The sequence below is a fragment of the Sapajus apella genome, unplaced genomic scaffold (genome assembly GCF_009761245.1).
Source record: "Sapajus apella isolate SASKATOON/1434 unplaced genomic scaffold, GSC_monkey_1.0 scaffold33, whole genome shotgun sequence".
Classification (NCBI taxonomy): Eukaryota; Metazoa; Chordata; class Mammalia; order Primates; family Cebidae; genus Sapajus; species Sapajus apella.
This window is the reverse complement of record NW_022436973.1, coordinates 18,145,930-18,290,108: the sequence shown is the minus strand read 5'-3', so window position 1 is coordinate 18,290,108 and position 144,179 is coordinate 18,145,930. Positions and strand designations below refer to the sequence as shown.

The window sequence follows — 144,179 nt, the reverse complement described above, 5'->3', positions numbered from 1 at the left end:
AATGGGTAATAAACAATGAAGTATGTTTTCTACAACCCATTGAAGAGCGCATTTGCTTAAAATGAAAATATAAAGTTAAAATTATAGCAATCTTATTATCAGGATGGTTAAACACCTATCCTGATATTGCTCATCCATTCATTCATTCATGCAACAAGCATTTACTAAGTAGCTATCATATGTCAGGAATTAACATAGTCCCCACCGTCAAGTTGACTGTAACATTGGGTTGGATATAAGACAATAAAAATCTAAGATATAGTGTTGTTCTGCATTTTAGAAGTGTGAGCAAAATGTCAAGCGAGTTTACAAGAAGGTGGGAAATACCCTGTCTAGGACTTGGTTGAAGCCTTCACCATCAATGTGAAAATAAAGCCCTGAACCAATTTGATTCTTACTTAAATTGTGGCAACTCTTACTGAAGAGATGATCACTTCCCAAATTCCGCTTTCATAACAAATAAAGGCATCAAATTTACAGTTGCAAATAATAGTACATGAAATTCCATACGATTTGACAATTTAAAATAACTTGATAATTAACTGCAAGGTTTTAGATTCTATATGGAAGGCCATGATATTTATCATACATATTATTTTATGTATTGACCTAAATAATTTTAACTAACCTAATAGGTATCTCCTTGTATACGTCACTTTTGAAAATGTAGAGATATGGAAGAAATTAAGCTTCTCTTTTTATGGTAAAACTTAATTTCTGAAACATTGTTTTGACTACACTGGTTCAATTTCACCCTTGAGAAAGTGCCACTCTTACTGTAATATTTTGTAGATGCAAGCAGAGAAAGGTGCTACTATATTTGGGAAAGAATAGGGAAGTTAATAATGTTTTTAAAAGAAAAATAATTAAGACCCAAAGTCACTAGTCTCTGCTTGGTCCAGGAGGTTAAAAACAAAAAAAGAGGTGTGTTCTGCCACAGACATGTACACATGCGCAAATAAAGAGGAAAACAGCACCCATGCAGTGGGCCAGCAGTCTCAGTAGAGGTCCAAGAAGGAATTCAAGGGAGGTCACGTTATTAGAGGCAAATGGCAACTGTGCCCATTTTTGTTGTTTCTAATTAAACAAACAATCTAACTTTGTGACTATGTTTCCCCTGAAATTATTCAAGAGCACTAGAGTATGTGTCAAATGCTCATATTCAGACATCAAGGAAGGCAGAACATCGTCACGTCTGCAATACTCGAGTGGGTTTGTTACAGAGCCAAACTCTTACAGTGGTTTCCAGTATTATACACTTCTGAATTGACTAGTTTTGTATTAATGAGCTGTAGCTGTGTAAGAAATTATTCCAGAATTCAATGACATATAACAATATGTATTTATTTCCTGCTTTCATCCTCCATAAAAAAAAGAGGCTCTCAAAGGCGAGTTTTTCTCATGGTGAAAGGCAGTAAAAGAATCCAAGTCACTAGTCTTGGATTATGCCCAACTACACAAGTAAATTTCAAATATGTATTCCTATCTTCTTGTCTGCTGACATTCCATTGGCCAAAGGAAGTTCCATGGGACAGAAAATTATACTGCACTCACCAGGAAGCTGAAATGTGATAAGACTAATGGAACAACAATATGGTGGGGAAATATCACAGGTAGAGAGCAGGAGTGGAGGGGAGTAAATAACTTTCTGAACACTAAGCTCTACCCCAGTTCTTAACATATGCTTATGTTAAGAAATGATAGTGCCTGAAGTCAAGAATGATAGTTGCTTGAAGTCAAGAAGCAAAAACTTTCAATTATAATAGAGAGATAACATAAATTATGCTAATTATATAATTTTCTCAACATGACCAGCACTAACTCAGGACATTTAATTCTTCTGAATGAAATTCCTGCAGACCAAATGAGAATAGTTTTAGCTATTGAAAAATTTATGATTTAAAAGAGAAAATATGTATCTTATAACTTGGAAATAAACACACTTTTTAGAAAAATATACCAGCTGATTTCTATTGCAAAAAGATAATATTCCAAAAATCAGATCACAAAAGTGATTGCATTTATGATGATATAAATATATAACTACATTTCAAAATATATTCTAATGAACATCTATCCTCCAGCAAAACATGATATAGCAAGCCATTTTTAATTAGCTTGCCATCCAGTCATACTTTTTCATTTTATAATTTTATAACCACTTTTAAATTTTGTAATACTATAATTTTACTTTTATAAGTAAATAGCATCTGTTCTCAGTTTAAATGATATAACATTTATGCAGTTTGGATTTGAAGACTATTAAAGATTCAACTTAAAGAAGCTAATAAAACTTTATTAGTAATACAAGCTACTACTTAAAATACATTATTGCATACCATATAAGTATTACATAATGATTTTGAATACTAATTTTAAAAGTCAGAGTCATTATTTACTCACTTATTCATTTCATAAATAAAAATATTTTATGACATTGTTCTAGATAACAGGGATACAGGATACTGAAAACAGGAAAAAAAATTTCTGTCTTGGAGCTTATATGATAGTTCAAGAGGATAGCAAGTGAATACAGGGAACACAGGAAGTGCTACAAGGGAAAGGAGTTGTAGCCATAAATGATATGGTCAGAAAAGCTCTCACTGACCAAGTGACATTGGCGTGTGTGTGTGTGTGTGTGTGTGTGTGTGTGTGTGTGTGTGTCTATATATAATATAATATTAATAATGTATAAATACAATAGAGAGAGAGAGAGCTTTTAAGAAATTGGCTCACATAGTTATAGAGGTTGGTAAGTCTGAAATCCATAGGACTGGTGGGCAGGCGGAAAATTCAGGTAAAAGTTGATATGGCAGTCTCACTTGGAGGCTAGAAACACAGGTGGTATTTTTATGTTAAAGTCTAGATAAATCCTTCTTTCTTGGGAAACCTCCATCTTTGTTCTTAAGATCTTCAACGGATAGGATGAGAACCAGCTACGTTATGGAAGGTAGTTTGCCTTACATGAAGTCTGTTCATTGTAAATGTTAATCACATCTGCAAAATACCTTTGCAATAACACATAGACTAGTGTTTGGCCAAACAACTGATTACCATAGCCTAGCCAAGTTAACACACACAATTAACAATTACAGACAGTGAAAAGAAAGATACGGGGTTGTAGCTGGAGGATGCTGGATTGTTTAATTAATATTTCATATGGGAAAGTTAAGCCTATTCAAAGAACAATGGGAATGATCCAGGCTAAATATTTAAGGGAGAAAGGGATAAATAATCCAAGTGAATAAAGAATGACTGGAAGGGATAAGATGCAAAAGCATCTTCTCAAGGGATAGGACTTAACTGGAAGTTATGTCATCTGATAAGGGATAAGGGAGAAGAGGGGTTAGACATTGAGAAGAGTGGAGCTTACTTGAAATGACCCTCATGGACAGTAAAAAGAATGAGATGACCGTAAATCATAACAACATGGCTAGGAAAATGGAGCTATTGAGACTGGTGACCAGGAATGTGTAATTCATAAAACAGCATAGCATGTCTGCCATATGGATTTGTTCAAATGTAAACACAAAGATGGCAAATAAATGGGGTCAAAATTAAGATATTACAATGTAAGTAATGAACAAAAGAGCCAGTGCCAGCTGGGTTGCTGGCACGAATATTATTACAATAATAATGTTGGGAACATAAGATTTAAATGGAGAGAATAAAGAAAAAAATGAGTGAATTGAAAGAAAGACTGGATGGGGCCTATTGAGATAGAGAGAAACGATAGTCATTGTTGAAGTTGGATAGGGAATTGGGAAGGAGACAGCATTGTGCTCAGTGTATGACTGGGAGCTCATGAAAGTTGAGCAGTTCAAAGTCCTGACAAAGTTCGAGGAGTGACCGTGGGAAAGGGAAGCTAAGGCAGCTTGGAAGGGATGAGTATAAGAAAACATATGTGGATGCTAAAGAATTGGGATGAAGAAGAAATCTATAGGCCAGTTGCCAAAGGCTTTGATAAATGAAGGGAGTAATCTGGGCAGATGAGAAAATCAGAGGCTGGAGAAGGTGCTATTCCAGGATAGCATGAGTTCAAAGTGACAATGAGAAGCAAGGTGTACACCAGTGCACTTCCAAACTCAGAGGCACATAGAGCCAGAGAAAAGAAATGTCACTGCTTTAAGATGATTACAAGGAAAGAAGTGCTCTCTGAGGAATTACAGGTTACATTCAAGGCAAGGAGGTGGAAGAAACTCCGTGGTGAAAAAGCCTTTTCCAAACTTAAATGATGTTCTTCTCAAAGTTCCTGAGAGTTCATCTTTTCCTGCAACCCTGTTCATACCTACCTCATTTAGTCCTTAGTCACCCTTTCTCACTCTCACATACCTGACAATCACATATTAATCTCTGTGAGCATCTTCATCATTGTTTTGTCCAATTTTATTTGCTATTAATATTTTCCCATCACGTGCCCACCTGAAGATGTTGCCTTTTGTCTTGACCTAAGTACAGAAATCAGATCATGCCCTTAATACAGTGATTCCACTAGAATTGCTGCTGATGATCCAGCTGCCTTCTACTGATTTGATTTAGAAAAAGAAAATAAATGCAGAGTCCAAAGGGCAAAAAGAAAACCAGGACCCGCTCTGACTTTCACAGCTATTAGCATGTCTCTCAGAAAGGTCTGTTTGAACCAAATACCAAAACCCTGAGTTCTTTTGCACAGCTTGTAAGCAAATGTTAGCGTGTGGATTCGATTTACTTCGTCCTCGCAAAGAAAGAAAATAGGTTGTAAGGCAGAGGAGACAGAAGAACAAAGATTTATTTTGTAGAAATGGAATCACCACTGCCTGGTTAGAGATGGACTTGACTGATGAGTTTTCCGTGATAGCCTCCCAGCACTTAATCTTAGCCAAATATTAATGTACTGAATTTATTACAGTTGAGTTCTGAAATTAAAAATGACCATCTGTGGCACATGTGTGTGGTACATAGAACAGTAATATATTGTAGGCCAGCCCAACATAAGCAAAGGATATCGTGATTGTGACAAGGTGGGCAAACTCACTCAGACACCAAGACAGCTTAGTGAATCTAGTGGACACTGGTGTTGGTCCTCTCTGCAGGTATCTGCTTTCTGAAACAATGCACACACATATATGAGATATTTATTAATAATTCCTTCAACAGACCTCTATAACAGATGGTGTGCTCCAAATCTGGAAATGCAGTTTGCTTCCCTGAAACAGAGCAATCTCAATTGAACAACACCAAATTCTAGAGGAAAAGGTCACAATGCCAGACAAAAGAAAAAAGTGGTTTTTGTTGTTGTTGTTTTATCTTGTGGATATCAACACTGTAATGAAGCTCAACATTGCAAAGTCGGCCCTCTAGAATTTTCATGTGAATGTCAAATTAAGAAAGTGCGTATATACATTTTTTGAATCCCAAAATATGTATGTGTATACATATGTCTGTACACACACACACACACACACACACACACGCATATAGAGCATTTTCACCAGGAAATAGAATGCACCTGAAATTAGCTCTTCCTACAAATCCAAAGAGAACAAGATTTATATTTTAAGGCTAAAGATGAAAAAGCTTAATAGAAAACTTACTTTGTGACTTTTTATAGAGGGAACCCTTATAGAAATAAAAGGATGCAGTTGACCAGAAGTGGGAACCACAAAGCATAGATAAATATATTTTTGAATGAGTTTATTCACACTTTGAATTATTTGGGTCCACAGCATAGAAAACAATTAGGTTACAATTAATTTGTTATGCCATGTCCTATGTATCATAACAGAATTTAGGCTATTTTATAAGTGGTCTTGGTTTGTGCGTACATGCCTGAGTTTAGTTCGTTTGGTGAATTGACAGCTAGACAAGATGGATAGTATCAGAGTTCTAAAGTATTGGGCACTTGAAAATACCTTCACAGTCAGAATACTGTCCTTTTAGTTACCTGGGTCTCCTCGTGGGATTCTTAAAAATACTCTGCAGAAGGAAAATTAGTGGACTAGAAGTCAAGTATTTCCTTATTACTAGCTGCTCAATGCCTTTAATATTGTCAAGTTAGTGATTTTGACACTCAGAATGTTCTGGAAAAGGTAAAAAAGAACAGATATCCAGAGAGAAGTGACATGCAATGTCCGCAGAGCAGAACAAAGCTGAATAGATTCAGTATTTTACATTATTCAGTATCCTTTCAATTACAAGTGATTTAAACCCAACTCAAATTGAGCAAATAATATGAATAGGCCACAAGAAATATAAATGACCAATGAAGCAACGAAAATGCTTTATACTTTGAAAGAAATTAAAATTAAAACAATGAGCAATGAGTTAATTTTATTTCTAAAATGGGCAAGCTATTGATATAGGTTATGAGGAATGATCATTTTTATACAATATAGTATGAAATCTTTTCGGAGATCATTTTATCTAGAAAATGATAAAACTTAGAAATGTGTCTTGATGTTTATTAATTCATTAAGCAAATAATTTATTGAGTGATTATTATGGTGCCAAGCACTTTGTAAGATATCTACCACTCACAGTGGTTATGATCTATAAGACAAGATACACATTACAAAATAGAAATAGGCATATTAATAAAGTAAACAATGTAAAACTGCAATTTTGGCAAGCACTGAGAAAGAGTTATGTGGACTTAAAAGTGCCTATAATATAGATAAATTGGGCAGTACCCGAATTTTGGCAAAATTTCCTAGGGTGCAGTGAGCCTTAAATAATTGAGTAAGTAAATATTTACTAGCAAAGGAAGGGAAGTGGCAGGCAAATGTAATAATATATACAAATAACATAAGGAAGGAAAAGGAGTGAAGCATATAAAGGCCAGTGTATCAGTCAGGGTAAGCCATGTTATAACGCAATAACAAGCCTAACGTTTCAGTTATTATTTAGTTTTAAAAATATTTAATATTCATATAGTTTATTTAAATATTTAATATTTAATAAGATCTAATAAAAATAAAAATTAGATCTAGTATGGGATAATACAACAAGGTGAATATAGTCAAAAATAATTTAATTGTGCATTTTAAAATAACTAAAAGCGTTTAACTGAATTGTTTGTAATATAAAAGATAAAAACCTGAGAGGATGGGTTTCCATTTCCCATGAAGTGATTATTATGCATTGTATGCCTGTATCAAACTATCTCATGTACTCCATAAATAAATAAATACATCTACTATGTATCTAAAAATAATAATTTTTAAAAAATCATAATACTAGTCATGGGACCTCAACAAAAGAGCCCAGGAAATGCACCGGTACTAGGTGCCCAGCTTGAAGAAAGCTAAATTCTCCATGAATAGACTAATCACATGTCCAGTGTGGCTGGAGCTGAGTAGAGGAAATATGAGCTCCCGTGAGAAAACTTGTCTTTCTATACCCAATGGGAAGTCATTGAAGGCTTGACACTTTCAAGAAATTTTCCTGAGGAGAAAAATTACATAGTTGGTAACATTTAATTTACAAGCTGGTTTATCATAATAGTGTTTATTCATTTTTTCATATGGCCAATAAACCTGCATATTCAATAGCAAGTTCTTACTCAAAAGTCAGTTGCTGTATCTTTATAATAAAGTAGCATATAACCAGAAGTAATGTGCTTAGAAAAATGTGACATGAATAATATATATTACCTGTAAAAGTATGCAGTAAGATACACTACAAAATGAGATCTACTTAATTTATCTACTCAATAGTTTTAAAGTTCTGTATATTTAATATATGTGCATAAAAACTCTTAGAGGTACTATATAAATTAGATATATTTTATCAGTAATTATTTAAGATAGAATCATGGTGTGCTTGGGTATTACTTTTGTTGTTGATGTTTTATTTGTTATTACCTGTGCTTTATTTATGTCAAATTTTCTACAAAGAATGTTATTCCTTATTAGTAGAAATTTTTTAACTGGCCAGGATTTTATTTGTCATCATTAAAAAATAAATCCTTTTTTTTCTTTTCTTTTTCCATTAGTAAATGTGACTACACTTCCTGTAGTCTCTTGTAAATTCCATGAAAGTTATCAACATGTTGTTTTTCTTGCTGTTTTAAGTCATCCGAACACGCCGAAAATTGTGTATACATTACCACTAGTTCAGACGCAGTCTCTAGAAAGAGGAAGTTTAACATTTGTACTCATCTTTTCAGTTGCCTCTTGACATGAGTGGCCGCATGACTCAGGTTCTGGATCCCTAATTGCTACTCTGAGACAATGAAATGGCAAGTTGTTACCCATCCAAAGTAACCCAATATTTTTCAGATCACAATTCTAGAGAGTGGTCAAACATCCCAAACTTATCAAGGAGTAATGACCTCAGGAGAATCTTCCCTGCATCCTCTTTTTGACATTCTTTTGGTTATTGTGATAGTATAGTCAGAACCCCCAGTAATGGTTCAAGAATAATACAGGATATTTGTCACTGATGCTTTAATAAGAGCACATATATTGCTGAAAAACAGGCTGCCATGTTGTACGTTCTTACTCCATCACTGGGCATTTTACAGCCGTAAATTCTGTGCTTTTTCAAGAAAATAGTTGGAGCAAAAATGCAAACCATATTTAAGCTCTTTTTCAGCTTCCAAAAAAGTAAATAATCTGTCTAATCAGACTTTACAAACAATGGCCAAATGTTGGCCTAAACTCTGAGTATATACCAGGATGGGTCAATAAATTAGATACAATTGAGTTACCGGAAACCAGCCTGTACATGAAAGGTCTAAAGAAGTTTAAAATCAGCCTAGGGTGGAAGTATTCCACCAGAAAGAGTATTGGTGCAGAAGAATATTCACACTCCTTGCAGGCATTGTTTTATAGTTTTGTTGCAAATGTATATGTTTTTGTTCTTTAAAGGGGAAAAAGTTAAAAAATGAGATAAAAGTCTCATTACAATCCTTGAAAACCAGCATGTTGTTTATCCAAATTACCAATTTGTGTGTTCCCGTCCATAGGGCCATTAATAAGTACCATTTGAGCTCTCATGACTCTTCATGGCACTTTGGATATCAAGGGGAAGCTCTAATTAAGGTAATAATTTATAATAATAAAACTTTTTATTATTTGTTTATTCTGTCAAGCTGTAGCTGGTGCTTTTTCTCACCAAGAGGTCTCCTATTTTGGTCTAGTAAATGAAAGTAGAAGTTGAAATAAAATTAAGGTCAAAATATGAAGAGCATTTGCTGTGCAAGTGGCAGATTATACTTTAAAAACAAAATCATCTTTGAGAGTACTGGCCAATTCCTCCTTGAGAGGTACAAGTAGATCTTTACTTATTCCTACAGCAGTAAAGCAGCAGCCAGGAATTCTGGGAAATATTCTGCAACTATTTCCCAAAAAGCACTAATGAATGTAAAAGATAATTAAAATTGGAAAAATAAATGGTAGAAAAGGCAAGTCATCAATTACTATTTCTATTTTCCTCATCATAAGAGAAGACATGGATGAACCTGGAAACCATCATTCTCAGCAAACTGACAGAAGAGCAGAAGATCAAACACCGCATGTTCTCGCTCATAGGCGGGTGTTGAACAATGAGAACACATGGACACAGGGAGGGGAGCACTACACACTGGGGTCAGTTGGGGGGAAATAGGGGAGGGACGGTGGGGGGTGGGAAGCTGGGGAGAGATAGCATGGGGAGAAATGCCAGATGTAGGTGATGGGGAGGAAGGCAGCAAATCACACTGCCACGTGTGTTCCTATGCAACAATTTTGCATGTTCTTCACATGTACCCCAAAACCTAAAAAGCAATAAAATAAATAAATGGGAAAAAAAAAAGAGCAGAGAAAAAACATCAAGAAAGGATTCAAGTCTGATTAACTCCACCAAATATTTTGTTGTTTAGAGGCTACTCTATAAAAACATAGATGTTTTTCCTCAAGTAAGAAAAAAAAACTATGAGAAACAAAGTCCTTTTACTAGAATCTCTAAAGGATAATTAGTAATAGGCTGATCTCAGCAATGTGGTAGGGAGATTGTCAGCATCTCCTAGGGACATCAGGATAAATCTAGGTTCGGCTGATGTCAGATGCATAAAGAAGAACAAAAAGGACTAAAACCTAGTTACAGTAGCAGAAGTAGTGTTAGGGCATGGCCAGGGTCAGATAGCAGGAGAACTCAAAGGGCACATCCAACTCTAGTGGGCAAATGAGAGCAACAGTTAGGTATGAATCAAGGCCCTTAGAAGTTATCAACATGACAAATAATAGAAACCAGCACATATATATGGTCTTCAGTGGTTGTTGGAATTGAGATTCTGCTAAGAGTTAGGTCTCCGTCTGGATGAGCATAACTTCATATTTCTGTAAGGCACAACACTCCAAGTTTATCTGTCATCAAACACAGTGGTTACATTTAAATTTTTATTTCCAATAGATATTTCTACCCAAGACAAGCATAGAAGCACCCTTGTCTGAGCTTGTCAATTGCATGCCTGGTCTTTTCATGGCCTTGCCACTGGCCTAAACTAGCTGAACTCTCCTGATTTATGTATTTGTGTTCATAATTTTTAATAAATTACTTTAGCTTTGCATTTCTCATAACATCCTGTACATGTGTTTGTAAAATTAAACTAAAAATCCCTCATGTGATAGTACCAGTGAATAATGTCAAGAAAGCTCAGATATTTACCCCAAACTTTTAGAAGATAACATCTAAATTCTCTATTTCTCTTAAAAACCTTACCATTAGTAATTAACATAAAATCAGAGATTCCAAGCTAGAAGTTAAGAGGTTATCTGTGGCAGGTTTTTTTTAATGTCCACAAATTTTGGACACCCCTCTCAAAAGTGGGATCACTAAATGGTCTAATGGTCTAAAGATGTATGCAAATGGTATAAAGATACAGAACAATTTCTGAAGCTATATTATAGTGGGTAATGCAGCTTCTGTCTTGAGTGCTGGGACACATGATTTTATTTATATCCATAAGCAGACATATAAGAACCCCAAATATCCCGAAGCAACTATAATGTGAAGAAGTTGGTAACACATAAAAAAATCACATATACATACTCCAGTGGCAGCCCTAGCTGAGCTTTCAGCCAAGTGTGAGAAAAACCTGAGTGAGGTACCTTGGACATCCAGCCCAGTAAGCCTTCTTTATATGGTTGCAACTATAGTCAATATATAACTGCAACTGCATGAGACACCCCAAGTGAGAACTATCCAGGTAAACCCTTCTGAGTTCCTGACCCACAAAGAGCTAAGGCAAAATAAATTTCTTAAGCCTATAAATTTAGGGGTAATTTTTTATGTAGTGATAGATAACTAACTGATATACCATCTAATCCAAGTCCCTACTCTGGGATGAATCTTTTGGATTAAATGGCTCTAGTACAAGGTATCTTCCTTCACATTAGCCATGAACCAGTAGGTTTGGACAACACAATTTTGTTCCTCATGTTAGATCAAAATCTTCATTTCTCTAACTTTAAACCAATATTCTAGATTAACATTCTCTGGCTTCTTAAACATGAAAGCTTACCATGTAGACAAAAACACTCTGCAAATACCTCCTTGCTCTTTTCTCCTGCAGGAAAACAATACTCTTTTACTTTAAGCCTTGCCTCAAAAGATAGAGTTTTCAAAGTTCTGTGTGTCTTTTTCTGAACACATTCCAATTGGAGAAGCCTTAAAAATGTAGTGCAAGGAGTTTGACACTTCATCCCATAAATCATCTCACAGAATTTGGTGAAATTTTCTTTTCTATTGCCTCTATTATGCTAGACACAATATTTCATTAATGCAACCCAAGATTGTGCTAGTCTATTTTTTGAACAGCCACATCATTCCATTGGCTTATTTTACGGTTGTCATCAAATGGAAATCCCAGACCTCTGCCATCTGTACTGTGGCCAAACAAGCTCACTCATGCAGCTGACTTTCTGAACCTAAACAGAACTTGAAACTTGTTTCTGCTTAATCTCATTTCAATGGTTTTGGCTCAGTGTGTTTCTGTCAGTTGATCACTTTTATTCTTGAGTCTGTTACTTAGAGTTTTAGCTATCTCTGCATCCTTACTTCTAAAACTCTATCAAAATTATCCATAGAAATACTGAGTCAACTCAGGGCTAAGAGTGTAGCCAGTCAAAATCTATTAGAAAACTACAGGGCCATTTGCCAACACATAGCAGGCATATGTTTAAGACACTACATATCAACACTTCTATCATTCCATCTACTATTTATGTGTGATGTTCTTGCAAAAAATACTGTCATCTGCATTGGTATAATTGAAACAATTGATAAGCATTTTATGCGTGGCATTTTCTGTTCCCTAGAGATTCTAACAAAATGAGAAATCATGTGAATTTGGCATGACTTGTCTTGAACAAATGTATGCTAGCTCCTAGAGATTAGCTATATTATTTTCCAAAGGTTCATAAATCACGTGCATGATAATCTATGCTAGAATATTGTATGAAGCTGAAAAAGAAAAGACAATAATACCCATGATAAGTCATCATCACCATTTTTGAAAGACAATACATAATTTTTACAGTTCAGACTTCTATCAGAAATCTTCTCTGATACTTAAAAATTAGTATGTAGTTATATAGTAGATAATAAATATTTATTGTGAATGAACTAATTAATACATGAATGAAAAGATACATGAATCATTCTGTTATGCTGTTTTATTTTCTTCATTTCAACATATCACCCTATGGAGGTAATCTATTGTTCAATTTATTTGTAGTTCCCTATCCCTGCTCATAAGTATAGAGCTTGATCTATCTTAATAATATATTCACACTGTCTACAGTATAGCCCAATGCATAATATATTCACTGCATGGAGATATGTTAAATTAAAGAAAAGTATTTAATCCCAATAGGCTTAGGTCTCAAACCCTGTCATTACTCAATAGTTTCTTGCAGTATTCATTCTACTTCTTCCAGTTAGAAAAGCCTTTTCCTTAACGAAGAAGACTAATTCACAATAGGAGTTCCATTTTTTCTGTCATTTATTAATATATTTCCAAGAAACACTTAATTTGCCCTTATTCTTATGCCAAATATTCTTTCAAAACTAGATGCTTTAAGTTTCCATGCAAGCAATTTATTTTGGAGGTGACCCCAGGCAGGAAACACTGGGAAGGAAGTTCGGGAAACAAGACAGGCAAAGGAAGAACGAAGAGTTTAACTCTTTCATCCAGAACATTTAAGAATGCCTCCTTGAATCTTCAAAATTGATATAGTCATTCAGATAGACCTCAAGAGGTTGGTGGAATGACAATTGTTTCAGTGGCTTCACATTCAAGCATTTTCCCCACTTTTCCAAACCAAAGTTACGTTCTCCCCTTTGGCGCCCTAGAGAAGACCGACTTCTCCCCAGCAGACTGACATAAAGTTAGGTGAAATGTCTGTGTACACCTGACTCTTATTCCAAATAGAAAGATTCTCATTGTAATCTTTTACATCTATTTATTTTCCACATTTTGCCATTGACTCATTATTTGTCAAAGAAATGCTTCTAGAATTAGTATATTAAAATTAGAATATTAATATGTGATAAATGTATATCAAATGTTCTAAAAACTTGATAATTATAATTATCTTTGTTACTATCGTGAAAAGTAAGTATCAGACATTTAATGGCCTGAAATATAATTACTGTTCTTTTATTTTAAATGAAAAATAATTTCAAGATAGTATATGCTCATTTTAAAAAAATGTGTGTGTGCCTATGAGTGCATATGTGTGTAAATGTAATCGGTATAGATGGTAGAATTTTGATTGTTTTTTCTACTTTTTTGTGATACTATAAAAATTATTTATTCACTATACACAGAACATGTCCCCTATAAAATATACATGTAAATCACTAAAAAGTATAATTTGATAAACATTTTCTCAATTACAATACCTACTAAATCAGTTGGGTTAACAGCTCTTTGTCTGCCTCAAAATAATGTAATTATAGCACCCAGTCTCCTTTAAATCTAATGCAAAGTTAAATATTTATTTTGGGGATTATTTCCCAGTATATGTTTGGTGAGGCAGAGTAAACAATTTAATATAACTCTGGCATATGACAGTTGCTGCATAGTAAACCAGTTTATTACAGATTAAAATGAATCATTTTTTCATTATTTATAATAATGGTATCAAAGAAATACTCGATACTTTTAGATGGCAGATAACCACACAATTACTTATCTTTGATAGTATATTGGGTTCTATAATTGCATTAAGATATGAATGATATAAAATATTGCTACAAATAATATACCTCAAACAAAACAACGAGGCCAAATGGTAATGATTCACTATATTGTGTTCAGTGACATTTACTGAATAAGGGAATTATCTGTTTTTCTCAATTATTCAGTATAATGTTTTGCCCACAGTGAGGGCTCAATAAAAATTTGTTGAACATATTGACTAAGAAAGAGGTGAGAAGAGATGGGCCCTGTTAGCTGGATGTCAAAAATAATTGGAATTTACCTGGGAAGTAGAGTAGTTAAGGAAGATGTAAACTGCATGTGATATACAAGTAAATAAACGCAGATACCAACACAGCAAATGATTAAGCAGAAAACTCTGGTAGCAAAATAAACAAAGGCAGGATTTGCCGATAATGGCAACAATGGAACTGTTATATTGGACCATACTTTTTCCCACCGAATTCAGTTTGAGACAGACCAACAGAGACACTGTGAAAGACTCTGACTGTCTTCCTTGATGTTCAGACATCCTAGTTTCCAGTGATTTATTATGGACCCATTACCTATGAATCAATATAAACATATTCATATTTAGGAATTAATTTGCAAAAGTACAAAGTTGAATTTCCTTTTGTTTGTTCTAAAATCATACTTTAAAACTTGAAGGGATTTCAATTATTCCATGTAGTTTTTGATAACATTCTTTTATCTTTACTGGCCAGAGTCAAAATATTCATACAGTATTCATACTGCAGCACCTTCCACCTTCCCATCGGTCACTTGAGCTGCCCTTTTTTGGCTCTTTTTCTGCTTTCTTAAAATGTAGTAAGCAGAACTGTACTGGGTATTCCAGCTGCCATTCAGTCTATCATTGTTGGAATGGCTTCTGCTATGCCGAGGTCTTCCAGCTGGTCTCTTTCTAGGACTACACAATCTTCTATACATATAATCAAAAGACGGACTTCTTGATCTCCTTCTTTCATAACTTTGGCTTCTAAAACGTCTGTATCTGTGATAATAATCATGGCAAGAAGAACCGTACACATTCCTCCCTTCCTTGGCTTTCATTTGATTTGGTGTCTTCTGATGCCCCTGCACAAACTATATTTCGATCTGCCATCCACAAGTCCACTTTCTGTCAAAAAACGTAAAGGGTCTTCAGCATCACGAACATCCTCAAATTGAACATAAGCAAATCCTCTTGGACGGCGAGTGTAAGAAATCAAGTGGAACATACACATCAACTATAGGACCATAAGGACCAAATTCACGCCGTAAATCTTCAGATGGTTTGCTGAGCCTGTTGGTGTGCCCGGCCAAGACACGCTGCCACCATGTCCTGCTACCTGTGTCCCCCCCAACACGTCTCTGGCACAGACAGCCAGAGGGCTCCACAATCATCTGTTCTCGTGAGACTTCACTCCCTGCTCCTACCTCCGTGCAAAGCCCGTTTTTTTTTTTCTACATTTAATAATCTATATATCTGATTTTCTTTTTCTAAAATAAAATCAAATTATTTCTTGATAATCAAAAAATAATGGCAATTGATATAAGCAAATGTCTAAAACAAGATCAAGTAAAAGATATTATTTATAAACGCCTATTGGCAGCAAATATCCCTTACTTTATCAAAGAACATGCCACTCACTACTAATTACATTAACAATACATTCTTACCATTTTTCCTATTAAAATAACATTAGAGGATCATAAACTAGCACTAGTTCATCGTCCATTTTAAGTAAAATTCAGGTTGCAATATTTAGTTTACCCACTTTTTCATATACGTTCTACATCTTTTGAATAAGATAGAGAACGAAAAAGGTGCCAGGAATTTCTATTACCTTACTTCTTTACCCTAGTTTTGAGTGTTTATGCTGATTAAATACAAAAACTATAGAAATACTAGAAATTATAAAAACTTAATGAATTCACTTGATTCAAAATAATTGATATTAATAGTTATCACTGTTTTCATTATCACACCATCATAAATAAGCAACAACAATAAAATATTAGAAATTATAAGCAGATTATGTTGGTAGTAGATTATGTAGAATTCTTCTGAAGCATATCTTATGGTATCTAGTCACTTTTTATAAGATGAGCAAAAGAAATAAGATGGGAAGCTGGCAGAAAAAAAAAAAAAACATTTTAAAAAGCAGTTCATCAAGTACCTACAACACAGATAATTGTGCTTTGACAATATCTTAAAGTTCCTCTCAAATTCCAGTATAAACGTATTTCTTGTTATAGAGTCTGAATTCAGTTACATCGTGGATATTCACAATACTATGTGATCCATTTCTTTTTTGTTTGTCATCCTTCACTTCAAAAGACACGTATTTGGGGGTAAAATAGGAAGCATTTTAATTCACTATTCCACAGATAAACTGTTCCCCTTACTGAGTTTTCCACTTCTCAGTTCATAACTTTACAAACTAGAGCTGAACATTTTTGTCATCTCTATATTCTTCCCTAAAAATGTATAGAATTGTTCCATCAATATGGTAGCCATGATTTCAAATTAAATAAAATTAAAATTTCAGTTTAGCAGTTGCACTAGCCAGATTTCCAGTGCTCAATAGCAAACTATAGCTAGTGGCTACCATAATTGGGGGAACATTTTTTAAATTCAGCGAGTTCTATTGAATGATGCTGAACCATATATCAAATGTTGTCCAGTTACTTGTTAAAACATAATTTAAAACTAACATTTTAATAACAGTTTAGTTTTGCCATAACCTTTAATATTTGGCTTACAAGGTAGCTGATGTAATTTAAGGTAGAATTAAATGCAACTTGTTGCTAAAATATTCCACCCTGTTGCCACACTCAAGAAGTTATCTACAAATATGCTCCCAAAGAGGCTGCTTTACTGGTAACCAGGGTTTAAATTAGCCCTGCAGCATTTATTGCTGTGTAAGGAATCATTTCAAAATTTAATAGTATGGAAAGGCAATAGTCATTAATTATCTCTTATGGTCTCTATAGGCCAAGAATTCACGAGCAGTTAAATTGAGCAGTTCTGACTCAGAATCTTTCATGAGGTTGCAGTCAGAGACCAGCTGGGGCTTAGTCATCAGAAGACTCAGTGGTGCTGGATGATCCATTTCTAAGGTAGCTCACACAAATGGCAAATTGGTTCCTTTCCATGGGACTTCTTGAGTGTTTTCACAACATGGCTGGCTTCTGGAAGAGCTAGCCATCCAAACTATTAAAGCAAAAGCTGTAATATCTTCTATGACCTAGCTGTAAATGTCTCATACCATCGCTTCTACCATATTCTGTTGGTCAAACAGGTAAGCTCCAAGTGATTCAGTGTGGCGAGAAACACACAAGGACATGAGCATCAGAGCACAATTGTCAATGAAGGCTATCTTGGAGGCTGGCTACTACCCTACACTCAGCCCACAGTGTTTCTTGCTAGAGTGTAGGGGTTAAGCAGAAAGAGCGAAAAACATTACCAATGAATTTAGTCACACTCTCTTGTGCCTGAACATAGAGCTGCCCAGTGATTCCCCAAAAGGAAGCTCCATGTTTCATTCATCCTTTGAGCTTTCCTCAAATGATAAGATACTGGAACACTTCCTACTCGCCAGCCTTCCCCGCACGAAATACATTTACTACGTAAGGACAGGATGCTTTACAAAATCAGACTTTTAATTGTTTTGACCATAGTTTCAAAATGGAATGTCTTGGAGGTCTTTTAAAAAAATGACTGATACCTAGGTCTCAACAGAAATTGTAAAATAATTTGTCTGCATGCAGCCCAAGAATTAGAAAGCTAAAAAACCTCCACAGGTGATTCCAATGTGCAGTGACGATTGAGAACCACCAGTTAGAGGAAGACCCTTTTGAATGTTCTCTTCTGTGACTCCTCTACTTTAAGTGCTTCATCATACTTCACAACCCTTAGTTTCCAATTTCTGGCTCTTGTTTTTCAACTCAATCCCTGAGAAAAGTCTTCACTTCCCAAAAAAGTTGGAGACTATCTTGGTCCCTTTCAGCATCTGGTTACCTCCATTAACCCAAGATGCAGCTCATCCTTACAGAACACTAAGGGGCAAAAACTGGTTCTAGTTTTAAGACCAGGAAAGAAAGTAAAATGTTTGATTACACTTCAGGATCTTTACTGTAGGATGCTGCAAATAATTTTCTCATTATTTACCTAAGAAATAAGCATGCCTTGTCAAAGGGAAAATTAATATTTACCTGAAACAACACGGTCTTATCTAACATAAGAAAACAAGTTCCTCCTGTTAAGAAGAACTTATCCCTGCTCCTTGTGAAAAAATAAATAAATCACCTCAGCATGATGATATGAAGGCACATCTGATCCTTTCAAGACCTGGCTTATTTTGCAAGAGAAACAACAGTAGTAGAAAAAGACTCCTATTTTAGCCATCTGTACTAGCGCTAGCAGTTCTACCTATGTGATTTCAGACCCTCATAATCTTGGCTCTTATAAACAGGAGAGAGGTTTCTCACTTTATTACACCACATCATCAAACAGAGACACTCCATATGTCTACCTTCATAGGCATTTACAGAAAAAAAAGGTCTAGATATCAGCAAGTCTCAAAATTTAACTTGCCTGTGAATTACCTGGGATCTTGTTAAAATGTAAATTCTGAGTCATGAGTGGGAACTGAAATTCTGCATTTTTAACAAGCTGCAGGGAGACATCCACATTGCCAGTTCACAGGACACACTCTGAGTATCAAGGATCTAGATATTATAGATAAATAAGAATAATGACTACAAAGCACTTTTCATCTCTTCCCTTTGGTCTCATGCTTGTCCACAGAATTAAAATGGTTTTATCTCACCCCTCCTCCCACTTTTTTATTCACAAAGTCTATAATATTTAAAGAATTCTATTATACTTTCCATTTCATCTCCTTTTACTATGGCAAAATGTCTTCTGAACTTCTTTGTGTTATAAGAGTACAGATGAGTTTGTGAAAGACTGATAGAAAACATATCCTAAATCCCACAAAAAGGAATTAAGCCTTCTTTACCAACCAGAATAAATATTTCACAAATTTGTGTTCTTCTAGAAGTGTTATCATAAAACCTATGGAATGCAATACTTACAAAATGACTCATGCCTGGGAGTATTGTGGTTACATGTTCGTCTGTAGTTTACTGAGCTGTATTATTTGTTTTATTCTAGTAGCCAATCTGTTATTGAGGTCTTTAGGACACAGAAAAAAAAATACGCTGATTAGAAATATAGTACCTTCTACCTTTGGAATGAGGAGTCTATATGTAGTCTAATTCACTATAGAGACATAGAAATTATGTTCATTGTTTTACTATTTCTTTGAAGAATGCTTTGTCATGATCCTTGGCCATGCCAGTGTGTTATCTTCAATGATAAACCCAACAAAAATGTCTTCTTGAACCTTCTTTGTACATTAATACCCATTCAAGAAATCACTGAAATATTTTGAATAGTAAATTCTTGAGTTAATCACAAGACAGTGAATAAAATTACACCATTCTTTTGTCTTTTAGACAAAAGTCTTTCAGTAGAAAAAGTCTGCTGAAAGAAAGAGCAGAACAAAATATTGAAAACAACTGAAAAGACACAAAATGTGTCCTTGTAATCTTGGCTACTTACTACAATCAGGTTAAGCTTTTTAAAAATCCACTTTTATCCCTAAATTAGTTTAACTGTAAAAAGGCACCGAACAATTATGACTCAGTATTTAACAAATTATATCATTCTAAGAACTGCTGGGGTAAAATTACTCCAAAATGTTTCCAATTAAAGTTTCTATAATTGATTCACATTTGAGCAGAGAAAAATTTACCCCGAAATTACTATAAAAGTACACAACGCATCACCCTGGAAGGGGGAAAAAATGACTGCTTCTTTTGCCTCCATCAGGCAGTCTAATCCTACAATGCTTCCAAAACCTTGCCCAGCCCAGAATAAATAAAAATGTATGAGATGGCATTGCAAGTTGGACGCCCAATGTTCACAAAAGCTGACTCCTTCATAAGAGTCACCCTTACCACAATCTTTACCTTGGAAATTACATCTGAAATGGCTGTATCAATCCCTTCAAGCAGCATATGTTGAAATTTTAGTCTAACTCCATGGTAACTATAGCAATGTTTATTTAATTGCTAACTATAATAATGAACATAAAGAACTTTGGGGTTGGGCACGGTGGCTCACGCCTGTAATCCCAGTACTTTGGGAGGCCAAAATGGGTAGATCACAAGGTCAGGAGTTCAAGACCAGCCGGACCAACATGGTAAAACCCCGTCTGTACTAAAAATACAAAAATTAGCCAGGAGTGATGGCGGGTACCTGTTTCCCAGCTACTTGGGAGAAAGAGGCAGAGAATTGTTTGCACCAGGGAGGCAGAGGTTGCAGAGAGCCGAGATTGCACCACTGCACTCTAGCCTGGGTGACAGAGCAAGACTCCAGGAAAAAAAAAAAAAATTTGGACATAAATATATTTGGTATCAATAGTGAAATTGCCTAAATCTGGTGACTGTTGTTCTGTTGGCCCCTGGAAGGCCATGAAGAAATATAAAGAACATGTGACGATCTTCAGTTAAACTCCAGAATTAAACTATGGCTTAATAGGATTCCTTCCATTTGCCTAGAAATTAGAAGATGTGGACTCTTGTCCCACTTTGTCACTGAGCAGTCTTTTGAATTTGAGCAAGACAATCAACATAACTGAGCCTTAGTTAAATGTATCTATGAAATAAAAAATGGTTAGTTCCGATATATCTGAAGTCCTTTACATCAATACAAACTGTCTACTTGTATTTTTAAAGCAAAATTATATTGTGCGTCGTACCCATTCCCCTTTCTCCAGTGGTCTCATTCTTGAACTGAAGTTTTTTGGAGAATTTCAGCCACTAACTCTGAATTACTAATTATACTCCTGGCCTTTTCCAGACAAGGGAATATACAATAGCCTATAAATGTGGTAAACAAATTATCAGTCCACAAATATTTACTGAGAAACTACTAGGGACAAAGTAATATATAAAACTGATTAGTATTAGAGCTCCACTGGAACTAGCTATGGGGCATAACTGGTAATATTACTAAACAGTGAAGCTCACAGGTAATGGATCAGAGTACAGACGTACAGTGTCACCTTAAAGAGGCAGGAGACCCCCCATCTAAGCCTAAATAGTACCCATATGGACAGCGTTAGCATACTTGAGAAACAAACGCATTTGACAGAAACAGCATTGGTCAGCCTTGGAAACCCAGAGATATAACTTTGAGAACCTGTCTCTAGCACAGTTTAGATCCACTAGCACCCCTTGCGAAGGGTCCTCAAGTATAAAAGACATAAAACTATCAGGCTAAATTATAACTGGAATATAGTTCTTCCAACTAATTTCACTTTCATGGTATCCATGCCCATGAAACTACCTTCTGATTCCAATCTGACGTCCCACATGTCTGTCACTGTTAAGCATGGAAAATATGATCCCCCTAGAATAAAAATAAGAGAATTTTTTTCTGACTGGGATTAACAGCTCTTGGTGGACTGATAAATCTGTATTCTGAGCTTCCTGAAATGTTGGCAGGACAAAGGGGCTGCCTATAATGAACTCCTTATAATAATGCCAGACTTTCCCAAGGAAACCACATATCACAACTGGGTTTCTTTCCCCTCAAACTTCAGCACATTTATTTATTCTTTCTCTCTGTTCTCTCTTATTCCTTCTTGTTCTTATCGTCTCCCCTCTCCTTCCTTTTGCTCCAACAAAGGTAATAAAATGACATGGGCTTGGGTTTTAAAAATAGTTGGGATTAGACAGATGTTAGAAGAAGGCATTTCAAAGACAGGTACAATTAAATTAGGTTGGGGGATTAAGTAGACCAGCCCAGCCAGTTTAAGGAGTGATGCCAAGTGAGGTGAGACTAGAAGCTTAAGTTGTGTCCAGATCATGAAAATTTCCAATTAACAAATCTGGCCTCAGACAGTTAACCATGAGAGTTTTTAGGATTTCTTGAAAAATAATGACATAGAAAAAAGTTAAATTTTAGGGAGATTATGAATATTAAATAGAACTATACATGAAGGAGTATGTATGCAGTTTTAACTATAAACTACACTTAACACAAAAGTACATGGGTCAGTACAATGAACTTCAAAGAGGTTACACATTTCTCTTTAGTGAATGGAGGTAAGGAACTTGTAGAAAAATGACTAATGTTTACTCACAAGGAAACAACTGGAAGGAGGTGGAGGGATGTGGGTATGTCCATGAGTAATGCAAGGAGGAAATAAAAGAAAGAATAGAGATCTCTCTAATTCATCCAGTACCTTTCCTCAGGGATAGAGCCTGGCTTTCAAATGACCAGCAAGTCAACATTGGCAGCAACTCAGCCACCAGAGCAATATCCAGGAAGCTACTGGAATCACAGAGGATTTTGAAACACTGTGTCTGGATTTCAGTGTTATTCCTGAGTAAGTCTGTATTCTTCCCTCAACACCTCCTTCTATGAGAAATGGAAACTCGGGAGACACAAGGCAGGGAGGGACAACTGGACACACCAGCTGAGTCATAACTTCTAGTGAAGACTTCTTTGCTATCAGAGAATCTGAGAGATGGCTAATATTCAGACCAGCTCCCAAAAGTAACTTTTCCTACAGGAGGGTGAAACAGCCTCAGGATTTCAGCTCAAGGGGAAATATGTCTGTATGAGTAGGAGACAAATGGAGTTGTGTGTAAGCATACGTGTATGGTTTTCAAAGCAGACGACAAACACAAAATCACATGGCCTCCTGGTCTGCTGGATTTCCCTGACTTGGATGTTTCAGTGATGCAGTTTGACCCTCGAGCCTTCATCTGAGCTGAGGTTCCCTCCCTCTCTTCTTGCTTCATCTCAGTGTTTTGCTTGAATCTGAGTCATAAGCTCCTTAAGCTGGCAGGAAGCGGATAGTCGGGCTGGCAGCTCGCTCTCCCCCAAGCAGAGGGAGTGTCTTGGCTGACACCTAAGCAACCTTTTCCATCCCCAGACTCTGTAACAGAACCAATGAGCATTAGAAGAATGGAAGGCTGGGCTATACTCACAGAGTAGAAGAGAGAAACCATCCTATAGAAATCCATTAGCTCAAGCCATGGTTAAAAATAAAAATAGTTTATGGAATTTCCTCATTCACTCATGAGGTCCTTAGCATATTTTGTGTACATCCCACAAAGCTTCTCTATATACACTCTCAATCTAGCTCCTATCCCAGCCCCACACGTCTTTATTCTCCATCAGGTTTCTGAATGATTTTCCCCCATAGCACACTCCATCCTTTCCTCTACTTATCCTAAACCACAGCCACTCTAACAGCTAAGCTCATACTCACAAAGGTTGCCATGTAGGGACTTAGAACAGAACACCACCAAGTATGACACCTTGGCATGCTGAGTACTTTGAAATGGAGGACATTAGAAAAGCCTCTGCAGGAAGATCTGTTTTCCCTCCTCCCTCTCTCTCGCCTAAGACATGTCATAGAAACCAGAATTCCCCTCCCAAAGGTGGGTCATAGATATTAGAATGCCTCTACCCCAAAGCAAACCATAAAACCTAGAAGGGCCACTCTCTGACCTACCTTTCCTGAAGATAGGCTGACATACCCTCATTCCAGAAGGTCCTGCCCCATGCCCAGGAAGAAATAATGCTACACAGAGATATCAGGAAGAAGCTGAACAAACAGGTCCTGCTAGGGTCTCTTCTTTCCCCCGGTTTATTGCCGTTAGATCATACTTTTTTGGTCCAATTGTTTTTCTCCACAGCTATCCACTTCTTTCCTTAGACTTAGCATAAAAACACACAGCTTTCCCTGCGTCTTCAGGTATTCATTTCTGAAGACCCCCATGTCATGTAAAACCTTCTTACATAAATGTGTGATATGTTTCTCTTGCTAACCTATCTTTTATTATAGGAATGTTAGTCATGCCTCTTGTGATAGATTAGGAAAAAGCATTATTTTTTTTATCCTTTCAGCCCCCACTCATGGGTAAAGTAATAAGCTGCAATCTGAAGGAACTAAGGAGAGACCTCTCTGCTGCCCAGTTCCAGAATTCGCACTTTACTGCATGAAGAAGAGTACAGATACGATCAGAGAGGAAGGAAACACGGAGACATTATCAATCATTGATATTCCAGTTCCCATAAGTTGTCAAATTAACTTCAACAAAGATCAAGGGCACAAGCAAAGAAGGAACCAGATTTGGGGGAAACAGAAAAACTAGGAGAGAAAAGTCTGGCATATGAAGCTTGTCATACCTAATGATTACTACAATGTGGGTGACCTTGGAAGCTGTAGTTCAGGAAAAGGGAGGGTGGGGGTCTGAACACCTGGATGGAGAGAATCTGCCAAAAGAGCTAAGGGGTGTTGAAAAGTCATGGCAGAATGTTGGCAGCAAACCTTACCTCCTTCATAGTTTTTCCTTCCACCAACCCGGTTCCTTAAGTTTAGGACTGAGACTTGGCAGACTTTCTACATGCAGACCCCAGTAGAAAAAGTCTGTCTCACCCAAGACAGATTCAACACTCTGTATGCCCCTTTCCCAACTCTTTCTGACTCCCTTGCGACCTCCCACCATCATGTGCCTTCCCCTGGCCCTCATCCCAGCCTACTCAGACTTCTGACATGGGACAAGACTTCAAGCCCAGGGCCCCTGGCCTGTTTTCCACCTGATGCTTCTCTGCTTCTTACTCTCTGCACCATTGCCTGATACCTTCTGATTGCTCAGACCAGAGCTCTACTGTCAATCAAGTGCTTGACCTCCAGAAGGCAGTCTTTGGCTATCCAATTTAAGGAAAGTAAAAACAAAACAGAACAGAAAAAAAAAAATCCCTAAAATATCTGAAACAGGTTCTGTTTGGAAAGTTAAAGCTGGTGAATGCTGAATGTATAAAATAACGTCTCCCACTGTCCTAGAGAGAACTTTGCAAAGCAGCTATAGTTCCTATATTAGAAATATATGCAGTTTTGTTATGAATTGAGCTCTTTCTTTTTACAGACACTGGCTCTTTGTTTATTTCAGATATGAGCAGCTACACAGCTGCTCCCCCGTTCAATATTTGCAGCATATTAGTTATGAGAGATAACATTGAATTATTAATATAAATAATGTGTTATTACTGACCCACCTGTATGTAGAGGGGCCTTGGAAAATAGTTCCTATGCTTATTTTTAAATGATACTCAGAATGAAATTTTCACAGGGGAGAAGAGGACACATATTCATAAGCACCAGGCTCAAGAAAATCCATTTCTTTTTTTCAAATCTGTTCGGATGAGATGTGCTCTTCAGTCTTTCCCCACATGCCCATTCTGAACACTTCAATGCCAATCTCCTTGAAGACAGATTGATCTTAGAGAAACTCAACCAAACTAAAATCTTGTGGCTTGGTGTTTGAGCACTGCAGATTTTATCTGACAGTTTGGGTTTAGAAATATAAGGAATGGAAGCAATCCATCAGAAAGCAAGGAACTTAATAAAGAAGTCTGGTAGGAAACAGAAGTGACTTCAGGAAAACTTCATTCATTCAAAGAGTTGAAGAAAGACTAAAGTGATGGATCGTGACTTACAGAGGAAAGAGTTAGGTGAGAATCTAAATTCTCACAATAATTCTGTCTCTAATGAGATATGTCACCTGAAGCTGAACTAAATGTTTTCTAAAGTCTCATAATATGTTATAATATCCCATGAATGATGTACTATTCTATGTTCCTTTCTGAGTTCAGCCTCAAAGAAGTGATGCAAAGGGAAATAGTTCATACAAAAATAGTTCTCCTCGAAATAATTTCTTTATTTGCATTTTTTGAAATTCTTGAAGAGAACAGAGAATCTCCAGTAATACTTTAAAAAAAAAATTCGTCTTTACTTTTATCCACAGAAAGACAAGAGGCTTCCAAGACACTTTCTTCAAAATAGCCAAAGAATACTGCCCTCTAACCCTCCTGCCTTCCATTGACTCCTACTTTTGGCCCTTCCCCACTTCACCACTTTATTATGACAACTGCTTGGCCGCTTTTTGCTAATCCTTTCCCCTCTCCTCTCACTTATCAGGCCCCATCCTTCTATGGTTCATGCCCTGGTTCTCCATCACAAATGCCAGAGGGACAGCACAGACCCTCCTCAGACGACAGAACTAAAGGGGGCCAGATTCTTATTTGTCCTGCAGTGGATGTGAGAGACTGAACATGCAGAGCAGAATGCTTTGCATTGCCCTGCCAGACCTCTATTGATTCCAGCAGGGATGGCACCATGTACAAGAGGCTGAAGAAAAGACTGAGTCAGAAAATGAGACATAGAATTTATTAGGGAAACTTACATTAAGGGACAGTCCAGTGGCAGTGGACTGGACGAGAGAATTGCTACTATTTGTGAAAAGCATGCAGGTTATATAGCATTTTCACTTAGCAGCTTCTACCTAGCAATCTCCATTTAACCCAAACAAAGGCCCTCTCTCCCCTGTATGGCCTGCATTCCAAGGGATGGACTGGAGATTCAGATGTCCTTCATAGATAAGGAGTGGATCTCCAGGTTGACCATTCCTGGATTCCTTAGCTCGGGACTCTGAACATACATTCTTCTTAGACCGTCGAGTCATTCTCCTAAGAAGGACTCCTCAGAATATGCTTAAGTTACTGCTCTCAGGTGCATCTGTCATTCACATATCCATTTTGATAATGGCTCATGCATAGTCTTAAGTAGAAACGATATTTTAAAATACACAGTATATTCCAAAGGGTTTTCCAGATAGAAACCCTAAACCTTGATGAATTGTGAAGTATTCTATCTTGGAGTAGACTATATGGCATTCAATGGAAATTAATGCATTAGAGCAACATGCATTGGTGTGGACGATTCTCATGCATATCTTCCTCTCCTCCAGTACTCTGTTCTTTGAATACCTTGGTCTCCCCAGACTTTCAGCTATCTCTCCTCTACCCGGGTTGTCCACCAAGCCCTGCCTGGGTTCTCCCCTCGTGAACCACAGCCCAGAAACTTAAGACAGTAAGCTGTGGCAATCACAGGACTTATGATACTTATTTGCCATTTCTCAAGAATCATTGTCCTATGGCACCTGGAGACCGATGTCTTAAAGACATTTTTCCCATATATTTTGTCTGATTTTTTAAAATTTTTATTTAATTAATTTATTTATTTGAGAAGGAGTCTCACTGTGTCTCCCAGGCTGGAATGCAGTGGCACAATCTCGGCTCGCTACAACCTCCGCCTCCTGGGTTCAAGCAATTCTTTTGCCTCAGCCTCCTGAATACCTGGGATTGCAGAAGTGCACCACCTCTGGCTTTTTTTTTTTTTTTTTTTTTTGTATTTTTAGTAGAGATGGGGTCTCACCAGGTTGACCAACCTGGCTTCAAACTCCTGACTTCAAGTGATATGCCTGCCTCAGCCTCCCAAAGTGCTGGGATTACAGGCGTGAGCCACCCCGTCCGGCAATGTGATTGTTATTATTTAAGTTAAGCAGGTCGATACAGTTCTTAACTGATCTTAACCAGAAGGAAATTCCCACCAGCTATGGGTTTAACAGAAACTCAGACTATTTGGTAAACTAAATTGCTAAGGATCCACAGCTTCAGATACATAACAGCCCTTCTGCCACCAAAACCAGATCTCAAAGAAAATCCCACAACCTTCACTGTGTTTTGTGCTTTCATCACAGTGTACAGCCTCACTCAGGGTGAGCAACTTCTTCTTGGGTGTATTAGTTTCCAAGGACTGCTATCACAAATTTCCAGAAACAGCAGAAATTCATTCTTTCGCAGTTCTGAAGGCTAGAAGTCCAAAAGCATGGTGTCAATTTATAATTATCTGGAGGCAATTAGAATGTCTTCATTTTATTCTAACACACAGCATCCAGCATTGTACTTTCTTCCTCAGAGAAAATCTAAAGTGTCTACATTGATTAATTTAATTGTAATGGCTAAAAGGCTTTTCCGTGAAGGTGATTTCAGCCTCCAGTTTTCAATTTAGAAATTCCTAAAAACAGCACCAGGTGTACAATTCTCACTTGCTTGTAAGGATCACCTGACTAGGGAACAAACTATTTTTCCCACCTGTGTGGAAGTTACTGGAATGCTAAACTGGAGAAATTTCATTATCTTATAAGCCACAGAGAAAGAAAAAGTGGTTGGTATAAAACGTTTAGCTAAAGCTAAGACAGAGTCAATCATAAAATGCATTCCTGACTTCAGAGATAATTAAAAAGTGAAAGATAGTGGATTCAGAATTAAAAAAAAAAAACACATACAGTGTAGATATAACCTTTGTGAGCAAATGGAGATTGCTATCTTGCAAGTGACCTTTCACCCTGTCCAGAAAGTTGCCCCAACTTTCTACACTATGAGCTTTGCCCATCGTCTAATCCCTTCACCCATAGACATCCAGTCGCATACTGCATCTCACAGGTCCAACCTAGCTGGGCCCATCATATTTAAAATTTAAAACAGAAACACCAGAGACTGGGATTCTTTGTAGCCAAGTCATACAAATGACAATTGTCTGACACATGATGCTGGGGTGTCTCACAACTTTCCTTCAGACTACTCTTTCCAAAGGCCAAGGGGTTTAATCCTCCCTCAATTCCACAAAACACCCCAACATCATTCCAGTAGATTCTTTTTTGTGGCTTAAGTCAGCCAAAGTTTATTTTTTGTTTCCTGAAACTCAGAGAACCTTAACTAACACAATGCCCTAAGAACATTTTCAGAAACCTATGCAAGAAATTAACCTTAATTATCTCTGAGAAATGAACTAGGTGTCCTATTGGTGTAGAAGGCAACTTCTGCTATTACTTTATAATAATCTGTGTTATTGGATGTTGTGTTGTTATGGTTTGGAGCAAGTCATTGGAGCAAAGGTTTTCCAGTTCAGAGTTTAGTCTGTTTTGGGGTGTTCATTTTTACACCAGGAGCATGTATTACTTGCATACATTTTTCAGCTAGGGGTGTGTGTGTGTGTGTGTGTGTGTGTGTGTGTGTGTTTGCTGTCATATTTGAAAAGGAATAATATGATGGTAGCTTTCTGATTTTTCATGGCCTATGTTTCTCCTTATTCTGTTCTAGCCCCCTTATTTAGCTGACATACAAACTGACCCTAGAATAGTTAAGACAGAGCCGACCATTTTACAGCTACCGTGAGGTCATTGCTTTAGACTACTCTTATTTAGAGTAGTCTAAATACTTTAGAATTACTCTTATTGATAATGATCTTGTCTTATAAATAATGATCTTATTTTTAAGTGCAGTAGATACTAAGTGATCAAACATCTTCCTATGAAGTTGCCTTACATGTTCTCCTTCTATGTAATATGCCAAATTTACTCAACTTGAAACTTTTGCTGGTTAATAATCTCCTACTTTGAAAAGAAGGTTAGATGGAATTGTTATTGATCACACTTGAATGTGAATTGTCTTAACTGAGTTATAGGTAGGGAGAGACTTGGATAAAATCACTCTCACTGAATAAGCTGGGTGTTCTGATGGAACTGTGATAAATTTAGACTATTGGATGTCACATGGGAATACTCCTGTAGCTCCCTCCTTCATCTCCCCCACCGCTACCACCTAAAAAGAAAAAAAAATTAATATGGTCAGAAAAATTTTATCCCCTAAAAGGAAATTAGCACAAGTCAAGACAAATAGACTGAATTGGCCATTTGTGGAAATATTTCATTCTGGGAGTTGACCTGCAAATATCTTGTCGTTGGAGCGAAGGGCTTTGAGTTCAAAGAGGGCTGGGGAAAACCGGCCGGCATGTTATAATTATAAAGCAGTAAACTCTGCAGTTGTATTTTACCTTGCTTAAGATGATGTCATGGTGCTTTAGCAACTGATTTTAAAGTAAGAATCAGAGTGTAAGAATGTATTATTGTTCGTCCAGGACTGTCTTGAGAATCAGAGAACCACCCAGGATCACTCTGATTCTACACGAGGGATCACAGTAATTTAAACAAGCAACAGGTGCTTCCTAGTCCACTAAACTTAGTGGAAATAGGGTCACAAAGACAGAGAAAGGAAGGAGGGAGAAATGAGTGGAGGGATGGAAAAGGAAGTGACAAATGAAGGGAGGGGAGGGGGGAAAGAGTAAAGGCAAAGAAATTAGGCAGAGAGGAAGAAAAAGCCCCCTCTCCAAAAACAAACATAATTCGGCCCCTCAAAGTGTTAGAATGTTGGGGCAGGGTAATGATCCTTTCTTCTTGTATATTGTAATAATGTTTTTAACCAATTTTCCTGATACTTACATCATTTTGAGTATAAATCTAAATATGGAAGTTATCAGCTCACTCCTGCTTGAAATTCACAACTAGTCCTCCGTCTCCTTTACAGCAATGTGGTTTATCAGTTAAGTTTGCCTTTCTTAGCTCAGAACCACACCTCCCAGCAATGTCCCTTCGTAGTGTCCTGGATTTTTGTTGATATGTGCAGTATGCCTTGCTTTTTCATACCTCTGAGCCTTTTGGTATTCTAGTCTCTCTAGATAGAAAGGTCTGCCTTTTAACCCCCCCAGCCATCACCTCATTTGTCTTGCTGTCTCAACCAGTGAGACTCTGCTCAAACAATATTTCTTCTGTAGAGCCACACTTGCCTCTTCATAAGAGAATGATTCATTAAGATTTTATTGGCATATATCAAATAAACTGTGCTTATCTGAGTGAATCCCTCTCCTTCTTTGTTAATATTCAGCTCCTAAGGAACAAATACCTTCTCTTATTTACCAGCATATATATATGCCAGTCTCCCATGTATACTCATAAGTTGATCTTCAAAAGTACTTGAATTAATGAAGAAGGCAATAGAAACAATTTTCTGGAAAATGTACTCAAGACTTGAAAATGACATTAAAAAAATTCTTGGCTATTTTAAAATTAGGGATGGCTATTAATTTGTAGAAAATGAATAGCAATGTGGATGATTCCTGTCGATAGCAATGCAAATGAATTATATAAATCCCTGCAAGTCAAATTTTCATTTGAACCAGTCAAGATCTTACTGTTCTCCTTATTTATTAATGAGTCAAATAAGATCTTTGACATGCATTCATTTTATATTTGCATGAGTCATGATTTTACTATTTTTTGAAAATTGTGCTTTATTACTGTAATAGATTATTTTTATTAATTTTGTCTGTCCATAAACGGCCAAATAGCATAGGTTGAGTGTGTGTTAATAGAATATAGAGAATGTTTTCTATTAAACTTAACATAATAGCTGTAAGGCAGCATGGAAGAAAAATTAATGTATCTGTTAAAATCATAATACTAAATTAGAACACCAACAGAATAACATAATAGGGCCCTTTAAAGCAAATGGTTGCCAAGTTTACATACACACACTCACACATGCACACACACTACATATATACCTACAAAGAAATATATGCAAGTATATGTGTTAAAATGTAACTGATACATTGTAGTCAATATGTTTTCCATAAAGTAATTACAAGTTTATAGGTTTCTGCATCACAGTATGTATCACAGTCTATTAAACATGTGGTCATGAGAGCACAATGTTAACTCTATTGCTTAACTCTTTTAATCACTATTACTCACCCTTGCCTGTTATTTGCTTTTCCATCATTTTCCTCAACTAAAGCCTATGTATCATCCCCCTGCCAGACATCCCCCTTCCACTTATTTAAGTGGAAATAGGAACCTTTCCCAATAAAGGGCAGATGAACAGACCACATTAAGCAAAAACGTTTCAAATCTAATGGCCCGTTAGTCATACTCAACTGATGACCCACTGAAATGACTGGCCAGGTAACTAGGTCAGCTAGCTCAAGGGAAGCATTTATTATACTGCTCTCACTTTTCCAAACCCAAGGACCACAGCTTCAGTCTCCTTTCACAAAGACAGGATATGGACCCAGGAGCCGTGTGGTTCTTTACCTGCGCAGTGGGAGTTTCTTGTGGACACATGTATGCTTCAGAGGATTGGGAATACACCCTTTCTCTAAGACTGAAGTTTAGATTCTCTGTAACTCTAAGAGAAGGGCATTGCAAGGTCGCCAGTCCAGCACCTTTTTTTAAAGCAGTACATCATTTCTTAAGATACATATTACATATGATTAGAACTTTATCCTATTTTCCTCCCTCTCTTAGCTGGCATACCTTTGGAGTGGAAAAAAAAAAGAAAAATCAAAGGCATTCCCGCACAAAGGTCCACATTGAAGTATGTTTAAGTGTCAGAGTAAAACTAACAAAAGACAGGAAATAAGGAGTTAGACTTTAACTCAGTCCTGTACTCACCCTATTGTGCCTAGGTACCAAGGGGTCAGGAAAGAACTTCTAGGTTCAGAATTAGCTGCTTCTGTTTCCTTTCACTGCTGAAATATTATACTTCAAAAAAAAATATGAAATTGACAAGAAGCCCCCAAGTGCCTATAACCCCCATAGGGTGGTAATCTGTGCATAGCTCTAGCTTTAAAAGGCATGATTCAACCTTACACCTCTTCAAAAGTACAAAAACATCTGTTACCTTTGGTAAATCCCCTTTCATATGTATCTGTTTTTTGTACTGAGTTATTTCCTTTTCAAAAAAAAAAATAATAATAAGTAAATAAGAAAAAGAAAAGATGCCAGAAGTAGGGAAAAACAAGGATTTCTTAGCAGACAGCAACCGGCAACTTACTTATTTCTGCTTTTCTCTTCTAAAGAAAGCGCTAATTTCATATCCAAACTTAATTTTCTAATCTAGGATGACTTCCAGTACCAGGTATAATTCTGACTCTTCCTGATCGCTTTTCAAATTTGTCCTGTGGTTATAATTGCACCTGCCTCCAGCTTATTCGTAAATGGAGAGTGCACCTCCTCTGCAAAGGGAGACTGCCTTTGGGACCTAGAGCATGTTTGCCTAGAGTTCTCTCACAGCAGTGCTGGCATAGACACTACTTAGGCATGTAAATCTGCTGATTAGAACTGGGAATGCATTTTATATTTTGCATAATGATAAACCATAGTTAGCCCCCTGTGATCCACAGTATTGCCGAGGAAATTAGCGAGGGTTATTAAGACTGCAGTTACCACGAGTGCAAAAGACATCCTTGGGGAGAGATACTCAGGGTTCTAACAGCTCAGGGTCTATGACGCTTGTTCTTGGATGCTCTTCTCTCATGCTCCATGACTTCAGACAGATAGATGTTCTAGCAGATTCATCTCCCCAGATATGAAAAACTACAGATGACTGAAAGTTCCTGCTAGTAAAAATCTCCCAGATGAATTTGCAAGCCTGCACCTGCCACCCAAGAGGACGAGAGAACTGGTCCTCTTTTCTCATCACATCCATCAGTTTATATTCTTCTTCAACCCCCAAAAGACGTGAGCAAATCATCATTCTTCCTTTGACCAGGAAGAACAAAATCTTTCTTTATCCTTAATAGTAGGAGCAACATTATGGAATAAAAATGAAAAACATCAAAGCAGTCCCAATGTTTAAATAAGAATTGTTGGTGCACTGTCTCCCTCAGTTGAGTAAAAGTTTAAAATTGTTTCCCACTTGCTGATTCACGCCTCTCATTCTCTTCTCCCCTCATGCAAACCCACATCATTCATTTTCACTTAAGTCTTATAAGACGGAAACTCAGGCATTGAGAAGACTGTTCGGTATAAGTGTTTCTAGTAAATAACTCAGTAATTTCAGAGAATAATAAAGGCTATAAAAAAGGAAATAGTTAAAAGCGTCATGTAATTTATCATCCCAACTTGTTAAGTTTTGAGAGTGACAAGGGTCAGAAAAAATGCTATACTGGACCGGGCACCAAGACAAAAGCCTCCATCTGGGACTCTCCCAAACATGAAGGTCGGAGGGCTCTCTCAAGATAAAATGATAAAAATTTCTGGAGTGACTTTCAGACATTTGTACTTAGAGAGGCAGTGGGAGGCAGAGGATTGAGCCCTATAGTGCCTGGCTGAAGTGAGCTTTGGAAAGAATGCAAGCTGGATTTGAGGGGACAGAGAAAATAGGTAGGTACTTAGCTTATTACACTAGATCTTTGAGAGGTAATAGAGGCTTACACTGGCTGATACCAACAGGATGAATGTGAGGGATTATTGATGTGAAATGAATAGATCTCAAAACCTCATGTCTATAAACAGGGTGAATCAGAGGTGATTTTTCTGAGTAACTGAGTGATGTCTTTAGCAGTATTTTGGGAAAAACTGAGGCCAAAAATGTGAGTAATACACACAATTACGCCAACTAATAATGTGACCTCCAGATCTACTTTTTAGTAAAAAGATGACTCTATTTTAGTGTGATAAGGGCCATAAAGGGGACATAAACAAGAAACTCTGACATCCTGGGAATTAATTCTACTTTTTCCAGGTGTGGTAAGACCCTGAACTACAATCTAAAGATGGACCCTGCTCACTCAATCTTTAGTGGTATTACCTGTGATGAATAATTGCCCTTTTATGGGCCTCAGTTATAGATTTGAAGCTCTCATATAGGAATGTTCCTTCATTGCACTGTACCTTGGAATATGCAGCTGTCTCTGGCAGAATGCCCTTCTCCATCTTGCCTACCAGAGAAGCCGTTTGTCATGCCCAAAGTTACCACCTCTGTGAGACTTTCTCTGAAAAATCATCCTCTGGACACATAGCCTACCAATCACCATCTGTTGATTTCTTGTGGCAGATAACAACTTCCTTTTTCCTAAACACCTTCCAGCCAAGGATAGCCATGCGGCATGCTTAACCCAATGATACAAAATCAGAAATCTTTTGAAATGGGGATTCAAGAAGACCTTTTGTTTCTCTGGTTAAAAGGAGCAGCCATCACACTCTTTTGCCCTTTCCCCTTCTTTCTTCAAACCGCCTTGAACACCGTTATAATTTTGGAGATGAATCAGCCATCTGGCAACCATGTTGCTACCAATGACAGAATGAAATCCAGCAAACTAAGTTGTAGAAGATGTGATTAGTGGATTCATTTATGTCATTTCAAGCACTGAACCAGCCCTGTATCTAATTTTATTCTTCCTATTATAAAGATAAATAAGGCCCTGCTTTCCAACCCCTGTGAGCAAGTTTTTTTTCTTAAAACTAAAGGCATGTATAACTGACACACTACCAGTTAGCTATTGCTGAGTAACAGCCCCCAAATCTGCTGGTCACCTGCATAGTCCTACTGACCTTGTCCATGTTTCTGTTGAGCTTTTTAAATATCTGGAGGCTACACTGCCAGGCTGGCTAGACTAGGAAGGCCTCATCTGGGACATCTGAGCTCCACTCCATGTTCTCTGCTGTCTCCTACCTGGCTAGCCTAGGCTTTCACACGTGGGAGCAGAAGAGTTTAAAGATAATGTGGAGCAAGCAAGTCTCCACCATCACTTCTTTCATGTTGTTGGCCAAAACGAGTAACTAGGCCAGCCAGATGCAAGGGGAGCAGTGGAGAATTGGAGGCATGACTGCATGCACTTATCTGTCAAACAATTGTAAAGTATGGGAGTTTGACAACAAGGATTGTGACATATTTGCAACTTCTATAGAGTAAGCCTTCCTTAACCTTATTTTTAGCTAAATATTTGCTCTGCTTAATTCACAGGGCTATTGAAAGAACCCTTTATTTCTGAATCCACAGTAGATCAAGTGGGAGGACTTTGGAGATGCAAGGAAACAGATACTTTACCACATACTAAATTACTGCTGATATAATTAGATTTTTGAATGCATACTTGCATAGCAAGGTTTTCATCCATCTCCAGGGGCTTTGGAAGAAGACAAAAAAGGAAACCAATACATAGACAAGCTTTAGCTCCTGGCTGAATTTGAAAGTTGAGTTAACACAGAGTGATTCTTATTCTTGCCATCCAGTTATCATTGCTTGTTACTAGTGAATAGCATGTTGTACTTCAGTCACCTACTTGAGATAATACTTATTTTTTTCCTGGGAGCAAACCCTCCCACGTGGTCTACATAGGCTCTTTTGAGACGATTTTCAGCAAATCATCCTCATTGTTCCCCAGAATCACGAGTAAAGAATCTTAGAAAACTTGTGAGATCATGTCTTCTAAAGGAAAATTTTTGACTTTGAACAAGTTAGAAGTAGAGAACCATGTGTCCACCATCTGGGAAATAATCAATAAACGTCCTACTCCTAATTTATGATACATCAGAGACTGGCTAAATGCTCACCAGTTTCTTAGGCACACAGCTAAAATACATTTCCCTGACACTCTGTATCTGGATGGGGACATATGGTTGTTTTTTTGCCAATGGAATGTGAATGGAAGACACACCTTTTGGTGTAATGCAGGGATCTGCAATCTATAGCCTACAAGGCAAAGGTGGCCAGTCACCTGTCTTTGTAAATAAAGTTTGATCGGAACATAGTCACCCCTACTCATTTATGTATTGTCTAAAGCTCCTTTCACACTGTAACGCCAGAGTTGTGTTGTTTTTAACAGAGATTAGGTGACCCTCAGACCCTAAAATATGTACTATCTGTTTCTTCATAAAAAAAGATTAGTTGACTCTTGGTTTAAGGCATATTAAAGTGAGTGCCTGTTCCACTTGCTCCTTATCTGCTATCTGAAAGATGTCAGGCCAGTTTTTGAAGCCATGACTGGGTCTTGCAGAGGCTCATTATGAAAATAATTGTTATCTCTGAATGGATGTACAAAGCAGAGGCTCTTGTCCAAACAATAGACCCATCCTAATTCTCTTAGGATTCACATTGGACCATGATACAAGCAAAGAATAAAACTTTATTGTTTTGAGGTACTGAGACCTGAGGATTATTTGTCATAGCAGCAAACACTACTTACCTTGACTAATGTAAATGAGCAAAGCACAGTGCTCTACACAAATATGATATTTAAAAATTGAGTAATTGCAGCACAGAAAAACAAAGGCATTGGCCTAAGACCTATAGCGAAGCTTGGATGAGACAAGAGTGGTTATCGTTTCCCCCAGCATTGTGATGAATTGGCAGACAATCACTGGAGACCAAGTGTAGCACCAACCCCAAGGTCCTCCCACGTGTGACGTGACTCAAGGAAAACGGAAGATTCAAGCCCAAAAGAATATCCCCTTGCTGGCTTGTCACTGATGCCTAATTTGCTTTTTGTTAATAAAGGCTGCCTTGTTGTTGAAATGGGAAAACCCCAGAAGATCATTAGCTATTCAGTATTAGAAATGATCTCATTATACCCTTTTTAAAGGAGAACCAGTTAAATAAGCCAGAAATATATTTTTATTCTTTCAATACGGTTAAAAGCCTAGACCTGGAAGAAAGGGCTATAAAAAGAAAGGTCGGTACTTCTTGCAGAAATAGATGGTTGTCTAACTTTGCCCCCTTCACTGGTATAAGGCATGACTCAGGAACCTGGCAATCATCTTGAACTCACAGGCCGAGACGTTTTCCTAACTACTGTCCCTATATTCCTTACCTGCTTTGTCACTTCCTCTTCAACATGAGTCACTTCCTCTGAGAATTCTTCAGATCCATTTCAGATCTATTCTTTTTTTTGTCTTTCACAACCCCTGCCATTAATAAACGCCTCGGGAAAGCACTTGTTATACTACATGGCAAGTGTAATTTTACACATCTGTCTCTCCTACCAGACTTCAGTCCAGGGCCATTTCCTGACATAATTTCTGAAATACAGAATATAGCCAATAAATATTTGTTGAATTAAAGGAAAACTCTTCTCTTGACCAATGGGCCTCCAGATCTGGTTAAGACTTAAAATTTCTTGAGGAATACATAAATATGGATTTCCAGACCTCCTGAGTCAGAATCTAGAATTTAGACCATCAAACTGTATTTTTCACAAAGTGATGGTGGAGCATTGAGTTTTATTCTCCAAGGATCTAGTCAAGCATTAGTCTGTCTCTTTGGTGGTTGGTACTTGCACTCACAGGTACCATGAAAACAAGGTGGAGAATGCATTCATTTATTTATTTAGACACAGTTACTGAGTATCCCTTTTGTGTCAAGCACTGCTCTTGGCTTTGGAAATGAATAAAATAGCCAAGAATTCCTGCCCTCGTGAAGTTTATATTCCAGGAAGTTAAGCAAGACAAGTTAAGTGCAAATTGTGTTTGTAGTAAGTGCTGAAGGAAAAAAAATTAAGCTAGGAAAGGGTCAGAAAGTGTTAGAGAGGATCCCATTTTAAGTAGAGCATCCAGGGAAGGCCACAGTGAGAAGGTGACGTTGAGTCAAGATGTGAAGGAAATGAGAGTGAGAATCATATTTGGGGGAGGAGCATTTAAGGATAAAGAACAAGTGAATAGATCCTAAGAGAGAAGCTCTCCTGGAACATCTGAGGAGGAGTCAGGAGAACAGCAGTGAGTAAGAGAGAGTCAGTGACAGGAAATATTATCCCAAAGTATAGAAGAGGTCACATCACACAGGACTGCGTAGGCCACTCTTAAGGTCTTTGCACTTCCTCAATGGGAGATGAAAAGCCTGTAACGGTTCTGGGCCAAGACTTGACAAGGTCCAATTTACCTATTAACAGCATTTCTATGGCTGCTGTGCTGAAATTAAAGTGGGGACAGGGGCTGATGCAGGGAATTCTATTAGAAAACATTTGTCCTAATTCATGTAAGTGATGATAGTGGATCAGACCAGGATGTACCAACAGAGGTAGTAAGAAGTTTTTGAATTCTGAATACACTGTATTTTAAAGGCAATTCCAAGAAGTTTTGCTTGTGGCTCAGGTATAGAATAAGAAACAGGAGAATCAAAGATGACTCCAAAGCTTGGGGACTGAGCAAATAAAAGGATGGCATTTTTAAGTATCCAGATGGAGAAGATAGGAAATTGAGTGGATAGGGTATGGATGCAGAAGCCCAATTGTGTTAAGTCGAAACACCCAAATGGAGACCTAAATGAGAATAGATGTCATCAGTAACCTATGAGTTTCTTCCCCACTGACCTTTTCTGGCTTTGACCTCCAATGCCCTAATTCAAATATCTACTTTCTAAGCAAAGGGATAATTGCATATGTTGGTAAAAATTACTTTTCGAAACCATAGAAGGCAGCACTATCAAATGAACATTATTATTATTTATACATGGAAATCCCAGGATGATGCCATAAACCCCAAGAAGGGCCTTTCATTTAGTCTTTTGAAAACCAGGCTCTAGGAAACATGAGTCCACAGCACCCTCAGGGTTTTTGGGCCAGAGGAATACAGACTGGATTTTTTGCAAGCAAATATAGTGCCCTTTATGGAAACCTTCACAGTTTGCTAAACTTCTGGAAAATTAAACGCCCATCATTAAATTGTAACCTAAGGGGACATGAAGAAACAACTATCCATGCACACCCACCTCTTCTCTCCCGGGAAGTAAAAGCATTATGTGCAACTAAAAGAATGACAAGCTCAATTGAGAATATGTAAAAACCCATGGATTTCCTTTTTAAAGAAACCAGAGTCCATAGTTGCAATCTATCTCCCACTTCCATCCCATCTCGCAACCACCAGCTCTGCCCTCGTTCCCACCCGTCAAATCTTGGTAGAAACAGCTGTCACCACAAAAGTCATACTGGGCCAGGCGGACAGCTGGCTCTGTGATTCACAAACAAATTAACCTCAGTATTTTATTTTGAGCAAAGGGGCTTCCTATCCTATGTTCTTCAGGGCCATCCATTTTTTGTCCTTGTGTAAACACACATGGACTCAAATGTCACACAAGACTGAGGGACGTTTGGAGTTTTCAGGGTCACTACCCACTATTGCTTTTTAAAAATATTTCTTCTTAATCAAAGGTCTTTATCTCTTGACAAATTTTCCAGTAAAGAAGTGTACCTAGTCTAAGTAGCCAGACTCATGGCTGGAGCTTCACTTCTCAAAGAGGGAGGGGTGTGAACATCGTTGTTCCATTAACAATTTAAGGATCAGTTCTCAAAGTGTAGTCATAGGTGTAGAATTAACAGATGACATAATAGGATATTTAAAAATTTTAAGAAACCAGCAAATGTATGTCTTACAGCACAGCACCATCTACTGACCAGATAGAGAAAGAATATGGGGGTTGGGGAAGAACGGAGGGAGAAAGAAAGGGTGAGAAGGGTTGAGAAGGCTGGGGGGAAGGGGAAAGGGAAAAGAAGCGAAGAGGAAAAGAAGAAAAAAACAGGACTTTAGATTTCTGTTAATGCAATTCCACATTCCACAGATAAAGAAACAGAGCTTGGAAAGTTTAGCTGAATTCGCCAAGGATGCAAAAGGCTCTCCAGTCTCCTTTTATAAGAAAAATTATTTTTACATTTTTGAGGTTCAAAAAAGAATTATCCTGCTGTAGAATTTGAGAAATGAATCAACATATACCAATGGAACTGATTAGGGAATGCAGATATAGACCCATACGTTGAGTCCATTATTTTTCTGCCTTTGTACAAAGGCAATTCAATAGCCAAATGATAACATTTTCAACAAATTTTGTTGAAGTGATTATTCAAAACACATGTCACCTCAACTCATAGTTCTCATCCTGTGTGAAATTTTTATACACTTTGTATAAAAGTTAAATATATATCATAAACCTACATAAAAACCACAGGAACTTAGCCGGGCATGGTGACGCGTCCCTGTAATCCCAGCTACTTGGGAGACTGAGGCAGAAAAATCACTTGAACTTGGAGGTAGAAGTTGCAGTGAGCCGATATTGCTCCATTGCACTCCAGCCTGGGCAACAAGAGTGAAACTTCGTCTCAAAATAAATAAATAAATAAATAAACCATAGAACCATAAAACTTCCAGGAGAAAACATAAGAGGAAAACTTCATGATCTTGAGTTAGGCAAAGAAATCTTGGATAGAACATCAAAAGTGTAATCATTAAAGAAAAAAGTAATAAATAGAAACTGTCAAAAATTAAGAATTTCTGCTGTTTAACAGACCCTGTAAAGAGAGTGAAAAGACAATCTATGAACTGGGAAAAATATTTGTAAATCGCGTATCTGATAAAGAACTTGTATCCCCAACATATATTCAACTTTTAAAACAATAATAAGAAAGCCAACAACTGAATTTAAAAATGGTCAAAAGAATTGAATAGACAAAGTGTTCTATAGTGGTACTAAAGAGAAAAGTGGAACTTAAAACCACAATGAGATGCCACTGCATACCCATAAGAATTTTTAAATTTTTAATATCCTTACAATATTAAAGTATTCAAAATGATTGGAAATCTTTTATATTGCTGGTAGAAATAAAAACATGGCACAACCACTTTAGAAAACAGTCTGACGATTTCTTTATATAGCTAAATATACACTCAATATGACACAGGAATCCTACTTCTAGGTATTTACACAAGAGCAATGAAAATTTATGTTAAAAAAAAAAAAAAAACTACGGGCCAAGTGTGGTGGCTCACACCTGTAACTCCAGCACTTTAAGAGGCTGAGACAGAGGATTGCTTGAGCCCAAGAGTTCGAGACGAGCCTGGGAAACGTAGCAAGATGCCATCTGTACAAAAATTAAGAGATAGACAGTGACGGTGTGCAACTGTAGTCCCAGCTCCTTGGGTCACTGAGATGGGAGGATTGCTTGACCCCAGGAGGCCAAGGCTGCAGTAAGCTGTGAACATAGCACTGCACTTCAGCCTGAGCAACAGAGAGAAAGCCTGTCTCGAAAAACAAAACAGAACAAAATAAAATTATGCATGACCATTTATAATTCCTTTAGGTGTGATCACCGAAACTTTGTCTTTCAACAGGTAAGAGATACATAAACTATGGCAGAGGAAATACTACTCAACAATAAAAACAAAGGAACTAGTGATTCACCTAACAATGCAGATGAATCTCAAAGGCATTATGATGTTACATGAAGGAAGCCAGTCTCAAAGGGCTACATACTGTATTATTCCATTTAGTGGCATTCTTGAAACGGGATATCTTTTAGGGTTACAAAACAGATCAGTGGTGGGTAGGGCTGGGGTGGGAGAAGAGGTTGGCCACAAAAGGACATATGGGAATTTAGGGGACTAGGAGGTGAGAAAATTTTCATATCTTGATTGAGATGATGATTACACAGCCATAAGCATTAGTAAAAACTCTCACAACTGTACAACAGAGTAAATTTTGCTGTATGTAGATTATAACAACAAAAAAATGTTTACATGGTCTGTAGTCTGGAATATATTTTTCAAAAACATAGAATTAAAATATTCTGCCCTCATACATGATTTGTTTATATAAATGAATTTGTTCAAAAAAAAAGTAAATAAAGAAAATAAAATGCATAGTGACTCCTGACTCAAATATCTTATATTTTTAAATGATGGAAACTTAATGGCTAAGCTTTTAGTGCAATATGAATAGTTGGTTATATTATGAATATTTTAAGTATCAAAATTTATTACAGAGAGTAAGGCTAGGCACAGTGGCTCATGCCTGTAATAACACTACTTTAGGAAGTTGAGACAGGAGATTTGCTTGAGGCCAGGAGTTTGAGACCAGCCTGAGCAAAAAAGCGAGATCACCATCTCTACAAAAAATAGAAATTTTCCAGTCATGGTGGCTGATGCCTGTAGTCTCAGCTGCTGCTTGAGATGCTGAAGCAGAGGATTGCCAGAGCCCAGAAGTTCAAGGGAGCTGTGACCATTCCACTGTACTGTAGATTATCTGACACAGCAAGACCCTGTCTCAAAAAACTGTGGACAGCGGATTGGGCTTACACTTGATGCAGTCTTTGAATATGGTTTTAACATGAATTTTTATCCTCATGAAATGCCTCTAAAATTTTTTTCCGGTATCTTACGTAATACATACAAATAAGTGAATTCACAGTTCTGAGCACTGTCTCTTTCTTTTCAAGCTTAAAAATTATATTCCCATCAACCTTCATGCAGCCATACATTTATTCTCACAACCTAGGTGACATCTCTCCTCCAAAGAGTTCAAATATTGCCCCATATAGGCAGAACACCTATTGACTTGAATTTATGATGCCACGGTAAACTGAGAAGGGGGAGAAAAGCTGTTAAAAACCTTCACAACAGTGAAAGCCAGTTTTCCACATTAATATTTATCTTATCAGTGGTTTCCTTACTGCTTTTCTGTAGGCTTCTAGTCCACTAATAAAATTTACTTATTTAACAATTATTTTCTGTATGTCTATTATGTAAGGTACTGTGCTAATAATAAACTCAGAATATTATGGAAAACCGAAAGACAAAGGAAGTATCCAAAAACAGCTCACCATCCTGGGGAGGATATATAGATACATAAAGTCAGAAATTATGGCACAATAGTATCGGATTGTGATGGGAAGCTTCAGGGGCACAAAAAAAGGGGGTCACCAAAGGCAGGGGCATGGAGCATAGTCAGTAAGAAAAACAATTATGAGAGCATAAGCATTAACCAGGTTGATGCCCACTGACCATCCTTTCACCAGGTTTGATTGAGGAAAATGGGCAGTAAGAGAAGAAAATATGAGCAAAGCCCTAAAGGCTTAGAAGTCTTTAGCTTTCTGTAATCTCGTAATTAAAGCTTTGCCACATGATAAAGATTATGCTTGGAAAATATAAAAACTCAGCAAAACTTTTAAAAAATTCAAAGCTTGGTTTAATTATCTGCAGCTATCCATTTGAAGTAATCCAGTTGGTGTTAAGAGGAAACAGAGAGGCCAAATTTTATCTAGAGAAAATGCTATCCCTAAATGATATAATTACTTAGTCTTTAATTGTGGAAAATACTTTGATATTAGAGTGACAGCCTAGACAACTAAATTTTCGCAGAATGTTGTCAGTTGAGTAAAAAGCAAAGTGTGTTAGTCTTTATAACCGTTGTAGTTCTGACACTGTACATTTGAAGGCAGAATCTGACCAGATCAATTTCTGACAGATGTTGTTTTAGAAATAGTTGCTCTCTTTTTATGTAGTTCCTGCAACAGGAATATCTTGAACATTTAGTCATGCCATTTCTTTGCATCTAAATTCATTGTTGGTAGAAAAAATATCCATTCATTCAACAAGTCTTCATTTTCTGCCTACAATGTGCCGTAATTCAAAATCTTCATTTGTATTAAGTTCTTGGGTAATTATTCTCATCAGTCATATAAAGTCTTAAAATGCACATAAAATTTCTTAACTAGTAGCTTAATTGCTTAGGTAAGCTCTCCCTCAGACTTCAAAAGCTACAATAAAATAAGAACTAAAATGTCACAAACCTAGCCATATTTTCTATCTGTAGCATTTTTAAGATGACATTGCAATAATTATTATTCTTTAACCATGCCATCAATTCACTGCTCTGTGACTTTAATAGCTTAGTCATAATTTTATCGTTCTCAATTTTAGTGAATTCGTATGTCTTCAACCATCAGTATTTGCCCTTCCAAATTCATATATTAAGTAATTCAGAAAGAGCATCTTCACACCTACAACGAGCTGGTCTTCAACAAAGTCGACAAAAATAAACAATGGGAAAAGGCACATCAACAAGAAAAAAAAATCTCATTATAAAGTGGGTTAATGCCATGAATAGATACTTCTCAAAAGAAGACATGCAAGTGGCCAAGAAATGAAAAAAAAAAAATGTTCAGCATCACTAATCATCAGAAGGATGAAAATCAAAACCGTAATGGGATTCCACCTTAAACAAATCAGAATGGCTATTATAAGAAAGTCAAAAATAACAGATGTTGACAAGGTTGCAGAGAAAGGGGAATGCTTATATACTTTGGTGTAAATGCAAATTAGTTTATCCACTGTGGAAAGCAGCTTGGAGATTTCTGAAAGAATGAAAAATAGAATTACTACTTGACCCAGAAATCCCGTTACTGGGTATACACTTAACAGAAAATAAATTGTTCTACCAAAAAGACACCTGCACTTGCATGTTAATCAGATTCTATTCACAATAGCAAAGGCATGGAATCAACCCAGATGCCCGTCAGCGGTGGATTGAACAAATTAAATGTGTACTACATATACACCATGGAATACTACACAGCCATAAAAAAGAACAAAACCATGACCTTTGCACCAACATGGATGCAGCTGGAGGCCATTATTCTAAGGGAATTAACACAGAAACAGAAAACCAAATACTTCAAGTTCTCACTTATAAGTGGGAGCTAAATATTCGGTACACAGAGAAAGAAAGATGAGAACAATAAACACAAGAGATTCCAAAAGGGAGGAAGGAAAGTGGGGGTAAGAATTGAAAAACTACCTACTGGGTACTATGTTTACTGTTTGGGCAATTTTTCTACAGCTATTTAGCAAGAAACCATTTTTTCAGGTTCTGGTCTCTCCTCTGCAGTGACACAGCATGGGCTGTGTGAGATACCCTTTCATGTGGAGAATGTATTGCATTGGGCAGAAGAAAGTACTCCTACAGTAAATCATCTAAGTGAGCTGCTCCATAAGGAACTTGAAAAATTGGGCAAAACAATGCAAGAAGCAAGCATGAAACCTGAAGCTGTTATCATTGCCAACATACAAAGTTAAATACATGCAACAATTACCAAGTATGTCTGCCCATGCCAGTCAGTGGATCAACTTACCACTCACCATCTTCTATTTTTATAAGCCAAGAGAGAAACACAAGAAAAATATCTCACCTTTATATTTATAAGGCAAGAACAGAGGACATGAAAAAGGTAAATTTGGAAGAATATTCACTATTTACTTTGGGTAGTTATTATTAGCTCTTAGAAGTTAAATCAAAAGAAATGTGGGATTCTACCAATCCTGGGCAGTGCCAGAGAATGTTCACCCTCAATTTTCATTACATATATGCCATGTACCTTCAGAATGGAACCTTGCAGTAGCCTGAGAAGCAGCATGTCGAGAGAGACTTAGTGATGGGTAATTGCTTCATTACCTCCTACCCACTTGACAATTACAGAGATTTTGTTCAAGTTCACTCTGTAAATTTCACACTTACAGGTTGGTAGCCAACTTAATTCAGGTGCTAATGCTCCCTTTACAAATCTGCTGGGAAATCTTGACTAGTCCTGAACCTACATAGCATAGTCTTTAAGTCTCACTAGGATTAAGAACTTGACATACAGAATGAAATGCATTCCTCATCTGCAACTCCTGCCCTCAAGCGCACACCTGCAGTAGTCTCTATCAACCCCATGTTGTTTCTTAGAAAACTGGGTAGAGGTAGTGTCTGCTACAGGAAAGATGGCTGAGCTCCATGCAGAGGCTCTTGTTGTGTCTATATGCCCATCCACAAGCTTTAATAGACGTGTTTCACATGGCTTGCACCTGTAACTCCATTCAGAAGACTGATAATTAGGCAACTGGAGCCACTTTGCTGCCCAGAGAGTCAGAGGTACCTGGGGATTTATACCCTTCAAGGATGACCAATAATTGCAGTTTGCTTAAGACTAAAAGATTTCTCAAGATGATTTAGTGCTGAAAGCAGGACAGTGCCAGGCAAACCAGGACAGCTGGTCACCCAGTGCACCCCCAAACTCCAAAATGGACAGCGCTTAGCCTCAAATGGGATGAATTTTGGGGTGAAACTATACCCCAGAGCTCCTTGCAGGACCCAGCTCAGGCTGGCGTTTCCTTTGCTTGTCATCTTCCATTCTGTGTTTGGTTTCCTCCCTCTCACCTCTCTGTGTTTGCTGGAAGTACCTTCTTCATAAGTCTTAGGCAACCTTTATCACAGGGGAACATTTCTGGGGATCCCCACTGAGGGCACCTGCCTCTCCGTAAATGTTAGAAAATTCCAGGATGTGTCTTCCACTGAAATCCATGAGGCAGCCACAGATTTCATTTCAGCCAAATTTTTGAGCCTCCTCTCCTAAAACAAAACTGATACTGGAAATATTGGCAAGTAGAAAAATCTCTCATCTTGTTTTTTTGTTTGTTTGTTTATTTGTTTGTTTCCATAGCCTCAGGTCAACCTGGATGTGGTGCTGATGGCAGCAGAGGGTGAAAGCAGTACTGATGGCCCAAGAAAAGTAAAAGAAGGAAAACAGAATTTAAATAATAAACACCAAACCATCAGGATGTGAATATTTCCTCTACGGTGGGGCTTGAAAGCTATTTTTCCTGAAATAAGACAAAAATCTATAGTACATTTTTTTAAATAACTTGCTTTACTATGATATGTAGTAATGTACTGATATTATTTATATAGACTTTAAACTATTTTTAGGAACTGTAACTCTGTAAAATATTAACCTGAACTGGAATTAACCCTCTTTAAAAAATGTATAATTTTTTTAAAAAACTCTCCTTCACTGACTTGCTCTTTCAATGAACCACTGAAGTCACTATATGATGAGGAGCAATTTGCAATAATTTACAAAAATAATAATAAGGTAGCTCTATATCCTGTGTGTTTGATTTTTTTAAAAAAAGAGTTTCCCTTTCAGGACCCCATGAATGTACAAGGTTCAAACAAAGTGCGGGGCGCTAATGAACAGACTGTTTTCCTGTGCAGGGCCCCTGTACAGAATGACTTCATTCAGGGCTACTGCTCGCGCATGGAAAGTGCTGGTAAAAAATCCCACAGAGTTCAGACGACCTTTTCCTAACTTTCGTTTTTTTTTCCCTTGTTTGTCTTTCGGGCCTAAGCCAGGGAAAACATAAATATTCATCAGCTGATATTTGCAGTAGCTGTGAAGTTATGAATGAGGCCATGCGGCTTTCCTCCTATCCCATCTACAGAATGGCAGCTCCTCCACTCAGCTCCCAGCCAAACGACACTTTCCAAAATCCCCAAAGTGTACTAGAAGGCTTTTCAAATTCAGTCTTTTTTTTTCCTTTAATGCTCAAAGCAGAAATGCTGTCTGCTTAATGTTTACCCTGGGATTATAGAAGAAGAAAAAGAAAAACATTGCTTTGCCAAGCTTTAAACTTTCAGATGCCTTGACGTAACAGGCAAACGTGCTAGCAGCTCAGAATACTAGTAGTATGTATCAATGGATAGGATGGTGTCAGGTTTTTGAATATCAAACACTAGCAGATACCTGAGACATTTATTGTGTGAAGAGCAGAGAAAATGCTCTTTAGTTTGGTCTGGTTCCACTGCTTTGTTAACATCCAGACAGGTGTTAGACAGAGATGTTGGAAAACACTTTTGAATAGGATTTCAGATAGGTCCTCAATATTGTGATATAAAAAGAATGAAAATTATGCCTTCCAGGGTCTGGAATGGAGCAGGTCTTTTTGTATTCCAGATTCCTTACAAATTAGTGCCTTAAAATCTGGAATATTTCCATCTTCCAGGGTCTGTCACTCAAATAAAACTTTAGTAGAAGGTGAATTGTGAATGGAAGAGACCATAGGGTAATGAATAGAAGATAGTCCATCAGTGTCTAGGAACAAACAAAACCTGTTCTGGGCTTAGCATAACCATATGTCTTCGATCTTCCTGGATCTGGTCCCTGTAACACAGAGATCTGAAGAACCACCTTCAGAAAGAGGAGGCATATTTGAAAGTCATGGTAAAAACATTGTCTAAAACACTTCTGAAAATTGCACTGTGCCAAGAGGCAACAAATGATGAGTAACAGTGAGAATTGAATTATGGAACCAATTGATTCAAATAGTATTACACCCCCCTCTCAAGTATTCATTTCTACAGATGACTGCTGGACTGCTTGGTGAACCCAAAAGTAACCAGGATTGTGATACAATTTTGATACAAGAAATAAGTTTGTGATTCTAATAGAAAATGACTTTTAAATAATATTTTTAATGTATAATTGTGAAATAAAAAATGGCACAGCAAAAAAAAAGTCAACAGCACATCAGCTAATCAATCGATCACCAGTGATTAATGAACATAAACAACAAGACATGTTTTTATAGATACAGAATATATGTGTCAATGTTCAATATTCCCCATTTGACTTTGCTCATCAATATGTTTTATTCAAAGCTCAATATTTGGTCTCTCCTTGTCTCTTTAGAAATGTTACCTACCTGATGGGTTTATTGGACAATTTTAAGGTTGGAGGATTATTTTTAAGAAGTGTCACTAACCACAACGTCATACTTGTGAAAAATTGTTAGGAATATTCTCTATTTTTGAATTTTAATTCACTATTACAGATATGGGTCTCTTATAGTCATTGTTCTGTATTTTTCCTGGGGTTAGCCATATTACTATACCTGTCAGTGGAAATCATTGTCTAAACCACCAAACAAAAGAGATGAAGGGTCTCAGGTATTCAAGTAAGGACCAGATCCCAGATTGGCAAGAAAGCTGACTGGAACAAATGCTCATGGCTTGGTTTCTGTCTCTTTCTCTGTTCTGGAGTAGCCCTGCCAGGGCCAGAGTGGAAGCCAGAGGCTAGTGTGCAACTGTGTTCTCCTTGGCTCCAGCCCTCACCAGAATAAGGCCTGATGAAGAGCTGTGGGACAGTGTTAAAGGCAATGACCTTCTGCAGGAAAAACTAGACAGCATACAGGATTGATGGATTGTCATGCATGCCCAGAGACATTCGGGAGGCTTGCTGAGTTAGCACAGGCAGGAAGACATTTCCTCTCCCTCTATTCCTTGTCCAGAACTGAGTATTTTGAGCTAGAAGTAGCAGAGAGCAGAATTAGTTATCCATCTTTCTCTATGAAACTCATTTTGCAAATCACGTCATAACACAACATCAAAAGGCATTCCAATTTGATACTCATTACACTTATGTTATCAGAGAATAAAGTCACTTGGTTCAAAAGTGGCCCATAAAATCTCGTATACAAGTGATTCTATGTTTTGATCTTGGACACAAGTAAAACGCATCTCTCATTTGGTGATTTTTCTTTCTTTTGAAAGGGATAATTCCATGTTAAAGCCCACCACCTGAGTTACACTTTTTCTTTCATCCCTCTGCCTTCTCTAGAAATACTGCATTTTCCCCTGTGAATACCTCCTCTGTTCAAGTACACAGCTAGAGTATTCAATAAGACCAGAGACCACTGGATACCCATAATCTGATCATTTAATGCATATCACAAGGACAGCTCATCAATGTGGCCTATGTAATTTTTAACCTAAATTGAGGGATTTTGACAGTAAACAAGGTATTATTAATTATAATGGGAGAATGAGTATAAAACCAAGATTGTTATGAACACACTGTAACATATGACCACCCTAAATGTGGAACCTTCTAGCTGATTCTCTCTACTTTTATCTTCAGTTTCCACTTTTGCTATCTAGATAATAAGTTGCTTTCCTATGAGGAGATTTAATAACACCCTATTTGGCTGCCTGATCACAGCTATACCAAGTTTTCGTCAACATGCTTTACTTAGCCTACAGCTTCCTGAGATTGTCTGGGAAATGTTATTTTCCTCCTGTCTTCTCAATGATTTTAGTGATTTCAAAAGAATATCACAGCCGGGCATGTTGGCTCATGCCTGTAATCCCAGCACTTTGGGAGGCTGAGGTGGGTGGATCACCTGAGATCAGGAGTTCAAAACCAGCCTGGCCAACATAGTGAAACTCTAGCTCTACTAAAAATACTAAAATTAGCTGGGCATGGTGGCAGGTGCCTGTAATCCCAGCTACCCAGGAGGCTGAGGCAGGAGAATCACTTGAACCCGGAAGACAGAGGTTGCAGTGAGCTGAGATCATACCATTGCACTCCAGTCAGGGACAAGAGTGAGACTTGGTCTCAAAAAATAAATAAATAAATAAATAAATAAGCATATCACATAGCATATCACATAAGAAAACTGTGTGTTCTGTCTATACGAAGAGCTGACATTAACTCAAGAAAATTAGATTATTTATTTCCATTGCTTTGAAAGACTACCCGGTGGATTCAAGGTATCCAGTGTTGGCTCTCTATACTGAAGTATGCTCAGTTCCTGATAGAATCAATATGATTTGCAAGTTACAAAAGGGCCTCCAATCACTTCCATGAGGTCAGTGTTTACACCTGTTAGAGAAGGGCACCTTTGTAGAACAGCCACTTTCACACATTGGATTTGGATTTCAGGGTTCCATGATACTTAAGGATTTACAACTCTTCTGTGGTTAATTCCTTTTACTGTTTGTTGATCTTGAAGTGCCCCACTGTACCTTTCTTGCCCCATATAGTTCCTTCTGCATTGTAATGTGGAAAACAAAACTGTACCACTTCAAAGTTGATAATTTTTTGAAGTAATAATTGCCTGAAGTCTACAGTCAATTTAAACTGATTAAGAGAATTCGAACAGGAATTTGCATAAATAAACGCTTCTTTTTCTTACCATTAATCCTTGATGAATTTTGTTATTAAAACTTTATCAATTATCTCCAGCTCTGTGATCATTAGTTGACTGGCCTTGGGTAACTCATAATATTTCTGATAAGTTCCCCAAACTACAGATGAAGGGGCTGGATTTTTAACATTTCTCACATAGCATTCCACAGAACTCTAGTTGTTTCCCATATTAATTGTACACATTCACAAAGGACTAACAGGAAATCCCTGGTTTAACAAATCAGATTTTCTTACTATAAGACTTAAGATACCCTACTGTGCAGAGGTGTCTTTTCAAACCACAAGACTCAACTTTAAGTTTACATGATTAATTTATGCACCTCAATAATAAAGTAACCAAGAAGTTAAATTTCCAAGAATAAACACATTAACTTTGGAATAACATGTTAAACTCCCATCAAATATTCTTGGTCTTAAACTGACATTATGGTTCTGGATCACTGATAGGTGGGTAAGCACACAAAATAAGACACTACTCATAGTGGGTCTCCCGGCAACTTCTCCCAAAGCATGCAACATCCCAGTTGCAATGTGATGCTGTAGCCATCAGGTGTTACACGATTAAGATCAAAGAACTAATGATTCCTCAGTCCCTTTTTTAATAAAAATATGGTCAGAAAACATTAGTTGATTTGTAAGGAGGCCCACAGATAAGGCTGTTTGGTTTACCAATACATAAGACAAAATATACAGGGTGCCAAGCACATTCGAATTCCAGAAAAAGAGATAATTTTGTTGTTGTTGTTTTTGAGACATAGTCTCACTCTGTCACCCAGGCTGGAGTGCAGTAGCACTGTCTCAGCTCACTGCAACCTCTGCCTCCCGGGTTCAAGCAATTCTCCTGCCTCAGCCTCCTGAGTAGCTGGGACTACAGGCACATGCCACCATGCCCGGCTAATTTTGGACTTAGTAGAGACGGTTTCACCATGTTGGCCAGGATGGTCTCGATCTCCTGACCTGGTGATCCACCTGCCTTGGCCTCCCAGAGTGCTGGAGTTACAAGCATGAGCCACCGTGCCTGGCCAAAAAGAGGTAATATTTTAGTGCAAGTATGTCCAAAATATTGCCAAAGTCCAAAATTTTATATACTAAAAATCTTCTGTTGTTTCTGTTGGAAACACCTATTGTTTCGTTTCCAATAAAACTTTCCTACTCTGGGAACAACGGTACTCCTTCTCATCCCTCCTCTCCACATTACAACACTTAGAACGCATGGTAGCCCCCAATTCATATAACATCCTTTCTTTCTGACCAAATTTGATTGGTCAAGAGACTCAGTTAGCATTCTGCTCTCAGATAATATTGAACTTCAGCTGGAACAAGAGAGTGAATTCTTCCGGTGGCAGAAGAGATATAAATCTGGGGAGCTGCAGACGGCCATGTGCCTCACTAAGAGGAGGTTGCCAACCTAGAGTGGAAGAGTGTAAAGCCTACATTCTGGGGAAACACACATGGAAAAAATAAAACAAAAATAGTCCTGTTGCTTTCAAACTTATGGTCCTGAACTTCCTTGGGCCCAATTGCATCCACACTTTTACTGTGGCTTCGTGATTCAACACTTTCTGTGATTGAGATACTAAACACTCCTTCTTTTCCTCCACCTGGTTCAAGTTGCATTTTGTTCTTTCCAACACAAGATCATGAGTTATGAAATTTCAGCTGAACATTGTTTAGGATGCTTAGATAAAAATTAACTTTCTCACAAACACTAAAGATGTATTAATTACTTGCCACATTTTACATACTAACTTGTGCAATTGAGATGCATCACACACCTTCATCCAACTGATGTGTCCACAGAATTCTTTTTTCAAAGACTGGATTATAAGACTGGTCTGCGGAATACACATATATAACTTCTAGCCATATGATCTGACATATCTTAAGTAACTTTGAAATTCTATGACTTTGTGACATTTTAATTATTTATTAATCTCAATTTGATACTTATTTGCTATGAGAATAGAATCAAATGTTTAAATGCTGAAATCTGTACTTGAGAAAAATCATACTTTCATATAATATTCCCTGTTTATTTCTGTTATAAAAATTAAGCATATTTTACAATAGCAGTTTATGATTATAAAAAATTCATTTAAAATCTGTGTTCTTAAAATTTTCCATTAAATCTTGTGATTTTACATTTTCTCGATGGCATACTTTAAAGTCTTTGCTATATTTGATTATAAGCATAGAATGTTAGAGTTAGGTCTTTAAAATAAATAATATCCATTACAAATATTTATTAGTTAAGAAATATTTATTGAATACTTATAATTTTACATGCAAGGTGTCAGTAAGACAGCAAAAAAGACACATTTTGTCCTATGAAAATGACAGTCTAGTTTCTAGTACGATTTTTCTCATAATTTTCCATATTGATGCTTCTTCCATTCTTAGGACAACATTAAGTTTACCCATATGTCTATTTAACAGCATGTAAGAAAGTAAAGATCATCACATGTCATCCCCAAGACCATGGTGCAGTCTATAAGCATGACTTGATATCCAGGCATCTTTCCCATGTGCTTTCTCACCCCTGAAAGCATTCAGTGTGGTCACAACTGGAGGCAATGCTACATGAGTTGACAGACCACTGTTGAAGGGCACTCTTTCCATTGTTCTGGACGCTGTATTTCTATTACCAAAGTTCAGAGCAGAAAGCAAATGAGGCCTGACAGAAAGGGCTCTTTGTCAGGAGCCCAAAGACGTGGATGGCAGCTCTTACCCCAGTACTCATCATGGAATGACCTCAGTGATCAGAGATATATCTAATGGCATCTGCACAACATGTAGAAAATTACAATTTGTGTCCAAAAACCTTCCACCCTGCAAACTTTCTTCTCATCCTCTATATGAAACTGCCTGAAAGTTTTTTAAAAACAGTATATTGCTTTAGTAATTGACATCCTATCATATGATAGCAGATGACAGGCATAATTACTGATTTTAGTAAAATGCTTTAACAATGCAGACAAATTCTAATTATGAACATTTTCTGATGGCAGCCCATATTTCTGGGTTTCAAATGAATCTAGTCTGGGAAATAATGTTGGCCTTTATATTGAATAGACTACTAAGAATACCTGATTTTGCTTTATTCCTGTACAAGAGTCAAAAAGACAGAAGTGTCAGAGGCTCATACAATAAATTGTAATTGATAAGAGAGGAGTTAGATTCTTGCAGGATGTGAGTCTTATTTTGTTGTTATTGTTGTTGCAGCTGTATCATCTCTCATTTCACCTCTATTGGGCAAGGTGAAAGACATTAGAGGATCATGTAAACCTTCATTGTCAGGAAGGTTTGAATAAGCAACAGGAATGTAAATATTTATGAAAACAACTAGAGACTGAATAGTTGTAATTGATTCATCATACATAACTTTAACATTTAAAATATATGTTGTTATTTTATTAATCTGAAGCCTTGAAGAACTTTGGAAGTAGGAGTGTTAACAAAGAGGATGTTTAGTAGAGGAGGGAGAGATTCTCATTTCCTGAACTTCTGGAAGAAAGACATCTCCAACGGGGAGGTAGTTTGGACATTAACGTCCTGTGTCCTTTTAACCACTCCCTTCCAGAGAAAGGCCCAAAACTGTGGGGAGTGTTCTTTCCAAAGACTTTCTTTATATGTTTATTTGCTTGCACTTGCATCATTTTCCCCATCATTTGCCTGCCCAATAAAGGATGGACAAGAGACGGCAAAAGAGTTCAAAGCCAATCAAATAATTCTGGTTAGATTGTTAACAGACCTGGAATAAGATTAGCCAAGAAAAATTTAGCTAAAATAAGATTTTGGGGGAAAATCTGTGGATTTCATTTAGATTGTGTTTACATGACAACAAAGCATCTGGTCAACTTAATGGAAAGTAGGCAAATTGTTTATGCAGTTATGTAGACAAAACAGTTGCTTCAGTGATTACCTTTTCAAGTTGTGGATTCTGGCTTTCTTATACACTGCCCTGCTTATAATGATGAATTTATAATAATTGCGTAAACTAAATTTTTTGATAGATTAACATTTTACTAATGCCTGAATCTTCCAATATTTTTTGTAGTTTTGTCTAGTTGGTGGTGGTGGTGCTTTTTTAGTTTTTTATTTATTTTGTCATATATGTGGCTGAGAATCTTGGAAACAGTGAGTGCTAGCTTTATTCAGTCAAATAATTGAAGAAGTTTTAAAAAGAGTTTCTTCCTGACTACTTTTGTGGTGTATTAAAACCAAAATATTACTGTGTAAAACAGGAATGTTCACATCATGACATATATTATATAAAATTACTATTACTCAGAAATTCTCCAAAAAAAAAGTTGAGAGATATTGCTCTTTAGTATTTCAACTAGACAGTATAGTTATAGTATCAAACAATATTCAAACCAATCCCTCTGTTGGGTATTGATATGGTTTGACTGTGTTCCCACCCAAATCTCATCTTAAATTCCCATGTATTGTGGAAGGGACCCAGTGGGAGGTAATTGAATTAATGGGGGCAGGTCTTTCCCATGCTGTTCTCATGATAGTGAATAAGTCTCACAAGATCTGACAGAATTATAAGGGGGTGTTTCTCTGCCCAATCTCCCTCTTTGCCTGCTGCCATCCATGTAAGATGTGACTTGCTCCTCCTTGCCTTCCACCATGATTGTGAGGCTTCCCAGCCACATGGAACTATTAAGCCCAATTAAACCTCTCTCTTTTGTAAATTGCCCAGTCTTAGGTATGTCTTTATCAGCAGTGTGAAAGTGTACTAATACAGGTATGTAATCAAAAGAAATGAAACCAGTATATCAAAGCGCTAGCTGCACTCCCATGTTTGCTGCCACACTGTTCACAATAGCCAATATTTGGAAGCAACCAAAGTGTCTATCAACAGATGAATGAGTAAAGAAAATGTGGTACATGTACACAATGGAGTACTAAGCAGCCATTAAAAAATGCAATCTTGTCATTTGCAACAACATGAATAGAACTGGAAGATCATTATGTTAAATGAAACAGCCAGGCACAGAATGATGAACATCACATGTTCTCACTTATTTGTGGGATCTAAAAATCAAAACAATTGAACTCATGGACTTAGGGAATAGAACAATGGTTACCAGAGGCTGGGAGGGGTTGTAGGGGATGCAAAGGAAGGTGGATATGCTTAATGGGCACCAAAAGAGTAGAAACAATGAAGAAGACCTAGTATTTGATAGCACAATAGGACGACTATAGTCGATAATAACTGCACATTTTAAAAGATTACAAGGTATTACAAGGGGGAGTTTCCCTGTCCAATCTCCCTAAACTAAAAGAGTATAATTGGATTGTTTGCAACACAAAGGATAAATCATTGAGGGGATTAAAAAATAAAATAAAATTCAAACCAAAATTATATTTGTGTATATGGAATAGCTATTGTCTACTATTATTCAGTTGTTTTTTTTAAAAAAACTGAGTGGTTGGCACATTAATAATAAAACTAAATAACATAATATCAAAAAATAAAGAAAAATCATAGCGAAAATATGTTCTTGTCTTGGGCAATGCTACTTGTTCATATGATAAAGAAACCTGTGCTCTTATGTCAAGGAGATGCCAACATTTCTTGAGAAAGACTTCTTATTGATGCCAGTTTGCTGTTTAGGATACAGGGAGGGTTTCATTCACTCTGCTGGAAATATTTCATTATATCTAAAAGCTTTGTTCCTACTTTCCAGATTTCCAGGATATAAATCATTATGTTACAAGCCAAATATTCTTATTACTGTTCTTTTCATAATAGACTACATATGGACTATTTTTACTGTTTGAAAGCATATCACTATTTGTCATTACAACCTATTGATTAAATATACTACTATTCCACCTAAAGGATGAAATCTAGCATTCAAGATTAGTTTCTCAAGATTATATATACACTCAATGGCTGGGCTGCACCATGAATTCTAAACTTTAGAAAAACTTGCTGCATTTTTCCAGGTTATACTTACCAACAAGATAAGGGTAAACTGAAACCATAAATGAAAAGATTAATAAGAAAAACAAAACCAAAATAATTTCACAAAGCTGCTTTAGATCAATATAGTATTTTCCTTCCAAATAATTTTAAAATTCTATTACATTTGTTAATGCAATTGATATACATGCTATATAGAATAACTTATAAATTGTATTACACTTATCATTGCAATTTATATGTCTCCCATATGGGTAAGAGGCACTATAAAATTTATTTTATTTTTTTAATTGGAAACCTACATCAAAAGAATTTCTATAACATCCCCAGGATAATCATGTAGCAAAGTTGGTCAACTTCAAATAGTTTTGAGTCTATTAGGTTAAGTTTCCCCAATGCCTAAGTTTATTCTTAACATGTAGATCTGTGCTATTCAATACACACCCACTAGGCACATGTGACTAATTAAATTTAATTAAAATTAAATAAAATGAAGCATTTGATACTTGGCACATTTCAAGCACCCAAGAACCACAAGTGGCTGATGGCTACTATATTGGAGGTGCAGGTAACATTTTCATCATCACAGCATGTTCACCAGACAGCACTGGTCTGGATTACAAAAATCTCTAAGGAAGTTTGTTGTCATGGAACAAATGTTCAATAATATATAATAACCATTGTTATTAATGTAGTTATAACATGGTTGGTAAGAATAACACAGAAAAATAGAGAACAATGTTGTAAAAATGAATGTTAATAATTGAGATGAGATATGCTGATTGTTTTTTGTATATTCAAATTTAAAATAAAATACAGTGGGCTAGTAGGCATAGCTCTTATTTACAATTGTAAGCAATGTGACATTTAGTTTTACCTTAGCTTAAGTTATTGATATCAAAGATAAAGAAATAATTTTTTTGACATTGGGTTTGGGAACTGGATGGGGGAGATTAAGTTAAAACATCAAGAGCAGAAAAATAGGCCAGTTTTGATTTCTTAACATAAAATTCAGTGCCAGAAAGCAATCTAAAATGTCTACAAACAGAAAATGTGACCCCAAAATAGTATACCCATCAACGGTGTCATTCAAATACGAAAGTATTAAGTGGATATTTAAACATGCACAAACTTAAGAATTACAACTATTTTTGAAATTACAGTTGACCAATGAAATCTAGGGAACCAGGAGGTGAATCAAAGTTTAGAACCAGAGCCTGGAGAAGGTATGAGAATGATAAGTGCCGAAACCATTTAAATGAAAACCAATATTAAACAATTTTGGAAATCAATGATAGAGAATACAATGATTTATATTTTGATAATATAAAAATAATATATTAACTGCTGGGTGCAGTGGCTCACGCCTGTAATTCCAGCACTTTGGGAGGCCAAGGTGGGTGCATCACCTGAGGTTAGGAGTTCAAGACCAGCCTGGCCAATATAGTGAAACCCCATCTCTACTAAAAATATAAAAATTAGTCAGGTGTAATGCTGCATGCCTGTAATCTCAGCTACTCAGGAGGCTGAGGCAGGAGAATCCCTTGAACTTGGGACACAGAAGTTACAGTGAGCTGAGATCACGCCACTGTATGCCAGCCTGGACAACAGAGTGAGACTTCATCTCAAAAAAAGAAAAAGAAAAACATATATATATATATATATATATATATATATGTATATATATAAATTAAAAATTAAAAAAATATATATGCATTAACTAAACGGGAAGAGGAGAGGAAAAAAAAGACAGTAGATGTAAGAGACTCATTACTTCATTTTTTATAGCAATGAGTTAACTGATGCTAAAATTAAAACATGTATGCAATAAATCAAAAATTACTTCAATCTTTTGAGTTTTTGTAATTTTCCAAATACATTGTTCAGGCACTCTTAAGCTATAATATCTCTTTTTTAAAAAAAATCTTAATTTTAAATGTTTCCAACTTTACTTTTCCTTCTACAAATTGAAAGTAAAAATAAATTGAATATTTTACTTAAACGTAACATTTATTGTATAATCCTATTTTAGTGAAACTGTAACTATCCAACATGTTCATTTTGCCCACTGCGCAGATAGAGCCAAATTTTCAAGACACAAATTTGTAATACAGAAAGAGTTTAATACATGTAGAGCTATCTAAACAGGAGACTGGAGCTTTATTATTACTCGAATCAACTTCCTTGAAAATTTCAGAGTTTAGGATATTTCAAGGATAGTTTGTCAGGCTAGGGAATGGGTGCTGCTGACTGCTTGGCGATGCAATCACAGGAGTGTGAAAAATGGTCCTTGTGCACTGAGTCTGCTTCTGGGCGGGGGCCACAGGACCCGCTGCGTCAAGAGTCACAGATCGGTGGCCGCCCAGTCCTCAGAAATGCCAAAGCCTGAAAAGACATCTCAAAAGGTCAGTCTTAGGGTATACACTGGTGATGTTATCTGCAGGAGTAATTCGGGATGCTGCAAATTGTGTGACCCCAGAATAAAGGCTGATCATCCTTTAGGCCTACATCGTAACAGAATGCAGTCTCCTTTCATCCTCCTAACCTGGCGATCCCTCATTAGCTTTACAAGGGCTGTTTAGTTTCCAAGAAGGGATAGCATCATTTAAACTATAAGCTAAATATCGCCCAATGTTAGCTTGGCCCAAGCCCTGGAATGACCACAGGCAGTTTGGAGGTTAAAGGCAAGATGGAGTTTGATTAGATCAGATCTTTTGTACTGTCAGAATTTTCTCATTGTTATAGTTTTTGCAAAGGTGGCATCAAAACTACTTCTATCTATCCAGCTGCTACTGATTATACATACTCAGCAATGTCTGAGGTGATATTCAGCTAATCTCAATAAAAGTTATCTCTAGGTAAAATTTGTGGTGATGTTTATTTTACTCTTTACTTTTAGAAAAAAAGTACTTTTTTTTCTAAATAAACACTATAAAATAAAATACTTATTGGAATGTCATATTATCTTTCCTGATAATAATCATTATTAAAATATTACAAAATAATATCTTCCTTTGAATGTTGATTTACAGTTCATGATAAATTCTCACACATTTCACCGTGTTATGTTCATAATCACCCAGAGAGACAGGCAGATGCTGCCACCCTCATTTCACAGCTGAGCATCTGAGGGTCCTCCGGTTAAATAATGGTTCGCATAGCTAATCACTCAGATCTTTAGGATTCTAATCCAGCGCTTTTGAGCAGGTTAGCCTTGATGTTCGTTGAGTAAGTTTAGTGAGAAAGCTCTAACATAAAATGTAAAGAATCTTACCGTAAAAAACTATCAATAAGAAGATTCCACTGTTAGAAATGGACTCAGGATGTTGACAGTAATGGAAGGTAAATCAGCGTTAAAGACAGATGATCTAACCGGAAAAGATAGATGGGAAATCAAGCAAGACTCTTTTCCCCTGTGATGCTGAATCAAAGGAACAAACGAAATCAAACGTATTGCTCACTTGACTGCCAGCTCTTCTTTTGGCATCATTCATGGTAACACGATTCTTAGCTGAAGGTCCTGGAAAACTTTCAGTTGAACTTATACTCGCTATCTAAGTTCAGAAAATATCAGTGGAGAAGCAAACAGATAAATAAAAAAGTATCTTTTTATTTCCTCCAACAATGGACAACCACATTAGGGAGGAAGGGAGACACCTATTGCTCAAGTTTGATTAGGGTAAGGACAGGAAATTGCATATTTTAGAATAGAAGAGATTTCCCATCATATAAACATATAATAATAGCCTTCTATCATTTGGGCTAACATTTACATTACCTAAAATAAACTCTCATCCTGATGTTGTTCTATAATTGGCATGTGACAGAATGCACGCTGAGGCAAATATAAGTTCAGAAAGCATCCTCTGTCTTTATGTTACAAGAAATCTTCGGACTTTCCTAAACAGACAAACTTTATTTTGTTGCTATGCAACTGACATGCAACATAGCCCATCAGACAGTAAATAAATTATGAATTTTATAATGAAAAGTCTTTTCTCTCTTTGAGAACAAGCCACAACTTCCTTTCATGCTTTCCTAATCCACCACAGCCCTCTAAAGCTGTTTCACAAATGGCAATGTTTTGGCAAGATAAACAAGCAAATGAATAACACAGCAATGACCCAAATGCAGTTTGCAAACATCACGCTAAGAAGCATCAATACCATTCAATTCATTCTTACAGGCCTGGGAACCGGGGCTCCCCAAGCCTGGTAAAGAGAAGTTTATTTCACACCCACATTATTCCAGGTGGCTGAATATAAATAAGCTTAAACAAAGGAGATTCTGGCAATATCTGTGGATAAGCACCCATCACTGCTACAGGTCTCAGCCAGGATTCTGTGTCAGGGCATAACAGTGATTTCAGCCATGAGGAAAACATCCATGAGGATAAAATGTTTCAGGGTTGAGACTTGTGGCTTGTGGGCCACATCCATGTTTAACATGAGCTGTTCAGTGTTCAAAATGTTAACTATCGTCCAACATTTAAAAATTTTTACATAAAAATCTAAATGTCTTGCTTTCTTGAAAAATCATAAAATAACACTGAATTCGCATTTTTGCAAAAATCAGTTAGAATCAACTTCCAGCAGAAAACTGGAAATAACCCAATAGGAGAAGAGATAGATAAATTGTAGCACATACCTACAATGGGTTACTACAGAGCAATCACCAGAGCTAACTCAACATCATGAATGAACTTCACATATCACAAGCAAAAGAAACTACACACAGAAGTGCACACTGTATGGTTCCACTTATGTGAAAACTAGTGACAAACCAATCAATGGCAGTGAAAATCAGCATAGGTTCATCTCTGGTGGAAGGAGTATGTTTGCAGATGACGGAGATGTTTTATATTTTGATCTGGGAGGTAGGCTTATAGGTGTAAATGTAAAGTGTAGCCACTGATACACTCAGGTTTCAGCACCTTCCACACTTTGCTGTATGCATTTCATATGTCAATAAGAAATGAAATTCAATGAAAACGTATCAGTTGGCTAAGGAGCAGCTGGCCTTTTAAGGTGAGGCCTGGCCTCTCTGCCTGTAGTCAATAGCTGGCTCACTCAGAGGATTGCAACAGAATCCATGGGGCGGGGCCCAGCGATCTGTTTTAAGGAGCCCTGCAGGTGACTCTGATGAATATTAAAGCTTGAGAAACTGCTATAGAGCACTATGTACACAAAATAACATACAAGAAAGGCAGAGGCAGCCCCTATGAAGCCCTGTGACCCCTTCCCCCATCACATTTCAAGAAACCTAGGAAGAGAAGAGTTTGTTGGCTTCCTCGAAGAAATCTATCTATCAAGCCTAAGTTACAAAACCCTTGGAAGGGAATGTGCAACCAACACACACCATTCCTCTTTTAACCATTAGACATTTGGATTTCACTACTGTTACAATTGGGTCCATATCAGTCATTTAAAAAAGTAGAAGCAAACAGCTGTATATCTTTGATTATGAAAAAATTATCAAACATAAAGCATTCAGATATGTTCCAACTCTGAAAACATAAATGAAAATCTACATTAAAGGAGTTATTGTGGCTCAGGGAATCTTAAAAGTTATGAGAAACTCACAAATTAAGACCAGTAATCCCCATTCTCACTGTTACTTGCATAAACCTTACATAAAACACCACTTGCCAATCTCTATTTTCTGGGAAGTTATCAACTTTTAAGCAAGTGCCCTCACAACCACACACTGTGATATAGTCAAAATGGAAACTCAGTGGCAACAGAGAAGGCATTTTGAATCTGTAGAGGAAATCAGAGACGCTTACTATATACTTATTCACTGATTAGTATTAATTAGAAAAGCATAAAACAATTACGTGATATGATAGAAATATTTACTCTGTGTATTTGGAGAAAAGTTAAGGGATAACTTTTCTTTTTTGTAAGCTTAAGTGATTCTTTTTTACCAAACTGGTATATATTCTCAGAAGAAAAATCTTTTTGTGTTCATGTTAATTTCGAGGAATGCCCTAGCATTTAGAAGGAGAAAGTGAGAGAGAGTTCTGAGAATAATAAAGCATAATAATAATAATACATAATATAATAATCACGTTTTCAGGTGGTGATTCTCTGAATTGTTTCATTCAGTACCTCATAGTGGTTGAGCAACCAGAGAGATAATGAAAAATCAACTTCAAAATTACTTAGGCTACCTAGTTCACCTCCAATTTGTCAAATACTTGGTTTGGGAATGAATGTAAAAGTCACGTGATCAGGGCTTCAAGGGTGTGCTCCTAGTGCAGTAGACAGGGCTGCATGCTCAGAAAGGGGTCTCGGGCTTGGGTTTGATGCTCTGTGGTTGATGGCTTGAAATACTTAATAATGTTATCGTTGAATTTTTGTTTTATAAGTAAAGCTTGATATGACAGTGGAACTTGTGCTGGGGACACTAAGAGCCTTGCATCATACATTGTTCCAGCTCCTGCCAACTCCCCACGTCTGCTAAGTGAGTTCCTGGTTGCTGGCTTAGGCATTCTGCTCAGTATAGTTGCCTGGCACCCTGCCAGGGTCCTGGGCATGGGCACAGGGAAGGTCGAGGCAAGTTACAAGGCACCCAGAAGACTCTACTCTTGCCATGTGGGTACCCCCATGCCCAAGGAAGCATAACATGAGATAGCAAAAGACTCCATGACAGGTTAAGAGAAAAACTGTGGAAGAAAGGAAAAGGGTTTCATCTTGCTTTTTGAACAAGCAGCCCACATTTTCATTTGACATGGTCCTCACACATGATGAAGCTACATTAGCCCATGGTTTTCAATGGTAAAGAATCAAAAGAGTAAAGAAAGGGAAGTAGGAGGCATAGGAGAACCAGTGAGGTATGCAGAAAGGAAACGAGGGGATAATTAGGGTTCAGAAATTAAAACTAAAATTTCACATTGTTACAAATGGACTATATATCTTCTTTCCAAAAATGCTTTATTCGTCTCTGATTAAGAAGTAACATACATCCCAAAATATTCAGATATATTCAGACACTAAAGATGTGATTGTAAATCTTCATTCAAAGAAGTATCACCAGTTACCACCACCCAATCCGGTTCTATCCAGTGTTACCTTCTCAATGTTGTGAATCAGGCATTTCCAGCACTTTGAACCAGAGCTTACCATTTAAGAACCTCTGTTTTAAAGACATCTAAACTCAATGCAGGTTAATCAACAATGAGGTCATTATCTTTTCGCCTTAGTGTTTGCTACCTCCAATTTTACTAAAGGTTATAGCACTTTAGCCTGCCAGGGGATGACGTTGACTAAACACATTTTCAATGTTTTCTTTTTAACAGTTAATATATTTCCAGGATGAAAGTCCATTTCTTTCTAAAAGGTTCCTAGGACACCCATTGAAAAGTCAAAAGCAATGAACTAAAAGAGATTGCTATTTTGTTGGAAAAGAACGACACCCTTTGTATTGAAGTGGGGAATTACAGACTGTGGTCACCCTCTGCACAGTGTCTCTTTGTCAAGTAATACATGCTGAAAAAAAAATAATACAGATGGGAAAATATTGTGCACTGTCAGATCTTGGAAACGGCCAAAGGATTTTTCCTCACCAATGTCTTGTCGATGACTTTCACATTCTGGCACCCTGAAAAAATAATGCATACGTTTAATATGAACTGAATGCAATAATAATCAGGCAGGTAATCGTTTTCCCAAGGAATGTAAAATTTGACAAATGTAAGGTTTATGATTCAAGGTAGGCTTGCCAAATCTTATGTGGCATGAGACCATTTTTTATTACCTAAACAGTCCTTAACACAAAATGACTGGCACATATTTTTATTAACACAAAGAGTATATTCTTTCTGCCACATTTAATAGAGAGTCAGTGACTGAAAGCTCTCTTTTAGGATATGTCTGTAGCAAATTAAAATGCGTAGTGAGGATTCACAGAATGGCATTCTCGCTGAGGCTCTGTCTGCAGTCTGAGTACAGCAGTGAGTAGACCATTTATCTGGGGAGTTCTATATATGGGAACAATACAGATCACATGGATTGCAGAAAAGAAACCCTCTTTACCTTCAAAAATTGGGTAGCTGATAATTAACTCACAGCTATTCTTTCTAGCTACTGGTTCTTTCTGAGTCAAATTAGAAATAGTCACTAGTAATATTTTAACGCTTATTTATTTATTCATTCTCTCATTAAGTATTGTTTGTGTGCCAGGCACTGCTCTAGGAACTGAAATACTGTAGTCAAAACAACAAAGCCCCCTGCCACATGCATCTTTTGTTCTAAAGGGGGAACACAATATATGATGCCTATAACTTTAAAAGGAAATTCTATGATAATGATATATAGGAGACAATTGGTGCTGTGGAAAAAGGATGAAAGAAAACTAAAAAAGAAAACTGGAAGTCAAATGGATGGGTGGAGGATGAACTGCTATTTTAAACACAGTAATCAGGATGGGCACCTTTAAGAAAGTACACTTTATGTGAATGCGTGAAAGATGAGAGGAAGTTATTCATGAAGCTATCTGGAGGAAGAGCATCTAGGCAGAGGGAACAACCATTGCAAATACCCCAAGACTGAAACATATCTGATACAATCAAGGGACGTCAAGGAGACGTGTCTCCTGGGTACAATAAGTAAGGGTCACACTAGTAGAAATTGGGATCAGAAAGATAACGGGAGTCAAACCACATGAGGCCTTATAAACCACTGCAAGGACTTTGGCATTTACTCTGAGTAAACTAAGAGCCACTGGGGGTTTTCTGATCTGAAAACTAACATGATCTCAATTAATTTTTAAAAGAAGCATTCTGGCTGCCATAATCAGAATAGACTGGGAGAGGTTAGGGAGGTGAGGACAGACACGCTCACCCACAATGTCCATGGGAAGAGAGACAATGATGGCTCTAGCCAGGGCAGTGGCAGCGGAGATGACAGGGAGGTCAGATTCTGATTATATTTTGAAGATCGAAGATAGAGCCCCTATGGCTGTGAAGGTGTGAGAGAAAAGAAGAGTCAAGAACGACTGAAGATTTTTGACTGAGCAAGTGAAACTACTGGATTAACATGAACTGATGGAGAAACTGCAGGTGGAGCCGGTTTCATATGGCAAGTTAGCAGCTTAGATTTGGACAGGTAAGGGTTTTGAATGTCACTTAGCTATCCAAAGGGAGGTGTTGACTATCCAGGTAGATTTACGTGTTCATGCATTATGAGATGAGAAAGAATAAGATGTTGCATCTAACTTTAAGTACTCATACCAAAATATTCCTCATAAAGCTGTGAAATATAAAGATTAAGTAATTACTAGAGACTATGCACACGTAGAGTTTCTCAAAGCTGTCAAGATGGGGTCAACATCAAATTTAATATACCCCAAATGATCTCACACTCTTCCCTTTCAAATTCACTTGTCTCCACCAAGGACCTTGACTTAAAGACCATAAAAGAAAAGAAAGTTGTAAAGAAGAATGGATCTTACCACTCAGAGCCATGGCCAACCGGAACTCTTCCTTTAGTATCTCAAGGACATCTCGAACACCTTTCTCCCCCTAACCAAGATACAAAATTATTGTGCAAATCAGTCTAACTTGTTTTATTTGTTTGTTTTACTGTCAAATTGTCTGTTTTATATATTTATTTCTTTGTCCAATTACCTGGAAAGCTAAGCCCCAAATGACTGGTCTCCCCACAAACACAGCCTTGGCGCCTAGAGCCAGAGCTTTCAGAACATCAGTGCCTTTCCGCACACCCCCGTCCAGGAAGACTTCCACCTTCCCTTCCACAGCCTCCACAATTTCTGGCAGAGCATCAATCTGGGAAAGAAAAGTTCAATAATGTGACTCTGTTAACACTGAATTGTTATTCACCTCCACCTCCAAAAAACCACTGACACATCCAGCTAGGGCTTAGAGTTAAAGAAGCCAAGTAGGTTTGGAGTCAATAGTAAAATTATTTCCTCCTCAAAGAAGAGAGGTACAAATGCTAGTAACTAAAACACCAACTAAATTTGGAAATCAGTAGCTTATTTTTCTTTTAAAGGGCAAGGTTGTCTTTTTTTTGTTTCTTATATTCAAAGATTGTTATAATAAAATGAGAACATAAAACACTTGCTTTTAGCTTTTTTTTTTCTTTTCTTTTCTTTTTTGAGACAGGGTCTTGCTCTGTCTCCCAACCTGGAGTGCTGTTTTGCGATCTCGCCTTGCTGCAACATCCACCTCCAGACTTCAAGCGATTCTCCTGCTTCAGTCTCCCAAGTGGCTGGGATTACAGGCGCCCACCACCATGCTCATCTAATTGTTGTGATTTTAGTAGAGACGGGGTTTCATCATGTTGGCCAGACTGATCTCTAACTCCTGACCTCAAGTGATCTGCCTGCCTCAGCCTCCCAAAGTGCTGGGATAATAAAATGTGTAAAAGTAAATGAAGTATTGTGTTGACATAAATTATTCTGAACATTACTCATTGCAAATCAACTGTTAAAATTCATACTCAGATAATAGTGCAAACAGTGTGCAAAATGCAAACACAACTAATAAAAAAAAGTAGTCTCTTACTTTCTCATCCAAACTATTTTCCATCCAACCATATATCAGAGAACTCTCTATGAAAATAGTTTTCTTGATTTTAAGGAAGTATGATCACTTCCACCATGAAGATTCTGGTCTTGATTGTCAATTGGTGATGATGGGCTTAGGTTGGCATCAAAGTGCACTTGCCTGCACGCTTTGGCCACTTCAGCCAAAAACATGTGAGCAGAGTTGGTAGATTGCCATTTCTGAGCACAGGCCTTGAGCAACCTCATGCATTCCCACTTATTCTTTTTGCACCATGTCATTTTCCATGAGAAGAGCTTCCACCAGGTATTATTTCTCTTCATCTTTGGCCCCAGGATAAATATTCAGGAAGCAGAGCTAGCACAACCAAGCCCAGCTGGAGCTGACAGACAGTTGGATACCAGCCACCTAGCTAGTACCAAGCCTAAATCAGTAGACACTGGTCAACACAAACTTTCATGGAAATGAATGATCGCTGATTTCAATCAATGAGTTTGGGGTTATTCATTTTATAGTGTCATATGGCAGTGGGTAACCAATACAATTGGCTACTTTGATGTGACTGCATTTTAGAATAAAAACAATTTACAAGGTGGGCTAGAGGTCGAAATCTGTAGAAATCACTCACATTCATCTCAAAATGTTAAAATCTAAATAAGTACAGTTCCTATTTAAAATGTATGCTGAGGAAGCTGCCACACACTGAAGTCCACCTTGTTCGAAATAATTGTGCTGAAATCATTCAAAGGTTATCCTACCTCTACCCTAAAATTTTAGAGTCTAAACTTAAATGGAGTTTTATGTATGAGGCTGAAGACCAAACAGGGCTACAGATTCGAAGGAAGTGGAGGTAACACTTGGCATGTGGCCCCTAAATGTTTGGCAGGTAATGTGATTTTCCTCTTTTCCTTTTGGCTTTCCTGCCTTGCCAAACATGCTTTGGATCTATTTACATATGTCCCTTTTCCTATACATAGTCCTCTTTTTGCATTCAGGCAAGTTACATCAACATATAAATGCTACAATTTCCAAGCGATGATGCAAGCTATAATTAAGCATATTTCCCCATTTGAAACCAGAACCAAAGAAAAATATTAGCTAGCTTGGGTTCAATACACATTTTCAAAGTCAGTCAAATCAAGTGTGTTTAGGTAATTTCCAATGCCTACCCTAGCCTAAAAGTAAACTAATAAAGATACTTAAAAATGTGAATCCTGGGTTAAAAAACCGAGACCAGATTGGTGTTTCGTGTTTCTGTGAACAACAATGTTCCATCTATTGCTAAGCGTTTCAATCCTTCCCTTTTTCTTTCAATAGCTGCAGTTTTACTAGGTATATATTACACAAAATAATTCTGATCAGAACAGATTAGATAAATAAATACAGGAGACAAACTCACTATATTATAGCCCTGTTAATGTTTCCCTCTTTTCAGCTTTCTATACATCTGTGAGACCATTCATTTTAGCTATTTTCTTACTGCTTCTTCGGGAAAGTAATTGTAGGCTTAACTCCACTGGAGTTAATCTCCAGGAAAATATGGTAATATCCCTGTATACTGTTGCTTATTCATCCCTCTATTTGCTGTTTTATCAAACACTTTATAAAGGACGTGGTATATTCAAGGCAGTAATGTCAGGCAGAGTAAGGGATGTGGAAAGAAACCCACAAGGATCTGACTGTCAAAGAGAATCCTCTTTCTCATTTGTGTTCAAGTCACACTCTTCCAGAACGCTCCCTCTACAGCTTGCTCCACCAACCCCTCCCCCAAACACAACTTCTACTCACAAGGAGCTCTCACCTTTCCACCTTCCTATTGCATTCATTGTTGCACGCTTGATTTCTGACTCTTTAGGTATGGAAACCTTTGTTCAAAGCAGAACAGTTCAAAATAAACAAAGCAGGTGGAACCAAAGGTGCTTCGTTAAACGCAAAAAAGACAGAGTGCAACTTACTGCCCATAAATCCTCCCCAGGCTGTCTACCCACTCCACCCATCACACCTCACCACGCAGCCCTAAGGGGCTTTTCCTAAGCACACTTAGGAAATCACTGGTCCATATACATTTTGCTGATTGTCTGCAACTGCAAAAATGACTGCAATGATTTCATCTCTATCTTCATTTCCTTATAACATTATGGGAGAAAGGGAAAGGAAGGAGGGCTCTGTTCCCCCACCCCTTAGATCTGAACTGAACTTGTGATTTGCTTTCACCAGAGGAATATGAGAGAAGTGACCGGATGCTCATTCTAAGCCTAGCTCTCAGGAGGCCTTGCGTGCTTCTGCTCACTCTCTAGGAGACCTGCCATTTCATGAGAATAAGCCTAACAAGCGCTGGAAGATGGGAGACAATGCAGAGCATCCCTGCCGAGCTCATCCTATGCCAGCCTCCTAGTAGACCTAGTAGCTGGACATAGACACATGTGAGTGAGTCCAACCAAGACCAGGAGAGCACTCAGCAGATCTCAGCCCAAACTGCCAACCCACAAAATTGTAAAATGAGATAATGATGATTATGGTTTAGCCAGTAAGTTCTGGAGTTGTTTGTTACACAGCAAAAGCCAACTGATATATTAAATGTTTCTCAAAGATGGGATTGCATGGACTCTTTTTTTAAAATAAATTAAAATCTCTTAGAGTTCACAGAACATGCCCCAGAACTTAACAACCCAAATGCTTATTCTGTAAAAATGTTTTGCAGTTGACAGTTTTCACCATGAAGAAAGTCATATTTCTAAGCTTGAGGTAGTTTGGGTCCAGATAGCATCAAAATGAAAAGGCAAAATTGACAAATAATGCTCTTAGGATTCAAATACTCCAGAGAATCTCAATTTGAGAAGATCTAGTGCTACGGATTTTAGAAATCAATTTTATTCTAGCCTCTTATTTTCTAATTAATTCAAAGCCAATCTGGATCAAATTATTACCATGAAATGATAAATGCATTTTTGACACAGTCTTGTTTTTTAGTTTTTCTGGGATATAGCAGGGGCCTAGCAGCACTTCTCAGAAGCAACATATTAAGATGAACTGAAGTTAAATACCTGTTCTAGGATTCCTAGTGACAATAACTATTTCTCCATATAAGCAAACTCTAATTTAGCCTGGCACAAAAGTAATTGCCATTTTCACCATTAAAAGTAATGGTGAAATTACTTTTGCACTAACCTAACAGAAATGTAGAATTCATAAAGTTGTCCACTTTCTTTTTGTAAGCAACACAATGCTGTGAAGATGTTTAGACTTAAAAGTCTCAGAGACTTACTCACCTATATCTTATCCCCTAAGAAAGGTGAGACAAGACTCTTATTTCAGTGCTCTTCCCATGACATCATGCTGCCTTCGTGGCTCTAACTTATGACATAACAAAATCTGCAGTACAGCAAGTTCTTCTGTGCAGGTACTGACACCTGGACACCACAGCCTTCCCCCAAGCTTTTGCCACTCAACGCGAAACCCACACACTGAGGGAAAAGCACACTTCACCGTACACAAAATTCTTTCTCACATTTCTCTCACCATCATGAGCTTTAAATCTGCTCTGAAGTGTGAGGCAAAACTCAAGCAAGTATCTCCCCTCACATACACAGCATGCAAAGAGGAAGTTTATTGTTTTGATTTTTAGATGGAGTCTCACTCTTGTTGCCCAGGCTGGAGTGAAAGATCACTGGTGCGATCTTGGCTCACTGCAACCTCCACCTCCCAGGTTCAAGTGATTCTCCTGCCTCAGCCTCCCAAGTAGCTGGGATTACAGGAACCCGCCACCATGACTGGCTAATTTTTTTTCCTTTTCTTTTTCTTTTTTTTTTTTTTGAAACAGAGTTTATCTCTGTTTCCCAGGCTGGAGTGCAGTGGCACAATCTTGGCTCACTGCAAACTCTGCCTCCCAGGTTCAAGTGATTCTCCTGCCATAACCTCCCAAGTAGCTGGGATTATAGGCACCCACCACCACATCTAGCTAATTTTTGTATTTTTAGTAGAGGCAGAGTTTCACCATGTTGGCTAGACTGGTCTCAAACTCCTGACCTCAGGTGATTGGTGTGCCTCAGCCTCCCAAAGTGCTGGGATTACAGGCATGAGCCACAGTGCCCAGCCAGTTATTGTTTTTTGTTTGTTTTTTGGTTTTTATTATTTTATTTTATTTTTCCATAAATTATTGGGGTACAGATGGTATTTGGTTGCATGAGTAAGTTCTTTAGTGGTGATTTGTGAGATTTTGGTGCACCCATCACCCAAGCAGTATACATTGCACCATATTTGTAGTCTTTATCCCTGCCTCCCAACTTTTCCCCCCAAAGTCCCCAGTGTCCATTGTATCATTCTTATGCCTTTGCATCCTCATAGCTTAGCTCCCACATATCAATGAGAACATACAATGTTTGAATTTTTATTCCTGAGTTACTTCACTTAAAATAATAGTCTCCAATCTCATTCAGGTCACTGCAAATGCTGTTAATTCATTCCTTTTTATGGATAAGTAGTATTCCATCATGTATATGTACCATGGTTCTTTATCCACTCATTGATTGATGGGCATTTGGGTTGGTTCCACGATTTTGCAATTGTGACTTGTGCTTCTATAAACATGAATGTGACAGATTCTTTCTCAAATAATGACTTATTTTCGTCTGGGTAGATACCCAGTAGTGGGATTGCTGGATCAAATGGTAGTTCTACTAAAAGTAGAACTAAAAGTTCTTTAAGGAATCTCCACACTACTTTCCATAGTGGCTGTACTGTTTTCTGTTTGTTTGTTGTTATATAGGTATACATGTGCCATGGTGGTTTGCTGCATCCATCACCCCGTCATCTACATCAGGTATTTCTCCTAGTGTTATCCTCCCCACCCTTTCTCTGCAGCTTTTCAACCCCCACCCCACAGGAAATTCCAATATAACCCTCTGCCTGATTTCTTGCCTCAATTGTACTGATGATCTCAAATTCTACCAAAGCCTTTGCATTCCCACAATTCTCTGTTAGCTCACTTATTTGAACATTCATGGTATAATCCTTTCTCTCATACTCCGGTTTACATACTTATTGATGTATCTATGAATGCCAGAATAATCCCTGCCTACAAATGTCTTCTTATTTAACAGGGACTTTCATAGGTTACAAATAAATGTACTTGGCTAATTAAACATAAATGTTTAATAAATTATTATAATATATAATTTATAATTATTATTACTAATAATTAATAATTAATAAAACATAATTTGGGTAGTTAGGTGCCACTAAACTTAAAATCCAAGATCTCACATATTTGCACCTATTTCACCTTAAGTAATCACAGAAAGTACATACACAGAGGAGGCAGATATAGAGATAGGAACACAGTGATGGAAATAGGAACTCCAAAGGGAAATCTCAGCGTTTGCAAAAACTCACAGTGGCTGGCACCCCATCAAGTTGTCGAGCCCCATGATTCGACACCAAGATCCCATTCAAGCCATGTTTAACAGCCTCCCTGGCATCGTCACCTGGAAACAGTAAAACAAGCATCTTAGGAAAACTATAACTTAATAGGAGGCTTGGGTTTAGAAGCCTCCACATTCCAGTCAAATGGAGGCTGGCTCCCACATGCATACCTCGGTCAATAGTTTTACCATAACAGTATACCTTAGGGTTAGTGTTAGAATATTAGTGGTAGTTTTCTTGGCCAATGAAAAAAACCAATGTTATTACTTATAGCAATTTAATTGTAAAATAAAAGTATCAATAGATAATGCATTGACATAAAGCATATTATCTTTACACGGGTGTACTTTTGCTAAATATATTTAATTAATAAGATCATACTACTTTATCATTTAGCAGAATTATTCCTTGACAATTGTAGATAGCATAAAAAAACATAAAAATGGCAAGCACTTTAAATGTTAACAGGCAGTGAACAAACCTATTTCTAAAAACAATCTTTAATACAAAGTTGTTGTAGCTTTAGTAACTATTTTAAGTAATATTGTTCTATAATTAAATATATGTTTGCTCCAGTAAGAAACCAGTTGCTAAAAGAATCATGAAAACAACACTGGTTCTCAGGTTTAACATTCAAAATGCAATTTAAGCAAAACCAACTGGTTCAAGAGTGTAGTAAATATCAGGCCTTGGAAACTTAAGCAAATGGGTCTAGGTCATTGCTAATATCTACAAATTCAGTAGTGGAGATAATGGGCAGACTTGACTAAGAATAATTCTAAAAGATAAGCAGATAATCTGTAATTTTAATTATTTTTAAAGTATATGCTATCATTTTCCAAACTTTGTTTTATAGAATCCTATTTTTTTAACTATTCTTATTTTTTTCAAATGATGATGGTGATATTTGTCTTCTAAAATTATAGGTATGTGAAAAATTTTAAACCTATATGTTATAGACCGAACATCTGTTTCCTCTCAAAATTTATATGTTGAAGCCCTGAGCCCTTGTGTGATGGCATTTAGAGATGGGGTCTTCGGGCAATAATTAGGACAAGATTAGATCATGAGGGTGGTCCCTTGTGAGGAGATTTGTGCCCTTATAAGAAGAGACAGCACAGAGCTCTGAGCTTTCATGCACGCTCCCTTTCTCTCTCTCTCTCTCTCTCTCTCTCTCTCTCTCTCTCTCTGTGTGTGTGTGTGTGTGTGTGTGTGTGTGTGTGTTTGTGTGTGCTTGCACAAAGAAGAGATCATGTGAGCACACAGGCAGAAAGGCAGCAGCCTGCGACCTACAGGGAGAGCCCTCACCAGAAACCATCCACACTAGGACCCTGAGCCCTGACTTCCCACCTCCAGAATTGTGAAAAAATAAAATTCTACTGTTTAAGCAACCCAGTCTGTGGTAGTTTGTTATGGCATCCTGAACTGACTAGGATATCAAAGTATTATAATTATTGCTATTTGAGAATTCATCTTTAAGGAATCCTACTACAAACTCTAAAATGCAATGAAATAGTACAAAAGATTATCTGGTATATGAATTTCCAGTGTTTACCAACTACTTTGTATTTTATCTAGTCATTTGTAAGCCTGCGTTTTGTTACACATTTTGTTGTAAACTCCATATATAGTTAATAATCTACACTTATTTATGTTACATATGAGATCTAATGTTTCTGTTGGATTGTTTTTCACTCTCTGTTTTAATCCAAGCATGCATTATATTTCGTGAGACTTCATTGGTAACTTCTGAGACACTCCTGGGGAAAAAGCCCTAGGCTCAAGATCAAAAGATGACGTTTTTTCCACCCCGTGAATTGCTTAATACTTTACATTTCATTGTTGCTTAATATTTGGACCCTACCTATTTTATAATGCAGCTTTCTTTTTCCAGATTTCTAATTGCCTTTCTTTTCTGTTTTCTATTTATTGTGACACTTCAGAATATCATCAAGTTCTTCAAACTTTTCAATTATTTGATCTAACCTATTAGGTCACCTTATTCTTCCCCTGGAGATAACCCCTGGAGCCCTCTGCCTTCCTGCTCCGTTCGCTGTGGCTACTCACAAGATATAATGTCTGCCTTCAGCTTTGAGTTTGCTCTTATTCTCTCTGAGTTGAGCATCTTGTAGTCTGAGTATGCCCTCGTTTGGTGTATATTCTCATTTGTTTGAAGTATATTCCTTTGTAACTTTCTTAAAAAGGATCCAAGGGAGGTAAACTTACAGACCACCTAAATAGCTTCTCTTGTGTGTGAATGATAATTGGATTGAGTATAATAATCTAGATGGAAAAACCATATGCCTCAGAAACTTAAAGACATCAGTCCGCTGCCTTCTAGTACCCATTGCTGATGCAAAGACTGACACCAGTTTGATTTGAATTCTTTTATAAGTAAACAGTTTTATGCTTATTTTCTCTCTTATACACATTATTTTTCTGAAATTTTATAAGGAATGTGATAAGTTGTGATTTGTTTTCTCGTTCTAATGACTTACATCATCAGCTTTCAGAAATTATTGGTCTTTAATAACTTCCTCCAGGCCTCTTTCTTTTACTTTTCTATCTGAAACTACTATCAGTTGGATATTGGACATTTTAAAGTGGTCTTCATGTACATTCATATAATAATCTTTTCTTTCTACTTATCTTATTGTTCTCATTGTTGTTTTACCTTTTGCGAAATGTCATTGACTTTACTGCTTAGCCATTCAGTCATTTCAGCAATCATGTTTTTAATCCTTGAGAGCTCCTTTTTATACTTGATTTTCTCTATATTAAAAAAATCAGAAGTCATTTTTCTAATCATTGGGAACTCCTCTTTATGTTCTAGCTTTCTTTTCATGGCAGACTCTTCCTATTTATATATATTTTCAACTTCTTTCAGTCTATCATTTGGATTTTTAAAAGTTATTTTTCTTATTTTATCTCTTTTTCCTGGGATCAACTTTTCTATAGATTCATCTTGATTTTTTTATGTTTTGGTGTTTCTGATATGCCTAGTGATGCTAAATTTTCCATTTATATTTAGGGAAGAAAGATTGAGGAGCTGTGCTGTTTTGTAAATTAGTTTCATTCTTGCCAAGTCCTTGCCTGCAGTGGAAATTCTTTCTTGGAAGTTCATGTGAGAAAAGGCAGGAAATGTCAACTAAGAGGCAATTAGACTGTGAGCTCCTCAAGTGTCAGAAAGAGGACAGCATCATGTCATATTGGAAATGCCACCCACCCATATTTGGTCCCAGCCATTCATTCATTTCTTTAGACAGGATCAGCTACTTTCTTACTGAGAAGTCAATACCAAGCGTCCACTGTTGCAAACAAAGTGGGGTGGGAGCAGGTTTTCTGGCAGGCACGATAGCTTCCCACATTGATCTACGGTCAGTCCCCTTTCATTTAGTCTTCATTACCCTCTCTGCCATCCTTGCAGACTACATACCTACAGCCTCTCAAGCACTCCATTACGTAATCTACCCCTAGCTCCTCTAGGATTTCCTGAAAGCCTATCCTGAAGTATAGTTTTCTTTATGTTTTCCTGCTATTAACATGCTTTCAAAAGTTTCTTAAAATTTCTCTGCTGTTTCCGCATCTCATACTCCTTTGCTTTGCCGTCATTGGTGTATACATATTTGCATTTCTGTACTTTAATTTCAATAGGGTCTTGGCTTTAATGAGAGGGTTCATGTTTACTCAGTCCATCATTTTAAACAAGAAGCCCAATACACTTTCATTTCAAACATATTTCATAAATGGTTCTCTAAAGATAGGGCCTTAACACACTACCATAGAACGTGATAATAAAAATGTTCCAGATCTGTGCAGTTCCATCATACAGTACCACTAGACATGTAGCCATTGAGCAACTGAAATGTGGCAGTGTGACTAAGAGACTGGAATTTTGCCTTTATTTCATTTTCATTAACTTACACAGCCACATGTGGCTAGTAGCTGCCATATTGCCCAGCTCACCGTTAATATTTTCATGAGCTGACCTGTCCTAAGAGACATAACATGGTATTTATTTTTAAAATCTAGGTGTTGTCATAAATAACCTTGTAAATAGTATAAAATTCTATTCAGAATTGGTGTGATTTGCTCTGGTTATCTAGTTATGTACATGATACTAAACTTCAAGTCAAATGTGAAAAGAAATACTTAAAAAACATAGACAGTGGTATTTTTGAACCTCATAACTGAGCATATGTATAGTTCTCCAGTTTATATTCCTATGTCTTCTACTATGTAGCTACACCTTGCATCATGAGAAATCAAATATTATCAATAAACAAATCCCATAAGTGAGGAAGAAGGGATTCACTGCTTAGGCTAAGTCACTGGACCACCTGGACCTAAATTGCACATCTGCTGTTTGCTTTCTGTATAAGTGGCAAGTTACTTAACTTCTCTGTGCATCATTGTCCTAAACCATAAAATGAGGATGCTGATCCACATATGATTAGCTTGTGGATTAAATGAGTTGAATGTGTGTTTAGAAAGTGCCTGACACATGTGGAACACTCAGATAAATATTAATGATTATTACTATTTTCCTTTGATGGTGCAGGGAGTATAAGAAGATGAGTAGGTGGAGAAAGATTTGTTTGCAGGATGCGTTTGGCAAATCTGTTTGAGTTCTGTTTATAACAGTTTCATCCTAGTCAGGATTACAATAATAAAGTGCCTCCCATTTGAATTAGATGCTTCTTAAGTAACAGTCTGTTTTCCGCCATCATTTTAAGTGGTTTTTCATATTCTGTAGGTAGTGCTGGGAATATAGGGAGCATGACAGAATTATTTACTCAGAGGATAGGATTGTGAGTTTCTAGAGAAGCAAAGACAATAAGGATAATTTATGACCGGATATAAGCCCCTTTTATTAGCTGCTTATGCAGCCTTGTCCACAGTTTTACATTTTATTTTAACACAGAGAGAAAAGCAATTTTGCCTTAATGAAAGGGCCAAAATATTACCACTTAGCAAAATGTTCATGAATCTTGGGTATTTTTATTATTCTTAGAGTTTTAGAGTGTGGTGTTCCATATTTGTGAACTTGCCATTAAGTTCATTGGATGAGAAACACAGTCGTCAATGGGCAGTGGCACTGTTTGCCACCCTGTTAATATTTTATTTCCATATTTAATTTAAAATACCCAAGTGAAATGCAAGTACTCAAGATTTGAGCTCAACCTTCAAACCCTTGGAACTTTTGGCCTAGACTCTCTTCTGATTTAGGGGAGTGTAATAACTAAATCCCAGACACATGACAGCAATTTTAAAAACATTAAGTGAATATTTTTTAGAGTATCTTGAACAATGTACACAGGCATACCTGGTTTTATTGCACTTTGCTTTACGGCAATTTGCAGATACTGAGTTTTCTAGAAATTGAAGGTTTGTGGCAACCCTGCATTAAGCAAATGTATCAGCACTATTTTTCTGACAGCACATGCTCACTTCGTGTACCTGTGTCACAGTTTGGTAATTCTCACCCTATTTCAAACTTTTTCATAATTGTTACATCTGTTATGGTTGATCTGTGATTGGTAATCTTTGATGTTACTATTGTAATTGTTTGGGGGTGCCATGAACCATTTAAATGGTTCATTTAAAATGGGGAACTTAATCCATGAATGTGTGTGTTCTGACTGCTCCACTCACTGGCCTTTCACCTGTCTCTCTCCTTCTCAGGCCTCCCTATTCCCCGAGAAACAACAATACTGAAGTCAGGCCAATTAATAACTCTACAATGGTGTCTAAGCTCTCAAGGAAGAGTCACATACCTCCCATTTTAAATCAAAAAGTGGAAATGATTAAGCTTAGTGAGGAAGGTATGTCAGAGGCCAAGATAGAACAAAAGCTAGGCTCCTTGTGCCAAACAGCTAAGTTGTGAATGCAAAGAAAAAGCTCTTAAAGGAAATTAAAGTTGCTACTCTAGTGAACACAGGAATGACAAGAAAGCAAAGCAGGCTTATTGCTGATAGAGAAAGTCTGAGTGGTCTGGATAGATGGTGAAACCAGTCACCACACTCCCTTAAACCAAAGCCTAACCCAAAGCAACACCCGAACTCTCTTGAACTCTATAAAGGCTGAGAAAGGTGAGGAAGCTGCAGAAAAAAAAAGCTTGAAGGTAGCAGAGGTTGGTTCCTGAGGCTTAAAGAAAGGAGCCATCTCTATAACATGGAAGTGAAGAGGAAGCAGCTGAGTGTTGATAGAAAAACTGCCGCAAGTTATCCAGGACATCTAGCTAGGAAAATTGATGGAGGTGGCTACATTGAACAACGTATTTTTAATGTAGATGAAACAGGCTGTATGGTATCTTCTTCCAAACAAACCTTCCTCATATTGGAAGAAGGTGCCATCTAGGACTTTCATAGCTAGAGAGAAGTCAACACATGGCATCAAAGCCACAAAAGACAGGCTGACTCTCTTGTTAATGGGCTAAGGCAGTTGGTGACTTTAACCTGAAGCCAATGCTCTTTTACCATTTCAAAAATCCTAGGGCTTTTATACTAGTTATACTATATATTATAGGATATAATAGTACACTAAATATTATACTGATTTAGTATAATCCAAGGATTTATAGTAAATCTACTCTGCCTGAGCTCTATAAATAAAACAACAAAGTCTGGATGGCAGCACATCTGTTTACAGCATGGTTTGCTAAATATGTTAAGCCCACTGTTGAGACCTACTGTTCACAAAAAAAAAAAAAAAGATTTCTTTCAAAATATCACTGCTCATGGACAGTACACCTAGTGATTCAAGAGCTCTGGTGGAAAAACACAAAAAGATTAGTGGTGTTTTCATGCCTATTAACACAACCTCCATTCTACAGCCCATGGATCAAAGAGTAATTTTGACTTTCAAGTCTTATTATTTAAGAATATATTTCATAAGATTATAGCTGCTATAGTTAGTGATTCCTCTGATGAATCTGAGCAAAATAAGCTGAAAACTTTCGGAAAGGATTCGCCATCCTAGATTCCATTAGGAACATTTGTGATTTATGGGAGGAGGTCAAAATATCAACAGGAATTTGAAAGATGTTGATTCCAACCCTCATGGACGACTTTGAGTTCAAGACTACAGTGGAGAAAGATTACATCTACACTGCAGATGTGACAGAAACAGTAAGAGAACTGAATTCGATGTGGAGCCTGAAGCTGTGGCTAAATTGCTGCAATTGTTGTAAAACTTAAATGGATGAAAAGTTTCTTCTTACGGATGAACAAAGAAAGTGGTTTATTGGGATGGAATCAACTCCTCATGAGGATGCTGTGAACATTGCTGAAATAAAAACAAATGATTTAGAATTTTAAAGAAACTTCACAGATAAAGCAGCAGCAGTTTGAGAGAATTGACTCCAGTGTTGAAAAAGTTGTACTGTGGGTAAAATGCTTCTCATGGTACAGAGAAATGTTTCCTAAAAGGAAAAGTTAATCAGTGCAATAAACTTCATTGTCTTATTTTAAGAAATTACCACAGCCACCCTAAACCTTCAGCAACCAGCACTCTGATAAGTCAGCAGCCAACCACATCTAGGAAAGACCCTCCACCAGCAAAAAGACAACTCCCTGAAGGATCAGATGATCATTAGCATTTTTTAGCATTCATGATCATTAGCATGATATTTTCCAGTTAAGGTAGTATATGTATTGTTTTTTATACAAAATAGTCCAAAGTATAATGAAAACATAACTTTAATATGCACTGGGAAGTCAAAAAAATCTATGTGACTTTCTTTATTGGGGTGGTCGGAACTGAATCTGCAGTATCTCTGAGGTATGTCTGTATATGAAGAGTTAACTAGAGAAAAGTTTCTCAGAAACAAAAAGCCACAATAGAAGCGAGACAGCCTAACTAAAAAAAATTAAAAGAAAAAGGAAAAAAAAAACTCTAGAAAGCACTCTGCCCTTGCTCAAAAAAGCCATTTGTTTGCTAGCTCGAGTTCTGATGAAGACCAAATCCTGTCTCAAGTACACATTTGGAGCTTGCGTTGAAGTTCTCCAAGGGCAGTTTAACCACAGTAAGAGACTATATCTTGCATTCCAATTTACATTCATTAGAATACAATTCTTAAAAAGGTGAAATAGTCAGATGTTTGGTAGTGATCTTTCCAGTTGCTCATAATTTCCTATTCCTGTAAACATAACCTGTACTTTTCTGTAAAAGGAAAATGAAAAAAGATGGGTGACTCTCAGTCAATCCATGTGACTTCTTGATGAGGACCTGTGAAATGGAGAAAAGTGGGTTTCCCAGAACTGACCCTGCCACCACTCCCTTCAGATACAGATCGAGCATATGTGTTACTTGATGCAATTGTTGTCATAGAGATGATTCTTGTTTGTTAAATAAATGAACCAAATAGTTACAGAAAACTAGACAATGTAAACTGTACATGTATAAATAAGTTATTCCCTTTAAATGTCACATGCCCTCATCTCTCCTTCTCTTGGTTTTTGAACTTTCTCTAATTAGACTCACAGTTTTCATCAAGAAGTTCAGTAAGTAAATATTTGGGCTGTCTAATAAGTGTAAAATGTCACAAAAAAACATTTAGAAACAAGCCAGAAATCCATATGGATGAGAAGAAAAGGGAGGGGGCGATGATGGCGGTGGTGGTGGTTGTCCTGGTAATGGTGGTGTTGATGGTAGTGGTGGTTACAGTAGTGGTGGGTGGTGGTGGTTGTTCCAGGTAATTGTGGTGTTGATGGTGGTTGTAGTTATGTTGGTGGTGGTGGTGGGGTGGTAGTGATGGCGATGGTGGTAGTTGTTCCTGGTAATGGTGGTGTTGATGGAGACTGGTTATGGTGGTGGTGGAGGTGCTAGTGATGGTGGTGGTGGCGGTCATGGTGGTAATGGGAGTGGTGATGATAGCAGTGGTGGTGGTATAAGTGGTGGCAGTTGTCCTGGTTATGGAGCTGGTGATGGAGATTGTGGTTATGGTGATGGTAGTGGTGGTGCTGGTGGTGGCAGCAGTGGTCCTAGCTAAAGTGATAACAGAATGAAGTTCTAGAAATCAAAATATTTTTCAACATAACAGTGACAGTAAATCTAATTCAAGTGATTTGCATCATATCTTAAGGGACAAAGTTATAGAAAATGATACACATTGGAAATCCTAAATTGAAAAGGTGGTTAAAAAATAAAATGACCTCCTTCTTATCTTTGTTCCTTATTTGAAACAATTATGAAATAAGACTAACATTTTATTCTTCCTTAATGTTTTAAAGCCAGTTCCCCTGGGCCATCTCTGTGATTAACTGTCTTAATTTTCTAATTTAATTATACCTTCTCAGTCCCCTCCCTGGGGGAGGGGAAAACCTAGGGATTACTCTAGGTTATCCCTACAATTATCTCTTTTCTGGGTAATAACAGTTTCTAAATGTCTTCTCTGACCACAATTTTGCCACCTCCATCCATTAGGTCCATTATGCAAAGCATGATTTCTCTAAAATGCTTAACTGATGAGGTTGCTTCTCTAATCGAGGCACTTCAGTGGTTCTCAGCCACTTTGAAGTCCAAATTCTCTAAATGGCTTATTTGTTTTTCATTAAGCATAATTGCTTTATTCTGCCAATACTTCTGTCTGAAAGAGAGTCTATTGGCTTGATATCATGGCAAAAAACTCAAGCATCAACTTTCATTTTGAAAAGTGTTTTCTAACCCACTCTTATATAATTGTCCATATTCTTGTTTAAGCCACACCCTTACATTGCATAGATTTCTATATAACATTTTATTGGACCCAAAATGCTTGTTTCCTACAAAATACACTGTCTTTTTATCCAAGGATCTGAAATTATTTTATTTTATAAAAAAATTTTGGCACACAGTAAGTATGATGTTTATGGAATAAATGAGTGAGTGAGTGAATAAGAGAATGGATGAATGAATAAATAAATGAATGTCACAGAACCTTCTGGTTAATACTATTTAGTCCCCACAGTTGAATGCTGCCACAGTAAGTAGCACTAATAATCATGGATGACAACATGGATGCAAGTAAACGAAGTGAAACCATTGTTTAAAGGTGTCTGTAAAGAGCTAACTTCCTACTTCATGAGCGTTTAGCTCTGCTTCAGAATATTTAAGAATGAAGAGGTATTTATTCACTAACATGAAAAGAGAGAATTGACAATTGGAATCTCTCTTGATATCCATGTTAATTTTTCCTTATTTTCCTTTAAGAATATTATGACCATATCCACAAAGGATCATAAAATCGGTATGAATTCAAGTAGAGAAATAAACAAACCTCTCAAAATGCCCTTTGCAACAATTGGCAATGATGTCAGTCTTCTCAGCCATTTGATATCTTCCCAGTTGATAGATGGGTCTATTGCTTTAGCCACATATGCAGCAAGTCCACTGTCATCTCCAAAATTTTCCTCAGGAGAAAATGATAAAGTATTGTTTTCAAAATTTTTCATCCTAAAATGAGAGATGCATAAAATGAGAAACTTGCCAAAGTTAGAAATATCTTTACAATTATTCATTCAATGAAAAAAGTTACCCTTTTCGAATCAATTGGCTGTTCACTCCTCATTCATCTATAAGTCAATTTCATGCATATTTTCCATATTTTGATGTAGGACTGTAGACTAAATGTGATACTCTAGTGGTCTTAATCAGTGACCTAAAGTTTATTTTACACCTTAGCCTGTGTTTATACAAACAATTCCATTTCAAGAAAAAAGAAGTGTCCATATTCAAACATCTCCTTTTTAAGACAGTTAATGGATATAGACAATAGAGTTGACACTGTTTTCAGCCAGCAATGCAAATTAATCATAATTTTAAAAATAGTTTTATGGTGCTTTATAATTTAAAAAGGGTTTCATATGCCAAAGTTATCACAATTTTTTCTTTAAAGGACTCTTAGAAAGTAAAACTGATACTCTATGATTCCCATAGAAAATAAAAACAGAGGTACACAATGAATTGTCTCAAATATAAAACTAGCTAATAGTGTTTGGGCACCAATCTAGGTCTCTTGACTTGGTTCCTAATTCTATTCTCTTTGCTCAGATCTCAGTTTCCTCCTGGCTATGGTACCTGACCTCAGGAAACATTACAATGCCCCTGTAGAAATTCTAGAAGAGGTTGGAATTGCAGTTAACAGGTGTTAACACTAGTGTCTATTGCCCCTGTAGACTCCTTCCTGCCCTGCTATTGTGGTAGTGGTGGTTGTGGGCATGGGAGAAGTGGGAAGTGTTTCTCAGCAGATGAGTTGTCACCTCTTGCCTTTCCCTCCACCTTTTAGTTGTTCTCTCTGAACCTCTCTGCTGACTCAAACTCCTCTCATCTTCCAGACAAGTTTGACAAGAACATGAGCTTTTTAGTTATCAATACCTTCATTTCTCTGCCAGTGGTTTTGTTCTTGCTCCTGGGCCTGAGTCACCACCCACACATCAGACTGGAAGCATTAGGGATGTTCAAGTGTAAATACCCCAGCTCCCTCACCCCTAAGTAGACTACCTCTGAGATAAATTCTGCCTAAGCTCCCAGAATTTTCCAGCAGGGTTAAGCTTAAGTTGCCCACAGCTGTAGCTGTCCTGGTAATATGCCCTTTGTTGAATGCCTTCCCTCCTTTGCCTCACTTTCCTACTCCTCTAACAGTATTCTCTTTACCTTCCAAGTGAACTAATTGCACTTAAATCACAGACACAGCCTGCTTCTAGGAGAACCCAAACTGAGACATAGTACCACCGAGTTGCTTCCTTCCCGTGTGTCTATTTTCACTGACCCAGCTTAGCCCAGTATTTCTCTAACTCACTTCTAAGAATCTGCAGCTGGCTTCCCCTATGCCTGAGGTCCTTTCTCTTGGCCTAATATCCTGACTAGATTTTGGCAGTTCCCCACACTAGGAGCAACATCTTTTCAGCCTGCACCTCTGACTGCTAGATGGATGCATGACTTCAGGGTACACAATAGAATCATTCCTGTGACTTATCTGCCCACAGCCCCAAATCCAGTTGCAAACTTCTCCTGAAAGGCTGTTTTTGACAGTAACCGTGACTTTGACAGTGACCGTGACAGTGACAGTGACTGGACTCACCTTGCTTTTCTGCATACTATTAATTCTCCTGCCAGTCAATCTCCTTTTTTGGTAAAAGTATAGTTGTATGTATATTGATCTCTGGTTTAGTCCCTTCTCTTTCTTTCCCTCCACTAGTTCTGTCATTAAATGTAGAAAAGATCATGGAGCCATATAAAAATTTATATATCACACTAGAAGAATCTAGGCACACTATTTTAAAATTATTTTTAACAATCATGACTTCCTTTAATAGAAAACTGTGATTTTTTTTACACTTTAGTGTATTTTAGCTAACATAACTAGTTATGTAGCTTGGGTGGCACATATTATCATAAAGACGTGAACATTCATATTTCATATAACACAATTCATATCCCATATAACTCAATTCATATCCCATATAACTCAATTCAAGCTGTTGACAAAGCTTTCTCAATAAGGATTTAAATAGTTAGTCCTATAGTTTCATGGACTCAAATGGCTATAAAAGATCATAGAAAATTTCAGTGAGTCATATGGATGCCCATCTAGTGGTTGGCCTTTGGTGGGGATTTTAGCTGAAATGCCTGGACTTTGTGTTTATTTAAGTCAAACCACTTACGGTTGTACATTATCTCATAGTCCTTGGTCCTCTGTGTCACCCTAATTTGAATAAAGCTAACTTCTGGTCAATAAACATATCCTTATCATGAAGACTTATTTCATTACTTACAAATGATTAAATTATAATAAATTCCAAATTTTAAATAATACTGTTAAGTAAAAGTCCAATCTGTCTATCCCATACCAAGACCAGGAAAAGAAAAAGAAAAATATCTGTATGTGTATATACACTGCATGGCACCCCACCCCCATCCCAAACAAGCTCCAGTGTTTCAGCAGGGGTGGGGTGAAAGGGTGAAATGGATAGGAAAAAACAGAAACATGGATAAAATTATATAAATAACTGTTGTTATTCTTGGATGGTGAAATGCGGATCAACACTTGAATGAATGTTGCCTTACAGAAATTTCAGTGCACAATGAAGCCTTGTTGTTAGTCTGAAACTTTGTTCAAAGCCAGAAGCCAAGAAAAAGTTTTCAGATATCTTGACAGAGACTCACGATGGAGTGTTTTACCAAGGGCTCTGAAAGAAATCTCCATGAATGCTATTTTTATTCGGATTATGACATATATATAAAAAACACTTAAAGTGGCTTCTGATAACTAAAGTATTCCATTTCATAAGGAGAAAAAGGGGAGAGATCAAAATAATAACATGATTACTTAGGGCTTAATTCTCCAAATCCTGATCTGTTTAATGATGCAAAGGTAAGAAACAAGATTTCTTCTTTGTAAAGTACTCATTGTCTCTTGAGTGGCCCTCAAATATACATTTTAATATAGAAGGTGTTTTCGCTGTTAGTAATTTAGCATCATAAAAATAGTAACAACTGCTAATGTAAGTTAAACATTATTAACCAAGAGAAACAGTAATGATCATGACTATTGAGTAATACATAATATTATTTATTGTAAGTATTGATAATGTAGCATTAAAGATAAAGCCACATAATTTTGTCTTGGGAAATGAAAAAATAAAATGACCAATAAAACCTACAGTATTAACATAATATGAAAAGAAAGAGATGGAAAGAGGGGCTCTCATAAATACAGACATGATACATGGGCCTCCAGACTTTAATTCTGTGGTTAGGAAAACACTTGTGTTGAGAACACAGCCTGCTAATTTCTTCCTCAATGTGGCTGCTAGAAGAAGCGTTCGGGGAATGAATTTTGAGTTCCAATCCTTGTTCAGCCTCTTACTAGTTTTGCTACATGGGGAAAATCGTCTATGTTCTAGTATGTTTTATTGATTGATTGAACAATCACTTATTGAGCATCTACTACATGCCAATGTTTTCAATGTTTAGGATATATCGATAACTAAAATAGTCAAGAATCCTTGCCCATGATAAGCATAATCAATAAGGAAATTACAAAGTGTATCAGAACATAAGCACTATACAAAATCAAGAAAAAAAAGTAGAGCAGATTAAGAGGGATAAGAGTTGGCAGAGACTCAAAATGAAACTTTTAAGTATGCTAACCAGTGTTGGCAAAATTGAGATGCTACCTTGAGGAAATTAGTAGAACTGTGTTTGTGGTTATTTGTTACAACAGCAGTAAGAATAGCACAAAGGTATTAGATTACAGCTCCAAATGTCAGAAGTCTAAAATGTGTCTCACTGGACTAAACCTCAAGATATTAACAGGGCTGCATTTCTTCTGGAGAATCTACGGGAAGCCCTATTCCCTTGTCTTTTCCAGCTTCTAGATACTCCCTGCTTTCTCTGGCTCCTGACCACATCACTCCAATCTCTATGCCTGTCATGTCATCTCTTTCTTTGACTCTGACACTCTTGCTTCCCTCTTATAAGAACCCTTTTAATCACATCAAGCCTACTGCGATAAAACAGGAAAATCTTCCCATCTCAAGCCCCTTAAGTTAATCACCTCTGCAAAGTCCGTTTTGCCGCATAAAGTAACAGGTTCCAGGGATTCGTTCATGGACATCTTTGTCCTGCCTTACTTATTGATGTGAACAATTTCCTAACCAAGGAATTTAGAGGCTATTGTGCCATGAACCAAGTCCTTCACTGATCTCTCTCTTCCCTGGCCCTCCCCCACCCTGCTATCCTGCTCATATTTGCATCTCTGCCATCAATTTTTATTGTGGTTTCCCAGTATAGAGACTTGTATATCCATTCCTAATGTCAAGGCTCAATGGAAGTGAGGACACTAGTCATGCATTGATTCTGGACATGAATGTTACAGACAGAGGGAACAGCCAGTGCAAAGGCTCCAAGGTTCCGGCATGCCTGCCATATTGAAAGAACAGCAGGAAAGCCAGAGTGGAAGAGTAGGTAAGGATGTGAGTGCTGGGCAGTGACGCAGAGGTCACAGAGACCTATTCACATTAAGTCTAGCAGGGCACTTTAATCATGAGAGACCTAAGAAAACAGTGGCAGGCCCATCTGTTTTAGTCTGATATATCCTGGCTGCTGTGATCAATAAATCACTTCTGGGCTTAAGAAAACATGATGCTGGGCAAATCATAGACAAGGTAAGTGTCATGATTTGCCTTGATCTTAGTCAATGACCAGAAATTACTTTTCTTCTCTTTAAACTGCCTTGGCACTGCATTGAGGGGCCAAATCTTAATTCAGGGTAAATAAACCATCTCCGTGGGGATATGGAGAAAGAAAAAGTTCCTGCCCCAAAGCCTCAGGAATCAGTCTACTGAACTGGCTTCATTCCCTGCTTCTTCCAAGAGCAGATAAGAAATCTCCTTACTCCCTCTCAGTTTCAGGAACCCCCATGCCATTAATAATGTATACGCATACATCTGTTTTGCATATGGACCAAGCAGAGACTACCAAACCTCTGAACTCCTGCTGGGTCCAGATGCCAAGATCAGGACCCTCCCCCACACCCAGGCAAAGGAAGCAGCAAGGGCTGGAAAGAGCCCTGCTTTACAAAGTCATTCTCCTCTGGATTTCCTGCCTCCCTTGCCTGCCAAACCTCACTTCTCAAAAGCCAGGCTTCACCTTCTGAGTCAGGTCAGTTGCGGAAAAAAACCGATTTCATATCAGGCTGTAACAGATGAGCTTTTTGGGTGTATGTGGCCTCAGGCGGAAGCCTGGACCTCCCATTAGTGTGCTCTGCCTTTGAGAGCTGAATGTGGGCCACTGAAGAACTGACCAGAAGGCACTGGCCTACACAGAAGTCCGCTAGGACAAACAACGCCAATGTGCACTCTGAGGGGCTGGGGTACAACCAGCTGTGGGGTGTTTCCCGTGTTCCCTATAACCTGGATGTGTTGCTCATTATTTGATCATCTTCAGACCGGAGATGTGACAAGCTAGGGAGCCGCAGCCAGTTCTATGCACACTGACGGCTGAAAAGGGTCTTTGTTTCATGGCCCTTCACGTCATCTGGGAAGGAGCCCAGGAGGAAAAGAAAAGGGGGAAAGCAAATCAACCTTCCCGCCACTCACTGAGTGGCCCCGGCACTGAAGAAGCAAGAGGTACCAGCCAGAATTAACAACTGTGTCATCCCCACCCCGTCTAAATAGATGCCTCTGTGAAACACATTTTGCTATCTAGAGCAAGAAAGTGTGTCTTAAGTTCAAAACAAAACAAAACAAAAAACGCTACTGTACTTATTGTTGTTACTATTGTTGGTAGTAGTAGCAGTATTAAGAGATGGAGGAAAAGGAAGAACAAATTTCTTTTCACATGGCCAAGGGGAAATAATGAGGAATGTTTCCTGTAAGAAGTCTCGATAGTGGAAAACCATTTTAGAAAGTCTTAAAAATAAAAAGTAGTCAAAATAGAGAAATAATGTAAATACCGGTTTTATATTGGGGGAATTCGAAGCCATCAGCTTTCTGATGAATTTGGCAAGGAATAAGACTATGTCAGAGGCTTTTGTTTTTGTTCTCTTTAAAACACAGGGTGTTTTGGTAACCCTGGGTCTGGGATATGTGGAACAGTTTTATTGGCAAGTTCGGCAGGGAGAGCACTTTCTTTTTCTGTCATTGGCCTACTCCTGGTGCCACATGCAGAAATAATATCCTAAACCAGCCTGGTAGTAACAGGAAGGTAACATTACACAGCTAATTCACACATGGCTCAACAGCAAGATTTTATGCACAGCAGTTTATTTTCACATAGCCACATACACAGCAGAACTATATGACACTTGTATAAGACCATGCACCAACTTCCGTGGTGAGATACACTCCACACTGACCGTACTAGATAGGAAATTCCAGGCTTCCAAAAATATTCTCATCCGTATATGGAATGTGAGTTTGATTTTGGATCTTTTAGTTTTTGAATACTTTAGAAGGTGGCTTCTTTCGTCTCTACTCTTTTGTCTCTTTTCAATCTTCCTAGCCCTGGCTTTTTTTTTTTTTTTTCCAAATACAATTTGAACATAGAATAAGCAAGGGCCTATGTGGAATGAGGTCTGAGTGCCCAGGAAAGCATTCCTCATCATCTTACATATTCTGATAGAAGTTGTAGGAGTCCATCATAAAAATGTTCTTCATTAAAACTAAGATTTTGATCCCTTTTCAAATACTTATACGCCTGAGGGACATCATACATTTACATGAAAAATCCAAGAGCACATTTTGGTGGAAGCTAAAGGAAGGAAAACATGATGGCGAAAAGAGGTGTATAGATCGTTTAAGGAGGTTGGGTCTTTCCCAGAGACTTCCACACAGTTTCCAGCTTTGACTCAAGATGATTGTAATCCCAAAATACTATCAGCAAAGAGACAATAATTTAATGCTTGTGGACAGGGTAAATGAATGACCCGATGAAACCAGTACAGTTCAACATCAGATTATGTGATATATTATTTTTGATAAGATGACTGATTTGAGTGAATGAATGAATGAATTCTTTTTTTTTTTCCTTTTTTTTTTTTTTTTTTTGAGACAGAATTTCACTCTTTCGCCCAGGCTGGAGTTCAGTGGCACAATCTCAGTTCACCACAACCTCTGTCTCCCGGGTTCAAGCGATTCTCCTGCCTCAGCCTCCTGAGTAGCTGGGATTACAGGCACCTGCCACTGCGCCTGGCTAGTTTTTGTAGTTTTTAGTAGAGATGGGGTTTTACCATCTTGGTCAGGCTGGTCTTGAACTCCTGACCTCGTGATCTACCTGCATTGGCCTCCCAAAGTGCCGGGACTACAGGCGTGAGCCACCGCACCTGGCCTAATGAATGAATCTTGACCCATGGACGAGCCACAGTGAAAGGGTTATTGCTGAAAGAAGAAGTAGACAGTGAGGGATCAAAGATGTTGCTTTTTAAAATCACTCTGATTTTCTCTTAGCCTTAGCTGTTCCATGTATAATATTAAAAATAAAACGTAAAGGTGGCTCTTTGATTTTAACAAAGAGATAGGGTACCAGGGTGATAATAATAAACTGTTGCTTGGGCAAAATTAAGTATCATCCATCTGTATAGAAATTCATACTTCCCAAAGCCATAGCCCTTAATGCACTCTGGTCTAAAAATGTATTTGACTTTTATAAGCATATAGGCCATTTCTGTTCCTATTCCATAGCTCAAAAAAATGACATCTACAAAATGGATGTGATTAGCTGAAGATTAATCAGATAGTTAGCAATGATGCTATCAGTAGACCCCAGACCCTATCATTCCCAGACAAGATCCCTTTCAACCCAGCTCAGGGCCCACATGATCATGATTACCTAAGTTGTGGTGGCAGCTTGAATCTGTTACGCACATCATCCAGACGGTTGCCCAAGTAAGGTGTGTCCACTGTCACAAATATGGCCTTGTAGCCCGTCTTCTCCGCCTGCTGCACTAGCCTCTTGGTGACTTCTCGGTCCTTGTAGATATACAGTTGCAGCCAACGAAGTGCCTCAGGACCAGCTTCTGCCACTTCTTCAATTGAGGAGGTGGCCCAGGAACTCAACATCATGCCTGTTCCCAGCGAGCGGCAGGCTGAGAAAGAAAGGGGATGATCAAGACAGGCCTGGCATTGCTCATCCTCCCAAGCCTTTGTAGTTCAATGAGTAAAGGCCTCTAGAAGGTCAGTTAGGCAATATGAAGTCAAATCTTTTAAAGAGAGAAGCAAGTCCAGCCCATACCATCTATTTCCTGACTCTACCTCCTCTGATACAAATGGCTGCTGGAGTTATTGCTGCTCAGTGTTTATTTCACACAACTAGAAATACACAATTCTGGCTGGGTGCGGTGGCTTACACTTGTAATCCCAGCACTTTGGGAGGCTGAGGCAGGTGGATCATAAAGTCAGGAGTTTCAGACTAGTAGCCTGGCCAGATGGTAAAACCCTGTCTCTACTAAAAGTACAAAAATTAGCCTGGCACAGTAGCGGGTGCCTGTAATCCCAGCTACTAGGGAGACTGAGGCAGGAGAATCATTTGAACCCAGGAGGCAGAGGCTGCAGTGAGCTGAGACTGCACCACTACAATCTAGCCTGGGCAACAGGGCAAGACTCCACCTTAAAAAAATTAATAATAATACGCATTTCTTTCCACACTTTGTATATGGTTCCTGAAGAAGAAAATGAGTCCAATAGTCAAAAATGTCTGTAAATACTGGCAAAAAAATTAAGAACAACCTGAATGTCCAGTCTTAGGGGATTGGTTAAACTGTAGTTCATATATAAAATGAAATGAAGATACCCATTAACATTAATATTCTTATGATGATCAATTTTCTGTGACAATATGCTAAACCATGGTGCCTAGATATTTGGTGAAACATGTCTGAACGTTGCTATGAAGGTGTTTTGCAGATGATATTAACATTTTTATTAGTAGACTATGAGTAAAGCAGATTATCTCTCATAATATGAGTGAGTCTTATCTAATCAGCTCAAGACCTTAAGAATAAAACTGTGGGCTGGGCGCGGTAGCTCACATCAGTAATCCCAGCACTTTGGGAGGCCAAGGCAGGCAGATCATGAGGTCAAGAGATCGAAGCCATCCTGGTGAAACCCCATCTCTACTAAAAATACAAAAATTAGCTGGGTGTGGTGGCACATGCCTGTAGTCCCAGCTACTCAGGAGGCTGAGGCAGGAGAATTGCTTGAACCCAGGAGCGGAGGTTGCAGTGAGCCAAGATTGCGCCGCTGTACTCCAGCCTGGCGCCTGGTGACGGAGCAAGACTCTGTCTCAGAAAAAAAAAAAAAAAAAAAAAAAGAATAAGACTGTGAAGAAGGAGAAGGAGAAGGAAGACTGCTAAGAAGATTTCTGCAAGGAACCTGCCTTCAGACTGGAGCTGCAACATCAGCATTTCCCTGGGTCTCTACCCTGCCCACCTACTCTGCAGATTTGAACTTGCATACCTCCACAAGCATATGAGCCAATTCCTGAAAGTATCTATCTATGGATAGGTATTTTAGAGACAAAGATAGATGGAGACAGAGTGATAGACATATGTACGTATCTGTCTGTATCTATCAAGGGAGAGAAAAAGATGAGAAATCTTCCAGAGGGAGATCCTATTGATTCTGTTTCCCTGGAGAACCCTGAGTATTACTATTATAAAAGAATATAAACATAGAAAGATGTTTAAGATATATGGACATATTAAAGAAAGAAAAAAGTTTACAAAATGACATGTATTACATGATATCACATTTATACAAATGTAGTTATTGGTAGATGAATCTAAACAAACTGAATGCTAATGATGAGTGGGAGAATTATGGGGTTAGTTTAATTTTTTCTTCCTTTTTAATTTTAAAATTTTATCCTTCAAAATTATATTAAAGATATAGTCTACCACTTATGTTGTCTTTTAAAATCTCATAAAATGTGTGTGTTAAATATCCCAAGTAGACACATCTTTTTGAGCAAGGTAGCAGTTACATTTTGGGGGAAAAGGTAGCAAGAAATGGGCAAATACATGAAAAATTAAATTGAATCATCTAATACTTTTAGAGGGTTCTTGAAAGAACATGGGTGATAGGCTTTCTTCCAAAAATAGGTAGTAAAATTGGAGTCAGCTTTAGTGAAGGAGAAACTGGCAGCATGTTTATATGCAATATATAAAACAGTCAAAGCTATTATAAGGTATAAATACATAAAAGTTTATTACGTGAAACTAACTATTCCTCCAAGTCATTTGACTCATCTGCGTGCCCACCACGCATCAAATGGGTATAAATATAGCTGTCCAAGTGACACTTACAGGATGTTGATGGAAATCCAGTGAGTTGCTGTTTGTAAATCTACAATGGGAGGTTAAAAAGTTCCCATGGTTCTCAAACTTTAGCAGGACAACCAGATCCCCTGGAGGGCATGTGAAAACACAGATTTCTGGGTCCCACCCACAGAGCTTCTAGTTCAGTAGGCCTGAGATGTGGCCCCAGAGTTTGCCTTTCTAACCAGCTCCCAGATGAGGCTGATGCTGGGTCACACTTGACATTTAAACAGTAACATAGCCATTAGATAGTAAAGGTCTCAGTTTAAATGTAATAAAATGGATTTTGTTTTTGAGAATTGTTAATTTTTCAATGCCTTTGGAGGTGTTTTTCATACATGTTCTCCAGGTCAGTGGTTAGCTACAGAAGATCTGACTTGGAGGTCATCATGTCTATAGATCACTACTCTGTTTGGGAATTTCTTTCATAGAAACTCGTGACTGGCGAAACATTGTCCAAAACCCCCATTGTATTAAGTAACAACACAAATGAACATCCGGACCACTGTCTGATTTTGGTTAAAATTGGGAAATGTGGAAAATAAATTCAGGTCACTTACTGCTGTTTGAAAGGAACACCAAAAGACATTGATTGCTTGGATCAAAAGCCTCTAACAATCAATTTGCCTAAAAGAAATTATGTCCTGGCCAGGCTTGGTGGCTCACGTTTGTAATCCCAGCACTTTGGGAGGCCAAGACAGGCGGATCACTTGAGGTCAGGAGTTCAAGCACAGCCTGACCAACATGGTGAAACCCTGTCTCTACTAAAAATGCAAATATTAGCTGAGCATGGTGGCGCACACCTGTAATCCCAGCTACTCGGTGGGTGCTGAAGCATGAGGATCGCTTGAACCTGGGAGGCGGAAGTTGCAGTGAGCAGAGATAGCACCACTGCACTCCAGCCTAGGTGTCAGAGTGACACTCTCTCTCAAAAAAAAAAAGAAACAAATTATGTCCTGAAGAGGATGTTATCTAAGATCACACAGAGATAAGGAGAACTCAGCATGTCTGACCACTCTCCCAGGGCAATGATCTTTCTAGACGCCCTACATGCCTAAATGACTCCCTGGTACCAAGCATAGATAAATGTACTCTCTCAATATTTCAGGGCAAAGACACCCAAGAGAGTAGGTTTGCCCTGTGAATGAGAGACACTGCCATGCGTTGGGAAGGCATGGAATCTTGGAATCAGGTGGAAGTTCCTCCGTGTACTGGAGGTACAGAATGTGGATGCACAAAGGGGTCTGGCAAAGAGAATCACTCAGATAACAGGGCATGTTTTTGTAGTTAATACAAATACATCATGTTGTCTAGCAGCAGTTGTGCCAACAGGGAGGTCAAAATCCGCAAAAGGATTCCCTTGAACTCATAAGAAATACCTATAGACATTCCACACAGATTACCAAAATGCCAAAATACACACACAATTTCTATTTCTCTCAAATCATCTGACTTGCAGAAGTGTCAGCCCTCACAAACAATTTACCCAAATCATTTCGGTATGCATATTTAGAGAGAAGCAAGTCTGGTCCATATCATCTGTTTCCTGATTCTACCTCCTCTGATACAAGTGGCTGCTGGAGTTATTGCTGCTCAGTGTTTATTTCCCAATAATTAAATCATACATTGCTGAAATTTTGAATCAGAGTATCCAAAATTATTTCAAGAGAATGCTCCTGCATGTACGGGGCATATCAGAGTCTGTCTAAGGTATTATCATTTGAAGCTGGGAGAAAACAGAGGAGCAAAACATCAGGCTCCATACTCCCTGGAACAAATATGAATGATCACTGTGATCTTAATCTACTTGTGACTATTTGCTGTGACAAAGGAAAATTATTGATAATTACATTCATTATTTTTAATACAGTTTTATGTTAGAATGAGCTAAGGGAGTCTGGGAATTTATAAGGACCATTCAGAGAGGCAAATATTTGTCTATTTCTTAAGGACAGATCTGAGATGAAGTTGATACATACCAGAATAGCAATTATGTTTGTTGAATTATTAAAATACTTCCACTCCAATTGGTAAATAGCCACATCTCTGATTTAATAACCGTAGCCCCTGAGTCCCTTCAATATGCTATTGTGCTTCAGTGTGTCATCACTTCCTTTTCTCCTCAAGGAACCCCCGGACTTACTCACAATCCAGCAATTTAAACATCAGTGCCTGGCAGAGCAGGGGACTTCCACCCTGTTACAGCATTCTACCTAAGAGACACATGCACCTGCATGTTAATCACAGCACCATTCACAATAGCAAAGACATAGGATCAATCCATGTGCCCATCAATGATGGACTGAATTTTTAAAATGTAGTACATATACACCATAGAATACTATGTAGCCATAAAAGAGAACAACATCATGTCCTTTGCACCAACATAGATGCAGCTGGAAATCATTATCCTAAGTGAATTAATGTAGTAACCAAAAACCGAATACCACATGTTGTCACTTATAAATGGAAGCGGAACATTGGATACACATAGTCATAAAAATGAGAACAATAGATGCTGGGAATACAAGAGTGGAGTTGTGATGGGGAAAGGTGCTGAAAAAACTGCCTGTTGGGAACTATGCTCACTACCTAGCGGATGGATTCATTTGCACTCCAAACCTCAGCATCGTGCAATATGTCTTTGTAACAAACCTGCACACATACCCCCGGTCCTGAAATAAAAGCTGAAAAAAAGAAAAAGTAATGGGCAAAGGATCTGAACAGATATTTCTCAAAAGAAGAGATATAGCTGGCTTATAGATATATGAAAGAAGCTCAGCATCTCTAATCATCGGGGAAATTTAAATTAAAATCACAATGAAGTATCACCTCCAACTGTTAGAATGGTTATTATCAAAAAGACCAATGATAACAAGTGTTGGTGAGGGGGTGGAAAAAAGGGAACCCTTGTGGAGAAAAGGGAACCCACTGATGGAAGGAATGTAAGTTATCACAGCCATTTTGAAAAACAGTATGGAGGTTCTTCTACAATGATGTTGATGCTCAAGAGACCCATTCCTCTTTTCCCTGGCAAATACAGTGTCCAATACTCACTGCCTTTATGGAGAAAGCTTTTAAAGGACAGTAGAATCTTCTCCAGGGCCAAGAACTCCCTGTGAGGACCTATTTAGGGAGAGAATATCTAAGGAGATAATTTCTGCATTCCCAGGGTACACGTTACTTTGGAGAGCTGGGAACAACTAATCCAAGAAGTGCAACCAGAACATGCTTTTCCTCATCCCCACCCTAACCTGTTTACAAATTTTCATGGGGGGAACTGCAGAGTGAGTCTAAGGGGCTATCAGCACTTGCATAGTCCAACCATCAATCACTAATACTTGGAAGAAAAAAATTAAAGTTCTCAGTATATGTTTTTGGTTTCTCTATTCTTCCATTTGCAATGTAACTGTAAATATAATATAAGTAAACTATAAATATAAACTATATAATATTATAAAATAAATGAGATTAGTATCACTGCTTACTAACATCCATTCCCCCCAATCTATCACAAAAAATGAACTATGGCCAGTGGAATGATTTCTGTTTTACATAATAAAAGTTCATCTCAGACCCACCCATAATAAAGATTCTTATTAGAGTTAAATCACATGCCCTAGAGTGGGAAGATGCCACGAGGGTCTGCAATAACCTGACATAAGGTAAATGTAGCTCAACCTTTCTAAACTGCTATTCAATAGAGGGTTGGCTAAATTTTATACTATGGAACCCATAATCAACTGCTGAGATTTACAGCAACTCATCAGATATGAATGCAGTTACCTCTGCGGTATATACAAATTCTAAACTCCAATGTACAGTGATTTAAATGAGCTAGGACAATGTACAATGATTTAAATGAGCTAGGACAGGTAAACAGCTTTGGAAAGCAGCTCTGTGGCTGAGAAATGCAATTGTTCTTCTAGAGTTTGGAAGTTTTTTATGTTGTTTGTTTGTCACATCAAGCCTTAATGAAAACATTTATTTCTGATCCAGGTAATCTGGATGGAAAGAAGCAAAAGTAGGAAATCCATTGTATACGTAAATTTTAGAGGCCTGGATACTAAGCCTGCCTGTCCCAAGTTTTTAATCAAGACTACCTTGAACACATCTCTCAATTATTTAGAGTCTCCTCGTGACTTTTCACTCATTTCAGGCAGTCATTCTAAATTTGACAGGCTCTCAGAAGAACTTGAAGTTCTTCAGAAGAGAACAATGTCCATCTATATCTAATACTGTTCATGTTTGAAGACTTTAACTATGCCTTTGACTTGGAACCAACAGAAACTTTCATCCCAGGCTCAGGTCAGGTCTTCTCAAGCTTTGAGGTGCATAGGAATCACAAGGGGATGTTAACAAAATTCAAATTATGACTCAGTAGTAGGTCTGTAGTGGGACTTAAGATCTGCATTTCTAACAAGCTCCCGAGTCCTGCTGATGCTATTGTTTCAAAGACCATACTCTGAGAACCATGAGGTAGACATTTGATTTCAGAAGGACTCGTCCAAGTTAGTAGAATATGTGTGATGTCCTGAGCAAAGTTGGGCTCATTGAAAATGGGAGGGAAAGCCCGAGCAATGGCAGTGGGGTTGGTAGTGGTTGTCACATGGTTGCTAATGGCCAGCCACGCCTTGCTGATAAATCTGCCTTTCTTTTCTGCTGGCAGCCTCTGGAGAGGTGCACAGGCACATTTGTACATTTGCTTACACATTCATGTCTTACTGCTTCTAAAGCCAAGGAATTAAACTGTGTCCATATGATAGCCCCTTGGTATACTTAACCATTATCTCATGACTTTGCTTTGGTTTAAGTTGTGATTTTTTTCAACTTGCTTATCTTGGATTTGTCCAGCTTCCTAGATCTCAGATCAGAAGCAAAAGTAAATGACAAAATAAAAATAAAATGGTACAAGATGAAGAAGAAGAGAGCAGTTACCCAAAGCTGAGAAAGCACAATTTACCAATTATAAAATAGTTTTCAAATGTTTAATGTCAGGGCCAACAATCTTACACACAGAAATATAAGATGATGAACCATCAAGCAAAACTAAAGTTATCATGCTGGGCTTGATGAGGAAGGAAATTACAATACATTTGAGAATGCTGTTCATCCACAGCCACCACCACCACCACCGCAAAACAATAATAGAGGAAATCGAAAATATTAGTTATCAATGAGAGTAAATTATTTGGAACATTAATTCATGTGGGATTAATCATATACCAAGATTCAAACAGAACAATTAAGCAACATGTTACTTTAGGCCCAAATAATTTCTTTGAAAATAACTCTCTTTTATGGGAAGGCAAAGTTGAGCTTCCAAAATTATGGTTTTAAGGAAAAAGAGGAAAGAGGAAGCAAAAAAGGGTAAGATGTTCAAAGGGCCTAAAGTGTTGAGGTTTTCTTAGGTGCATTTGATTAAAAAGCCCCTACAAAACTTAGTCATAAAAACAGCTGCACTGAAAATAATTTTGTTGAGAAAACTCATTTTGTCATCTGCACAGGAAGTCATTACGTAATGGGGAAAATATGCAATGACCAAGTACCAAGCAGTTGTGTGGTTCTAAACTCAAGGCCTGACGTACTGAAGTGTTTGTATAACTGTGCACCATAATGTCTGTTGAGTGTGTCATCCTGTCTTCACAGAAAAACTACCATCATAGAGACGCAACCAACATTGTTGTATGAATGTCTAAAATGACAATTGAGATTAAGCAGAAAAATAAAGTTCTGAAGTCAGTGGTATAAAAGAACAAGTCTTAACTACAATTATGCTTGAAATACTTAAAAGTTGTCAAACAAATCTTAATTAACAACTTATGAAACTGAGCCAATTCAAACACTGCCAAGAAAGACCAGGAAACCAGACTTAATCTTTCCAGTGCTTTCATGATGGTCCATTGAATGAATCTGGAGCTATATAATCTTGAGTGATCACACTGCCACTACACCTCTAGACCTTTTTTTCACTGTATGAAAATATTTGCAAGGAACAATTAGTCCCAGCGACACCTTAGCTCTCCTTCCTTGTTTTCACCGTATTTCTAAGGAAGAACTCTGCAATAGACTAAAGCATTAACTCTACTGAAGTGATTCCTGTGTTATTATTCTGTCATTTTACTGAATTGTCAAGTTCTGACATAACTGGCAGATCACATGGAGACACAACACAGTGACAGGCCTTTAAATAATGGTTTTAAGGACTGCTGAGTTGGCATACAACAACTTCAACCAATCGTCTAGTGTTTGACAACTTTAGTGTTGGGATACACATTTGAGCCTCTTGACTTCACTATCACACTTTAATGTCATCAGGCACATTAATAATTCTAAGAATAAGCAATCTCATACTCTCAAGAAAGCCACCCAGTAGCTTAAGTTTTGGTGCAAAATCCTAGAAATCACTTGATGACTGTCTTTAATATGGATAGATTCTAATTTTTAATAGGTGTTTTAATTAACAATCGTGTTTCATTGCAAAGTGATTTTAATACTGAAGCCACCATCTTTATGAAAATACTTTAGCATAGAATTATACATTTTAGCATATGCATATATATTAAATGTCCATAATCTTTTAATACCTATATAAGTATACATAATGTGTGTGGGGGTGTGTGTGTGCTTACACACAGAAAGAACATGCCACTGACTTTTTATTGTTAGCAAAGCAAGTACAAAACATAAAATCTGGTAATACTTTAGAGTGAAAGACACTTGGGTTCAAACCCCCTCTCCACCATTACTGGCACTAGACCTTGGTCAAGGGCTTTCTTCTTCTCTACTGTCAAACAGAATGAGAATAACTTCACAGGCCTATTGTAAGGATTAATCACAAGAACATAAAGTACAAGCATTACACCTGATACATGACAGGCACTCCACTTCGGAAAGAGTAAAAATTTTCCTTAAAGCAAGTCCAATGCTTTCCTTGGATTAGGTAAAATTGAGAATAATGGGGATATTTTCCTAGTAGGTATGCTGAAACATATATCTAGTTGGTCACCTAGCACAACACATAAATATATAAATCAATAAAGCTTTTAAAAATACATCGTTTGGACTTGGAGCAAAGGAAATGACAATTTTTCCTGTTGAATGGTCTTTCACTCAATGTTAAAGTTGATCACTTAATCTTGGAAAATCCAGAAAATTCAACAGCTAAAACTCTCACCTACACCCTAATGCAGTTATTTGGGGTCTGTGTGGCTCTTTGTGTTACTTTGCAATCTGTTCCACCTGCATCTTAATAGGTGGTCAAGTCATAGCTGAATCCCAAAACTTCACTTTGGAATGTTCTGGCCTTTTAGGCTCAAAAAGAAAGTGTTTAGATTTAATGGTTTTATGGCCCATCAAATCCTGTGTGGTAGCCTCTAATTGCATCCAGGGGCTGGAATTTCTTTTAAAACTTTTTTTTTTGACAGTTTAATAAGAATTTACTAATATGCTGAGCATTCCTGGAACGCATTAGGTAGGTTTTAATTTTTCTTGATATGAGGTCCCAGCACTCCCTCATGTGGCACTTGCCCACATAACAAGTCAGAAGCAAAAGGATAAATGAATATTTAATCCTTTTTTCTCTTTTTTTTTTTTTGATTTTTCATTTTTAAAAGGAGAAAAAAAACATCTCAAGTAGCTCCATGAAAGATGAAGGAAAATTTTATTGTAGTTACTGTGCATAAAACCTAAGAGGTTTCCATGATAATGTTCTTAAAGCGCCAGAGTATAGTAAGCATTTTATTAATTAGATATTTAAGATGTTCTACTTATCCTGCAAGACTAAAATTTAGCCTACTGATACCACCTATTTCATATGTGTTAGCATTTATGTTTATTATTGCTATTTCCTTCAATGTGTTAAATATTTGTAGAAATAATTTTGTATTTTTCTTTAAAGAATATAAATAACAAAATTCAAAAAAATAAATAAGAATCTGCTGGAGTTTCAAATGGATGTGCCGTTAAAAGTAGAGACACTTACAAAACAAGTATTATAAGATTTACAACTATTAAAATGTTGATTAAGTAATCTATTGAATTAGATTTTTTATTCATAACACAGTGCATTAAAAACTGCCCTTCATTCAGTATTTTTCAGTTTTTTTCACTTTAAAAGACTTCTTAGAATTTTAATCTTTGTTCAATTTTAATTCATGACCCATATTTTATGCTCCCAAATTTTGCACGAAGTCAATATTTCCTAATAAATTTCACTTTCAGTGGCTTATTTCATCTTCTCAAAGTTAAAAAGATAAAACAATAAAACATAGGATGTTTGCAATTAATATTTCAAGATGATGGCATAGTTCTTGCCTTAGGATCTTGCTACAGTTAATGACATTTGGAAGTATCAGCAACAGACCAAGATGTTATGGGCAGCACTGCCTAAGTGATTAATAACCTGAGCAAAGAGTTTAACCTCTCTAAGCTTCGGTTTATAGATGACTGTAAGGATAGATGAATAAATAATAAAATCAAATTGTGTGGCACCATTAATTGCTCAATAAAGGTTGGTGATCATCATTTTTCACAAGACTTTGAGGTATCACTTTCTGAGTTTATCCAGCATTTATTAAACATATATTTGTGTTTTTAGCAATAGTCAGAGATAGTTACATATGTTGTTCCTCTCCTATAGACCAAGAATGTACTTTGAGAAATGGAAATCAAAAGCACTCAAATGTTCACTGCCTCATCTAAACCCTCCAGGGCTGACATAAAGAACAGATTTCAGAAGTGTAAGAAAAGGTAACTCTATACTTTGAATTGTCTCCCATTTTGCATTTGATAAAATTTGAAATGGTATCAAAATCATTTATTTATATACTAAAAAAAAAAAAAGGCAAAGATTATCCACTTCTATGCCAATTTTCTGGGTTTTTGTTTTTGGAGTTTTTTTACTGTGAAAGTTTTTTTCTTGTGTTTATTTGTTTGTTTGTTTTCTCTTACCAGCAGAACTCTTTATTTAAAGAACTTGTCTTTTGAACGCCAATATACAACACAAGTAGCTGCATGGTCAGTGTCACACCTAAGTTCTGTAAGATATCTGGGAACAACCCCAGCCCCCTTGGGACATGGCATTCAAACCACTGGTCTTGCTCAAGTAGTTCCGTTTATCAATGAAGAAACGTAATCCTAGAGAGTGAAAATGACCTGCCACAAGAAACAAAACTAGTTCGTGGTAAATTTCCACATAAATCAGATGTCCCAGATGGACGGCCCCGGGGACACTTGTAGCCCACAAAAGTATTTACTTTGGCCCACACATTGTTGCCCCAAACAGTGTTTCAGGGAATTTTGATTTATTTGCCCACATTTAAAAACCAGGAGATTTTACGTAGAAATCAAGGTTTCTGGCTTCTCTTAAAATTTTGGAAGATTTGGCAGCTCCACATCCCTGCTCCCTTGGGTTATCAAGCACTAAGTTGCGGCCGCACACTTTTGATGGAACATGCAATCTCAGGCTCGCTACAGCCTCCACCCAGGGGCTTGCATTGCTTTGTTTGTTTGTTTCAATTTCATCTTTTTTTGGACATTGACATTACAAGCCTGACCCCTAAAGGCATCTTTTTTCCCCCAAGGTTTCTACATAAAGCTTAAAATAAAAATATTTTTAGGAAAGAAATAGAACTATTTTTATTTCCACTAAGATGTAAGTGGAATATACTTTTCCAAAAGTGAGTTTTTGTGTGTGAAAAATAAAGAATGTGGGGACTTTGGGCTCTGAGGGTCAAATACAGATAGTGTGTGCCCCATTTCTGTAAGCTTTTCTAGCATTTATTTCATGAACCCTCACAGAAACTCCCTCAGGAAAGAGCTCTTATTCATCTAGGGTTGCCAGATTGAGCAAACATACCGGACACCTATGATTTGTTGTTTATCTGAAATTCAAATATAACTGGCCCTCTATGTTTTACTTGATAACCTTGTATTCATCATCATTTTGAAAATGAAAAAAGTATAGCTTAATTGGTCACTCTACAACCATGCAGCAGTGTAAAAGAGTAGAGTTCATTCCTCTGTCCCAGTTAACAAAGTGTATGTGCTCCACAGCTGCTAGAGGAAGGGCAGAAAGGCCCTTGAAGTTAGACTCTAAATAAATCTGGAGAGTCAACTGGGAAAGTGAGACTATGGTGCCATAGCAATTCCTAGAACTTACTGGAGGCCGATTCTAATTACTCAGGTCAGACCATTGGCTATGGCCACCAGTGGTTTTCGCTTACTCTCGCTGACCATGCTGAGGGAGACACTTCTCCAGAGAGATGGATAACTAACCCCTGTTCTCTAAACCTGGCCCCTATTTCTCTTCCTTGCTAGAGTCTAAGTCCCCAGAAACAGAAATGCTTAGCAGCCAGATATTTAGGAGGGTGACAAAAAAATGATCCTCCACAACAACTTCCACAGATTTCACAATATTCCCAAGGACTGGCTTGCTTGAGAGGATTTCCATATTCTTTCTTGGAATGATGGAATAAATCCAATAATAACTTCATAATTCCATGTGGATTTTCTGAGTTTTCATAAATAACTCTCTGCCTAATATGAATATTCTTACACTGTTACTTAAATTCTCCTCTGGCTATCTGTAGCCTTCAGTTAGCTATTATCCTGGTTTGCATACTTCCAGAAGCCAAAAATGACACAGAGATGTGAGAGCAAGTCATCTTATTTGGAAATGATCTCAGTGAGTCGAAGGAATGGGGTAGTGAGAGAAGAATGGGAAAGAAGCCAATAAAAGATGGCATGTTCATGGGCAGGTAACTTCTGTGGGCAACTGGGGCTCAATCCTTCCAGGGAACACTGGGTGACCGTATTAGAAAATGCTTCACTTACCCTGATCAAAGAAAGCCGGGGTATTTATCCACCTACTGCTGTACATCATTAGCTAGGGAACCCTCTCCCCCATTCCCCTACTTCTAACACATCTATCTGTGGGCTCCTGTTGCAAGAAAAGATGTCAGGCAAAAAGTGGCAGGTCTGATGGCAATGGGAAGCAACAAGGGAATACCTCCAGGGCACCAGCAGCATCTACTCCAGGCATTCATTCTTTCCTTGCAAGTAACCCACTATCCCACAACCAAAACACACCAGCCAAGGAGTACTCATAAGCTGATGACCATCAACTTTCTGGATATACCTAAATATTGAACAGACAACCTATAGGTAGTTTTTGAAACATAGGTGAAAGCTTAGAAACCCTTGAGAGAGGTTTCTAGTGCAAATACAGAATAGAAACTCTGCAGACACTGCCCTGATAGGAACCCAAAGGAGGATCTTAGATTTTTGATGGCAGCATGTATACACTCCATTGTCTTCTCCTGTTCCTCTGTGATCTCGATGTCACCACCCTGTCTTTGTTCTGCTGGTTCCAACTTATCCAGATGTCTATTGTGTACCTTACTCTCCTGAGAGGCCTGCTTTGCATGCTCCTAAAACTATAAATTAATTTCTTCTAGGGGATCACAGTGGTCTTCTCCTTATGACACTTCATAAGATTTTCTGAAATTAAGAGTTAGGCAAAGTGGTGAGGAGCCCAGATTCTGGAGACAGAATACCTGGATCTGAAACCCATCTCTATCACTTATAAACTGTGCATTCCTGGACAGGTTACTCAGCTGGTATGTGCCTCAGTTTCTCCCGTGTAAAATAGGTTTAATAATATGACCTATTTATTTGGGCTGCTCTGAAGCTTCAATGCTGTAATACTTGTAATATACTTAGACTAGTGTCTGGAACATGATAATTGCTTTGTAAGTGTTAAATAAATCTAAGAGGATAAGACTATAATAGGCATTTAATATCCTTTTATGGTTACTTCTTGAGGAAATAGTCCTACTCATGCTGTCAAATCATAGTTTCTAAGGAAGCTTTCTTTTCAGCTTTCTTTTCCTCTTTCTTCCCAGCCCAACTCCATGAAGAATAAAGACTGGTTTTGGAACCATCAAAAATGACTTGGAGAATAAATCTGTCATTGATTACCTGTGAAAAACTGTTTTCTCTGGAACTCAAGCTACTTGCCCACAAAATGGGGACAGCAACACTTGTCAAATATCAAATAAAGTCATATGTGTTGTGGTTAGGCTTTGTGTCTCCATCCAAATCTCATCTTGAATTGTCATCCCCAGGTGTTGAGGGAGATACCTGGTGGGAGGTGATTGGATTGTGGGGGCAGTTTCTCCCAGGCTGCTCTCATGATAGTGAGTGATTTCTCACAAGAGCAGATGGTTTCATAAGCATCTGGCATTTCCCTGCTTACACTTCTCTCTCCTGCCGCCATGGGAAGAAGATTGTTGCTTTCCCTTTGCTTTCCACCATGATTGTAAGTTTCCTGAGGCCTCTCCAGCCATGTAGAACTGTGAATCAATTAAACCTCTTTCCTTAATAAATCACTAAGTCTCAAGGTGTATCTTTACAGCAGTGTGAGAAGGAACTAATACATGTGTGAAAATAATTTGCTTGCTCCAGGGTGCCTTACCAAGTGAGCTCTGCTTGTTGCCTTCTCTGCTTCCTTTCTTTATTTCCATTCTCTTCATGGTCCCTTGCCTTTTTTTCTCTCCTCTTTCAAATCTAATTTTTATCATCTCTTCCTTGCAAAATAATTCAAAGACGAGTTTATAAGAATGAGCCAAAAATCAAAGGAGTATTAAGTTAGAAGTATTCTTATCACTTGTAAACGTTTGTAAATTGTGATCTTTGAAACTAAATATGTTTTAGGACCTGACTATTGTTTGCATCTGATTTCCTAACATTTTAAATTAAAACATCTTTCTATGTTATTGTACTCTTCCTATAATTTATTTTTTAATTCGATGTCATTTTTATGCATCATATTTTTTACAACCTATTTCCAATTATGAGATGTTTAGGTATTTTTTTCTAATTTTTCTCCTACTAAAAATAAGAGGCATGAAAATCCTTGCAGAAACTATTTTTTTTCATCAAAAATCATAATTATTGTTTTGGAAGTCCTAGAAGAGAATTTTTAGCATCATGGGATTCACATTTTTAGAGCTTTGATATAAAGTGCCAAATTATTTTCTAGAAAGATTGTTTCACTTTACACTTGTCTCAACACTGTTTGAAAATGCACGTTTTCTCCCTTACCTAATCATACTACCTGATCTTAAAATAAAAATTTGATATTCAGAAAATAAAATAGTTGGTCATAATTTACATGCCTTTGCTTATTAATTAAACTGAATATTTTTCACGTGTTTGTTGGTCAATTTTATGTCTCCATTTGTAACTTTCTTATTTATATCTTTTGTTTACTTATTTCTCTTTGTCCCTTTGGGCAATGTATTTTCTTGCTCTTCAAATATAAGGGCTTTTTACCTGGAAAAAAATCAACCTTTTACAAGCTCATATTTTTTCCATTTATTTCAGTTTATCATTTACATTTTATTTTTATTGCGATTTAAGAGCACTACAGTTTTAGCTTTTTGATGTTCATTTGTTTTCTTAGTTCTGAGGTTGTGGCCTAGAGCTACATGCCTGAAAGGGCCTTTATTATCCCCATTTTGTATAAATATATACCCATTTTGTATTTTCCCTTTTTTGTCCTTCTCACTGCTAAGTGTGTCCAGCAAAACCTCACTGTGCAATTCTGATATCCCCGACAGAATTTTATGTCAGACATTTCAAAAAGGTAGGTAAATTCACAAGATCCTTAATTTTTAAAACTAAAATGTTTTAAAATATTATATAGTCATGCTTTTTCTGCCCTGCTTATCATCAAAAAAATTCATTACCAACTTTTATATGAGTTTCTGAAGCAGAATTTGGAGAGATTTTTCTCTCTGCACAGCCTTTCAAATGTTCACAGTTGCTAGAGAACTGGAAAGTTAATAAATTAGCTCTCTTAAGAATTTTATTTATATCACAATTGATTTTCTCATCACTCCCTCCTGAGGCACCTGGAACTGCTCTATTAGAATATAACTCATCCATAAAAAAGAATCATGATCCAAAACACATGGAAGAAAACACAACCAACCACAATGCTGCATTTGCTCTTTGGCTGTGAGAGCCACTTTGGTTTGGGGGGACGCATGAGGGTTTGGAGATAAGGCAGCCACGGGGCTGGATTCCAATTCTGTTACTACCTGGCTGTGACCTTGGGTGAGTGTACTTGTTAGAGCTCCATTTCCTCAGATGTCACTATTAATACGCGTAATATAACCAACAGTTACTGAGCCACGACTCTGTGCCATGCACTTAGTGTGCTTGAACTCATTCAATCCTTACCATAACCCAATGAGGCAGGTACAATTTTTGTCCCCATTTTACAGCTGAGGAAACCAATGCAGGGAGAGAAAATGTGCACAGTTAAACAAGCATTTTGATGGTATGAGCTTAATGTATCTGAATGTAAAAACATCAAGGGACACGTTTGCTTGGTGCATGCAGAGAAGGAAGTCGATAAGCATTAGCCTCCTTCAGTCTCTAGGGTGACAATCTTCCTCCTACCTCGCACAGTGGCCAGCTCGCCGTCCACATGAGCCATGCGCTGCATGGCCGTAGCCCCGACGCATATTGGCATGCTGACCCTCTGTCCTAAAACAGATGTCGACAGGTCTGTGTCAGCAACATTCCGGAGCATCCTTGGATACAGCTTCCATCTAGAATTTAAAAAAAAATAGGGGGCTTTAGCATTTCAAAAACATAACCAGAACTTTGACATTACATTTTGGTTAAAAAGAAAAAATACCATTGGATTTTTTTCCATCAAGCAAATGACTTTATAAAGCTAATGGAAAAGAGGCAGTTTTACTGTTTGTTAGGATAGAAAGTTAACAATTAGAGGGCAATGAATTTTCCACACAATTATTTATTAAAGTATAATTAACATATAATAATATTCACTCATTTTAGTGTACAGTTTTGTAAATTTTGACAAATGCATATGGTGGTGTAACTGCCATGACAATCAAGATCTAGAAAAGTTCAGTCATTCCCAAAAATGTCCCCATTTTCTTTTGTAGTGAAACTCTCCCCAGTTCAATCCCCTGACAACCACTGATGTATTTTTTCTTTGCCCCGATAATTTTGCTTTGTAAGAATATCATGTAAACAGAATCATACAGTATGTAGTCTTTTGAGTTTAGCTTCTTTCACTTAACATAACGCCTTAGAGAGTTTCTCATGTTGTTGTATGTATCAATAGTTTGTTCCTTTTGGATGATGAATAGTATTCCATTATACAGGGGTACTATCATTTGTTTAATCATTCCCAAGCTAAAAGACATTTGGAATAGTGCTAGCTTGGGGGGCAATTCTAAATGAAGCCACTACACACATTCACGTACAGGTTCTTGTGTGAACGTAGTTTACATTTCACTTCCCCAATCTTGAAGATCAAGATGGTATACAAGTGCATAGAGTTTAGATCAGAGTTTAAGGAGATATGCTATGTCTAATTTGTCTTCTTTTTATGTAATTAACAGCAGCTTCAGGCAATTACTTTTAAAATAATAATTTGGCTTCTTCAAAATCATTGAGCTATCTGCTGCATCCGTTAAAGTGTAATGAAGAAGTAAGGGGTTTTTTATTTTTAGTTTAATTGAACACTTTTCTCAAAAATGTTATTTGACAAAAACTGCAATTTGGGGGTTAAAAATTTTTTTGGGTCCTGAACAGTATTTTAAATGACTGTTTCTGTGATTCTTCTGTGTTGGAATGAAAATTACCAACAAATCAGTAACCAAAAATTTACCAGTAAAATTTACAGGAGAACTAGTTCTCTTTCTTCCTGGCAAATTTATATCTCCTATTTGTTTGGATTTATTATTCTCCTCATTAGTACTGATTAAAACTGAAGAAACTACAGCCCTATTTCTAATATGTATCTGTATAATAAACATGTCGTATAAGCACACATGCATGTCTAACCAGCATTCATCTAGTATTACCTAGATTTAGCTCTTCTTCCAGAGATAGCATGACTTTTTAGTAAATATAGTGAAGTATGATACAGCAATGCAGTAATACAAAAAGAAAAAAAATAAGAAGAAGAAGAAAAAGAAAAAGCCCTTAATTGTAGTATATTTCCTGCAGCAGAAGAAGAAATTCTGCCTTATGTTGCCTTGTGGAATAGCTAAGGGTCTGTAATCTAACCCTTCCTCACATAATAAAGTAAAAACATCCAGTCCCTGAAAAGCATAATAAAGAAGTTTTACTGTGTGATTTCTATGCTATTCCTTTGAACATCATAATTGTCATTGTTTTATGTCACACCACATGCTCTGTTGCTGAAAGTCTTTTCTTCTCGACGGACCCTCACAGCATGATTCTTTGATCTCCATTTGGAAGGGGGAGAAGCAGAAGCCTTAAAGAGAGTTTTTATTACCAATCATCTCTAAGTGTGTTGTTATTAGAATGAGAGGAAACGATTTTAATAGCAGCCATTGGCATGCCAGCCTTGGAAGGCATTAATATTTACTTAGAGCTAGAGAAACAATGAAAGCCTTTATGACAAGAACACACAAAGCTGCAGGGCAGCAGGGGTGTGTGTGTGTGTGTGTGTGTGTGTGTGTGTGTGTGTGTGTGTGTGTGTGAAAAGGGACATTTTTAAAGGTCAAATTCCCATTTGTAAAGCAAGGCTCAATCCTTCAATCTCCAGACAGCAGCTTTACACTTGTCCGCTTGGTGGCGCAGTCACTTTAATAACTGTGGGCTCTTTCCGTAAACAGTATTTTCTGTTCTAAGGACGTTACAGAGGCTTGTCAACCAATGCACAAAATGCAATTCCTACGTAAATTTAGATAAAATCAATGGAATGGGAAAATGTATGTTATCTAAAGAGTCCTCCACGTTTTGATACTTTTCAAATAGTCATCACAACAACTGTGTCAGCTTAGAAGTTTTCCAAGCTTTGCCCAACCCCACCCTACATTCAGTCATACATAAAACAGTACCTCACTATATCCTCGGACTGTGCTCTCCTGGGCCTCCACTTTGGAAAAAGAATATGACGACTGGCAAACTGTTGAACCAACTGAATAATAAACCTTTTTCAAAGGGTAGAAATTGAGATGCCAGAGTCAAGGAAGTGGGGTTAAGGTGAGAATCTGTTCACAGGACTTTTAACCCACCCTTAACATCTAACAAAGGCCTCAAATTTAACTTATTAAAAAAATCAATTGATATCCACACTCCTCACAAAGTAACTGCTCTGTTGAAGGAAGACACTCATGCCTCACCCAGCTTTATAACTGCATGCTGTTTCTGAATCACACCAACTGAACATAGTGGATTAATGTTTTATAAGTTATGTAATACTATAATATTGCATTCTAATTTTCTCCATATTAATTTTTTACTCTAAACACTTAAAAGCTATAAATCAAAAGCACCTTATTCACCTTTTGTGGATACTAGCTGAGTGATTTTGTAACATTTATGCCTATGAGAACACAATGTCACTGCTAAGTTTATATCACTTCTCAAATATTAAAGTGAGACAATGACATCACTTTACCCATCTGCTATTTAAAAGAAAATAATGCAGTCTTTAGTATCAACAGGTGATGCAACAGAAAAGAGTTTCCTTTTCTGAAATTATGAGGGCTTCTAAGTGTCCAAATTGTTGAATTAACTTCTATCAATGATAATTTCAAAAAAAAAAAAGCTACAACAAATGTGAAGACCATAGTTGAAAAGGCCACTTTTAATTAATGTGTAAGAGAAACAAATTACTGTTCTTCAAATTAACACCAATCAATTCAGGCCATGAAAAATGTAACAAGTCGACATTTGCCCTGTTTTGTTACAACTACAATAAAAAATTTTGTTCTTCTGGGTGGTTCCATTTATTTGTCCTTTTTAACTTTTTTTTCTACTGCCACAGTAATATTGGAGTCTCAAGTCTTATCCAGAAATATCTCCAAGCAACTGCTGGGTCACATTGAGTGGCCCATGTCCCCAGAACTGAGTACAAAGAAATAAAAGTTGTCACTATGAATGACACTTTGTTGTACTTGTGAGACAGGGAGGTGTATAAATTTTGTAAATGTGTTGGAAATACTCTGACCTTGTATCACAATGGGTTATCTGAGGTTTGAGTATTTTGCGCTTTTCATTAGAATCAGAATGTGAAATTCCAGGTTGATTTCCTTCATGCCATCAACCCAAAGCCTCTACAACCCTGGCAGAAAATCTTTTCTTAGTTTCACATGACCAGCTACATGATACAGTGTGAGGAATCAAGAGTCACCTAGCGAGTGACACAACACAATAGGAATTGAGATATTAGCTAGGTAACAACCCCTAAAATTTGTTGCAATAAAAACTCAAGCAGTTGATAATAAAATAGCATCAGCTGTCCTCCAAAGAAAGTTAATCAATAGGGTTTTTTTTGTTTTGTTTTGTTTAAAGCTGAACAAAAGAGAATGATCAAGGTTCATGGAAAAGGTGGCATTGCAAATTCATTTTCATTATCAGTGTCCTGTCCCTAAGTTACTTGGTACACAGATAGGATGGGGATACTCACTTGAATACCATGTAATTCACATACGGCATGAGGCACTTATCCAGTTTACAACTTAGAAGTCACCAAACCTTCTATGTCTCCCAAAGTTTCTACAATTTATAGGGTTGCATAGGTGATCCATCTGCTTTGGGGCACCCCTTTGTATCCTCTTTGAGACCTCCACTTGGCCAACTATTTGGGGCCCATTTTGCATCATTTCAACCCAACGGCATTTTGGAGGTTGATGCATCCAGTGGAATGTAAGCTCCTATAGACAGAAACTTCGTCTGGTTCACTGCTTTTTCCTCAGCATGAAGTACACAGCGTAGCTCATGGAGACTTCTAATTATTCCTGGTTAATTAGCTAGCATGGGATAAAGGGAATTAAGAAGTGAGGAAGGCTACGTATAAATGAAATAAATAGACACCTGAGCATTGGAGTCCTGGCAATGCTGAGACACTAACCCTATAAATCTGTCAAGGGTCTGAAGTTTCCTTGGTTGTAATGACCTATTTGGGTTAAGGTGTTTTCAGACCACTCGTAGGCAAATCACATTACTTGGTGGACAAAGTTAACATTGGCCTGAGAAGGGGCATCTTCCAAGAGCAGAAACTTTTAAATGAGCCCAAAATAGTAAATAATGGTGCAGAATTCTAAGCTCCTCTACTCTCAGTCATCTTCCCTTCCCATGACTTCCCTGGCATTTGTTGAGCTCATTTGGGGTCCAGGAGAAACCTAAGACAAAGTCAAGGCTTGGAAGGTTTGGGGACAGGCCCTGTCCTCACCCCACTGCCATTCTCCATCTTCTACATGGATTTGTGGGTGAATCAGTGCTGCCAACCAGGGACCACCTTGGTCAGGATAATTTTATTTCTCCTAATTTAAATATAGAAAACTGATTTTGAGTGATTTTGTTGTAGACTAAAGAAGAAATCAGGGAGGAAGGTAGATTCTCTCCCCCTGCATAAGTTCTGCGTTTTTGACTTTAAATTATCACCATCAATGAGTACCCACAATACTGATTGCCTTTACTAACAGCCATAATGTTAGATGGATGAGACTGAAAGAGTGGACTGGAGTGAAGATTCCCCTCTCTTGCTCCAGCAAATAAACTATTTTTGTAATTGCAAAAAAAAAAAAAACTTTGAAATGATTTTATTTATTGTTTTTACTATAAACAGAAAACATAAACCATGTCACTCACCATCTTGTGCTTTGAAATATGAAAGTCCACAGAAAACTAATTTGGGAAGAGAGACGAAGTGCTTTGAAGTAGAGATGTAACAGCAAGGTTGAAAGATTAATGCTACATAAGACAAATTGAAATCTAAAGTGAAAGTTTAGACAACAGTAATCAAAATGAATGATAACACGAAAAGCCAGCAGGAAGAGAACATTTGAGCCAGCAGTCCAATCTGGTTCATCCAGATAAGATGGTTATCTGGCATTTAATGTTGTTTCCTACACCATAAACATAAGCACTCACTGTCATACTAGGAAAAAGAAAAGTCATCTGAATTTATTGCTATTTTTATATGTAGTTAAATAAATTGCTATCATACTTCCAAGTGCAGTAACATAGGGTTGGCTTTTGCAGTCAGCTGTTCAAGATTCACAGGCTTGGGATATTTTTTTCAACAATTTGAAAACCCAAGATTTCTTACGGCCCCAAGAAATTTCCCCTCCCTACTAAGCACAAATCTGAACAAATAAGTCCACACCACCAATGTAAAACTAGAAGACCTTATTGTGGTACAGTCTTTGTATAATTTTAAAACATGATTTAAAAAAATGAATTTTCTTACCTGGAAAATGCTGCAATATTATCAGCCAAAGTTTCTTCATCATTTGCCCCAGACCTGTAATAGTCATATATAGACTTTGGAAGTACTGATTTAGCATGTTGTTCATAATCATTGATACAAACTAGCCGGGGTAGCATTTTCACAGGTTATTGGATCCCAGATGTTGGGTTTTTTTTTTTTTTTTTTTAATGTATTGCCTTCTACATCCTCACTGTTCTGTTATTTGTCAATTATTAATAGACTTTTGCCAAAGTTCAGATTTAGTCCTCTGTTGCTTACATCAAGTGAGCAAACATTATATGCTTAGCCTTTGAAATTTCATTTGCAGGCTATCTGCCAAAGAACATCAAAGTCACTATCTGCCAAAGAACACCAAAGTTGGGGCTGGGGAGGCAGCATAAGGTGATTAGGTATCTGTCACATTAAAAAGGACAAAGGAATAAGTCAAACGTTAAGGACTTAGAGGACTTAGAGGAATATCCATATAAAAGCACTCTTGGTTAGGTTTTGCCTAAGTTTGCTTCTTCCACATGATCTGTGCCTGTGCTCTTTGCTTGATACCCAGAATGGGCTACCCACTCATTTTCCTTCCACATTTCAATCCTGCACAAAGAGCTTATGAACCAAATGGGGCATCCATGAAATACGGTATTCCATGAAATTGAGGGCTTCTGCACAATATAAAATTTAGCTGATTACAAACAGAAACACAATTTTAAAACATGATTAAAAAAAATTTCTTACCTGGAAAATGCTGCAATATTGTCAAAGTTTCTTCGTTTGCCCCAGACCCATAATAGTCATATATAGACTTTGGAAGTACTAATTTAGCATGTTGTTCATAATCAAAATTACAGCTAAGTTTTTTTATTCATTCTGCATGTTTGAGGTTTACAACATGACATTATGATATACATGTACATAGAAAAATGGTTACAATAGTGAGGCAGATACAACATATCTATCATCTCATGTAGTTCCTTTTTTGTGTGTATGACAAGAACACCTAAAATTGACTTAACAAAAATCCCTAATACGGTACAATTTTATTAACTTTAGTCCTCAAGTTGCACATTTGCTCTCTAGACCATGGGTCCCAAACCCCTGAACATGAACTGATACTGGTCCGTGGCCTGTTAAGAACTGAGCTGCACAGCAGGAGGTGAGCAGCCCGTGAGCAAGCATTACCACCTGAGCTCTGCCTCCTGTCAGATCAGCAGTGGCATTAGATTCTCATAGGAGTGTGAACCTTACTGTGAACTGCACATGTGAGGAATCTAGTTTGCGCCACTCCTTATGAAAATCTAATGCCTAATGATCTGAGGTGAAACAGTTTCATTCCTAAACCATCCACCTACTCCCACCATCTGTGGAAAAACTGTATTCCACAAAAATTGTATTCCACAAAACTGGTCCCTGGTGCCAAAAGAGTTGGGGACCCTGTTGTAGACTCATGCATCCTACATATCTGCTATTTTGTATCCTTTGAGCTATATCTCCCCATTCCCTCTCCTCTGCTTCCCAACAGTGGTAATCACTGTTTCATTCTCTAGCACTCTGCATTTGAGGTATTTTTTAAAACAAAATCCCACGTATAAGTGAAATAATGCAATAGTTTCCCTTTTGTGCCTGGCTTATTTCACTTAGTATAATGTTCTCTGGGTTATCCTGCATATGGCAGGATCCCATTCTCTTATAAGGCTGATTAATATTCCATTGTATATATACCTATACATTCTCCTTATCCATTAGTTTCTCAATGGGCATTTAGATTTACCATTAATTCTTTTTTTTTTTTTTTTTTTTTTTGAGACAGAGTCTTGCTCTGTCACCAAGGCTGGAGTGCAGTGGTGTGATCTTGGCTAACTATAGCCTCTGCCTCCTGAGTTCAAGAGCTTCTCCTGTCTCAGCTTTCCAAGTAGCTGGGACTACAGGCATATGCCATCACGCTTGGATAATTTTTTTTTCTTTTTTAAGTAGAGAAGGGGTTTCACTATGTTGGTCATGCTGGTCTTGAACTCCTGACCTCAACTGATCCAGCTGCCTCCGCCTCCCAGCGTGCTGGGATTGCAGGCACGAGACGCCACACCCAGCCTACCAATAATTCTTAGAATCTTATCTTGCTCTGGAGAGGGTATAGGGAAGTGCCATTCCTAAAGACCTGTGGTCTCAATCTATAATTTCATTAAATCATGGAATATCTGGAGAAGATTCACATTAATAAGATATGCTTGAGAAAGCAATGATTTTAACTCCAGTCAGACCTGAGTTTCAATCTAGGAACCTCCACTAAATCTGCTTGCCAGCTCTTCACTATCTAAATTCCAACCACCTACATCTGTAGGAGAACTCACTCTTGAACTTGGAGCCTGCTTCTCCATAAACATAGCATGCCAAGCAGTACAGTTCCATGCCCTGTGGAACAGGGCCAAGGAAATTGGTGCATAAATACCCCAAATTTCTCACTCTTCTGGTGGGATTACTCCTAGGTTTGTGTTCTACATTGCAGGTCTCAATTGTCCACAGTGAGCTGATTGATAATCTACATTGTGTTGCTGCCTTCCCTTCTAATCAGACTTCCTGACACCTCAGCGGTGCTTCCTCTACCTCCCAAATAAACTTCTTGCATTTGTATGCTTGCTTCGCAGTCTCCTTTTGGTGAAACTCAAACCAGGACAAGGAGAAATATTCATCCCTACCCTGAGGAGTGACTGTGAGGACAAAAGATATATGGTCAGTGAAACACTTGGCATGTAGTAGGCACAGTTGACCTTTGAACAAAAAAAGGTTTGAACTGCGAAGGTCCACTTACATGTAGATTTTCTTTAGATTCTTTCATTCTTGAGACAACAAAACCAACTTCTCTTCTTCCTCCTCTTCTTCATTCTACACAAGGTGTAGATGACGAGGATGAAGAGTTTTGATGTTCCACTTACACTTTATGAATAGTAAATATATTTTCCCTTCCTTACGATTTTCTTAATAACATTTTCTTTTGCTAGCTTGCAAATATATTCTTACAGTATATAATACATGTAACATAAAAAAATATATGCAAGTTGATTTTGTTATTTGTAAGGCTTCCAGTCAACAGTAGGCTATTAGTTGTTAAGTTTTGGGGTAGTCAAAAGTTATACACAGTGGGTCAGTACTTCTAACCCCCACGTTCAATGGTAAACTGTATTTCATTAATATTACCCACCCTCATCATCTCAATATACTTTACCAGCACATTTTTCCAAAAGACTTTTGTTTAATGTCAGTTATATAAGGACAATTCCCTAATGTACAAGAAATTGGACAAAGAGATTCTTGGGCTTCTGGAAGGCCACTGCCATTTTTCTTCCAGTAACTTAATCCCTTTGAGTATTTCTTTGCTAGGTTTGCGATTAGTCCAATTGATTTCCTACACCCTCAAGAGAAGTGTCTTTCATAAATAATATATATTTATATAATCACATCTTTTTGAAAACTGCCTTATCCCATGCCGTATGAGGCTTTATATGGTAGAAAGGATAGGGTGTAAAATTATGTCTTACTGTGGGTAAGTATCCTTTGAGTTTCTTCTGGAGAAGGAAAATCGTCTAAGATGAAGAAGAATACTAAGGAGCTCAGTATGTAATCTGTGACTTAGTTTTGACCTGTGGCCACAGAGAGAATGCAGAGCACAGTCACCTGTTATATGAAATTCCCATGCTGTGGGTCACCAGAAGGAGCAGGAGAGAGGATATGGTCAAATCTACTTTCAATACTGACAAGGCAAGTAGAAACCAAAGATAGAGGCTCCATAGCAGCCTACTGGGCAAACTGGGAATGAAACCAGAACCAAAAATATAAGCCAGTAGGTCATTCCCAGCCATAATGATAGATATGGCATACAAAAAATAAACGTTTTAAATTTAATCAAAGGGACATGCTGTTAAAATTGACATTGAATTTTATAGTACACAGGTTTAGTCTCAAAGTTCACAAATGCTTACTTTTTGCATCAGCATAGTGATAGATAAAATGACATATTAAAATTGCTATTAGGATGTGAAAAATCTGCTAATAGGATAATCAAGTTCTGAGTAACTCAGTTTCATAGTTAACAAAGCCATTATGAAAATGTGGTCAAAGGGATCTTAATTACTGCTTATAACCAATTCAAAATTTACAGATTAAAGCACAACCTTTTTTTTGCACATTTATGTGCAAATTTAGCATTTATTAAAACAATTAGCATCCTGCAACTAATGTAATTAGAATGAAGAGGCAATCAATTATTCTTAATTAGGTCAAGTACTGATGAAACTAAAGAAGACACATCACAGCCAGTAGTTCTCAAAGTGTGGCTGTGAACCAGCAGTATCAGCATCAACTAGGAAGTTATTAGACATGCAAATTCCAGGCCTCATCCTAGTCCTACTGAATCAGAAACTCGACAGGTATTCATGCTGTAACAAGGCTTCCAAGTGATTTGATGCACAATTTTGTTTGAGGACCATGGTTTGGGCAAGACGGAATGTAAAGGGGAACTTTTTCTTAAAAGGCATATTCTTTTTAATAATCTCAAATTTTATCTTAGATACCGAGGCACATATGCAGCTGTCACCTGGGGATATTGCATGATGCTGACATTTGGGGTACAAATTTTGTCACAGGTAGAGATCACAGTACTTGATAGGTAGTTATTCAATCCATACTCCCTTCCCTGCCTACCCACTCTAGTAGCCTCAGCATCTGTTGTTCTCATATTTATGTCCATGCATGCTCAATGTTTAGCTTCCACTTCTAAGTGAAAACATGCAGTATTTGGTTTTCTACTCCTGTGTTAATTCACTTAGGATTATGGCCTCCAAACTGTCTCCATGTTGCTGCAAAGGACATTATTCCATTCTTTCTTATGGCTGCATAGTATTCCATGGTATATATGGACCACATTTTCTTTATCCAATCTACCATTGATGAGCACCTGTTGATTCCATATATTTGCTATTGTGAATACTGCTGCAGTGAACATATGAATGTATGTGTCACTTTGGTAGGATAATTTATTTTCCCTTGGGTAAATACCAGTAATGGTATTGCTGAGTTGAATGGCAGCTCTATTTTAAGTCCTTTGAGAAATCTCCAGACTGCTTTCTACAGTTGCTGTACTAATTTACATTCCCACCAACAATGTATAAACATTCTCTTTTCTTCACAGACTCTCCAGCATCTGTTTTTTGTTTTGTTTGTTTACCTTTTAATAATAGCCATTCTGACTGGTGGAAGATGGTATCACATTGTGGTTTTGATTTGCATTTTTCTGATGATTAGTGATGCTGAGTTTCCTTTTTACGTTTCTTGGCTGCTTGTCTGTCTTCTTTTGAGAAGTGTCTGCTCATATAATTTGCCCGTTTTTTAATGAGGTTTATTGTTTCTTGCTTGTTGATTTATGTTCCCTACAGATTCTGAATAGTAGGCCTTTATTGGATACATAGATTGCAAATATCTTCTCACATCCTGTAGGTTGTCTGTTTACCCTGTTAATAGTTTCTTTCGCTGTGCAGAAGCTCTTTAGTTTAATTAGGCCCAACTTTTCTATTTATGTTTCTATTGAAATTGCTTTTGGGGACTTAGCCAAAAATTTCTTGCCAGGGCCAATGTCAACAAGAGTGTTTCTTAGGTTGTCTTCTTGTAATTTTATACTTTGATGTCTTACATTTAACTCTGTGATCCATGTTTAGTTAATTTTTGTATATGGTGAACGGTAGGGGTCCAGCTTCAGTCTTTGGCATATGGCTGGCCAGCTATCCCAGGGCAATTTATTGAATAGAGTCCTTTCCCCATTGCTTGTTTTTGTCAGCCTTGTCACAGATCAAATGGTTGTAGAAAAGTGGCATATTTCTGAGTTTTGTTTACGGTTCCATTGGTCAATGTGTCTGTTTTTGTACTAGTATCATGTTATTTTGGTTACTGTAGCTTTATAGTATAGTTTTAAGTTGGGTGGTGTGATGCACCAGCTTTGTTCTTTTTGCTTAGTATTTCTTTGACTATTTGGGCTCTTTTTTGGTTCCATGTGAATTTTAGAAGTTTTTTTTTTGTTGTTTTTGTTTTTTTTTCTAATTCCATGAAGCATGACATTGGTAGTTTGATAGGAATGGCATTGATTTTGTAGATGCTTTTGGCAGTATGGCCATTTTTATGATATTGATTCTTCTAATCCATGAGCATGGAATGTTTTTCATTTATTTGTGTAATCTTTGATTTCTTTCAGCAGGGTTTATAGTCTCCTCTTAGAGTACTTTCACCTCCCTGATTGGCTGTATTACTAGGTATTTCATTTCCTTTGTGGCTATTGTAAGTGGAATTGTGTTCTTGCTTTCACTCTAATCCTGGACATTGTTGATGTATAGAAATGTGAGTTATTTTTATACATTGATTTTGTATCCTGGAACCTTATTAAAGTCACTTATGAGTTCTGAGAGCCTTTTGGCAGAGCTTATAGGATTTTCTAGGCACAGAATTATATCATCAGTGAACAGAGATAGTGTGACTACTTCTTTTTCTATTTGGATACCTTTTATTTTTTTCTCGTGCTTGATTGCTCTGGCTAGGACTTCCAAGGCTATGTTAAGTAGACATGGTGAGAGCAGGAAATCCTCGTCTTATTCCAGTTTTCACGAGGAATGATTTGAACTTTTGCCCATTCAGTATCATGTTGGCTATGTGTTTGCCATAGATGGTTGTTGTTATTTTGAGGTAATCTGTTGAGAGTTTTTGTCATAAGGAGATGTTAGATTTTATCTCATGTTTTTTCTGCGTCTGTTGAGATAATCATATAGATTGTGCTTTTAATTGTATTTATGTGGTGAATCACATTTATTGATTTTGCCTGTATTTCCTACTTGATTGTGGTGTGTTTACTTTTTGTTGTGAGGCTGGGTACAGTTTGCTAATATTTTGTTGAGAATTTTCACATCTATGTTCATCAGTGATGATGGCCTGAAGCTTTTTTTTTTCTTTTCCCTACTGTGTGTTTGCCAGACTTTGGCATCAGGCTGATTGTGTCTTCGTTGAATGAGTAAGAAGGCCTTCTTCAATATTTTTTAATAGTTTCAGTAGGATTGGTATCAGTTCTTCTTTATACATCTGGCAGAATTTGGCTGTGCTACCATCTGGTTCAGGGCTGTTTTTCTTGGTACATTCTTTATTACTCATTCAGTTTTTAGAAGTTGATATTGGTATGCTCAGGGTTTTACTCTCTTCCTAATTCAATCTCAGGAAATAGTGTGCTTCCACGAATTTAGCCATTTCCTTTAGATTGTCTAATTTGTGTGCACAGAGTTGTTCATCGTAGTCTTTGAGGATATTTTATATTTCTGTGGAACCAGTTGTAATACTGCCTTTGTTATTTCTGGCTATGCTTATTTGAATATTTTCTTTTTCTTTGTTAGTCTAGCTAGTGATCTATCAATCTTTTTTTTTTTTAATAACTAACTCCTGGTTTCATTGGTGTTTAGTTTGTATTTTTGCATCTCAATTTCATTAAGCTGGTCTCTAATTTAGCTCTTCTTTTCTTCTGCTAGATTTGAGGCTAGTTTTTATTTTTTTTTCTTTTTGTCTAGTTCCTTTAGGTGTAGAGTTAGTCTGTTAATCTGAAATCTTTCTAACTTCTTGATGAAGGCATTTAGGTCTATAAACTTTCCTCTTAACAACACTTTGGCTGCATCCCAGAGATTTTGATAAGTTGCGTCCCTATTTTCTTTAACTTCAAAAATTTCTTTTTATTTCTGCCTTAATTTCAATGTTTACCCAGGAGTTATTCAGGAACAAGTTGTTTAATTTCCACATATTTGGGTGGTTCTGAGAGATCATCTTGGTATTGATTTCTGTTTTAATTGCACTGCGGTCTGAGAGCGTGCATGGTATAATTTCAATTCTTTGAATTTATTGAGACTGGCTTTATGAGTGAGCATGTGGTCAACCTTAGAACATGTTTCATGAGCAGAGGAGAAAAATATATATTCTATGGTTGTTGAATGAAATGTTCTGTAGATGTCTATTTGGTCCAACTGGTGAAGGGTTGACTTTTTCCAGAGTTTGTTTGTTTGTTTGTTTTCTGCCTTGATAATTTGTCTAACACTGTCAGTGGGGTATTGAAGACGCCCCTGTTAGTGTGGAGTTGCTAAGTCTTTTCTTAGGCCAAGAAGAACTTGCTTAATTAAACTGGGGGCTCCAGACTAGGTGCTTATATATGTATGATAGTTAAGGCTTCCTGTTGAATTGTACCATTTATCTTTATATAATACCCTTCACTGTCCTTAATATTTACTGGTCTAATGTCTGCTTTAGCTGATATAAGAATAGTGACTCCTATTCTTTTTTGTTTTCCATTTGCATGATAAACTTTTCTTCATCCTTTTACTTTGAGTTGTTGGTGTCATTACATATGTCATACAAATGTCTCTTGAAGGACAACAGATGGTTAGGTCTTATCTTTTTATCCAGCCTGCCACTCTATGTATTTTAAGTGGTGCATTTAGCACATTTGCATTTAAGGTTAGTATTGATATCTGTTATTTTAATCCTGTCATCACGTTGTTAGCTGGTTGTTACATAGACTTAATTGTGCAGTTGCTTTACAGTGCCTGTGTGCTATGTGCTCACACGTGCTTTTGTGGCAGCAGGTGTCATTCTTTTGATTTCATGTTTTGTACTCCTAAAGCCTCTGATAAGGCTGCTCTAATGAAATGTATTCCTTCAGCATTTGCTTATCTAAGAAGTATTTTATTTTTCCTTCACATATGAAGCTTAGTTTGGTGGGATATGAAATTCTTATTTGAAATTTCTTTTCTTTAAGGGCACTGAAAATTGACCTTAATCTTTTCTGGCTTGTAAGGTTTCTTCTGAGAGGTCTGCTTCTAGCCTGATGGTGTTACTTCTGTAAGTGACCTGACCCTTCTCCCAGCTGCCTTTAAGATGTTTTCTTTGGCATTGACATTGGTGAATCTGATGACTGTGTGCCTTGGGGATGATCATCTTGTATAGTATCTAACAGGTGTTCTCTGTATTTGTTGGATTTGCATGTCAATATCTTTAGAAAGCTTAGGAACATTTTCATGGACTATCTCTTCATTAAATATATTTTCCAGATTGCTCATTGCCTCTCCTTCTCTTTTAGGAATGCCAGTGAGCTGTAAATTTGGTCTCTTTACATAATTCCATGTTTCTCAGAGGTTTTGTGCATTTTTCTTATTTCTTTTTTCTTTATTTTTGTCTAACTGAATTGATTTGAAGAACTGGTCTTTGAGCTCTGAGATTCTTTCCTTAGCCTGGTTTTTTCTGCTGTTAATACTGTCAACTGTTTTATGAAATTCTTGTAGTAAACTTTGCAGTTCAAGAAATTTAGTTTAGGTTTTCTTGAAATGGCTGCTTTGTCTTTCAACTTTTGAGTCGTTTTACTGGATTGCTTGGCTTCCTTGGATTGAGTTTCAACTTACTCCTGGATCTCAATGAGCTTCCTTGTCATCCAGATTCTGAATTCCATGTCTGTCTTTTCAAGCTTTCACACTGGTTAAGAACCAATGCTGGAAAGCTGGTGGGCTCATTTGAAAATAGGAGGACACTCTGGCTTTTTGAATTGCCAGAGTTCTTACCCTGATTCTTTTGCATCTGGGAGAGCTGGTGTCCCTTTGACTGTGTTATACATTGGATACAGTCTATTGATTTCATTTCTGGAAGTTTTCAGAGGGCTAATGTTCTGTACAGGGTCTTTGTTGTTGAATTCTTGTAAATGATACGACTTTGATGATTGGAGAAACACCAGGTTTTTCATCTTGAGTTCAGTTAAATAAGACGATACGGCCTGGCCTACCTGGTTTCAAACTGGCCTACCTGGTTTCAAACTGGCCTACCTGGTTTGCCCGGCCTACCTGGTTTTGTTGCGTGGCCTACCTGGTTTCAAACTCCTAGCCTCAAGAGATCTTCCCACTTCTGCTTCCCAGAGTACTGGGATTACAAGCATGTGCCACTGTGCCCACTCTTCATCTTTAACTTAGTCTTCTTTCTTCTCTTTTCTCTGCCTCCTCACCTTTATTTTCTTCTTGTTGTTTCTCTTTCTCACTCTGTCTTTCCATGTTGCAATTATAACCAGCTCCTAGATAGGCAAGTTGCCTTTAGCTAAGTTTTTTGGGGTTTTGTTTTTGTTTTTGTTTTGTTTTCCTGGTTCATCCTCTAAGTGTGTTGCTCTTTGAGGTCCTGGCTTTAAGCTAGACTGAATAAGTATGCCAGTGGCTACAAAATTCTGGGAAAGGCTTTCCTCTTTCATGCTCTACAACCACAATACAACTTGTTGCCTAGGGGTGGCGTGAAGATAGAAATGAGAGTGAGAAATGTTTGCATGTATTGTTCCATTAGCTTCAGTTAACAACCTTTTCAGTATTCACCTTTAAACTAATGTGGTTTGCCTGCACTTCCCCCAACAACCATGAGGTCATTAAAAATAAAGCTCTAGTGTGTGATGCTCCCCTCCCTGTGGGGTCTGTGGAGGGGATCTAGGGGAGGGACAGCTGGGGGTGGGGAGTTGGGGAGGGATAACATGGGGAGAAATGTCAGATATAGGTGATGGGGAGGAAGGTAGCAAACCACATTGCCATGCATGTACCTATGCAACAATCTTGTATGTTCTTCACATGTACCCCAAAACCTAGAATAATATATACATATAAATATATATATATATAAAATAAAGCTCCAACACAGGATTGCATTCAGCACATGCCCTTAGGGGAAAAGCAGCTTTAGAGCTCCACTTCTCCAGGTTCTTGCTCTCATAGATTTTGGTCTGTTTATTATTATTTTACGAACATTTTGATATCTTCAGAAATATAATTTGTTATATCTGAAATAACTGTTGTTTTTACCACGATGATTGAACTGGTATATTTTAGATCACTCAGTATGAATATGGAAAAAAAATCATTTGACTACTAACTACTGGTCATAAATTATTAGTTGTGTTTTGGCTTTTTCATTATCCCATATGCAGTATGGAAATGTAATTTTCCCTTGGATCGCCCCCTGCATTAAAGCATTTTCCCCTCCTATCTTGCCACCGAAGATGTCATCTTTCAGGTTTCCATCTTTATATGATAGTCTCTGTCTTAGTCTCTCATCCCTATGTAGCTCCACACAGGTGCTCTGTGTGGACAAGGCTTAGTAAAGGACCTTTAAGAAATCTTACGCTTCAGTGCCGTTTACCTGCCTGTTGAGGTTTTACTTGGTTTTGGTAGTTTTGTGTGTGTGTGTTTTGTTTCACATTTGGTTTCTTGAGAATATCCATGACTTTTCTTGTCATCTTGCCATTTCAGCCACACATTGTAAAATATGCTTGTAACATTTTATCTCACATCTGCAGGTGTTTTGTGAAAGACTTTACTTCAATAAAACTAGTCTACATATCTCTAAACATTTTAATTAGGGTTTTAATTATGGGCCTGTTGTATAGAAATTTAAATGTTTATTATAGTCAAAGATATCAGTAGTGCTACTGAGGATCTGGCTTTTTAGTCTCATTTGGAAAATTCTTCGGCAGTCTTAAAAACTTGTTTTCTTCCATCTGGAGCTGATCTTTGTGCACTGTGTAATCACTATTTTGTTTCTGTAAGCAAAGTGGGCCAAATACGTGGTTTAACAAATACATCCAGTTCCTTCCTTCAAGGCACATGGTGAAATTGCATGTTCTGGTTTCCTTGTGGATAGAGCCATGCTGGTTCTGGGCCATATGACCAGTGCTGGCCAATGAATTGTTGATGTCTGATGACCATTGAATTGGGTTTGGGGCATTTAATTGCCAGTGCAAGAGCTGTATTAGCTCTCTTTTCTTTGGCAGATCAGCAACCTCTATTCTAATGGTGGCTGCTTTGTCAGCCTGGGTGATGATAAGAAAATCCCCAGGCAATACATGGCTGGCAAATAGTATGTGACTTTAAATGCCAAAAATAATATATTTGGCATCCAAAGTCACTAATGCATCCTAATCTTACCGATATACATAAGACCCAATGTAAGAATTAATTTATTTTTCCAAATAAGTATCCAATTATCTCAACCTCACCGAGTGAATAGCTCATCTTTCTCCACTCATTTAATGATATTTGTTAAGATAGAATATTTCATACCATGGATATAACCGAAAATTCATGTTTTTGTTTAATCAATAAACATTTCCCATGTACACATAAACATATTTTCAAGGTTAATGATGAAATAAGATGGATACCGGATGCTAGAAATCTTTAGAGATTTCTGCATGCTGCCTACAACAAGATGATATGTAAACCCCCAATCACCTGCCTCCTGACTTCTTTTACATAGCAGAACATGACCTCCCATGTGATTTAACTTCTTTGTTTGGGTGTCTTTTACTAGCGCCCAAACGCAGAACCTCAGTGACCCAGATCTCCCTTCACTGTGATGCCCAAGAAATGATGTAATAAGGTAAACAACAAGACATATATTATATATACATACATAGATACATGCACACATACTATATATACCACGTTTTATAATATAGAAATAAATGAAATTGCAGTTTACCTTACATATAAGCTAAGCTGTAATTTATGGTTAACTGAGTTAATTGTAGCGATAATATAATATAGTATGTATAAGACTAGAGATACTAGAAATCATTGAAATTAGTCTCATGGAGTAAAATCCCAGAAATAATCATTAAAAATGATTCTTGTTTTGTTTTCTCTAGCATGGGTGTGTGTGTATGTCTGCATATTCTGTTTTTCATATTCAATATTGTAAAAAATATCTTGATTTGACAATCCTGTTCTGGCTCTTATAAATTGAAATATTTTCTCAAATGCCTGGCCTCAAGCAGTCTTCTCATCTCAGGCTCCCAAGTGCTAGGATTAGGTGTGAGTCCCCATGCCCAGCCCTCAAGTGAAATTTTCTAAAGTAATCAAACACTGTCGGTGAGGGTAGAACAGAAACTCTGAGAATATTTGAAGTGCCCAAGAATATAGCTTCTGATGTCACAAGAGTAGAATGATGTTTCCTTGTAAAATCCTATCATAAAACCATGTGCCAAAAAAAAAAGAAGGACCTCATAGTTTCTTACATTAGAAAATGATAAAATATCTGACCAACTGCTAAGATGGGTTACTTCGAATTTTGAAATCCTAACTGAAGAAGTTATCTGCTCTATACAAGAAGATACATACAGGACAAATACTCTGACCTTGAACCCCAGCATCTAGGTGGATACTAACCCTAACAGTTGTGTCAGGTATTGCCAATGGGATTATGTCCTGAATAAAGGGCCTTTATTCTTAATGAACCCATGTAACAGTTGTCAAGTTCGAAAAAAGAGACTCAGTCTGTTAAATGAGATCATCACTATCCCAGATCTCTTCTGGATAATAAAAAACAAGAATTTTCCCAAGATTCCGTAAACTCTTATAAATTTACCTATGTGAATAGCCTCATTATAATAAGGAAAATAAAGACTGCTTGTCAACTTCCATGCAGCATCTAGGGAAGTATTCTATTTTCATTACAGAAAACAAAAACAGACCTTTTTTCAGGTGTTCCATTTTTTATGTCTCTGTAAAGCCCCAGCAATGGGTAACTCGAAAGACACATCATAGGTTTTTCCATGGTTGGTTTTCTTTCCAAGTTACAGTGAGACAATGTTATAATAAAACCTTGTAGGAAGATGGCCATTTAGGAACAGCTCAGGATTGCAGCTCCCAGTAAAAGTGCAGAGTGTGAGTGGACACCGCATTTTTATTGCCCACAGACTAGGAAATTCACAGGTGGAGGAGCTCCACAGGTAGCCAGCGCGGCTGTTTCACCAGCACGGCTGCGTCGGCTGGTGCCGCTGTTTTGCCCAAAGCGGCTGCTTTGTCAGCGACCCGGCACAGCGGTTCTCCATACAAAATACACTGGTCCGGGTGCCCTTTTGGCTGGCAATTGGAGCCACGGGAAGTCACCCATTCATCTGTTTAAAAAGGTGACTGAAGAGGGAACCAGGACAGTAGATTCCAGGGCAAAAAAAAGTGCCACAAATCTGTGCCGCTGTTTAAGCCAGCGCAGTGAGTCGCCACACGGTAAAACACACAGATCCCCATGCCTCTTCAACAGGCGACTGGAACACCAACTTAAAAAAAAAAAAAAAAGAAAGGCTCTGAGGCAGGGAACCAGGAGATCAGGCTCGGCTGGTCCCACCCCAACAAAAGAACAGCAATCAGAAACTCTCTGGATTGAGAGTTTCACAGAAAGCACAGCTGAACCCAGGACGGTCCAGCTCTGTTGGGGAGGGGCATCTGCCATTACCGAGGCAGCCCACCACTATGGAGGTAGTCAGCCAATGCTGAGGCAGCCCCGCCGTTGCCAAGGCAACCCGCCATTGCTGAGGCAGCCCGCTGTTGCCAAGGCAACCCGCCATTACAGAGAGACTCCGCCTTAACAGAGGCGGGCCACCATTGCCAAGGCAGTTCTAACTACACCCATATAAACAGGACTGCAGGGAAGTTGACTCGGCAGCTGAGCAGAGTCCACAGCAGCTCAGCAAAGCCTCTACAGGCAGACAGTGACTAGGCTGCCTCCTTGCTTGGCAGGGAAGCTCTGAAGGAAAAAAAAATAAAAGGCAACAGCATAGCGGAAACTCATAAATAAAGCCCTAAATCCCTGGGACAGAGCACCTGGGAACCAAAAGCGGTTTATGAGTTCTGCTGCAGCAGACCTAAACGTACCTGCCTAGCAGCTCTGAATGGACAACAGAGCTCACAGCTCAGCATTTGAGCTCCTATAAAGAACAGACTGTCTCCTCAAGCAGCTCCCTGACCCCTGTATACCCAAAGAGCCACCTCATAAAGGAGAGATCAGACTGACACTTGGCGGGTATCCTTCTGGGACAAAGATAGCAGAAGAAGAAAACTGGCAACAACGCTTACTGTTCTGCAGCTGCTGCAGGTGATCCCCAGGCAAGCAGGGCCTGGAGTGGCCTCAGCAGACCTACAGCAGAGGAGCCAGACTGTCAGAAGGAAAACCAAGAGACAGAAATAACCTCATCATCAACAAACAGAACGTCCACTCAGAGACCCAATCTGAAAGCCAGGAACCACAAAGACGACAGGTGGATAAATCCTTAAAGATGGAAAGAAACCAGCACAAAAAGGATGAAAACACCTGAAACCAGAACACCTCTCCTCCTACAAGGGATCACAACTCCTCACCAGCAAGGGAACAAGGTTGGATGGAGAATGAGTGTGATGAAATGACAGAATCAGACTTCAGAAGGTACGTAGTAAGAAACTTCTGTGAACTAAAAGAACATGTTTTAACCCAATGCAAAGAAACTAAGAACCTTGAAAAAAGATTTGTCGAAATGCTAACGAGAATGGACAAAATAGAAAGGAATATAAGTGAATTGATGGAGCTGAAAAACACGAGAACTTCACGAAGCATGCACAAGTATCAACAGCCGAATTGACCAAGCAGAAGAAAGGATATCAGAGGTCGAAGATCAACTCAATGAAATAAAACGGGAAGGCAAGAATAGAGAAAAAAGGGTAAAAAGGAATGAACAAAGTCTCCAAGAAATGTGGGACTATGTGAAAAGACCTAATCTACGTTTGATAGGCATGCCTGAATGTGACAAAGAGAATGAATCCAAGCTGGAAAATACTCTTCAGGATATTATCCAGGAAAACTTCCCCAACCTAGCAAGGCAGGCAAACATTCAAGTCCAGGAAATACAGAGAACACCACAAAGATACTCCTTAAGAAGAGCAACCCCAAGGCACATAATTGTCAGAACACCAGGGTTGAAATGAAGGAGAAAATGCTAAGGGCAGCCAGAGAGAAAGGTCGGGTTACCCACAAAGGGAAGCCCATCAGACTCATAGCAGATCTCTCAGCAGAAACCCTACAAGCCAGAAGAGAGTGGGGGCCAATATTCAACATCCTTAAAGAAAAGAACTTTCAACCCAGAATCTCCTATCCAGCCAAACTAAGCTTCATAAGTGAAGGAAAAATAAAATCCTTTGTGAACATGCAAGTACTCAGAGATTTCATCACCACCAGGCCAGCTTTACAAGAGCTCCTGAAAGAGGCTCTACAAATATAAAGTAACAACCAGTACCAGCCACTCCAAAAACATGCCAAATGGTAAACAGAATCAACACAATGAAGATTCTACATCAACTAATAGGCAAAACAGCCAGCTAACACCAAAATGGCAGTATCAAATTCACACATAACAATATTAACTCTAAATGTAAATAGACTAAATGCCCCAATCAAAAGACACAGACTGGCAAATTGGATAAAAAGACAAAACCCATCGGTGTGCTGTATCCAGGAAACCCAACTCACATGCAAGGATACACAAAGGCTCAAAATAAAGGGATGGAGGAAGATTTACCAAGCAAATGGAGAGCAAAAAAAAGCAGGAGTTGCAATTCTCGTCTCTGATAAATTAGACTTTAAAGCAACAAAGATTAAAAGAGACAAAGAAGGACATTACATAATGGTAAAAGGATCAATGCAACAAGAAGAGCTAACGATCCTAAATATATACACACCCAATACAGGAGCACCCAGATACATAAGGCAAGTTCTTAATGACTTACAAAGGGACTTAGACTCCCACACAATTATAGTGGGAGACTTTAACACCCCATTGTCAATATTAGACAGATCAACCAGACACAAAATTAACAAGGATATCCAGGACTTGAACTCAGACCTGGACTAAGCAAACCTAATAGAAATTTACAGAACTCTCCACCCCAAATCCACAGAATATACATTCTTCTCAGCACCACATCACACCTACTCTAAAATTGACCACATAATTGGGAGTAAATCACTCCTCAGCAAATGCAAAAGAACGGAAATCATAACAAACAGTCTCTCAGACCACAGTGCAATCAAGTTAGAACTCAGAATTCAAAAACTAACCCAGAACTGCACAGCTTCATGGAAACTGAACAACTTGCTTTTGAATGTTGACTGGATAAACAATGTAATGAAGACAGAAATAAAGATGTTCTTGGAAACCAACAAGAATGAAGACACAACATACCAGAATCTCTGGGACACATTTAAAGCAGTCTCTAGAGGAAAATATATAGCAATGAGTGCCCACATGAGAAGCAAGGAGAGATCAATAATTGACACCCTATCATCAAAACTGAAAGAGCTAGAGTAGTAAGATCAAAAAAACTCAAAGTCTAGCAGAAGACAAGAAATAGCTAAGATCAGAGCAGAACTGAAGGAGATAGAGACACAAAAAACCATTCAAAAAATCAATAAATCCAGGAGCTGGTTTTTTAAAAAGATCAACAAAATAGACCACTAGCCAGATTAATAAAAAAGAAAAGAGAGAATAACCAAATTTATGCAATAAAAAACGATAAAGGGGGCATCACCACAGATTCCACAGAAATTCAAACCATCATTAGAGGTTATTACAAACAACTCTATGCACATAAACTAGTAAACCTGGAAGAAATGGATAAATTCCTGGACACTTGCCTCCTCCCAAGCCTAAACCAGGAAGAAGCCGAAACCCTGAACACACCCATAACAAGGTCTGAAGTTGAGGCAGCAATTAAGAGCTTACCACCCAAAAAAAGCCCAGGTCCAGACGGGTTCACAGCTGAATTCTACCAGACATACAAAGAGGAGCTGGTACCATTCCTTCTGAAGCTATCCCAAACAATACAAAAAGAGGGAATTCTTCCCAAATCATTTTATGAGACCAACATCATCCTGATTCCAAAACCCGGCAGAGACTCAACAAGAAAAGAAAACTTCAGGCCAATATCCATGATGAACATAGATGCAAAAATCTTCAATAAAATACTGACAAGCCGATTGCAACAGCACATCAAAAAGCTTATCCACCATGAACAAGTAGGTTTCATCCTGGGGATGCAAGGCTGGTTCAACATACGCAAGTCTATAAACATAATTCACCACATAAACAGAACCAAAGACAAAAACCACATGATTATCTCAATTGATGCAGAGAAGGCCTTTGACAAAATTCAACAGCCCTTTATGCTAAAAACCCTCAATAAGCTAGGTGTTGATGGAAAATATCTCAAAATAATAAAAGCTATTTATGACAAACCAACAGCCAATATCATACTGAATGGGCAAAAACTGGAAGCATTCCCCTTGAAATCTGGCACTAGACAAAGATGCCCTCTCTCACCGCTCCTATTCAATATAGTACTAGAAGTTCTAGCCAGAGAAATCAGGCAAGAAAAAGAAATAAAGGGTATTCAAATAGGAAAGGAGGAAGTCAAATTGTCTCTATTTGCAGACGACATGATTGTATATCTAGAAGACCCCATCGTCTCAGCCCAAAATCTCCTGAAACTGATAAGCAACTTCAGCAAAGTCTCAGGATACAAAATCAATGTGCAAAAATCACATGCATTCCTATACACCAATAACAGACTTAAAGAGAGCCAAATCAAGAACGAACTTCCATTCACAATTGCCACAAAGAGAATAAAATACCTAGGAATATAACTAACAAGGAATGTAAAGGACCTCTTCAAGGAGAACTAGAAGCCATTGTTCAATGAAATAAGAGAGGACACAAACAGACGGAGAAACATTCCATGTTCATGGTTAGAAAGAATCAATATCGTGAAAATGGCCATACTGCCCAAAGTAATTTACAGATTCAACGCTATCCCCATCAAGCTACCAATGACCTTCTTCACAGAACTGGAAAAAAACACCTTAAACTTCATATGGAACCAAAAGAGAGCCCACATAGCCAAGTCAATTCTAAGCAAAAAGAACAAAGCAGGAGGCATCACAGTACCTGACTTCAAACTATACTACAAGGCTACAGTAATCAAAACAGCATGGTACTGGTACCAAAACAGAGGTATAGACCAAAGGAACAGAACAGAGGCCTCGGAGGCAACACAACATATCTACAACCATCTAATCTTTGACAAACCTGACAAAAACAAGCAATTGGGAAAGGATTCCCTGTTAAATAAATGGTGTTGGGAAAACTGGTTAGCCATGTGCAGAAAGCAGAAACTGGACCCCTTCCTGACACCTTACACTAAAATTAACTCCAGATGGATTAAAGACTTAAACATAAGACTTAACACCATAAAAACCCTAGAAGAAAATCTAGGCAAAACCATTCAGAACATAGGTGTGGGCAACGCCTTCATGACCAAAACACCAAAAGCATTGACAACAAAAGCCAAAATAGACAAATGGGACCTAATCAAACTCCACAGCTTCTGCACATGAAAGAAACAGTCATTAGAGTGAATCGGCAACCAACAGAATGGGAAAAAATTTTTGCAGTTTACCCATCTGACAAAGGGCTGATATCCAGAATTTACAAAGAACTAAAACAGATTTACAAGAAAAAAACAAACAAGCCCATTCAAAAGTGGGCAAAGGATATGAACAGATACTTTACAAAAGAAGACATATGTGAGGCCAACAAACATATGAAAAAATGCTCATCATCACTGGTCATTAGAGAAATGCAAATCAAAACAACATTGAGATACCATCTCATGCCAGTTAGAATAGCGATCATTAAAAAATCTGGAGACAAAAGATGCTGGAGAGGATGTGGAGAAATAGGAACACTTTTACACTGTTGGTGGGAGTGTAAATTAGTTCAACCATTGTGGAAGACATTGTGGCGATTCCTCAAGGACCTAGAAATAGAAATTCCACTTGACCCAGCAATCCCATTACTGGGTATATATCCAAAGGATTATAAATCGTTCTACTATAAGGACACGTGCACACGAATGTTCATTGCAGCACTGTTTACAATAGCAAAGATCTGGAACCAACCCAAATGCCATCGATGATAGACTGGACAGGGAAAATGTGGCACACATACATCATGGAATATTATGCAGCCACCAAAAATGATGAGTTTGTGTCCTTTGTACGGACATGGATGAACCTGGAAACCATCATTCTCAGCAAACTGACAAGAGCAGAAGATCAAACACCACATGTTCTCACTCATAGGCGGGTGTTGAACAATGAGAACACATGGACACAGGGAGGGGTGCACTACACACTGGGTCAGTTGGGGAGAAATAGGGGAGGGACGGTGGGGGGTGGGGAGTTGGGGAGAGATGCCAGATGTAGGTGATGGGGAGGAAGGCAGCAAATCACACTGCCACGTGTGTACCTATGCAACAATCTTGCGTGTTCTTCACATGTACCCCAAAACCTAAAATGCAATAAAATAAATGGGGGAAAAAACAAACAAACAAAAAAAAAACCTTGTAGGTGGGCTGAGTGTGGTGGCTCACACCTGTAATGCCAATACTTTAAGAGACTGAAGCTGCAGGATCCCTGAGGCCACAGTTCAAGACCAGCCTAGACGATATAGCAAGACCCTATCTATTCAATGAAAAATGGAGAGACAGAGAAGGAAGGAGGGAAGGAGGGAAGGAGGGAGGGAGGGAGGGAAAAAGAAAGAAAGAGAGAAAGAGAGGAAGAGAGGAAGAGAGACAGGGAGGGAGGAAAGGAGGAAAGGAGGAAAGAAGGAAAAAAGAAAGGAAGGAAGGAAGGTAGGAAGGAAGGAAGATCTTTCAGCTCTTTTATTTTCTAAGCCTTGCTTTACCCACTGTGGAATAACTCCTGAAAGTTAAATGAACAGAGGTTTAATAATCCTATCTTAACCCTTCCTTAAAAGAGAAAAATCACACAAAAAATAGGTTAAAACGTTGAAAAGAATATGGTGAATTTGATGCAGAAAGAGAATTAGAAAAAAATATCCATCTGAACATTTTCAATATTAAGTGGCTGTCAAAATATTAGCAAAGTCAATTGTTCCCTCTGAGCTCTTATGTCACTTCTGGAAACAATAACATTAGCATCATTTTCACACAAGTCCTCAGCACACACGCTTCTACCTTTTTCTCTATTTTAGTATCTACATTTATCTCTTTAGTTAGACAGTCATTAGACAACATTGGGAAGCAGGCCAGCTCACAGTTCTTAGCCCTTTTATCTTTTTTTTTTTTTTTTTTTTTTTTGGGACGGAGTTTCGCTCTTCCCAGGCTGGAGTGCAATGGCGCGATCTCGGCTCACCGCAACCTCCGCCTCCTGGGTTCAGGCAATTCTCCTGCCTCAGCCTCCTGAGTAGCTAGGATTACAGGCATGCGCCACCATGCCCAGCTGATTTTTTGTATTTTTAGTAGAGACGGGGTTTCACCATATTGACCAGGATGGTCTCGATCTCTTGACCTCGTGATCCACCCGTCTCGGCCTCCCAAAGTGCTGGGATTACAGGCGTGAGCCACCGCGCCCGGCCAGCCCTTTTATCTTAATAGGATTTTCCAGAAATCATGTGGATAGGGATGATACAAATTATTCTGCCCCTTCAGTTTTCAGTAACAGAAAAGTTTCTGTGAATATGATTTCAGTATTGATAGGCATCGGTATTTTCCAGAGAAGAGATGGCATCATTTCCAATTTACAGAAAACAATTTTTCAATGGACAGTAGAAAAAGCACAGGAAATATAAAATGATAGGCTTAAAAATTATGGTCATACAGTCAGATTTTTATTTTAACGAACATTTCTAAGTGGAAAGAAAAAGTGTTTTTATGATTCTTGTATCTGGAGTTATTATCTACTGCTGAAAAAATCTAATAATGTTTTTAATAAATGGTTTCTGAATACATGTAAGTTCTCAAAATGTCTGGATACATATAAAATAAGCAGTACTTAGGATTCAGATTCGACTAGTGAGGCATATAATCTATCTTTCTGTCTGCCTTTTTTCACTTCCTTTGTTTGCAACACTTACAGAAAAGCAACAGCTTCCAAAGTAGTTTCCCAAACTAGGTTCCATGAATCACTAATAAATATTCCTTCACAGAGAGTAGCTATGTGTAGGGGAAAAAAATGCGTGGTTTATTGGAAAATTACAATTGTTTAGATCAAAACATTCCAGATTACCTGATATTAGTCTGTCATTATCTTTGAGCTATTTTACAGCTCTATCAGTTGTAGATGTCTGATGGAAATATAAAATAAGACATTCCGTTCTAACAATAGTTTAATCCAATAATTTCATCTTTCATCATCATTCACCCATGATGCTTAGGCCAAAACCTAGGAAACATTACTAATTCTTTTCCCTTTCATCATCTACAGCTAATCCAGTAACAAGTCCTATTTGTTTTAACGTGAAATTATATCCCACCGTTAAATAACTTGTGAATTTCTTTTTTTCTTCATTCAGGTTTCTATTTTATTCCACTATAAGCAAACAGCAGAATTAATGCAACGTTGGCAACTCCAGACCAACTTTTCTTGTCCCCATGAAGAACGATTAATTTAACAGACACAGATGTGTGAATTTCAACCATCCTATCCAAGCCTCATACTCTCTTGCTTGAACTGATGACCAGATGATGAAACTTAAGTCATCCAGGCATGGGGGCTCCTGCCTGTAATGTTGGCAGTACGAGGTTAAGGCAGGAGGATCCCCTTAAAGCCTTAAAGTTCGACACCAGCCTGGGCAAGAAAATGAGACTTCCTGTCTCTAAAAAAAAATCTAAAAATTAGCCTGGCATGATAGCATGATGCCTGTAGTTCCAGCTACTCGGCAGGGTGAAGCAAGGGCCCAGGATGTGATGTGATGATGAAAGTGGAGACTGGAATGATAGAACCAGAGCCACAGAATGCTGGCAGTCTTTAGAAGCTGGAAGAGACAGATTGCTCCCTAAAGCCTCTAGAAGGAACGCAATTTACTGACGCTCTGGTTTTAGCTGCCTAAGACTCATAACTTCTGACCTCCAGAACTGTAAGATAATAAATTTGGGTTGCTTTAAGCCACTAAACTTGTGATAATTTGTTACTACAGCGATAGAAAATCAATATAGTTGCATTCAGTAGATACTAGCTTAAGAAATCCATTCCTCAACAGAGGCAATATATAGTCAGGTGCTGCAAAACAATGTTTTGGTCAGCACATATACAGACAGACCTCATATATGACAGTGGTCCCATAAGATTATAATGCCATATTTTTATGGAATCTTTTCTGTGTTTGGATACATTTAGATAAACAAATACCATTGTGTTACAATTGCCTACAATATTGAACACAGTAACAATATGGTGTGCAGATTTGTAGCCTAGGAGTAATAGGCTACACATAGCCTAGGTGTGTGGTAGGGTCTACCATATAGATTTGTACACTCTATGATGTTCGTAACAACAAAACTGCCTAATGGCATATTTCTCAGAACATGTCTTCATCGTTAAGCAAAGTGTGACTGCAATAATGATTTGGTGCACAGATTGAGAACTAAGACTTTGGGGGTTCAAATCTCATCTCTTAGATTAATGAGCTAGTGCATGTAAAACACTCAGTAAATGCCAGCTATATTATTATTGTGTTTTATAGCTCAATGAGAAGTCCTAGTCCTGTGTTTCTTAACCCTGGCTGCACATTAAAATCACTTGAAGACGTAAAAAATGTTCATGCTTTATCTCTGAAAAGCAGGGCCAGCTACATAATTTATAAGCCCCACGCAAAGTGAAAATGCAGGGCATGGTGGCTCATGCCTATAATCCCAATATTATGGGAGGTCAAGGTGAAACGATTGCTGAAACCCAGGAATTCAAGACCAGCCTGGACAACATAACAAGCCCTCATGTCTACAAAAAAAATACGAAAGTTAGCCAAGCATGGTGGCACATGCCTATAGTCCCAATTACTCAGGAGGCTGAAGCAGGAGGGTTATTACTTGAGCCCAGGAGGTCGAGATGGCAGTGAGCCACAATTGTACCACTGTACTTCAGCCTATGTGACAAAATGAAATCTTGTCTCCATACTACTACTAAAATATAGTAACATCAACAACATAGCATTTAAGCAAAGCTCTGGGCCCTTCTGGACATGGAGTCCTGTGGGACTGTAGGCACATCCTTAGAGCCCACCTTGCTCAAGGGATTCTGAAATAATTCTGAAATAAATCATCTGTAATGTTTAAAAGCCAAGTTATTCTAGTACAGAACCCCAGCTGGAACCACCAATGTAGTCCAACAATATCACTTAATAAATAAAAAATATTGAGCCCTATATTCAATGCTAGCTTCCCAGAATCTCCCTAAAACAATCTATTGAGGCCTGGTGTGGTGGCTCATGCCTGTAATCCCAGCACTTTGGGAGGCCGAGGTTGGCAGATCATGAAGTCAGGAGATTCAGATCATCCTGGCCAACATGGTGAAACCCCATCTCTACTAAAATGCAAAAAATTAGCTGGGCGTGGTGGCACGCACCTGTAGTCCCAGCTACTCAGGAGGCTGAGTGAGGGGAATCGCTTGAACCCAGGAGGCAGAGGTTGCAGTGAGCAGAGATTGCACCATTGCACTCAAGCCAGGTGACAGAGCAAGACTCCGTCTCAAAAAACAACAAAAACACCACCTACTGATAGGACAAAGTTGAGCTTATTGCTTACTATGGTATCAATGCACTATCTCAACAGTCTTAATTGCATCTCAGAAGGAGGAATAGCAAAATTGGGAGATTTATTGATATTTGGAAGTTTCCTTTAAAGGATTTCTTTGACAGTGGCAGGAGGATCGGTTAGGCCTGGGTAAGGATCAGAGTATAATAGCGTGGGATCAGTGGACACCTTAAAGCAAAAAAACTTGAACACTACCATTTGATGTCTTCTATTGAAGAGTCTGATGAGTGTTTTAGAGTCTCTGGAAAAACCCATTATAGTTATTTGTAACTTTCATCTTTCTGAGCAAATGTTTTCTGGAATAATAAACATATTGATGAAAACTCTGGAATAATCAAGTCAGATTAATTTAGATAGCTATGTAGATAGCTTGGATTCTGAACAGAAAGGTTAAATGATTTGCATGGTATTATGTAAGTAGTGAGTAAGTCGAGGTAGACCTCAAATGTCCTGACTCAAAAGTATAAACCAGGCTGCTTCTATAAAACCCAGGAATCTAAATCAAACCACTCACGATATCATAATTTTTACAAAACACATTTCGAAAGACAGTATCCTCAATTGGCATTACACTTCCAAAAAATTGTTAAGAAGTAACTTTCAATTGGTTATTTATAACAGAAAAGCTTAAAGTGTTTATTTTTCATCATTAAATAGCTATTTTTCAGTCCAAAGGTAAATTATGAGAGTTTTTGAGGATTTTGAAATTGTGCCACTCTTAGGTAATAACAAATCTGTAACTCTCATGTTAAGTTTGTAGCAGAAAACACTGAGTTGGTTCAGGAAATCAGAATTGAGAAGCCTTCACAAATTATTACTTTATGGCAGTTACTGTAAATTAAAATATATCCTAGTCTTTCAGCCTAAGTGCTTTTTTTTTTCAAATGAAGCAGCAATGCATATTTCAGAAAATTTTACAACAATTCTCCATCTTTCTGTGTTCAATGAGTTATGTCAAGAATAGAAGTCTTTGTTCAATTTTAGCTAAACTAGAGAAGTTGTAGTTTTAAAGAATCAGCCCACACTTGTGCAAACTTTCACAGTAAGTTTTCTCAAATTTCCTGTTGGCTTTAGAATTTTTTCTTTTACAAACAAAGAAAACTAATTAATAATGATCTCTGTGACTGGAAGGCTATTTCCTTGAATAGACAAGAGTGAAATGATGAGACAAAAGAATTCCTCTGGAGAATTTTTACATATAAAATTAAATTGCTTTCTGAACAAAATACCTTAGCCATTGCATACTCTTGTTTGGTAACTTGTGACAGTGACATGGAGAGAAAAAGAAAGCAGCAGAAGGACAATTCTTTCCTATGCTGGAGCAGCAAGTAGTGAGATTCTTTTTCTATAACCCCAAACTCACTCACTTCTGGGCATCCAGGAAAAACTGAATGGAATTAATGTCACTAACTTGGGAACTCAGTGTAACATCTTTCACTCAAATGTGAAACTTGCTGTAAGTAAATATTGGGGAAGGAAGGAATAACAATTGTTTTATTTCTGGTTTTAGACTGAAGACCCAAAGGTGGTGATAGCTGGGAGGTAGTCAGCAAAAATATAGTCCACAGAGGTAACACATTGTATCAGCTTTAATTTACGAGTGTTTGATGATTCCTCCTGCCCTCAGCAAGGAATGAGATAAGCTTTCTCTTGTTTCCTCCTTCATCCACTCCACCTACCCTCAGACCCTATTATACAAACTCAGGGCAGTCAGGCAAGGAGGAAAGAGGAAAGAGAAAAATATAAATATTTGTAGTGGAAAAGGTTGAGACTTTGAAAAGGAGAAAAATTGAGGCTTGGAAGGAAAGGAAAAGGAGAAGGAAAAAAAGCAAGCGCTTGTGCAAAAGCATGGAAGGGAAAGTTTGTGAGGGAGGAAAACGGAGAATGGGAAAGAAGGTAGGAGTTGAAGAGTGGCCCCAGGGACCCATATAGAGTAGAATAACAGAAGAAATGCACGGAGCTTTTAAGAAATGTTAGTCTCGATAATGAATTAGGCTCTCATTATTTTTCAGAGATAAAATGATTTATGTTCCTGGCTCCTGGGGTGAGTTTTGTGGGCTAGAAATACAGGGTCATGTAGAGTCAAGGAATTTAGATGGGTTACATTCTAGATGTGAATCTCCAGGTCTCTGGTGTATGACGTGATACCCAAATGCACCTTGATTTAAATTATTACCTGAGACAGTAGTGTATACTTGGCATGAAAAGCAGACTCTTCAAACATTGGAATAAATAAATGGGAAGCTAAGAGTTAGTTTTTCTAGCTCCAGAAAGTCCAAGCAATGTGGTTGAGGCTTTGAGAAAATGAAAACTGTAATTTGGCAGGGAGGAGGAGAGATGCGTGGTTCCAATTCGAAAATCAGACTTAGGAAACAAATATAATGCAGCAAAATTGAGATTATCTTTAAAAGAAAAATTTCCCTTGTGAAACTGCAAACTGGATATTAAGTTTAAGACAGCTTCAGTGGCCATCTAATTTCTCAAGAACATACATTGCATTCTTAACAGAGACAGAGAACCCATGTCAATCCTGCTTGGAGCAGTCAAATCTGCTGCCTTCTGTACTGTGCTGAGTATTTTCATTCCACAGGCATCTGGCTGCTGCCATGAAGTCCACTTCAAGCAGGCTTTGGAACTGTTGCAACAGGCAAATAACTCCCAGAAACTTGAGAAATTTGTGGAAAATAACAGGCAAGAAAGGGCCAAATCAAAAAACCTTGAGTTGTAATTTGAGCACTCCACTGAAATGTCGTAAGATGTATGGACACAAAAATAAGAAATGCAGCACCTACTCTCCCACACCAGGGGCAATTTATAAAGTTAAAGCAAGAAAAGCTGCTGTTAATGTTACAGATGTTTTTGAGAGGATGTACCCATAAGAAGTGGCTAAAATAATTCCTAAGGTGGAATGTCTGCCAAGAGTGATGGAATGAGGCTTGGCAAATGTCCTGGTTGGAGCAGATGGCTGAGCAAGCCATGATTTTCGGGGGTTTAGTCCTGAAGCAAAAGTCATATGACCTCTCACTATTGGTGAAGCTGACCTAATCTGAGGAGGAAAATGAATGAATTGTAACAGCCTACAAGACCATCTAATGGGGCTCACACCGGAGGCCTTGAGCAGATTGAGGGAGTTAGAAGTCATAGTAATGACACCCCATCTTTGTTATAAGGGTGAATAAACACAGGATCCAAATCCCAAGCAGGGGCCCTCAGAGAACTCTTCTTGGTGACTGGGTACCAATTTCCCTCCAGGGCAAGCAGGTTTCTGTGTTGGGAGATTTGAATAACTCAATATGTATGAGTCCACATGAGGATCACCCTGGTCTGCCTGGCCAAACTTGGAGGACTAGACATGATCAGTGTTTGCTTCTATCATGGAGAAGAGGAGCATCTAGTGGTAGTTTCTACCAGAGGGTATTTAATATCGAATGGGGACTGAAGGAGAGGACTAGAGAGTCTCCAGATGGGAAGTGGGGGGAACAACGTGATTAATTCCTAAATGTAATATTTTGGCCATCAGAGAGTTCTCCCATTCTCCACCTCCAATGTTTGCAGAGAGGACAATGATGAATTTTGGCGTAGGCAGCTAAGTCTGACCGTTCCTTCTTTGAGAATTGCCTGATGGGAATTTTAAATCTACCCAGTATACACCAGAGAAGTTGGGGGGCAGCAGATGTAAAGTGTAATAGGCACATAGTCATAATTCCTTTTAACACATGGAAATTCATGGCCTCCCAGCCACCTCCTTCCCAATCAAGAAAAAAATTCTGGCAGTGCCATTTTGGTATTCATTACTTTCCTGGAGCTCCATGGCTTAATTATCCAGTGGGAAGAATCTTCTAAGCAGAGATGGGATATCTGTTTTAGAAGGGAACTGTGGAGAAAGGAGCTTCCTCTCAGGAGTAAAGACAGAGAAGTAGTAGGTAATAGGGGAGTGGTTAGGAAAAGAGAACCACTCGTGTTTGCACTTTGGAAATACGCTAGAGAATTTTCAGACATAAAGACAAAAAGAGAAGAGGTGTCATAGAGGGATAGCTCTGGGGACTAAAAGAGGCAGAGAATGAAAGAAAAATAAGGAGTCACTTTTCACTTTTGATACTATAGTCCTTTGAATATGACAGTCCACAATGATAAAGCTTTATGAACCTCAGGAATTATTAAAATCATGGCTTTCTATCTCATAGCAGAAAACCCACCATCCAACCTAAGAACTCAACTCCTACCAGTTAACTTTCCCCCAGCATTTACGCTTTCAGGATTAAACCATCCTGATTTCAGAAGCTAAATAGACCAAGGCTGAGTCTCAGTGTCTGCGGGGTCTGCTGACTTCTGGTTCATCCTTATTCCTAATATGAGTCCTTCACAGGCTCTCCCATCCTTCGCCAATCCCTGTACCCTCACCAGACAAAGCGCTCATAACCATCACTCAGCCTCTCAACACAGCCCTTACCCCTCTCCAGAAACAATAAATGCCTTCAGGGGAAACCAGTCCCAAACACCAGGATCACATTCCTGACCTTTCAATTTCTCCTAGATCTTGTCCTAATATCCTTCATCATCTTATAAACTTTGATGCCTTCAACCAATATATAGATATTTAATATTATACATATTAGATATGTGTAGCAACACATATATTTTTAAAGTAGCTTTCCCAGTTGTCTTCATTGGGAAGGGTGGTTAAAATTGTCTAGACCTTCATTAATGGATGTGGAAGTCTTTTATTATCCCCATTGTAAATATGAGGCACAGAGAAGTTGGGTAACTTACTGAAGTTCACACCACTGCCAAATGGCAGACCTGGGATTCAACCCCAGGAAGGCTTGTTCTAGTATTTACGTTCTCAAACATCTGCTCCTTGCTAGAGTATTATATGTTGCCTTTTGATGCTGCAAGAACAAATCTTGGAAAATCCTGAGGAATATATTTCTAACATTCTGGCATTTCTCCCAAAGATTATCAGTAAAATATTCCAGGGAATGTCTTACAATCAAAATATTCAAAGGACCAGTTAAGAACTAGAAACTTTCTATATGTCTGTCAATAGTGGAATGTATAAGCAATATATTATATATTTATACAATGAAATACTACACACCAATAAAAAGTATTGAACTACTGATACATGCAAGATGGATGAACCTAAAATACATTATTTTGAGGGAAAAAAGTGCCTAATTCTTTTGTGTTATGTTTTATTTTTTTTTAATTTAAAGCTTCTATTTAATAATTTTATCCCAAGTATTTAGGCAAGTCTCACCTTGCTATCTAATAAATAGTTCCCTTGTGTGATTTATAATTTGAATTATGAGTTTATCTTAAGCAAGACTTTGTCTATGGGAATCTTTAAGCCAGACAGAGGGTGTTTTCAAGAG

General features: G+C 37.7%; 1 protein-coding gene and 1 pseudogene across 2 annotated transcripts; both read right to left on the bottom strand.

Moving 5' to 3' along the window:
* Positions 1 to 14,911: 14,911 nt before the first annotated feature.
* LOC116562613 lies at positions 14,912 to 15,568 on the bottom strand (annotated as a pseudogene).
* A 48,630-nt stretch (positions 15,569 to 64,198) lies between these two features.
* HAO1 (hydroxyacid oxidase 1) lies at positions 64,199 to 114,539 on the bottom strand. 2 transcript variants are annotated; one of them, XM_032295447.1, is made up of 8 exons: positions 114,305 to 114,539; positions 108,499 to 108,650; positions 91,542 to 91,797; positions 83,488 to 83,663; positions 73,200 to 73,291; positions 66,909 to 67,067; positions 66,734 to 66,803; positions 64,199 to 64,882 (listed from the first exon to the last, which is right to left on the bottom strand). In XM_032295447.1, exons 1-8 carry the CDS (start codon positions 114,439 to 114,441, stop codon positions 64,812 to 64,814), a joined length of 1,113 nt encoding a protein of 370 aa, XP_032151338.1. In that variant the 5' UTR covers positions 114,442 to 114,539; the 3' UTR covers positions 64,199 to 64,811. The 2 variants fall into 2 exon arrangements, with proteins under 2 accessions (XP_032151338.1, XP_032151340.1); XM_032295449.1 differs by lacking the exon at positions 108,499 to 108,650 and having other exon boundaries at positions 114,305 to 114,412.
* Between the last annotated feature and the right edge of the window lie 29,640 nt (positions 114,540 to 144,179).

Coding starts and splice junctions, on each gene's coding strand:
- HAO1 (XM_032295447.1), bottom strand. CDS start 114,441: ATGCTACCCCGGCTAGTTTGTATCAATGATTATGAACAACATGCTAAA. Junction 91,798..108,498: donor CGAGCTGGCCACTGTGCGAG/GTAGGAGGAAGA, acceptor TTTCTTTCTCAG/CCTGCCGCTCGCTGGGAACA. Junction 83,664..91,541: donor AAGCTGCCACCACAACTTAG/GTAATCATGATC, acceptor CTCTCATTTTAG/GATGAAAAATTTTGAAAACA.